This window comes from Columba livia, chromosome 1 (assembly GCF_036013475.1).
Source record: "Columba livia isolate bColLiv1 breed racing homer chromosome 1, bColLiv1.pat.W.v2, whole genome shotgun sequence".
Lineage (NCBI taxonomy): Eukaryota > Metazoa > Chordata > Aves > Columbiformes > Columbidae > Columba > Columba livia.
Genome location: NC_088602.1, coordinates 135386906 through 135531084, shown reverse-complemented (window position 1 = coordinate 135531084; position 144179 = coordinate 135386906). Strand labels below are relative to the sequence as shown.

At 40.9% G+C, this 144179-nt stretch overlaps 2 protein-coding genes and 1 long non-coding RNA gene across 21 annotated transcripts; all 3 read right to left on the bottom strand.

Moving 5' to 3' along the window:
* Window positions 1-8597: 8597 nt before the first annotated feature.
* LOC110362278 (uncharacterized) lies at window positions 8598-13946 on the bottom strand. The gene is made up of 3 exons (XR_002419504.2): window positions 13851-13946; window positions 10601-11039; window positions 8598-9753 (listed from the first exon to the last, which is right to left on the bottom strand). It is a non-coding gene; the product is annotated as an uncharacterized LOC110362278 (long non-coding RNA).
* A 31837-nt stretch (window positions 13947-45783) lies between these two features.
* Window positions 45784-53441, bottom strand: KCNJ8 (potassium inwardly rectifying channel subfamily J member 8). Of its 4 annotated transcripts, none has more exons than XM_021293956.2 (3): window positions 53314-53441; window positions 52221-52667; window positions 45784-47975 (listed from the first exon to the last, which is right to left on the bottom strand). In XM_021293956.2, the coding sequence occupies exons 2-3, from the start codon at window positions 52583-52585 to the stop codon at window positions 47075-47077; spliced, it is 1266 nt and encodes a 421-aa protein (XP_021149631.1). In that variant the 5' UTR covers window positions 52586-52667; window positions 53314-53441; the 3' UTR covers window positions 45784-47074. The 4 variants fall into 4 exon arrangements, with proteins under 4 accessions (XP_021149631.1, XP_005507113.1, XP_064888179.1 ...); XM_005507056.3 differs by having other exon boundaries at window positions 52946-53422; XM_065032107.1 differs by having other exon boundaries at window positions 53318-53356.
* A 12275-nt stretch (window positions 53442-65716) lies between these two features.
* On the bottom strand, window positions 65717-143060 carry ABCC9 (ATP binding cassette subfamily C member 9). 16 transcript variants are annotated; one of them, XM_065031989.1, is made up of 42 exons: window positions 142826-142938; window positions 141198-141316; window positions 140212-140438; window positions 133552-133626; window positions 131836-132001; window positions 128776-128917; window positions 128280-128401; window positions 127087-127253; window positions 126171-126413; window positions 120196-120390; window positions 117392-117556; window positions 115719-115874; window positions 113284-113418; window positions 111854-112016; window positions 111179-111219; window positions 110071-110213; window positions 107203-107311; window positions 105628-105738; window positions 104599-104671; window positions 103302-103407; window positions 98652-98690; window positions 97119-97220; window positions 95667-95751; window positions 95109-95189; window positions 93956-94093; window positions 93335-93460; window positions 92681-92777; window positions 91414-91655; window positions 90317-90465; window positions 88536-88605; window positions 87519-87676; window positions 84788-84880; window positions 81972-82074; window positions 79535-79636; window positions 76730-76850; window positions 75628-75758; window positions 74975-75053; window positions 71856-71964; window positions 71516-71619; window positions 70666-70799; window positions 70243-70305; window positions 65717-67413 (listed from the first exon to the last, which is right to left on the bottom strand). In XM_065031989.1, exons 5-42 carry the CDS (start codon window positions 131978-131980, stop codon window positions 67276-67278), a joined length of 4680 nt encoding a protein of 1559 aa, XP_064888061.1. In that variant the 5' UTR covers window positions 131981-132001; window positions 133552-133626; window positions 140212-140438; window positions 141198-141316; window positions 142826-142938; the 3' UTR covers window positions 65717-67275. The 16 variants fall into 16 exon arrangements, with proteins under 16 accessions (XP_064888061.1, XP_064888079.1, XP_064888086.1 ...); XM_065032007.1 differs by having other exon boundaries at window positions 140241-140438; XM_065031944.1 differs by lacking the exon at window positions 141198-141316 and adding an exon at window positions 101664-101702 and having other exon boundaries at window positions 67127-67413; window positions 142826-143060.
* Window positions 143061-144179: the final 1119 nt, after the last annotated feature.

Below are 144179 nucleotides of genomic sequence, written 5' to 3'. Positions count from 1 at the left end.
TCAGTTCCATGGGTGTTTTAAAAGCAATCAGCAAAGCATTTTTCATTCCATAAACTTCTTTAGCTCCAACCGTGAGCTCTGAAATTAGCTCCAGTTGTTACTAGCTCTGAGTTGTTATCAAAACATCAGCACAGTGTTACCCATGTCAGTAAAAGTACAACAGGGCAAGTGGTAAGAATTTAAAAGATTGAAGAGAGGAACACTTCTATTCTAACCAGCCAACTTACACTGAGTTTGTCTCATTATATCGTCATATGAATGTCATACATTTTTATGGCATGATGTACATATAGCAACAAATTATTCCATTGGTACAGGAAGAGCAGGTGGTGTAATATAAAGCTGTTGTATTAGCTGGGTCTGTAAGATGCAAAGAAGACCTTATGGTCCCTTCAAACTTGAAGTATTCTGTGATTCTGTGATACCATGGCAAGTATGTCTTTACAGGTGTGACTGCAATGGCTTTAACTGTGTGGTATCTCTAACTGAAAGAATTAACCAGGACCTTATGTGAAGTTTCCACACCGAGACAGGGAGGCAGGCACTAGGAATATGTCCCTTATGAGGATGTTGGCCCCAGCTCGTCCCATCTGAATTATGATTTATTCCTTGGAGGAGCTTCTCTCTCTTCATTGCCTGTGCCCTTAATTTGGCATCCCAGTTCTGGGGACACAAATCTGGGTCTTTTTTTCCCACAAACAATTATCTGTCTTTTAATTCTTGATGTACCTTGAGCATTCTGTAACAATTTGCCTCCAACGAAGTACTTTTGGTTCTCCTTAGGGAGCGGTAGCCACTTTCAGCTCTTTTTAATTAAGTGCTTTTCTGAATAAATTTCTCCAATAGTATTTTCTTTTTAGCTGTTTTGTGACTCAGAGTATTGCTGTTGTGTTTGTTATCAAAGGCTCTATTCTGATGTTCCTCATAGCATATGTGGTGGAAAATACATTCTTAGCCTTCCTGCTATGCTTTCTATCCTAAAGATGATGAGATCGGACAGCAGGTATCCAGACATAAGCAGAGCAGAGGTCTCCAGTCTTTTCCAATATTTTTCCCATGACACAGACTGTATTTAAGCTTTTGGTGAACTGATTTTAAAAGCCAAGATCTCATTTGTGAACTGACTCAGCTCCATTCAATGAACTCTATGGAGTTACGATTATTCACTTACGTGACCGACAAGGAAGGGAGTAATTGTGTTTGGAGTGAAATCAAAGACGAGGTGCATAAAACTTTGTCCTCCCATGAAAAAGAGTCCAGGTACTCCAACAGCTAATGATGCCAACTCTTGTGATTTTACCACAAGTTTCAGGATATAAATACGTATATATATATATATAATTTCTTTTAAAGTCCACACCTGAGATTGTGTGACTTTATGGGAAAATAATCTTCTAACTCAAAATTTGAGGAAAGAGAATAATCCAGCTGTACTCTAAAGGAGCCAAACCAGAGAACAAATAGCAGTTCAGCATTTAAAATTAGGAGACAAAGACTTACTATAAATTTTCTACAGCAGAGTGAGAATGGAGCAATCCATCCAAATTTTCATCCTGGGTTACAGTAGTAGAAATAGCTGCTTTTCCTGTAAGGGAGCTATTGCCTTTGCCATTTCGATTTGCTATCACCCCATGTACCACCAGGCTGGCAGAGGTATCTTGCTCCTCACAGCGTTCTTTCCCGCTTGTCAAGCTGGCAGCTACATCCTCCTCACGTGCAGACAAGATTTAAGAAAAAGGAAATGCTTTAGAAGTATGTTCTTGGTCCTCAAGGAGCTCTTGGGTATGCAGGAGGGCATTCAGCAATTCATCTGGGTGCTTTGGGTATCTTCAGTTTGTGGAGTGAATTCAGCTCTGCCTGGATTCATGGATAAGGTGGGAACTGAGGGGAAGCTAATCACACAGGATCTGAGAAGCAGGCTGCAGGGGCAGTATGACAAGCCAGATAGCAAGAGACAGGCAAAGAAAACTGCCTGTGGATAAAGACAAGAGCAACATCTTCAGAAGTGTGTCATTTGACTGCTGGCAGGCTCAGTGTGATGGTGCCTGTGGATATTGAACCTGCTCTGGTGAAAGAATTTGCAGACTTAAGCTTGTCTCTGGGGCTGCCTGTAGGACTTCAAGGAAAGACTTCAGTGGATCCATGAGTGCCAGCAATCATGATGAGAAGTCGATGGGAGTAACTAATTTCTGCGGTGTGCCAAATCCCCCAGTTTCTTGGGATTTCTTATACTTTTTCATGGACCCTTGCTTTCAAACAGGGCTTTCAGCCTGATGCAAATTTTGGTCTTTGTGCAAGGGTTTAAATGTCTCTGTAAGTTATGGAAAATGAAGATACCAAACATTCTTTTGGTTAACTTTTAAGATAAAATAACTTATGCTCTTTTTTTTTTTTAAATCTTGCTTCCTCCTTCCTGTATCAGGTCAGTGCCTTTATCAGCAGTCCACACTACCAGTCTTTCTCCCTCTCTCTTTTCTCTCTCTAAAATACCAAAGACACAGCATGACTCAAATTTCATTCAGACTCTCAGACCACAGCTCCTGTGCTCCTAGTTTAAAAATTTTGATAAATATATAGCTGGCATTTGTAACAAACTCAAAGCAGAGCTGCAATTAATATAGGCACTTTCCTGTCAGTGGTGTGGGAGGCTTCCTTCAGTTTAAATCAAGACATTGCGTTTCTCACATACTGTCCATTGCAGAACAGTCCAGACTTTCCAAGTTGCAAGGTTTTCATATTAATTAGCCAATTTATGAAGCAGAATTATGTTTTTTGTCATCTTAATTGGCACGTTCTAACCCACTGGAGTAGAAGTCTGTTATGAAACCAACCTACTAAACAGTGAATGGCTTTGCATAATTACCCAAAAAGAGTATTTTGTGAAATGTTATGAGTTTTACTTCACTCACTCACCAGTCCATATATATGTATGTATTTTCTTTTAAAGTACATTTTCTTTATGAAGTAATAAGTGTTTGCACAAACACAACACATTTAAAGAGCACAGAGAGAAGTGTATGTAGAGGAATATGGCACATTGGCTCTTATCTGTCATTTTTTAGTTTGATGTAGAAACTTGTTTGAGTCCTAGCGAATTTTACCATCATTTTATCATAGAACGAAAAGCTAATTCTGATTTTCTGTATGCCAGCTACTTACAGTAAAGGTATGCTAAATTAAATAACAAGGTAACCTTCTGCAGTCTCTTGGTGTTACTAGAATGACATGTTGATATGTGAAGGAAGCTCTGCCTGACCAAGGTGTTCCTTGCTGAGCACAGCCTTGCACTCAGGATTTTTGAGACACATCCTTGATTTCTGTCATTGGCCCAACACAGGGAAAGCTGGGAGCATGTCATCCAGGCACTCATAACAAGGCCAGTGGCAGTGAGTTTGCTTGCTTAAAGAGTCTTGATGCGGACTGGGATGGCCTTTGCACCTACTTTAAGATCTCATTTGTGGAGGAGAAAAAAAACAGAAGGAGGAGACACTGTGTGCTGGGATAAACTGAAGAACTCTTTCTGATGAGTTGTTCTAATGCAATATGTGGTACTTTTTAAAAAGATGCTGCTGTTCTCAGGGGACTGCTTAACAGGACACAAAGAAATGCTTTCATTCAAAAGTTAAGTGAATTTAATTTTGCATCTACTTCAAAAAAAGCCTAAGCTCAGACCAAGAGTGAGAAAGCCGTACTTTCTTGTAGAGATGCCAGCAAAAGCTTGGAAAATGGTGAAGACCACAGGGTAACATAACTTCTAGAATCATAGAATGTCCTGAGTTGGAAGGGACCCACAAGGATCATAGAGTCCAGCTCCTGTCCGTGCACAGGACAACCCCACAGTTCACACCATGTGTCTGAGGGCCTTGTCCAGTCTCTTCTTGAACATTGTCAGGCTTGGGGCCATGACACCTCCCTGGGGAGCCTGTTCCAGTGCTCCACCACCCTCTGGGGAAAGAACCTTTTCCTAATGTCCAACCTAAACCTCCCCTGGCACACCTTCCTGCCATTCCCTCGGTTCTGTCATTGGTCACAAGAGAGGAGAGATCAGCGCCTGCCCCTCCTCCTCCTCTTGTGAGGAAGCTGTAGCTGCCATGAGGTCTCCCCTCAGTCTCCTCTTCTCCAGGCTGAACAGACCCAGTGACTTTAGCTGCTCCTCATAAGGTTTCCCCTCCAAAACTTAGACTTTCTGATGCTGTCTCCTTGTTTCTTTCTGTTTTCCATTTGACCTGCATCCATCTGTTGCCTTCTGTCCAAGATAACAAGTTGCATGGGCCACTGCCATTTTTGTTCTGCGTGCAGACAGCTCCTGAGGCAACTGGGTCCTGATCCACATGTGGGCTCATAGGTGCTCTGGGCATACATGGAAATAACAGTGAGGGTATTTAAGATCCACTTTAGTTCAGGTGAGCTGTCGAAAGTTGCCACTTGTGACATTTTCAGAGTGGAAGGTTCCTCCCTTATTTGGGCACCTGCTGCTACGTACAGCCCATTATGGCTGATAAAGCCTCTGTGCACAAACAGATACCAGATTACTACTCCAAAGACAGCATGTGCTTTATAAAGCTAGCAGCTCTGACATATGGTAAGTGACTATTGGCATGTTATTATACAGAAATTACTGCTCCCAGAGCCAAGCTGCTGGTAGTCAGGGGAGACACTTACCTAGCAGCTTTCAGTCAAGTGCTTTGGAGTGCTTTGCAAACAGAGATTATGTGCCTCACAGCACCTCCTGAGACACATAATATTACCTATTGCCTGATAAGCAATGACACAAAAAGTAAAAAAAAAAAAGCTGGTGCTATCAGCTGCCCAACCCCCATTAGGAAAAGTCTAGTTTTCAATGCTGTGCTGAATTTGTTAGGATTGGGGCTGTTCAACACATCTACAGTGTCCCCAAACAAAGGCACCACAAATAATAAGCTGTTTCTGCAAGCCTCCACTGAGGTACTGAGACATCGGGTACAATTTATTTCTGTAGCAACAAAGTTAGGGCAATTTCCAGCAAACAAGAAAAAGGAAAAAAAAAATCTCTTTTAAACTTGTAGGGTGAGTGTCAAAAGGTAATAAGATATACATAACTTACATTCATTTACAGCAAATTTTTAATTAATATTTTTAATTAAGATTTTTGGATTACAGCAATAGACCACACCCCCTCCCCCTGCCTTGAAAAAGCTTTTGGGAGGGCAGCGACCCGGTGCAGGGAGGAGCACCCAGCTTGTGTAGCGGGTGAGTCCCACCCGCACTGTGCTGCAGCAGCGGGGGTGGTAGCTTGTGCAGCAGGGTGCAGAGAGCACTTGTTGCTTGTCAGCCCCTCTAACTTACTGCCAGCGTCCCAGACTGCTGATGACCATGGTCGCCTCCAGGAGGAGAGATGTCTCAAATAGACTGTGGCAACACAGACTGAGGTTCTGTCCCGAACGGTGGCTGTTCAGGTCTTCGGCTGCAGGGAGTGCCAGAGCCTGCTGCTGCCAGGGGAGGGAGGCCAGCACTCCACCTGTGTGAGGTGTGAGCAGGTGCAAGACCTGCTTGACATGGTTGTGAAACTTAAGGAGGAGGTTGAGAGACTGAGGACCATCAGGGAGTGCGAAAGGGAGATCGACTGGTGGAGTAACACCCTGATGTGTCAGTCAGAAAGGTCCCAGGGAGGTACCCCAAAAAAGGAGATGGACCTCCTGCCCTCTCGGACAGAGGCGGAAGTCCTGAGACAGTCCCGCCCTTGTTGCTGTCGGGCAGAGGTAGGGGACCTAAAAGATGACGAAGGGTTGGAAGTGTATTCCGGTTCAGCGTCACGGACAGCCCCCCTCCCTGCCTGCTTTGCCTCCCCAGGTGCCCCTCCATAATAGGTTTGAGGCCCTGGATCTTGAAGAAGAGATAGGTGAGGAGGTGATACCAAGCCTGCCTACAAGATCACACAGGAAGAGGTGGTTGACTTCACAACTCAAGACTGCCTCTGATAAGGGTGACTGTAATAGGAAATTCCCTTCTGAAGGGAACAGAGGGCCCAATATGCAGAGCTGACCCTCATCTTAGGGAAGTTTGTAGTCTACCTGGAGCCCGGATCAAGGATATCGCTAGAGAGCTCCCCAAACTGGTGCGCCCGACAGACTACTACCCGCTGCTGGTCTTCCAGACAGATGGGGAGGAAGCTGCTTCCCGCAGTCTGAGGGGAATGAAGAATGATTTCAAGGTCTTGGGAAGGATGGTGAAAGACTCAGGGGCTCAAGTGATCTTCTCTTCACTCCTTTCATCTTCAAGTGACGATGTGGGATGGAATAGGAAAATTCAGTCTCTAAATGGTTGGCTCCAAGACTGGTGCTACAGGCAGGGCTTTGGATTTTTTGATAATGGTTGGTTTTATAAGACTCCAGACCGGACAGTGTCACGCGGGAAAGGCTTATCTCGCAGGGGCAAAAGGGTGCTGGGGCAGGAATTAGCTGGGCTCATTTGGAGAGCTTTAAACTAGGCTTGAAGGGGGGTGGGGTTGTAGCTGGGTTTGTCCCAGTGGGGCAGTGTTCTAAAACTGGTGAGGACTGGGTGGCCTCCTATGCCCCTAGGGAGAAATTGGTGTGCTCTGCTTGCTCCCTGAAATGCCTGAACACCAATGCGCGCAGCATGGGGAATAAGCAGGAAGAGTTAGAATCATGTGTTCGGTCGGGAAATTATGATCTGGTGGCAATTACGGAAACATGGTGGGACAGTTCACATGACTGGAATGTGGTCCTGGATGGCTATGTCCTTTTCAGGAAAGACAGGCCAGCCAGGCATGGTGGTGGAGTTGCTTTCTATGTGAGAGAGCAACTACAATGTACTAAATTCTGCCCGGAGCGGATGAGGAGCGAGTTGAGAGTGTATGGGTCAGAATTAAGGGGCAGGCTGGCAGGGGTGACACTGTTGTGGGCGTCTGTTACAGGCCACCAGATCAGGCTGAGGAAGTTGATGAGGCCTTCTATGGGCAGCTGAGAGTGGCCTCACAGTCTCAGGCCCTGGTTGTTGTGGGTGATTTTAACTTCCCTGATGTTTGCTGGAAGGACCATTCAGCCAGGCAGCCACAGTCCAGGAGGTTCCTCCAGTGCATTGATGATAACTTCCTCATGCAGATGGTGGAGGAGCCGACTAGGAGAGGTGCACTGCTGGATCTCATCCTCACTAACAAGGAGGGTCTGGTCGAAGCAGTAAAGGTTGAGGGCTGCCTGGGTTGCAGTGACCACGAGATGTTGGAGTTCAGCATCTTGTGTGGCAGGAACAGAATAGCAAGTAGGATTGCAACCCTGGACTTGAGCAGGGCTAACTTTGGCCTTTTCAAGAAATTGCTGGGGGAAATCCCATGGGCAAGACTGCTTGAAGGAAAAGGGGCCCAAGATAGCCGGATTGCATTCAGAGATTGCTTCTTCCACGCTCAGGATCAGAGCATCCCTACACATAGGAAGTCACGGAAGGGAGCCAGGAGGCCTGCGTGGTTGAATAGGGATCTGTTGGGTATGCTCAAGCAGAAGTGGAGAGTTTACAGGTCATGGAAGCAGGGGCTGGCCACTTGGGCGGAATATAAGGCCCAAGGAATATATATATATAAGGAATATATGTGTTAGAGGATGTAGGAAGGCAGCTAGGATAGCCAAGGCCTCCTTAGAATTACAGCTGGCGAGAGGGGTCAAGGACAGCAAAAAGAACTTTTTCAAATACATAGCGGATAAAACTAATACCAGAGGCAATGTAGGCCCACTGATGAATGGGGCCAATATTATTCAGTATATTCATTAACGACTTAGACGAGGGAATAGAGTGTACTATCAGCAAGTTTGCTGAATACACCAAGCTGGGAGGAGTGGCTGACACGCCAGAAGGCTGTGCTGCCATCCAGCGAGACCTGGACAGGCTGGAGAGTTGGGCGGGGAATAACCTGACGAAATTTAACAAGGGAAAGTGTAGAGTCCTGCATCTGGGCAGGAACAACCCCAGGTTCCAGTATAGGCTGGGGAATGACCTATTAGAGAGCAGTGTAGGGGAAAGGGACCTGGGGGTCCTGGTGGACAACAGGATGACCATGAGCCAGCACTGTGCCCTTGTGGCCAGGAAGGCCAATGGCATCCTGGGGTGTATTACAAGGGGGGTGTTTAGTAGATCGAGAGATCCTTCCCCTCTACTCCACCCTGGTGAGACCCCATCTGGAATACTGTGTCCAGTTCTGGGCCCCTCAGTTCAAGAAGGACAGGGAACTGCTGGAGAGGGTCCAGCGTACAGCAACGAAGATGATTAAGGGAGTGGAGCACCTCCCTTACGAAGAAAGGCTGAGGGAGCTGGGTCTCTTTAGTTTGGAGAAGAGGAGACTGAGGGTTGACCTCATTAATGTTTATAAATATATAAAGGGTGAGTGCCACAAGGATGGAGCCAGGCTCTTCTCGGTGACAAACAATGATAGGACAAGGGGTAATGGGATCAAGCTGGAACACAAGAGGTTCCACTTAAATTTGAGAAAAAACTTCTTCTCAGTGAGGGTGCCAGAGCACTGGAACAGGCTGCCCAGGGATGTCTCCTTCTCTGGAGACATTCAAAACCCACCTGGACATGTTCCTGTGCCACCTCACTTAGGAGTTCCTGCTCCAGCAGGGGGATTGGACTAGATGATCTTTTGAGGTCCCTTCCAATCCCAAACATACTGTGATACTGTGATAAGGAAGGGCTCACATGAGAAAGGTGATGGGCTGAAAGCTTGTCTGGAAACTGATATGAACAATGCAGTGAACACAAGGTAATGTTCATAGTTACATGGAGAATTACATATAAGCCAAAGCTGGACGACCTTTATCTCATTATATTTACAGCAGGATCTGATGTTTTCATTTTCCCTTGATGCCACTTGGTGCCTGAGACAGTCCTGTTTAGAGCAGGTTTCATGGGCCTGAATGGAACAGGACAACTTGCTCCCCCAGGGAGCGCAGCCTCATCTGTGGTCATGCCAGATGCTCCGGTCCCTTCACCATCCTCCTTTCCATACCCCAGCAAGTCATCCCCTTCCTCCTACACCTGGGCATATATTGCAAGAAGGGTTCAGCAAACTTAATGTAAACAACAGTCTTTCCCAAGAAAGATTTGGACCAGTCTTGCCTCACACGGCACCCTAGAGGCTCACAGCCTACAACTGCAAAGCCTGGAGATATCCCACTGTACCCTGGAGTGGGGAGAGGAATATCAGATAAGCACAAGTCCAGCTGTTTGCAGCCCTGTCTCCTCTGTAGCGAACACAAGAAAACTCTAGCCCAGAAGCGGTCATGACTTTAAACTGACTGCTACTAACTCTGACTTTAAAGGTGGTAATTTTGGAAGACAACATAAGGCTTTGCAATACAATGTTCAGATGAGGATTTGGCAAAGCATAGTTCTTCTCACTGTCACAATCTATTCATCTCCCAGAGGGCAAGATATTTACCTATTAAAAAAGTGATAAGCTGCAGATTTTTTACTCTGTTTACTCATTGGGTTTTTTTGTGGGTTTTTTTGGGTTTTTTTTTGGAGTGGGAGGGAGATTTCCAACAAAACGTCACAGAAGACAATGTGATATTTCTAAACTGCTTTGTGTTGTCCTCTATTCAGTCGCTCAGTCCTTCACACAAGCAGGTAGTGGCTCCTGTGAACATGGAGAATGGCTCTGCTTGGTCTGAATACCATAATCACAAGTGGACTGGGGCATTCGCAGCAAATGTAGCTGCTCAGACCTGAGGAATGCACATTCTTTATAACAATTCAGTCTTGCATCTGCAGAAAGAAAACAAAATTAATTATCCACATGGCTGATTGCACAGCATAAATACCAAAGGCCAAACATTGTAAAAAGTATGCTGGAGAAATGTGCCAAGGGTATGGTACTATTAGCATAGAAATGTTTACAAAGTTAGCTTACAAACAGAGTTAAGGACAAAAGATTTGGATTAATTGCTGCTGCAATTAGCTGCATCAGGCAAATGCAACATTAATCATAAAGGTAAAGTGCTGCAGGAGTCAAATAATTTTTTGGGGAAAAAAAGCTGTGCCTTTCAATTTGATGGGGCTGTTTTGCTAACAGCAACAATCCTGATCCCTTATAGATCTCCTGTTTAACAGTATACAATTGATAGGGAATATCTGCAAAAATACTCAAGAAAGTCAGAAAATATGTATTAGTAGCATAAGTAGTTTTCAGAAAAGGTTTCTAGTTCTATTTTTTTTGTTTGCTTTCCTGTTTTGTCCTCTTCTCTGTACCCTCAGTTGCAGAAGAGTTACTCAGAAACAAGAAAAAAATGCTCTCTCAACACCTCAAGAGATCATGTAAATATACAGAGGAGGGACATGCAGCAGTAATTCAGTCATATGTTTTAAACACCCAACACTAAGCAATGACCTTGTCTTGTGTCCCTCCCACCCCCTCCCAACACCTGCGTGGGCTAAGTAAAAATATATGACTTACATGAAACTCAGGCTACTGTCCTGGAGTAATAAAATGACAGAGAAGGAAGAGAAAAGGGGAATCCACTTAAGCCATTGCCAATCCACACAATGGGATAAGGATTTTTGTAGAACCCCTCTTTTTTACCTTTCTTTTAAATTATCCAAATGAGAGACATACCCAGCTTTCAGTCTGAAGAGGCAGTTTCTAGCTTCAGGGTCACTCCCTCACTCTTCAAGGGAAAACAAACAAAAGTAACAAATGCCCAGATATATCTTATCAAGAGTCAAGCCAAGGCAGATAACAGAAAACAGCCTTAACAAAACTGCACTATTTCAAGAACGGCAGACCGCTTAACGACTGCGAACACCAGGAGCTGATCACACTATCAAGAAGACTGACAATAAAGAGTCACTCTGGGTTTTTACACCCCAGCTTACATCATCTTCCCTGCTCATACACCAGTTGTTCCATAATCCTGCTAAAAATACTCCCAATGCTTATTTTCCTTAAAAACAAACCTACTTCTACACCAAGCCTCCGCATCCTCTGGCATGACTCAGCTACCTGCAGTTCTGCAAAGCTGCTGCTTAAATTTGGGTGCCATGAGAAGAAATCTCTATAAAAAGAAAGAAAAAAATCACATAAAACAAGTGGTTAGAAAAAAAAGCAATAGTATAAAAGTTTGACTCATAAGTGCTTCACCTTGTTGGTCTGTGCTATAGCTGGAAAGGAGGATAGGAGGTTTTAGCTCTTAAAAATAGGCAGGAGAATGGGTTTGCACCTTGTCTGACAGCACAGCTCTGCTGAGAGCTTGCGGCATGAGCGTCGCAGGTGCGCTGCCATCTCCCTTATTCCCCATCTCTGTATAGTCCTTTCACAATTTAACAGATTTATTTTCTTTCTTCTAATGAAAACATTTCAAAGGTGTTTCTGCCTTAGGTGTTCAAATGCAGAAGCAGCAAACAAAATCGCACAGAAAGGACTAAGGCTGGGTCTGTGGGGTGCTGCTTTTTGATACTGCAAGCTGAGGATGCAAGAAGAGATTGAAAAGGACTTGATGGATTCCTACATTTACACTATACCAGATAAAGGGTTATGAGAAATACATGTTCTTGTTCATAAGAATGAGTCATTTTCTAATTGCCTCGGATTAGTAAGAAATTTCCTCAATTCGCATGTGTCTTCAAAATTACCTTTTTTAATGCTTCTGAAATGCTTGGCAATGACTGCCCTCAGGAAAATGGGTTTTCAATCTGGAATCTGTGGCTTTTAGGTCTGCATGTGCACATATGTAGGTGGGTGTGTCAACAACTACAAAAGCAAGCTCAGGAAGGCTGGTTTGTTGGCTTATTCACAGAAAAGAGTCAATACTTTCACTGACCTTTATTATTGGTTTACAAATTGAAAAAGTTTGGAAATTGCAAGAGCTCTAATCCAGTCTAATCTTCCACTGGTGTTCCCAGGTGGGCCAGGATTTTTGAAAAAAAAAAAAATGAAAAGACAATTCATTTATGGAAAGGTCCTTGGAATAGTTTAAATAGTGATTATCTCACAGACTTCCTTTGCATTGACCAAATTATAAACAAAAACCAAACACCAACAAACAAAAAACCAGCCAACCAAACAAAACCCAAAACAGCCAACCAAAAAAATGTTTAGTAATTCCCTCTTTGATCTATAAGAATTATACTTCTATTAATAATGCATCATTTCCCCCTTGTTATGTTCATTTGCTGGAAACCTTTGCTGAAGAGTTCCCGATCATGGGCCTGGGTCTCTCCCAGCTTTAGCTCAAGACACTTCTACCTCTATTTCTTGGAAGCACAAGAGGGGAGCGTGTTTGGATGCAGGAGAGAGATTCAGATCTGATGGACTTGCAGCTGTCGTCACCAGAGAGGTAAGGGCTCCCAGGGATTTGTCAAGATGTCACACTTTAGCACTTGGCAATTCATTGATATCTAGTGTTTCACGTTGCACAAAATGGGATGTCAGGTGATCCATGTAGGACTTCCTAGGCTGGCCTGCTGATTTTTGGAGAATTTTGCAGTACCGTGTAGCAGTTCAGCAAGCTGTGGAGCTATGAAGACTGCAGAGCCTTAAAAAGCAGCTTTGTATTTGTTCCTAAATGAGATGTTCCGTTTTGCCTGCCTGATTACTGTGCTATTATAGCAAAATAAAACATACTATTAATAAACTGTACTATGAACTGGGCTGAAATATAATGAGTCAGTCTTTTAAAATAGTTTTCAGTAGAGAAATGTTTAGAATTAGCCAAACAATTTAAACATAATATACTTTTTAACTGTAGAGCTATGTGGGAGGCTCTAGCCTGAAAAAGAAAGGTGATAATGTGTGTTTTCACAAAGAACAAGTGAAAGCTTTCTAGAATTTAGATTGAAACTATATCTGTCAGTCCCAGAACTGTCACTGCCCAGTTTTGCTGTTTCATCACATTCACAAGTGGGACACGGGAATCTCAAACGTTTCTCGGGAACATTTTTCCTCTGGAATATATTCACTCCTCTCCTTTTCCACCCACTGCATCTTGATGCCAGGGAAAAAAAACGTGCTGTTTTTTTTTTCTTTAAGCCTTTGTTTCAAAATTTAACTGTGTATGAGTGTACATGTGTATCACTGACATCTACTGACCAAGTTGAAAACCACACTGTTTTCAGAGGGCAACTGTGTTCAGATGGATGTTTGAATGCCAAATGCAACAGTTGATGGCAGAATTTGGAGCTTCCTATTGTTCAGAGATCCTGAATCCAGACCTGTACTGTGGTGTTAGGTCATTTCTCCCAAGAAAGCCAGGCAGAAACTCCACTGCCAGTGTTGACCAGGTGTTGCTGCCTCATTCACTGCACTCATCCCAGTACATATGTACTTTATTTTCCAGACCTTTGAGGCTACAGGTCCCTTGTAGAGGGGCTGCACACACTGTGGGGGTGCAAGTGTGTGGCAGGGACAGCAGGGAAAGCCACCTTGTGCCCCTGCAGAGAGCTGTGTGGCAGCAGGCATGACCCGGGAGTAACTTCAGCCCCAAGGCCAGGCTGGAAAAATTTGCCTGAGCAAAACTTGTATGAACTGATACCTGCAGGCTAAGCACCTGATCCAGTTTTAGCCAGATACACATCACTCATTCTTGTGTGTTAGTAAATAAATAGTCTGTGGAGGAAGTTGGATATGCAGGTAACAAAGCTCTCTCCCAGGCTCCCTGATTAAAGATCTGTGAAAGTCAATAATAAACACAACATTGGTCATCAAAGCCCATTAACCCTTCTATGACTGTAGATTGTACAAAACACTTCAGAAGACCCATTAACCCTTCTCTGACTGTAGATTGTACAAAATTTTTCTGAAGAAGAGCTAAGAAAACATGTTGTAAGCCAGTGGGCATGTACCATGACTATTTGTGCATGGGTCTTACCTGTTCCAAAGCACAAATGCTTGAATTCTTTCTTCTGAAGTCTCTCTGGAAGTCGTGGAAGTTCCTACCACTGTCTAATATCTTCTTTATTTATCTGCTGAGCAAGTATTTAAACAAGGTATTAGACACCTGTAGAAACATCTTTTACTTTTTATCATTTTAAGTCTACTGTTTGTCACTTCATTGCACTATAAGAAATGAGAAAAACAACAGTCAAACTCACCTTATCTATACCATCTGTTACTTTGAGTAGCTTGAATTGTGTGATTCCTCTTTCTTTCAGGAGTCTGCCAGACCTCACTCTATTCATTGCTATTGCTTGCTATTCATTAATAATTTTTATTTCATCAAGGCAAGTTCTGGAATAATAAATAAATAAATTATAGTCCTTGTTAAAAATCAATGGGCAGATATGCTTATGCCAGGCTCAGCCAAGGCACTTTCCAAAGCACAAAGACTGCAAGCAATAAAGACCCATCCCTAGGTACAGAGCACAAAAGAGCTGCCCCGTTTGCTGTGGGTTGTCCCTGCTGCAGAGGCACAGAGCTGTTCTGCAGCTTGTGCTGACACATTGGAGCAGCCAGTCCTGGGAAGACAGAGAGCACCCTGATCCTGAACAGCGGATCCTGGAGTAAGAAAAAGGCAGAAAGGCCCAGAGGCCTCTGCAGAATGGCAGGGTGGCAAAAGGCCAAACAGAACGAAGCCCCAAACAGAACTCCACTGAAATGGAGCACAAGCCAGAACACGTCTCTGTCTCCATCTCCCTCTCTTCTTTCTAGCCAGAAAATCTGAGTTAAATATGAAGCATGATGCTAATGGGATGGAATACTCTCCTTGCTCAGTCTGGATGTCAGTCAAGCTCTGCCCCACCCATGCCCCCCTTCTTGATGCCTCATACCTGTAGGCAGAGCATTCAGAGACATTGGTTCCCAGACAACAACTAAGATAATAAGCTCTTATATTCTCTTTGTTCCCACTCAAAAACACTGGAAAGTCATTTGAAGAAAGACTTTAATACTGTCCTGGGATGGTTTTTTTCTTGTTCTCAAACTAAATCCAAACAATGACAGCTATAGCTACAAAAAAGAAAGGTTTCTAACTGTATGAAGAAAATTAATTTGCTTTTAGACAAACCAGCATGCTACCCTGCAAAAAAAGTCCCTCCATAACTCCCATGATACTTTTTCTTTGACTCCTTTTAATATTTAGAGGTAAAATCATCAGAACAAAAACATCTGTGTTATCAAGGAAAAGGTTTGTGCCATTATGAAGCATCAAATTTTCAAATCTGTTCCTAGCCACAATCTGTATAAGCAGTACAATTTCATTTTCCTCTTATGACTGTTATTGCACAGTGTGTTGAGGCTGGGTTTGGGGTTTTCTTGAGGAAGAGGGAGACAGGATTAAACATTTTGAAAATAGCTCCCAGAAAGTAGTAAGGAAAGCACCATGCTTGGGAAAATGGCTCCAGGCAGGGATGAGAAACCCTCTTGTCAGTGAAGTCCAGGCTTATATGGCCATCTTAAACTCCATACGCGTGTTTCTCATATAATTTACACAACAGAAGTATGGTTTGCATCCTCCATGTCATTATACTGGTGAGAAAGGGAGAGGTTCTTGCACAATGATGAGTAATCCCAGTCCCTGGCTGACCTGTCTGAGTTGCACGGAAAATCGCCCTCCCTTTAAAAGGGTTTCAACCGTATCGGTGCTCACCACGACTAATTTGTGTCCTTGGAGAGTGGCCATTCGGGGTCCGGGGATACCCAAGACTTTCCCCTTTAATTTATAGTAGCCAGCGTAGCTGCCACTAAATGAGTTGCACGCTGACCTTTGGTGGCAAAAATCCCCACAGAAACCTACATATAGTTCACTACCGCTTAGAAGCTTAAGCTTTTCTCTTAGATGGACGTGACAGCAAATCAGCAGGACAGGGAGCAGAGGGCTGGGCAGAAATTTCTGCTGCAAACAATCCCTAAAACTGGACCTGATAATTTGGTTGTGGAAGGCTGGCCAACCACTTTGAAGAAAAGTACAATGAGCAGTTCTGTATGTACTAATCCCACTACTGAACTTTTATTTTGCTTGTCCTTACACTGAGAGTGATGGATTATAATGATGTCACCTACATTAAACACAACTGTGGACATAATTATTGGAGATATTCAATTACAAGAGCTCTTGGTCAATACTCTCATCATCATAATCATCATCATCATCATCATCATCATCATCATCATCATCATCATCATCATCATCATAAGTAGGTGCTGATTCAGTATCTCCTGCCCAAAAGCTTGACTGTGAGACTGTCTTTCACAGAGGGACTGTTGTGGTTCTATGCATGTCTGCTATGACACAGCACAACCGCATGTGAAAGAACTTCGCTTCAAGGAAGCAAGTGTGTGTACCCTAAAAACACATCCATCTTGTGCTCTGCACTAGTGCTCATCCCTTGGTGTGCATCTACTGTCTTGCTCGCCGAAGAGTCCTTGTCCCGGTTGCTGTGAACCTGACTTCAGGTCTCCATATCTGAATTTTTATTTACTTACATGTGTGTATGTGCAGGTTGTATTTAAATTACATAATCACATTAGTTCATTTATTATAAAATTTCATTAATTTGATATTTAGTATTATAAAGTAACTGGGGCATGAGCAGGTTCGTGGAACAGGAGAGATGGAAGCGCTTCCCCTGGGATTTCCTGGCACCAAGTTTCCAGTCAGAAGAGCGGTCTCCTCTGCTGCGGACTGTGCTGGGAGAGGACATGGTGCAGGGGCAGCTCACCCCTCAGCCTGCCCTTTGCTCCAGGAGCTGCTATGGACGTCAAGGGCTGCCAGGACCCAAGGTCCAAGCAGGTCAGTGCTGACGACAGGACATCACAGGGAGCAGAGTGGCATTCTCTGCCAATTTTCCCAGGTCTTTGCAGAAGCTGAACACATAGGGAGAGGTCAGAGTAAATGGACTGTATAAACCACAGACTAGGTGGGATGTCTGTCCCAGCTCTGGTCTGCGTAATGAGCATGACCAGGTTTTACCGGTGTGTGACAATAGTACACATGATATGAAAAACCATTTTTAGAGTCCTTGACACCAGATCACTACACTTCACACGACACTATAGGCACTCACCTTTTGGCTGCAGGTGTGGGAGCTTCTGTAGAAACACTCCTGCTGGGTGTAGGTCTCCTTCAGTCAATGATCAGACCCTGCTCTACCTCAGATCTGCACAAATCTGTGCAAAATTGACTGCAATAATATGGCTAGTCCAGACGCAGAATGATCTGGGATAACATTTACTGAGGTGGATCATTGCATAATATATATAGGCAATATATAGGTATTGCCTAGTGTACCTTAGCCATGTTCTATTCATTTTGTCCGCAGATATATTAGCTCATCTTGTCCATGGTTACATCTTAAAGCCAGTCTCCACTGGTATCGTTCTTCTTCTGATGGCTCTTCTGAGAGCTTGTTCCTGTTGGCTTCAGTCATACTGGTGAGATGTCAGTGGTCTTCCTCCAGGTCTTGCGGTCTTAGACGCTAAGGCTGGCAGTTTCTGTTCTGCTGAAAGCTGACCATGGTATTATGACCACTGACTGTGCTTACTTAATGGACTTAATTATTTTTTTATACCTTTTTCTCAAAATTCCCGGTTATTTGCCTATATTTGTTACCCTGTGTTTGAAAATGTGCTCTAAATAAAGTGTGGGCTTAACACCTGCCTGGAGGGGATCTGAGGAGTCTTTTGGAAGACCAAAAACTAAACATTTCTTACAAACCTATTCTTTGGCTGCATACTGCATGCTCTTTACTCCTGACTCCTATTCTGGAGTCCCACTGCATCCCAGCCTGGTGGATAGGCTATGCTGGGCTTGCTCTCCTAGAAGTTACAGGGAGTGCTGGAAGGATGCTTATAATAAATTAGGTCAGAACAGTTTCTAGGAGAACCAGAACTCTGGCCAGCTTCCTCCATATGGAGAAAATTATTTCTGTTTGCTGGGGTTTACAGACGAGTTGGAGTCTTTGAGACTCCATTCATTTTCATCAAGGGTGTGCTGGCTACTGAAAGTCACTACGAGGGGATAGACATTAAAGCATGTGTTAATGGCTGTGGAAGTTCATGCATTATCAGTTGACTTCTTAACAGCTTCAACTTCAAATTGTTCAAAAGATACTTTTAAGTAATTTACTAAGAACTTGTCAGCATCCTGAATCATGAAGAACAAGTACAAAGCTGCATAAGTGGAAAAAATGACTGAACCTTTTGTATCCACACCAAAGAGCCATGAACCTAAAGAAAGATCATATAAATCATGTGCACATAGCCATTTCCTAAAGTAATTTTTATGTAATTGAAGTGCTTGCTGCAAGTCTACCAAGTTCACCACTAGGTGGTGATAACAAAGCAATTTCTTGGCTGAATTTTTTTCTTTGGAAAAAAGATCCACAATTTTGTGTACTCACGACAGTGCGTGAACAGTTTCTTAGATGATGACGAAACACGCATCAGGCTTCAGATGTGAAATGGAAAGCACGCAGTGGGAAAGCATGTGGGTCCCTCAGAAACAGCTACGAACAGCTTGGTTACGGAAACTGGAGACAAGAGTAGATCGTGCTGATTACAAAGCAGTTGACTGTAAAGGGAAGGGGTTGTTTTCCTTGCTCTCCACGGTTTTCTTGTTACATGACTTCCATACTGAAAGACAGGAAGAAATTCCCACTTTTGCACTAGCACCCATTTTCACAATAGCGCTGGGCTGCTGTGTTGCAAGATTCACGGTGCAGCAGCTTCAGCTGGTGTAAGGTTTTAAATCTGAAAGCCTAACCAAATTCCATTAAAAAAAAAAAATTAAATAAAAAATATTATAGAGGATAAGGATCTCCCTTACTGTTTGCTTGAGTATTTCTTTGCAGCTTTGGGCCATAAGACTGCTGCTAGGAACTGGCTCATTTCCAGTGGAACAGAATTTAAGTTAATTTCTGTTCAAATTAATCTGGACCAATCCCTTGTTCTTGCACTCCCCGATAGCTGAGGTTATTCAAACAGAAATGCACCAGATCAAGTAAATGAATCTGTGCTCATTTGACTGATGTCCAAATATTGTACTGCACGAGTATTTTCTTCGCATTTGCAGTCGAGTCCTTGCTTAGGCACCATGCTAACAACCATAGATCAGCCAAGGTTCATATAAACAAAAAATCATACTGAAATGTAAAATTTTAAATCCTTCTGTGCCTAAATTAGCGTATATATCTGCTGGTGTAAGCACTTCAGCTGGCGTGACTACTTATTATTTTCCTTACACTTAAAAGTTAAATTTGATGTTGTAGCTAAAAATACATGAAAATAAAGGGAGTTTCACTGATATATGCTTGACTGTAATTTGCAATGAAGACTTACGTGATTATTGCACTTACAAAATAAATCCTGGTTAAAGAACCACTTCCATATTCTGCAATCTTTGCCACTCCAGTTTTTAAATTTATCAAGTCTTCCCAGTTTCAGTTGGTAAAGTGAATGCACTTCTCCCACGAAATAAAAGCGACATTCTATTTTATGGTATCAGACATAATATCTGACAAAAGGAATAACATATAACAAATAAAGTTTAAAAAGGAGTAGTTTTGTTTTTCAGTTTGAAGCAAATTGTTCCATGCCCCATGCACTTAATATTTTTGTGATCATAGGATATATTGCATTAGCGTTCAGTTGTTTTATTATTATGAATCTTACATTTTTGTGTATGCAATGATTACTCGCTGTTGTGATTTATTGGGCCCAGGCGGCCTGCCACCACGACTAGTCACCAACAAGACAAAAGTGATACGCTTGGAAAATAGCAGTCTTCCTAGGTGCTCCTTCATGCTGTTTTAGCCCATTTTTCTCCACTCTGTTTGCAGTGAACTCAAGCTTCAAAAATATGAGCCTAAGTCAGGGCTGAGTTTGAGACCTGAAAAATCTAAGCTATTGGTCAGAAACCAAGTTGAAACAGCAATTAGGCCCTTATTTTGTGTGCTCAACAGCAAAGCCCAAACAGCCATGCTGTTCAGAGACATGACTAAGAACAGCTGTGCAAATCAGTCACTGCGTTGTGCTGAAGCACCAGGATATTCCATTTAATCCTTCCCATTAGTAAAAAAAATCCACCCAGAAGAGGTCAAGATGCTGTAAAAGCTGCAAAGCCTCTCCTCTCTGATGCATTCTTTGTGGTCTATTTTTACAGAAATCTCTCTTAGTTCAAACTGTCCTAAGATTAATAGTTCAGGGAGGGTTAGCCAGCCTTCCCGGCCATGGAAAAGTAATCACGTCACTCAGTCAGCACAACAAATTGATAAGGTGCTGTGCAAAGTGCTCTTTCATCTTCTGGCAGTTTGGGCTCCAAGCCTCTGTCAAATGTGCTTGGAGGATGCCACAGGAATTCAGCTGAGTGTAAATATCTGCCACAACACATCTCCCAATAACATCAAAGCAAACTTACTCAAAGGAAACAAGCCCTTCCTGTAAATACCACCAAAAAAGCCACCTTATTAGCTGATGGTGGTATCAGACATTGTTCTCCTAGAACATTTACACCACAGCTAGTAACCAATAAGTCAAAGTACACTGAAGTTTTATCATTTGTCATTGCATTTGCCAGGTAAATTTGAGTTGTGGTCAGTAACAGCATTTCTACAAGGTGACAGAGAGTTTCCAGGTTCAACAGCCATGGAGGACCATCCGCATGCAGCAAGTCCATGCGAAATAAGAGTTTGTTGGGGCACAGCACCTGGATATAGGTGGGCAGTATAGGACCCCTTAGCGGAGTCCCTGCACCCCTTTGGGGATCAAGTTGAGCCACGGAGCTGGGGTGGTACCTGCTTGCTTATGCCAATCCTGCTCGGTTGTGCTCACCCTGAAGCTTCTCAAGCTGATAAACTGGGTAGAATTTTCCCCTCTCTCCTGCTAATTTTGAGAAAGTCCTCACTGCACGGCTGGATGAACTGATGCGGAAAGTGATTCATTCAGCTCAAACCACCGTGTGCTACTTTGCCCTGACTCCAACTAATATGGGATATAGAAAGCATGGGTTTAATTACCTTGTCTCTGTAGATTTTATTCAAAACCCTCAGATCCAGGCTTTAACTCTTTGTGCACCTGATGATGCTGGTAGGCAAGTAGTGAGGGTTTGTAAACCCCAATCTGTCTCGCTCCTTTTTGAGGGAATCTGAACCTGAACTCAGGTTTTTGAAGACAGAAGATGGTTCACACAGCTGCCACTCAAACTGTTGATGGAAAAGGCAAAATTCTCACCCCTTTTTTCTGACATTTCAGGAGCATGGATTGCAGCAAGCTTCCTGGAGACCTCTGCTTCAGATACTCTATGGCACCTAGATGTTGGGAAACATTAGGAAAGGAAAACTAAAGAAAACAGAGAGCATCATGATGTCCCTGTATCAGTCCATGGTTACCTTGAATACTGTGTACAGGTCTGGTTGTCTCAGTTCACAAAAGACACGGTAGAACTGAAAGGGTCAGAAACACAATAAGGATGACCAATAAAGTGGAAGGAATAAATGAAGTAGGACCCCCGAGCCTAGAAAATCATTGTCTGAAGGGAGCATATGACAGGGGTTTAAATATGTTTGTTGGCTGGGTAAGAAACTGCTTGTCACTGTCTCTAATGCAGGCTAATGAGCATCACCTCAAACTGTCAGAGGAGGTTCAGAACAAACAAACATGTGAAAAAGGCTGAGAGAGCTGGAACTGTTCAGCCCAGAGAAAGCTCATTGCAGAGGATCTTATCAAGGTACATAAATAACTGAAGGGAGGGTGCAAAGAGGATGGAGCCAGGCTCATTTCAGTGGTGCCCAGTGACAGGACAAGGTGCAATGAACCGAACTGAAACACAGGAGGTTTTCTCTGAACATCAGGAATCAGGGTCACCAAGCACTGGAACAGGTTGCCTAAGAAGGCATCCTTGGAGACATTCAAAAGCCATCTGGACGGGACTCCGGGCAACTGGCTCTAGGTGGTCGTGCTTGCACAGTGAGGTTGGGCAAAATGACTTCCGAAGGTCACTTCCAACCTCAACCGTTCTGTAATTATGTGATCCTTCACAAAAAATATACTTAAGGTCTTGTTTCTCGCTGTAGCTTCCAGTGGAGGCTGTCAATATACACATATTCAAAACATGATTTGACAAATTCAGAGAACAAAAATCCCTCAAAAGCTGGGGTTGTGAGACCACACCTCTGCCTCAGAAGGCCTACGGACAACAAAATGTAGGTGCTGGTAGAGTTTCCTGGGGGAGTGTGCCATTACACATTCCCTACACACCCTTTATTGTCCACTTCAGGACGTTTTTCTGTGGAAAGGGGCCAGTGTATCACTGAGTAATAAACAGGCAGAGTGTGTATCCATCTCCCAGCTCAACAAAACCTTTTAATGACAAGTCCTCAGAGCAAGTGTGTGTTGTGTTAAGCCATTAAGAAGAGATACCACATATGATTGTAACTAAACCACCTCTAAAATACCAAGTTAGAGGAATATTTGATCTGACTGAGTACATATGCCCTTTTGTTCTTATATAGGGTCCTTATGTTTTGTTACTTAAAGCTCCCGGCTGCCCAAGTTATGCCTGAACTCACAGCAGGAAAGGATAAACAGAAAAGCAGATTGAGGAGACACTGCAAGCCCTTACCAAACACTGAGGTCAGTGGGGACAAAACCTGAATGCCATCTAACACCACAATAAAAGGACAAACAATTATCCACAGGTGTAGGAATATGGGTGCAGTGCAAAAGCCTGTCATGGTTTAACCCAAGCTAGCAATACAACCACAACAGCCACTTGCTCACCCCCTCCCCACCCCTCAAATCGGGGAGAGAAGGGAAAGGGAAGGGAGAAACTTGGATTGAGATAAACACAGTTTAATAAAATAACAGAATACTAATACACTACTAGCAAATATATATATAAAATAGAAACTGAATATAAAATAAAGATACTCAATGCAATTCCTCACAAACTCCATCCGCTCTGAGCAGCCAGTCCCAGGAAAGAGCACCTGATCCCAATAGCCGATCCCAGAGAGAAGAGAGGAAAAAGGCAAAAAGAGACCAGAGGCCTCTGCAAAATGTCAGATTGGCAAAAGGCCGAACTAACAAAAGTTCCAAACAGAACTCCCCTGGCTTCAACAGAAAGACCGAAGAAGAAAAAGCAGCGAGACCTACAGTTGTATTGGTATGTGACAATTGTGAGCTTGACATTGGAATAAGTCTGAGATCTGTAGCGCTTGCCCTTTAGAAAGAAAGCTAAAAAACTGGGGTGGTTGAATCAGGGTCACAGAAACTGATGCAGTGCTGAAGAAAATTATGAGCCCAAGGAAAGCTTAAATCTCTTCAGTTTATCAAGGTGTGACTTTAAAACATATACAAGCAGTTTCTGAGAGAAAAGTAGTCAAAGATTACACCAAAGTACTCCTTAATCTGACAAAGTCAGAACAAGAGCCAGTGCTAAAGAAGCACACATTCAAGTGGGAAATAGAACCAGAATGCCTGATGATAACAGTGATTACTCACAGAAGAAAATTCTCTCAACAGCCAAAGTACTTGCACCTGTAGACTGGAGGTGCCAGCATTCCTCCACTTTGCCTATGCAAGGGACCCTCTTTGGAGGTTTGGGAAAGCAGGCTAGGGAGATCTTCAGCCTTACTGTAGTCTGACACATTTGCCTCTTCTCAGGTATATTGTTTCTGTTACTTGTAACTCATGTTTTTGTTTGTGGTACTTTAGTCCAAGATCACTAGGTCTTCCTAAAGATGACGGTAATTTTTATACTTTTGTCGAGGGTTTTGATTACAGGGTGACAATAAAACTCTGGCAGATGTATTGTTAACCTCCTCTCCCCGCCCCCCCACTTCCCACTTTTACCCCCTTTTACCCCTCCCTCTTCCCGCTTCTTACTAAGGACAGGCGATCAGTAGGAAAAGAAGGACAGACAGAAGAGAGTTGGAAAAAATAAAAATATTTTACTAATGCTATTAATAAGAATAGAGAAAATAATACAAAATATACAAAACCAATCTTGAAAGTCTCAGCAACTGCAGAGCCGGCACCCAAAGTCTTAGACTGGACTCTGCAGCCAACTGGAACTGGATTCAGTCTCTCACTAGGCCTCAGTTCGCAGGGATGACTAGCAAGGTCCTCTCCTAATATCCGCCATAAGCAAAAGGGAAAAGGGGAAAGGAAAAGAGATGAGATCCTCATGATCTCCCACTTTTATATGAAGTATTCGCGTGAACGGGATGTTACCCACAGTCGGTCAGTTTTTTGGTCACCTGTTTCTTGTTGCCCCTCTTGCAAGATGTCTATCCATGCTTATCAATAACTTCGCATTCCATTGCTATGTTTACCAAAACATTTATCTGGTTCTCCAGGAAAATGCAGCTAATATGAAGGCTTTAGCTGATAGGAAAATTCACTAAAAGAGAAACTTATTTTTTAACAAAACCAGGACAACTTTCTATCACTTTTTCTTCCTCCTTCGCCCACCAAATTGCAAATCTTACAGCTTTTCATGCCTTGAAACTGTGTTATGGAGTTTATGCAGATGAAAACAAGGTGAATGTAGCCACTCTGCCTGTATGCATGCGTGTCCCTTTCTCCCTCCTCTCTCCTTAGTGATTTTTTAATCCTTTGGATACCACCAACCACAAAGGGTAGAGATTTCAAGGATAATTGAGACACTACAAGTTCTGTGAAAATAGGTATTCAAGCAGAAAAGAGATACTTTATTAGTATTTTTACTGAGAAAAGAGTGGTAGTTTAAGCCTACATCTTTTTAGTCAGTAGAGAATCTGTATAAGAGAATGCCTTTATAAATAAAGGACACATCCCCAATATTGCCTGGAAATCTTACATCCTTGGACACCAAAGCCAAGTAACTACAACATAAAATCCTTATGAAAGGAGGTATCATTAGTCTGGCTGCTCAGGGAACTGCTTGTTACTCTTCAAAATCAAGTATCTCAAAAATAGAATTAATCTAGATTAATGTTACAAAATTTGATCTTGTAAAGAAATCTTATTCTACATGCCTATTTATATTTGATGCATATATGAAAATAACTCTTCTGTAAAGTGGTAGAGAGCATGGCTTTCTGATCAAGTGTGAGTTTTTACATACTTTATTCTGAACTCCATGCCTTTATAAGCAGATTTGTTGATGAGAACTTTCGCAATGTTTTCTGCTTCCCAATCAGAAGAACAGGCTTTCTAGTCGCCTTTGCTTGTGGCAAAGGACTCAACCAATGCAAAATTATCCTCAAAGACCCAGAACCACCTGTACTGGCTTTTATTTGGTGCAGGAGACAAGGCTCTTACCAGCATGTATGGTTTGCCAGTTTTACCAGTTCAGGCCCTGGTTCCTATGGGAATGTCAGCTACTGAATCCTTGCATAGCTTAGGCTAAACTGGGGATCTTTTTCTTAATAATGGAAATCTGCACTTACGAGATCAAAAAAGTTAAAAAGACTGTGCAGTCTTAACCCTTTTTAATAGAATCTGAATATAGTAGTTAAAACATACCACAAAAAGTATCTTTATCAGGATACATCTTGGAAGAAAATACTTGTGTATGTATCATGAATTAGTTAAAGCTGGCACATAAATTGCTTTTGGAACATTTGCTTGTGATTACCATTGCTTCTTAAAATTTTAAAGATTCCTTCCTTCCTTCCTTCCTTCCTTCCTTTCCTTCCTTTCCTTCCTTTCCTTCCTTTCCTTCCTTTCCTTCCTTTCCTTCCTTTCCTTCCTTCCTCCTCTCCCCTGAATGTGTTTAACAGGCAAGTCAACTTTGAAACTGCACTTAGCAACGTTATCTTTCTGTTATTTGGAAATAACTGTGCCTCCATCCTGAATAGATGTAAACCTGTGTTTTCTTTTATGCTCTCCCTGTCTCCACTGCTCTTTAAACAAACTGTGGCCAAATTATTGTGCTAGTGCAGTGTTTTATAACAAAGCAGAGCCTTTTACATGGTGTTGGCTATTTCTGGGGCAACATGTGAGAAATCACTCCTTTTATTTCTTTTGGAATCAGATTGAGCCCCTATTACTAAGTGACTTCATACCTCCAGTACCAGGAATATGAGTAGCTATAAAAAAATAACACAGATTTGGGTTGATCCAGCTTAGGGAAGGTACTAGGAAGTCACTTAATTCTCAGCCAGATCCATCCTTTTTCCACCCATTTTTTAAAGATTCACTGGTTTCCATTTAAGAGAGATAACTGGCAGAGCTGGTTTAGAAAGAAAAGTGATCCAAACAAAAACATATAGAAGTGTTGCATTTAATCTGTCCTTGTTAAGGCATATTTCTGCATTATTTCTATAAGGAACATATAACGAAACAAAGTTTATTTAATAGATGTTTTGATGACATATCAAACAAAGACAAATTTATGGCTTAATCACAGTGGCTTTGGAGTTCAGAGAATCATTTTTGTTCATAGCCATTGTACACAGCAAAGCCCATTAAAAGTTTGAAGCTTCAGTGGTGCAACAGAAGCAGCAAGGGAGATGTGGCGAGAAGCTGAGGTTATAGAATTCAGGTCTAAATACTCTTAAATATAGGGAGGCTCTATTTGTGTGTTGTTGCTGTACCTTGATTCAAGGGCCTCAGTCTGACCGTGACCTTCCAGCTCATGAGCAGGAACTCTGGGACTGAGACCCAACCTTATAACTGGCTTGTTTATGGCCAGTGGCTCCAGCTTTAATTTGCTGAAACAAAGACTATTGGCTGGGGCCTTTTGTATCTTTTTTCTCATTCTCCTTCTCCTACTTCTCCTTCTCCTTTAACAATTTTTTAACCAGATCAGCACACATTGTGTTGTCATTTGCGTGCTTTCTGAAATCTTCCCACATGTATTTACCTCACCACTTCCTTGAGTACATGGAGCCACTAGGAGAAAAACAAGCTTAAACATCTGCCAGGTTACCATTTTTCTTTCTCCCAGTCCTATTTTCTTGTTAATGGGTTAGTCTACTCTGTGATATGTTTTAAAACTCTCAAGGACCCAGCTGTTGAAATGCATGTTAGCTTAATCAAAAAACAAATAAACAGCAAAGATGTGTGGGAAAGGAACCAACCGTACTCACTGTGAACACAGCAGTGTGCAGGATGGACCTCTTTTTCCTCTAGTTCCTGTTGTGATTTAAAGTTTTTTTATCCATGAACCAGAGAGTAACATTTGATCTCAGTTTGACTTCTGAAATAGGTTGCTGTCCAGTTGGGAAGCAGAGATACGCAGAGATGATGTGTTTGCTTGGAGATCAGCTTCTTGCGGTTAAGGAGGAGCAGATAGGAAAGCATAAATCAAAATAAATATCTTTTTCCCTACTGTAACTGAATTGGGCTCCTGTGGCATTCAGGGACAGCAGAGGCTTTGGAAAGAAAGGTTGCATTGTGATAGTATTTTTCCCTTTGCTGGTTACTCGGAATCCTGCATGGGAAGATGAGGAATGACTCTGAGCACAGACTAATTGGGATGAATCAGTGTTTCTAATTCCACCTAGAATAGCCTCTGTGAGAACCAGAGAGGTGAGCATCAAAACAGGGAGCTCTGGTGTTAGAAACATTACTGGTCATTTCAAGAGGAGTAAGGGTAAATAATGCACACAAACAGACAGGCTCTGGGATGTCATTACAAGAAAAAGCACAAAGAACAACATGAAAATGGTTTATTCTCCTGTTCTTCATGTTTTATAAACTAGGATACCTTGAGAGATGAAGCAAAGAGTGAAGACTGCAGTGTGAAAGAAGTGAAGTCTCTGACTTCTGACTGCATTGATGGGATGACGGGTGGACTTAAAAATTTGCAAAATGTGAAAAGACAGGTTCGGCACCAGTGTTTCTAGAAGTAAAATGAAGAAATGAGTCAAAAACAATGGAATCAAATGACTAAATGTCAGTATTTTCCTTACCCGAGGAGAAATACTTGTATTTAAACAAACTTGGCATAGACAAGTCCACAGGGCGTGATGGGTTGCTCCCATGAGAGCTGACCAATGTAATTTTGGGGCCACTCTCAATTATCTTTGAAAAAACATGGCAATCAGCAGAGGTTCCTGAGAACTGGAAGAAAGCAAAAGTCACTTCTATCTTCAAGAAAGGCAAGAAGGACCATCTGGGAAACTACAGACCAGGCAGCCTCACCTTAATCTCTGGGGAGGTGATGGAGCAACTAATCCTGGAAATAATTTCCAAACATACTGAGGACAAGAAGGTGATTACGAATTGTCAGCACAAAATTACAAAGAGGAAGTCATGCCTGACCAACCTCATAACCTTTTGTGATGAAATGACCAGCTTGGTAGATGAGGAAAGATCTGTGGATATTGTTTATCTTAACTTCAGCAAAGACACTGTCTACCAGAACATCTGCATAGACACTCTGATAAAGTATGTGGTGAGACACCTTTTGAGTGCTGGGTCCAGATCTGTGCTCCCCAGTACAAGAGAGACCTGGGAATACTCAAGCAAGTCCAGCGAAGGGGCATGAAGATAGTTATCAGACTGGAGCATCTTTCAGATGAGGAAAGGTTGAGAGAGCTGGGACTAGTCAGCATGGAAAAGAGAAGTCTTGGAGGATCTTATATGTATAAATATGTGTACCTTATATGTATAAGTACCTGATGGAAGGGGATGAAGAAGTAGGATCCAGACTCTTCATTGTTGTTCTGTTGCAGGACAAGAGGCAACGGACACAAACTGACACAAACTGACACAACGGACACAAACTGTGACAGTGACCAAATACTGAAACACATTGCCTAGAGAGATTGTGGAGCCTGCATCCTTGGAGGTATTTAAAACCCAACTGGACATGCTCTTGGGCAACCTACTGTAGTTCACCCTGCTTTAAATGGAGGGTTCAGAACAGGTGATCTCCAGAGGTGACTTCCAACATCAATCCTTTAGTGATTCTGAATACTTTTATATATTGTATGGTTTTGAGAGGGTAATGATATAATGCAAGTGTTTTGTTTTTCATTGATCATTGAAAAAATTCCAAATAAGTTTGAGAGGAAGAAGGATGACAAAGGAGAGTTGAAGAACTGGTGAAAGTATCACTTGTTCTACAGAAATGTTCACAGTTCTCATTTGTGATACATTTGGTAATCCTCAGGAATGATGGATAAAAGTGCTGATCATTTTTATTTCCTTCTTATGTTTATATTTGAAATAATAAATGATCATGGACTCTGTTTTACTTTCAGTTGCAAAAGTCCTCATGAAGATTAAATGGATCAAAGACTGCACTGCACATACCATATCCGACAAAGTCCATATTGCAGACACTGTTACACTCCAGATGAAAATTATCCCATTGGCATTGAAAAGTAGTGGGAATTGCTTGAATTCTCATCAACCAGAGCATTATATGTACTCCGATTGTTTTGTTTCTTCTTAGGCACTCTAAAAAAAAAAAAAAAGTAGAAAAGTTGAAACAGAACAAACGTAAGGAAAATGACCCTGCAAAACAGCACTGTGGGATTTTTTCTCTCAGTGTAAACTATACCAAGCTCACAGGAAAAGAAAAAAATTCCACAGTAATTGCCCTAGCACTAAACCCAGCCTGGGCTGCAGTAATCAGACTGGTAATCTGCACTACCATGGGAAACAATACTAAAGTATGTTGGACTGCAGTGTTTGTTTTTCCACCACAACAACATGAGATCTTTCCTAGATGTCCACCTGCTCCAGTTTTGGAGTGCTCATAGTCCTGTGCTCCTTCATAGCCTCACCAGTTGCTGTCCCCAGAGGGGCAGGATGATTGCCCCCACTCGGGGCACTTTCTGCCTCTTGCCTGTTGGAAAATCCATCACGGTGCAAACCTAGGAGTTCTGTGCTGCTGGGAAGGTCCACACCAGTGGGTCCCAGGGGAATGGGAGCATGTTGGCTTGGGCCTATGCCTCTGTAGGCAGCTGGCTGAGGACATACTGCCTTCTCTGTGCCTGGGAGAAAGCTGAGCAGCTCTGGACTACAGTGAGCGGAAAGTGGGGATATCTGTGAGACCCAGTGTTTAGGGAAAAACAGAAAGTGAGATGAACTGAGAGCAGAGGTGCACCACTACTTTTGTAGTTGGTGAGTGCTTACCCGGCCCTCTGGACTCACAACAAGCTGGAAAACTCTTGAAACATCATAAGGACTTAGAAAAACTCAGACTTCAGTTGCCTGATGGTGGTCGGTCATTCACCCACTCATCTGTGGTGCTCTCAGCTGTGAGACAGCTGTAGCATCTTCATTGCAAAACCGTGATGAGGAAGATGTCTCACTAGCCCAAGCATTCTGTGGCCTTGCTCCCATCCTTGCAGGGTAATGTGGCTTCTCTCAGTCCTAGCTAGAAAGAACACGGATTTTTTTCTAGTTTCTCCTGCACTGGCGAGTGGCCATTTTAAGGGCTGGGAAAAACAGTAGTCTATTCTGGTAGTTTCCGAAAAGGCTCTACTGGAAGGTAACTAGCCAGTACCCCCTGGAAAACAGGGGCACCAGGACTGCTCAAGGAGCTAGTATGTGACAGAAAATTCCCTTGCCATACAGATAGTTGAGGAGATGCTGGTCTGATTGCTCCCTGTCATGCTGGGGGAAGAAACAGCTGAGATGCAGAAGGAGGCTGCAAACCAGACCACTGGTGTAGGGTGAGTCTGCAGCTGTGCAAACAACATCAACCTGTGTTCCCTGACTTTCATGAGCTCAGCCTGCATAGATACACAAAACCTTTGATGCAAGACTTCAGGCCAGCCAGGATGTGATACGGTTTGCTTTTGATCGGGGCCAGATTCAGAGCTGGTGTATGCAGAAATGATCCATGGGCTTAGGCCAGCTTGAACTAGACCCTGCTAAATAAAAGTTGAATCAGGTCTTTTGATGTTTTTGTGTAGCTTTTCCTGGCTTTCCATCTTAGAATAAGCTACAAATTCTGTGTTAAGAAGCTCCATGATTTATATGCAGCTGAAGCTGAGGCCTTACAAGTCTGTCTGAGTGGGACAGATGTTTTTCTGTACCTGTGTCAGAAAGTGGCATGGATTGACTTCAGAGCAATTATTCCCTGGCCCTTTCCTGGCATGACTTGTGTGAATCCCACTGCCAAGGCAAACCTCTGTGTGTGTCTGTGTGTGTGTTCACCTGATCAGCTGCCACAGTGCCTGGCTCTGCATGGGTGAAAATCTAGAATAATTTTGGTAACTTCAGCAGATCGCTCAGGAGAGACACATGCAGTTGAAGCCAGGATCTGTTCCACTTAATTAAATAAATAAAGGTTAAATATCCTGGAAGATCCACTTTCCGGTGTCCTTAACCTTGTCTTTGCTGGTGACCTCCTTATTTATTTATTTACTTATTTTCAGACTGAGCTTTTCATGGCCATTGACAAAAATTTTCCAGCTTTTCTAATACAGAACATCTGTGGTCTCTATGCAGTGTCCTCTATAGGTCATGGGAAAGCTTTATCTTACTAATAAGCTCCATTCCTCCATATATTCAAGCCCAATTGACGGGGCCAAGTGTGTTTATAAATAAATATTGTCTTGTAATGACCATTTCCATATGCCCCAGGAGAATAGAGATTTAGTCCTTTTGAGCTGGCCAGCTGCCTTCTTTGTAACAGTGAGAACGGTTTTACTCTGTCTGGTTAATATTTGAGTTATGTGGAAATGAACTCCCCAAGGTGACAAGCCAGTGATACTGGAAAATGCAATGCTCCCAACCACCCTTAATAGTCAGGGAAGTTTGTTCATCCATCCACCATTTTTCCCTTCAACAAACAAAATGATGGCCATGTTTATTGAATAGCTCTATTTGCCCCTGTAGCTCTGTCTGCCTCAGCCAAAACAGGAACAAAAGCATGAGGAAGGTGACTTTCATTTAATGCTTTCCCATATCTTTCAGTAAGAGAAATGACCATTAGTGTAGGACATTGCTAACTTATGGAACAATGCATTTTGCTGGGAAATTCAGCAAATGGATTGCAAAAAAACTTGGTGAATAATTGGCCCTTCTTACTGATGAGTGCAACAAGAAATATGCCGCAATATGCCTTCTCTTCTGAATGAAGCGTGACCTAATAGTTCCTTATCATGGAAGGATGACATACTGTCTCAATGGCTTACTTAATACTGTTCTATCAGACAGAATATGTTGTATTTCTTACATAAGCCTCAATCTGCTCTGCACCCTCTTTCATCCAGTCAAGGCCACAGCAGAGATCAGAATCCATTTTTAAAGGCTTTCAGAAGAAATCCTTTGCAGTTTTTAGAAGATCAACATACAGGACTAATATAGCATATCTGTTAATCTTCAATGCTTAAATTGTTCCTTTAGCTAAATATATGCATGTGTTTATATAGATATATACACACAGTGTAAAGTCTGTTTATTCTAATTTTCCACTCCCCCAAAGCTTTGTGTTTTGTGGAAAGGAATGGTTGTCTGGGGATTTCTATGGTTTGGTTTCCTGTAAAGCCAGCGTGATAAACAGCCACCAGGTTTCATCACTAGCAAGAACTGATTCCTATGGCTATAATTTCATCCTGTCCTATAGTCTGTCAGAAATAGTTCCACTGTTTCAGTTGGTGTGATAAACACATTTCCAGCAAGATTTGTCATTAATCCAATGGAAGATGCCATTAAGAGAAAGCCAAATGTAAAGTATCTCTGTCTCAACTTCTGTGCTTCCTTGAGTTCAGATCAAAACGAAAGTATGAAAAATGTCGTAGTATTTTCTTACCATAGCATTAAAATCAAAAGTCTGCTATATTCAGTCAAATTTCAGGCCACAAATATTTAAAAATAAATAGTATTCTGTGAGTGACCAGACATTCTTATCCCAGAGAAATAAACCCAAAAAGCCTTGATCCTGGAAACCTGAACAGTGAAAGAGCTAAGACATGGAATTTAAACCTTATGCATCCCCTGTTCTCACAGTTTGTGACTTTTCAATATAATTTTATTTTTATTGTTTCTTGGAATTTGATTACATCTCTGGTTTTTGTTTGTTTGATTGTTTTTGTTTGTTTGATTGGTTTTGTTTGTTTGTGTGTTTATCTTTTTTAACCAGGCTGATCACCAGAGAAGACCATCCATGCTGGGTTACCATGTGGCACCACAGTCATGTTACCTTCAGGAAAACGGTGACCTGAGCCCAGCTGTGGCTCCAGACCAGGAGCCCTGTGCTGACACTGAGCCGTCCCTATGGGAACAAGAAGTAGGAGAGGACAGGCCTGACTACAGTCAGAGCAAAAGAGAGGGTGTTCATGGGTATGTGGGGTAACCAAAACCTAGCACTAGGCTGAGGAAATAAAAGTGGCTTATTTAGAAGATCAGTCATTTCCCAGGCCTTCATTTTATTATATGAGGGAAAGAATTATCTTTCTCCTTAGAATTTTGAGGTTCAGCACTCAGTAAGGAAAGTGTATATCAAAACAAGGCATTTATTTTGGTTATCTAGGTGTTTCTCCATTTTTGTGACAATTTCAGTTTTGGCTGATGTGTGAAAGACTAGACAGAGCTTCTCTCTCCTGCACTCTGGGACATGTTCTAGAGGAGAATTCAGCAGCAAATTAGCTCCTCGGATTTGTTGCAGTCTTATCATGTTTTCCAATTAATTTCATATAATATAATATTGTACATTGGCAAGTGATGAGTGCACTGTGGTTTTGTTTTGATACTCAAGAGATTTTGCATGGCAATTCTGGCTCTTCTGCTTTAAAGGGCAAAGAGAAAGATATATCAACAGGAAAATAATATGAGATACTGCTTGTAGATACTTAAGTTCAGGTTTATGAACAAGATAAAAAACCAAACAAACAATCAAACAAACAAAATGAAACAATCAGGCCCCCCAAAAAAACTCAATTGATCTACTACTACTGGGATCTGTTTAGTTTTTTGTTATGTAAACTGCATGATGTCCTTGCTTTCTGCTGGTGGGAAATTTTCCCAAGGAGAAATGTGTCTCTCGCTTCCTCTGGGAACGCTCAGTACCCTGGAGATGCTTCTTGTTTGACGTTTAGTTTCTCAAGAGATTACTGAGCCTTTGCTGAGATGAGAGAAGTAATTTTTCTTTCCCTGACTTCAAGTAGTACATGTAATTATGCAATCGTAAGGCTCTTGCCTTTATGCTTGAGGCTAAACTGGCTTGTGACAGTGGATGTACAAGAGTTTGTCCTCCCAGTGCCTGTCTGAGCAAGACTGAGCTGGGCTGGGCTACTTTGGCTACATTTTGGTGGCAGGTAGCACAGTGAGCTCTGGAAATCCCAGTTCGGTACCCAGCCATTGCCCCAGGGAGGCAATGGGAGGCAACTGGGAGGCCAGAGATAACAGATTTGAGTGCAAACCAGGGCATCATCCATGGCATAAGGGGCCAGTGATGATTTATGTCTGCCCTAACTACAGTCTACTTATTACGTGGTTGAACCAGAAAGATACTCTGCTCTGTTTACAAAATCAAAACATATATATTATTTTTTCCATCTTCTGGAAGTACAGCATGGTTAGTGACAGTAATGCTTGTAAAATATGTTGGAATTGCATCTAGAAAACCTGAAGTCCTCCGCAGAAGACCACATTGTGCCAGTTAGGAGTTAGGATTAGAAAGATTCAGATGATATTCAGTTTACGTTAGACCTAATCACAAATTTTAGCTAGCCTGCACCTCTGTTTTCTACCCAATACTGCTTTCTGATACAAGTTGCCCACAATCTGAGCATTTGGAAGGCACTTTGCAGACTCAGAGGAAGGACAGATCTAATAAATGCACCTAGGTGATCAAAATAGTGTACCTAAATTTATTTTCATTGTACAGCTTTCACATCTGCCATTTCAAAAAGCAACAGTCTACCCTGCAGTGTCTGGAGTTCTGTCTTGGTTGAAAAGTAGACAATTGTTTCAAAAACAGTGCTAAACTCTGAGGTATCAAATAGGGAAAGACAAATCTTATTCACTTACTCGATTACTGATTTTTTTTTCATTATTAATTGGGGTCCTGTTGCTACATAATCTTCCTTTTCTTGCCAGAAACCTGTGAAACAAAAGTACACTGCTGCCATATGGAAAGGGCAGCTAGAACCTTACTGCCATTTTCTTTTCCAGCAGAGATTGCATTGAAATATATAAACAAAGATGCTTGTGTTTGCATGTAAGTTTAGGGTTAAATAACTCCCTGGGGCTGGAAGGCAGACACCCACGCTGCCTGGGAAGGGCTGCTTTAGGATTAGGAAAACTCCTCTGCTAGACAGATTTATGCTGGGGAGATCCTGCCACTTTTCACTTTGAGTGCTCCTCTTGCCTGCTCTCTGGGCTCTTAAGCATGTATTTAACTTTAGAGGCTTCCTTGAGTACCTTCCTAATCTGGAGGGGATTTGAAGCAAGTCTAAAGTGATTGCTGAACTCTTCAGAACCTTAGAGGTTCTCACATGTTTCTGTCTATCTCATTGCTTCACAGCATCCTTAGTGTTTTAATTACATTCACATTCTTATTAGCAGACAGTGCTCTATAGTTTGTACTTTATTAAGAACCTGTGTTCTTATCACATGCTACCAAGCACAGCAACTGGAATCCAGTACTTCCAGATCTCCCTTTCAGAGGTCTTTGATCTGAAATAAACCAAAATCACATTGAATTTACCAAAAAGAATAGCATGTTTAGTAAGAAATGGTTTTTAAAATGGTGAACAGCTGACATTCACTTCTGCTTCCCTTAAAAGCCAGCCATCGCTTGCCTTCTTCAGTGCATTCCCATATTAGCCTGGTTCCCTGGAGAAGCTGTCCTCTTTTCCCCTGGATGATGTGTTCTTCAAATCTGCTGCAGTGCTTTGGTCTCTGGTTACTCTGGTCTCATTCTTGCCCTGTCATTGCCTCTTCACAATACTCCACGTGTGAAGGATGACTTGTCCTACTATTCTTTATTTTTTTCTTCCTGTTACTCAGCAGCCCTTTGTTGAGTTGATTCACTGTTGTGGCACAGCTGACGCCATAAGAACAGTTTCAGCTTTCACTATCTGCCGTTTATTACAGAGTAATCCAGGTCATTAATGCTCAGTCAGAGGGCACAAGGGACTATACTGGTTCAGAGTGTCTGCAAGACTCTTACGTGCAATAATCAATTGTTTAGCAAGAGGAAAAGCAAAAGCTGTGGAAGGGAATCAGGAATCTGGGTTGCCTTGCAGAGTCCTTTGAACTGTGCTCTGGCAGTTCCACATGAGCCTTCCCCAGGGAGACATTAGGCACATGTGCTTTTGAGAGCAAGAAGATCCAGGGCTGATCCTCACTGTTGCTGAGAAGTTCACATGGCCACGGCATGCAACCCAGCTGGAAGCGAGTGCCTGTCTGATGTGAACAGGGAGGCACGTAGCTTGTGGTCGCTACTGCTTTCCATGACTGAAAGCACATGTCCTGCATGGGGTGTGCAGCTCCCCATACGGTATCATGGAATCATAGAATAGTTTGGATTGGAAGAGACCTTTAAAGGTCATCTAGTCCAACCCCCTGCGATGGGCAGGGACATGTCCAACTAGATCAGGTTGCTCAGAGCCCCATCCAGCCTGGCCTGGAATGTCTCCAGGGATGGGGCATCTACCACCTCTCTGGGCAACCTGGGCCAGTGTTTCACCACCCTCATTGTAAAAAAATCCTTTATCATGTTTAGCCTGAATCCTTTCTATTTTGTTTAAAATCATCACCCCTTGTCCTGTTGTAACAGACCCTGCTAAAAAGTCTGCCCCTATATTTCTTATAGGCCTCTTTTAAGTACTGAAAGGCCATAATAAGGTCTCCCTGGAGCCTTCTCTTCTCCAGGCTGAACAACCCCAACTCCCTCAGCCTGTCTTCACAGCAGAGCTATTCCAGCCCTCTGATCATTTTTGTGTCCCTCCTCTGGCCCCTCTCCAACAGGTCCATGTCTTTCCTGTGCTGAGGGCTCCAGAGCTGGACACAGGACTCCAGGTGGGTCTCACCAGAGCAGAGCAGAGGGGCAGAATCACCTCCCTCAGCCTGCCGGCCACGCTCCTTTTGGTGCAGCCCAAGATACAACTGGCCTTCTGGGCTGCATGTGCACATTGCCAGACCATGTCCAATCTTTCATCTACCATCTTTCATCTGTGGCTGTGAGTGCTTGCAGAGCTGACTGGGGCCATGAGTGGGTAGTAAGAGCTAGCGTTAGCCTTTAAAAATTCAGATATTTCAACGAAACTATTTGGTCAGCCTGCCACGTCTTTGCTAATAAGTATTGAACCCCTTGGAAGGTACATTTGTACCCTCTTTTGGTGTGCGTGCCATGACTGACAATGTCGGGCAGTTGGGTCTGTATGTATGGCAGTTTTACTGAGTTGAACCACCACAGTTCAACTGTGACAAATTTATATGGGCAAGTTTTAAAAATGGAGTCTGAAATCTGTTTCTACTAAAACAGTCCTTTTTTTCACAAAAAAAGTTCAGGAACAAAATAGAAAGGGTCATTGCATGCGTGTTTGTACATACACACTTGTACATGCACACATTTTTCCATTATTGTTTATTTGCCCTGTGTAATACTCCAAATGGCATTTCTGAAGTACTCATACGAAATGCCTGGAGGTCCTAACAGGGGAAGAAAAATAAACTTCATTTTGTAAGTATCCTGCCTGATTTTCTGTCGAGATGGTACACTGGCATGTACCAGCCTTTCTCCACCACTGCGTACATATGTAAGTCAAGCTGAAAACTTCAAGTAGGAAAGTGGCCACGTGAAGCTCTCCGAGACACTTGACAGAAATCTAAACCAACACATTGCAAAGAGTTACAAACAAAAATCTGTCTTGAAACCAGTGCTTCTCCTGTGACATCATGTCATATTAATCACTGCTAGGTTGCCCTAATAAGGATGAAAATTCCCCCTTCACAGCCTGTTCTCCCAAACAAAAAATGCATCTTCTGCTGTGTTGGACCTTGTTTAATTTCTGCAAGAACAGATGGAGCTGGTAGCTTTGCTTAAAGGTCAGTGTGGTTAGTCAAGGCCCTGAATGGGGGAGAAGTCCGTCACAGTAATGGTCTTTTTCTCTCTAAAGTACATGAAGGGGTCTCTGAGACTTAAGAATTTGTGATATATACGTATAATTTGTGTGTATGTGGCCAGAGACCAAGCTTTAAGTGGAATCTATTAGCTGGAGAGCTGAAGTAACAGTAACCTGGAGAATCCCTATCATCAAATGTGGCAGTGCAAACACCTGTTTATATAAATTTACTTATATACATCTCTTCATATAGATACCAAGTTAAACAAGCTTTTCTCAATTGATTTGATAATGTACACAAGGATCATTTAAGGAATTTTCTGACAAATTAATAGTCCTGTGCTTGAAATGGGATAGGAAATAATGTACAGAGATGTATTAAGTTGGACAGACATAAGGAGCTATCTCTAGTTCCTAGCTGTGTGATTTGTAGTGAATTGCAAGCACTGTACTAGGTGTGGCTACCTACTTAGAGTGATTTTTCTATTTTGTGGATATCACTAGCAGTGTCTCAGTGAATGAGTGTTCAGATGTTGACATTTGAAATGAGAAAAATACGTTTGACTTAGTCTACATATTTCCATGCTGAATTATTCTGCTTCTACATGTCTGCGTGTAGTCTAACTTAACACATCTCCATCAATAAAGTTTTTGCCACCTCTGCTTTGAAGACTATTCCATGCAGTACATAGTCAGGGAATATTTACTTTAGTCATCTTCTCATTTCTCTGGTTTTGTGCCTTTAGTAACTGATATGACTGCGGTACATTACCTCTTGACCTTCTCCAGCTCCCCCTGAAAACAAGGTACATCATAACCCTTTGCATTTTAAATGTAGGATTTTCCATTACTTATAAACATGAGAGGTTTTAAACTATGGTGATGAAACGTTTCAGGGGGTTGTGTATGGTTTAGGTTGCACAGTTTCCAAGTTTAATTACACAGGGGTGAAACTTTTTAATGATTCAAGCAAGGGGAAAAAAAACAAAAACAAAACCAGAAGTTGTCCCATTTTGCCTGGAGCCTTCAGTTACAGAAGGGGCACAAGTAAGTGTCATGTGGCTCCACTGGTGGCAGCTGCTTTGTGGTTTTACGTGGTCATCTTACTACTCCTGGTTTCATTCTGTTAATGTCTCATGAGTGACATATGTAGGTTTTCTCTGTCACATAACTCAGGCTATGACTGAACAAGGCACTTCAGCATTAGCTTGAAATCCTGTGGGAGTTAATCCTGGCCTACAAACAGCAGAGGTGTAGATTTACATCATGCAGGTGGGCCAATATTACCACACCCATGACCCTAAGGGAAAGATGGGCAACCTCTTACTCCATGTTAATGGTTTTGCAGGGGTTGTCTGGCTTCAGTGAAACTGGTGAAACTTTGTTATTCAAACAAAAAATTAACCCAGTTTTAAGACTGGACATAGCCTTACACTCTCAGTGATGAGACAGCTGTCCTTCAAAATCGAGCACAGGTTGAAGTGTAGTACTGAGCTGGAACTCAGTAGTAAAGGTAGTCATGCCCAACTATATGTTTTTTTCTGGAATTATTCCTTAAGACATCCCAAAACAAACTGGATTGGGGAAGGCTTTGGTTTTTTAAATCTGTGAAAAATGACACACTGAAAACTTGGCCTCAGTCACACAGTCACACAGTTTACTGCAAACCTTCACAGAAACATGATGCAACATCATAAGCAATTTTGTTGTATCCAAGCAGTTGATCAAAATATAAGCTTAATCTTTGCTCACTGCCTGTTATGTTTTATCTTTAACCAGAATATATGAATTGGTATTTGAAGATATTATTGTCCATGAAGGAAAAAAAAACAACAACCACCATGACTGATAATGACATATTTAATGTCAATATAAATGTAAGGATACCCATGTCTTTAAAATTAGGTTAGATTATGCATTTCAAGAAGCACATTCAGACCTGTATTCCATTTTTTGTGTTGATGTGTAGGTGATACAAAGGAGCTAACTATAAGGAGAACTTTAGTTCAGAATTCTTATTAATCTCTTAATTTAACACAAAAGATTTAGAGAATATGGTGAGATTTCACATATGGAAAAAAACAGCACATCACTATGTAATCTGATTGGCCAGGGATAGTATCTGTTTGTAACACAATTTAGAAACACTGGCTAAGATTGAGCATAGAACATCTTTTATTATTTGATATATTTTTGAGATGCTGTGAGACACAAAGCTGACCACCCAAGGGGCTAACAATTATCCCTTGCTCTTCCTCAAACTCAGCAGAGTTTCATTTATTGAATGTTGCAACAATTCAGTTTTAAATGCTTTAAATCCTGACCTTGACTGACTCTGGAAAGTGTAACAGTCAGCAGAAGCAACCCCTTTTTGACAGGCCAACCCAAATCACCCAGAATCAAAGACCTAACATCAAAAAATATACCCTGAAGAATAAAAAGGCTGGGCCATGGAAGGATGCAATTAATTTCCATGGCTATTGTGGTTACAAAAATAGTGCTTGAGGAGAGCATTTATGTTCCCGGGGTGAGGAAGACACTGAGCCCAAAACCGCGACAGCCTTTTGCAGTCACTCCAGTGCCGTTCCTCTATTTAATGATCTCTGCAGTAGACCTCAGACCATAAACCCAAGAAATATCATTTTATTTTGGCCCACACAGAAGCTGTTTTTTTCATCCTTTCTACTAAGCCAAAATTTAACAACACTAGGAAGCAAAGTAAACTCCTGTCATGATAAGATATCCTAATTTTTCGATATTATCCCCAGGGGCATTTGTCAGTACTATTTGAAGGATCCATAGTGAACACTGAAATGCATTTGTCAAAATAAATCAATAATTTGGGGATGCCTAAGCCTGTTCTTCTTTTTCTTTATGTTTATTTGTTTCCTCAGTGGGAGCTTAATTTAAGACTTTGAATCACAGGAAGCCTTTTTCTTGACCAAAACTCATTAACCCTCCCTATTCATAAATTTGGAGTACCAAAGAGACCATTAGATCATCCTGTCTGACCTCCTGAGCAGCAAAAGCCAAGAGATCATGCACAGCTACTGCTGCACTGAGCCCACAAGAAGTATCTTGAGGCTAACACTTATCCTTCAGAAAACTACAGCAGGTTTGTGGGTAGAAGTAAGGTCTTCAGTTGGATCAACTCTTTTTTAGAGTAAAGAATAAAAAGTTAAACTTTTGTTAAAGGTGAAGAGAGAATCCGTCACTTTCATGTCTGCCTCTTTGAATTTTTAACAACTTAAATGTTAACATTACTGCTTGCATTAACTGATGTATGGACAATGTTTTCCTTGAATGGATGTGGTTTTTTTTCTTACATTGTAGTATGGCTTGATGGTCAAAGCATATTCCCTCTGTTTTTAACCAATGTGCTGGTTTTGGCTGGAGTAGAGTTAGTTTTCTTCATAGTAGCTAGCATAGGGCTATGTTTCAGATTTGTGCTGGAGTCAGTGTTGATAATTCAGGGATGTTTTGGTTATTGCTGAGCAGTGCTTACACAGAGTAAAAGCTTTTTCTGCTCCTCATACCACTGTGCCAACAAGTAGGCTAGGGGTGCACAAAATGTTGGTAGGAGACATAGTCAGGACACCTGACCCCCCCGACCAAAGGGATATTCCATACCACATGACATCATGCTCAGCAATAAACTAGGAGGAAGGTGGGCCAGGGGACCACTGCTCAAGGACTGGCTGGGCATTTCTCATTTGGTGGTGAAAAACTGTTTTCATGTGTATCACCTGTCTTTTTTGGGTTTAATTTCTCTTTGTTATTTTCCTTTTCATCACAATATTATTATTATTATCAATACTACACAATTTAATTTCAATTATTAAACTGTTCTTCTCTCAGTCCATGAGTTTTCTAACTTTTAGCCTTCCAATTCTCTTTCCCCCGTCATGCTGGGGGATTAGTGAGAGTGCATCTTCTGTGGTGCTTAGTCATCAGCTGGAGTTAAACCACTACAACTAATAACTTATCAGTGATCTGAAAAAAGAGTCTTCAGCCAGAAAACTACTGAATACTTAGTATTTTTTAAAGATTGCTTTTAATCCAAGCCCCTTGGTGATGTGTCCTGACTGTGAGTGCTTCAATCTCAGTGGCTGTTTCTGATGGACAGTGCTGATCTCACCTCTGCAGGCTAAATCTCTTCATACTGTCCCATAAGGGAATGTGGAAATATATTTTATCTTTACTGTCCAGTTATCACATGAGAAATCTTTTTTTTTTCAAGTTCAAAGAATTCTTAAGGGAAAGTAGGAAACATAATTCAGGGAGATAAGTCTGTGAAGCATTATTGATATGCTTGGGACATTAGAAATTATTTCCTATTAGCTTGGATTAGTCTGGATGTGATGTAAACACAAGTATATGGAAAATATATTTTAATATCATCATTTGGGGCAGAAACAATTAACTCTCACTTGGCTATGCAAGCAACCTAGACCAGGAAATCAGGTTTAGAGAAGTGGGAATTTTTTCCACCATTTTTTATTTCACAAGCTATACCACTTCCCAGTCTGCTCCTGGGTACAAGCCACCAACCCACGGCACTGACAGGGTTTCTGGTGCATCAGGCTGTCCTGCAGGCATCATTCACCTCCTGTCCACAGGCGCAGACATCATGAGGACACAAGGGTCCTTGCTGCCTCCGTCCCCAAGCCCACATCTGTGAGCTCCAGCATCAGTCCCTATAGAGAATGGTGACCACAGCTCCTTGAATCAGCTACCACCCAGCTCACCACAGATCCCCAGCATCCTGTTTGGTGACTGCACGCATCTGGAGACTGGGCTGACGCACACTTGTAGGGTGCTGTGCTGGGGCTACAAAATCCTGTTGCTAATAGTAGCACAACAAAAGTCAGAGTCTAGCAGAACATGATTTATTGCTTGATGGTTCCTTCCAAACCCTCACCAGTGTTTTGAAAATATCAGACTCCAGAGAGAATATAATTTGTCAAAAATAATGAAAGCTTTGTTCCTTTCATCATATAATATCTAATGTTTTTTTTCTCCTGTCAAAGTTCCTTTCTGGTCTTGCACTACTTTTTCAGCTTGCAGCAACAAGCATTTGCTAATAATAATCACTGGAGACCATGGAAACTGGTTTCACAAAATGTCCTCAATCTTAGTTTGTGAAGAAAGAAAAGATATGCAGAATTAGCCATGTTTTTTCAGTCAGCAAGAATGGCGTGTGCATACCGCTTTCCAGATGGAAAAGCAAAAGCACGATTCCTTGCCTGAACTTTATGCAATATAGATAAAGATGTGTTTTTGTGAAATACATTCAAGATGGCTGTGAGGTAAGTCAAATCTGGAATGACCCACTGGACTAGAGTTAGACATGGCATTAGGGTAAAGGCCTATTACATACATGAGGCACCTACTAAATCTCAATATGCTTCTTGCTGTTTTGCTGTACAACGCCCTGAGTATCTTGGAAAGCTTGAGTTAACCCTCCTGTGGATGAAGCCGAGCAGTTGTGTTCACAAGGGCCAAACTGCTGTCGTGCAACATGTTAGTGCCTATGGAGCAATACTTAGGAGGGGAATTGTTTTACAAGGCAACAGTGATGCCAGTTATTATGACAAAGTTCAAAGCAGGACTTGGAGTAGGCTTGGAAAGGGAGTTTGGTACGTAGAGCAGGATGTAGCAACATGCACTGGAGAGTGCTCAAGAGGGGTGTTTTGAACGGAGTGTCATGGCTCTGATGGAAGACTGGTAGCCATCTGAGTGTCTGTGGGGGCCAGGCAGTGTGCCCCAGGGCACCTGAAACACACCCAGTTATTGCTCATAGAGTCAGGATCCCACTTCCATCAGCTTTTACTGCTCAGGTGCCTGTTCTGCTTGTATCTTTGGCAGCCCTGGTCCAGCCTAGGCTTGAAGGGTGGTGACCTCATTGCCTTGCCTGCAGTGCAGACACCCTGACAGTCCTGGTCTGCCAGGTTACTCCCTCCAGCAAGCAGCGCCAAGCCCCACATGGAGCCCTATCTGGTTTGATAGCGCTCTCTTCCATGCCATGAGCACTGAGGGCTTCTCCCTGGAACCAGATATTTTGGGCTCTGAGCAGCACTCAATGACTGTATGTTGCACATCCCAGCAAGGCTTGGCTGCAACCAGGGGTCTCCAATGGTTGGCTTCATGGTGGGGTTGGATGGCATTGCTCTGGGCAGGAGGAAATGAGAGCCCTTGTGTTTCTGGTCTGCCAGCCCTTTTGCAGAGACCTGATTTACCTGTCTGACTCAGGGTGCGCCCACGTTGGGATCCTGCCTCTGTCCCTGGCTCACAGCAGATGTTTTGAAAGAGAGCACAAGAAATCCTGAAGGTGACAGCTACAGAATAACCTGCCAACAGAGAAAACTTCCTCCAACTATTACTCAGGGGTTGGCTTTGACCCTGGAGCATTAGACTTTGTATCCTCTGTAAGTGCTGTCTGTGTGTGTTGGCTTTCTGTGTCAAATTATTATGCAAAAGCACCATGGAAAAGGCTGAGACACAGAAAGGCTAAGAGTATAGAAGAATGAATGGAGAATACAAAGAAAAAAATAAGAAAGAAATAATCACTATTTTCACTTCTTTATTTTTTAGAAAATTTTCTTTTGTACAGCGTTTGAAGTAACCATTTATCAAACAGCCTCAAAGAAATTTACAGCCCTGGAAATGGAAGTCAGACACAAATGGTATATGCTTTGCTCTGACTCTTCTTGGAAGCTACAGATGTTCATTGTTTGAACACACAATGGACAGATTAATGTCTCCAGATGTTCACTATCCATCCTCCCAGAACATTAATGGGCAGACCAGAGAATGAATATTTTTAGCAGAAACTTCAGTTTCCACTGCTGCTTCAGATAAAGTATCTTGTCAGTGTTTATTTTCTGGAGATCACCTGCTCCAAATGTAGGGAGTCATAGAATCATAGAATGTCCAGAGCTGGAAGGGACCCAGAAGGATCATAGAGTCCAGCTCCTGTCCCTGCACAGGACAACCCCACAGTTCACACCATGTGTCTGAGGGCCTTGTCCAGTCTCTTCTTGAACACTGTCAGGCTTGGGGCCGTGACACCTCCCTGGGGAGCCTGTTCCAGTGCTCCACCACCCTCTGGGGGAAGAACCTTTTCCTAATGTCCAACCTAAACCTCCCCTGGCACATCTTCCTGCCATTCCCTCGGGTTCTGTCACTGGTCACAAGAGAGAAGAGAAGAGAAGAGATCAGCGCCTGCCCCTTCTCCCCTTGTGAGGAAGCTGTAGCTGCCATGAGGTCTCCCCTCAGTCTTCTCCAGGCTGAACAAACCAAGTGACTTTAGCTGCTGCTCATACAGCTTCCCCTCCAAACCCTTCACCAACTTGGTGGCCTCCTCTGGATACTCTCCAGCAGCTTTATGTCCTTTAAATCCTGTGTTGCCCAGAGCTGCACCCAGTGCTCCAGGTGAGGCCGCACCAGTGCGGAGCAGAACGGGACAATCACCTCCCTGGCCCGGCTGGCAATGCTGTGCTGGATGCACCCAGGACACAAATGGCCCTCTTGGCTGCTGGGGACACTGTTGGATCATGTTCAGCTACAAAGCAATGCCCCTCCATGTCACCACCCAATACCGCACAAAGCCTGCAAACTGTCCACACAAGTGCTGATGAACTGACTTCCAAAGAGAATGAGAAACCAGCATTGTTTTGACTATTTTACCTGATAGGAATAAGCAAATATTTAAAATTGTAAAAGTATTTAAGTGGTTGAGTGGTTTGGAGAATCAGCACAGGTATATTACTTTTCTTGAGCCACAGACATAATAAGGCAACTCCTATAAGAAATTTGAACTGGAATTTGTCCATAATTATACTTCTTATTCACAGAAGAAAAAAAGCTTGCATCAATTTAGCATTATCAAATGTGACACAATTAGTTGTCAAACATTTATTTATTCTTGTAGAAAAACTTGTGATGACATTTTTGGGAAGTCTCTAGATGACAAATGCCCATTTGAATTTTAAGAGAAAAGCTGCTTACCACCAATTCTCAAAGCCATGTTATATAAAAACTTGGTGAAACACTGCTGAACAATAGTAATTCAGCAGAAGCACCCAAGTCCCCCTTGAAAATTATTCAGAAAGTTTTGAAAATACTATCTTTAATATTATTGGCACAGTTCCCTCTCATGCCCATTCATGAATTCCCACTGGCAAATAGTAACATTCTGTCGAAGTGAACAGTCTTAATCCGACAAAAAAGCATTGTAAGTGAAGGAAGTACACTTGTTGCCTTCAGTGTATGAAACTTTAAGAGAACACAAACCAGGATTTTGTCTTCTACTGATATGAAGAGGATGTTAAAGAGATATGTCCTTTTTTCAACCTCAATAGTTTCAGTGAAATGGGTTATCAGGTGGCAGCTGGGAGGACTTGAGTTTCTCAGCTTAGGCTACGGCTACATTAGAGATGTACGATGTCCAGCTGTGAGGTGTCTCACCCTGAGAAGAAGAGCAATGCTGTGCAAGAGGCCGTGCTGTTTCGCTGGTTCTCCTGCTGGTGCTGCCCTGAGTGGCACCAGTTTTCTTGTGGGGTGTTTAGGTCACTTCAACTGGTCTGAATTTGCTCTCAAAATGACTTTGTAATAAAGCAACAGAAAGAAAAGATCTGAAAAATTGAAGGTAACGTCCTGGCTCTTCTCCAGTGAAACCATTGAGGAATTTAGCTACTGCTTTCAAGAGAACAAGGAATTCACCCCCAAAAGATCAATATCCAAATATCTTGCAAAAAAATCTGTGCAAGCTATTGTATGCAGCCGTTTTGAAAAGCACTCACTTCTGCCTGTAGGTGTGTAACCCACTTACAAAGAAACCCTCCACATTTTGTGACAGTCAGAGGAAAAAGATAAGAAAGAGACCCTGAATAGGAAAAATAAGATTTAAAAATTAGCATGCCACTAAGACAAGTATAAATACATATTATATTACATTAGCATACTGTGTTTTCTTTAGTGTATGTGCCATTTTTAATTAATCCATACACTAAGTGCTAGAGTGTTTCCTAATGCCATTAGGTGGTGCTTTCAGTAAGTAATAGAATAAATAGCTATTGTACAGTTCTTTTCTGCATCGTGTTCTTATTTTCTTAAGTGAAAGAAAATTTAAACAAAACACCATGGGTGCCTCCTCCTTTTGAAGACCACCAACCTCGCAAAGGGCTGTGTATCACGTTTCTGAGGCACTCTGGCTCCCTTCGGGTGTGATAAACTGCACTTTGGGCACAATGAGGGATGGATTTGTTCTCCGCATGGAGTTGCTCCTCCTAATTGAGTTGTTTCTCCTCATGGAGTTGCGTTTCCGCAGGGAGTTTTGGTGGGACAGCTCACTTTTCTGCAGGGTCTGGATGAGAATAGATGGCTTCTCGTCGAGCTCTCGAGCGCTGCAACGCGGCGCCGCCACTTTGACAGTGTTGCCAAACTTCGAGTAGTCAACTGAGTACACGCCTTCCTCTTCGGTGACGATGGGCACAAAGCGGTGACCCCACAGGATCTCCTCTGCTATGTAGGAGGTTCTCGCCTGCGTTGTGATGCCAGTCGTTTCTACGACTCCTTCAAGTATCACGATGAGCTCCAGGTCCTGGAGTGCCAGGTCAGCAGCAGAGATATCATAAAGAGGACTCCGCTTGTCTATGATGTGACAAATGATTAAGGGAGCCACAAGGAAAATATTGTTGCTTTCAATGGGGTTATCCACAGGAATGTCTACTTGGTGAATGGGTATGACTTCTCCTTCAGGGGTTGTAGTCTTCCTCACAACCTGGATTCTCACTGAGGCACTAATGATCATGCTCTTTCTCAGGTCTCCCACTCGAAACATGAAGCAAAGTTTACCATTTCGAACTGCAATGACTGCCTGCCGACTGAAAATCAAGGTCTCAGCCCGTCTGTGGGCTTGCGCTGTTTTCATGAATATGCAGCCCAGCATGACAGCGTTGATAATAAGACCTACAATGTTCTGCAGGATCAAGACCGTTATGGCCAAGGGACATTCCTCTGTCATCATCCTACCCCCAAAACCAATGGTCACCTGAACTTCAATGGAGAAAAGGAAAGCAGAAGTGAAAGACCTGGAAAAGAAGATTGCACAAAGTTAGCTCCAAGGACATCAAACATGAAGTTAGAACCTACTAGCAAATAGTTTCAAGAAACAAACTTAATGACCTATGTGTACAGTTCTGGTACACTCAAGTCTTCTGTTACACCAGCAAAAGCATTGCATGCTCAGTGATCCTGTTTTCATGTAGTGGGTACAGTGTCTGATGGTGGAAGACCTCGGAGCCTGAGCTCCTAAAAGACTGTCTGTAAGACTAGGTGAACCTGAGAAACTCACTAGATCCTCTGCTCATGAACATATACCACCCACTGTGTTAGCTGACAATGCTCTGACACCTGGGCTTTCCACCATCTGCACCTCCTGAAGCACTTGCCAGACAGTGGTGGTGGTTTTGGGGATGATAGATGAGCAATCAGCTGGCACACTGAGACTCTTCCACCAGCCTAAGCAGTGAAAGGGAACTGGGAAAACTGCAGCACTTCACTCATACTACCCGCCTCTCTGGGTTGTGACCACTTTTAGCAGGATTTCCCAGAGGGAAAAGGGATATTCACAGATTCGTGACTCTTCTCAAACCCTTGCTCACCTTGTGACTGAGCCCGCAGGATCGGGCTGCAGAGGGAGGGCAGTGGCCTCCACAGTCCCCTCTGCACATCCTGGCAGGAGGACAATGCTGAGACCCAGGGTCTGGGTTTAGCTCACTGCCATGGTAAGACTAGCTGGAAAATTTCAGCACAGGAGTGGGTTAAGTATGGGTTAAGTTAAACATCCCTAATATGCTATTGTGCTGGACATCAGAGGATGCTGTCCACAAACTTTCCAAAATACGGTATTTATAGTACTCCACAATGTAATATCCCCTGTATATACCAGGGTCTTTAATTTCGTTTTATAACCAGATACATCTTTCACCAAAGTCTCTTATGTCTAAAATCAGTTAATCCACCAACATTTGAAACATTGCCATGCTCAACATGGCTTTACCTATGGAAAAGATGTCCTGCTAGTGAAGACAGTTCTATACCATTCATTGGTTTTGGTTTGCTTTTCAATTAATCTGCTTTCAAATAAAATTTTCTGGTTTTCCTAACTTTATTTTCAGTGGTTTATTTTCTGGTTTTCCTAACTTTATTTTCATGACCTGGAGTCATGAGGAAACATTCAAATAGCACAGGAAATATCAGGGATAATTTTCTGTAGAAAGTTCATGTTTCTGAAAACCTGCCAGTCTCTGCAGAGATATCTTTGAAATAACTTCATCATCTTGTGTGTTTTTTCTCTTTCCTTTTCTATTTTTTTAATCTTTGGCAGTTTCCCTTGTATTGAGGGGTTTATTTTTGCATTTTACTCTGAAGAAACCAGGGTCTAAGGAGTTAATTAATAGAATTCATGGAATGATTTCTTATGTTCATGAATATTTATTTGCCTGCAGAATGAAGCTTCTGGTTTAAACTTTGAATTAAGTTTAATTCAGCTTAAAGCTCTGTGGAGTAAATATTCTGATTACTGCTTCCTAGCAAAAAAAAAAAAAAGAGAATCCACCTTTTTACAGCAGAAGTAATTGAAGCAGCGAGTTTGTATAGCATTTTGACCATGTGTAAAGGGAGCTAAAAACTCCAAGTCATACTATTCCCAGGTCTTTTCCCTTAGAGCTGTGTAACAGTTTTCCTCTTTGGATAATGCGTGTTTTGTGTGGCAAAGAGCTGCAAGACTTAGAAATTTCTGCAGTATTTTGAAAAATTCAAGTGCTGTGCAAGTTCTAGGCACTGGCTAAAATGTCCAAAACCAGGTTTGTTGTAAATCTGTAATGGCACATACCCAAGAAAGCTCTTCTGAAACATCTGTGGGCCTAAATCTCATGAAAGTAAGTTAAAAAATGCTTGCCATTATTTTGGCATATATATTATTGCAATATTGAATATACTTAACATGCAACAACTCATCATTCTTAAAAATGCCAGCAATCCCATTGCTATGTCATGACTTTGTTCAAAGCAGTAGCCAGATTTAAACAGATCAAGTATTTCCCTATGAAGGGAAGCAACTTTCTGTGGCTTGGACATGGACCTTTGAGTGGCTGTTGGCTGAAACACCCCAGGTACTTGCACAAGGGAGCCATGTGTGTTCTTCATCATTGGGTAAACCATAAAGTTACGCTGGTTCATTTGCTCTGCTTTTCCACACCCCTCCAGGCTGTCCTTGCAGCAGAGGTTTGCAGCCGTGCTGGAAGAGCTGCCAGCCTGGGCCTGCCACAGCCAGGCCTACAGGGAGGGAGCGAGGGGCAGAGCTGTGACTACAGGTACGCCTTGCCCCAGCGACATGAGGCCCTGGACAGCAAGCTCAGGCTCTGCAGGGTGGTCCAGGAGCCCTGTGGGGAGCTCCATGGGATGGGCCAAGGCAAGGGGGCGGTCAATCAAGCGGAGGGATGCCCCCCCGGCTGACCCTGAAGAGCCAGTGGCGTGTAGCTACTTGCTAATTTTGGTTGGACAAATCCCACAAATCCCAGACACATCTGGAGTGACACCCCAGTGGGCACAAGCTGGGTCACAGAATCATAGAATTGTTTACATTCCAAAAGAGCTTTAAGGTCATCAGATCCAACCGTTAACTTAGTCCTGCCAAGTCCACCCGTAAACCATGACCCTAAGCACCACATCTACATGCCTTTTAAACTCCTCCAGCGATGGTGACTCAGTCACTTCCCTGGGCAGCCTGTTCCAATCCCTGACAACCCTTTCCGTGAAGAATTTTTTCCTAATATTCAGTCTAAACATCTCCTGGCACAACTTGAAGCCATTTCCCCATGTCCTATCACTTGCTACTTGGAAGAAGAGACCAACACCCTCCATGCTACAACTTCCTTTCAGATAGGTGTAGAGAGAGATAAGGTGCCCCCTCAGCCTCCAGGCTAAACAGCCCCAGTTCCAATGCATGACAACCCTTTCAGAGAAGTTTTTCCTAATATTCAATCTAAACCTCTCCTGGTGCAACTTGAGGCCGTTTCCTCTCCTCCTATCACTTGTTACTTTGGAGATGAGATTGACACCCACCTTGCCACAACCTCCTTTCAGAGGTGACTGCTTGTGGCCAGTTATTGGAAAAGAAATAAGACAGCAACCTTCCCCTGTCCCCTATTCCCCCAACTTAACGAACGTCAGCTTGGAAAAATCCCCATTTCCCTTAGCTTGGAAAAGCCTCATTTAAAAAAGTATCAAAACAAAGGGAGCATGAAATCTCTGCTCCTTTATGAGCCAGATACAATGTCCCTTCAAACTTGGTGAGATGCCTCAAACCTGTGCACAGGAGAAAGGAGAAAAGAGAAGTGGCTACTCTGATGTCTCAGCAGACCCTGCAGCCCCAGTCCCTCACAGCACCAGAATGTGTAATGGCAGCTGATCTGGGGCAGTATGGCCATACTGAATCAGGATTTTTCTCTTTAAAAACCTAGTGCTATAAAAAGAGATTTTACTGATGAGATGGCAAAGTGATTTTATTTCTTACTCCCACCTCCACTTAACAAACACTCTTCTATTCTGTGTATGTATCTGTAAGTTTATCAGTGCCTTTAAAATTGTCATGGCTTTGGAGACAGAGAGTGAAATACTTCAACGGGTGACATTTAACCTAGTAGTCCCCTAAATTTTCACTGTCTGCCACAGCATGCACACCATGGAAACTGTTCCTCTGCCAAACTGCTGGCCTATGGCTTCACAAAGGTATTTTGAACCACCCCATATTTAGCTGTCTCAGGAGAGTCATCTTGAAAAAGGTCTAGTTTTGCCCTAAGTGGCACTTTCCTTGCCAGCCCTACCTGAGACCCATGGCTGGTACCCTGCCTCTCATGAACCACCCCTGTGGTGGCCACTTTTCACCAGTGTGGTGAGCGGCTCACACCACGCTCGGGATGCTCCCACTGCCGTGGACAATGTTACAATACATATAACACATACCCACTCTTGTAGCAGGCTCTTATCTCGACAGGCAAGGTATGTTACCCACAGAGTGTGGAGACACATGAAAAGCAGCAGGTCTCCCTCTCTTTCAGATCCTGTAAGGAACCAAAGAAATCTACAGTACAGTATTTTCCAAGCCTAGAAGGCTTGCTCAATTTATGTAATCTAGAGGAAAACACTGCACTTTTCAACTGTCTCAACCAAATACAACAGCTCATGTAACCCAAAAACTGCAATTTAGGCATTGGCAGAACAGCAGGCATATCCATCCCTCCCCTTTCTTCATCCCACCACCTGTACTTTACCTGACACACGTCACACATGGTGTCCACTTGGTGCTGTTTGTAGTGCTTTCTGTGCTTGGGTCCATGTCGCCGTGGGCAAAAGCCACCAGCCACCACATCATGGCGAAGAGCAGCCAGCTGCACAGGAAGGACATAGTAAAGATGACCAGCGTGTGACGCCACTTCAGGTCCACCAAAGTGGTGAAAATGTCTTGCAGGAATCGCCCCTGCTCACGAATGTTCTTGTGTGCCAGATTGCATGCCCCATTCTTGGCGATGAAGCGGGCTTTGCGTGGCCGGTCTCGGATGCGCGGCTTGCGCAGGTTCTCAGCAGCAATTCGTGCCAACACATACTCTTCAGGGATGATACTCTTCCGAGCCAGCATCTTCCTGACACCATAGTCCGCTCAGCAAGATGCAAAATGGGGGGTGGTCCCTCTACCACGTCTTTGCAGAGCTCACTCTACCCTGCAAAAAGAGAGAACCTGATCAAATCTGTCACTGATGCACCACAGTAAGAAGCCCCAATTAGGTACCCTCACACCAACAACCATTACATTAAATGTCACTGCTTATTAAATGTGACTACTTATTCTACAGCGCCTTTACTCTTTCAGACCATCATTTTTATATGAGCAATTGGCATCAGCTTGTAACAGAAACAGAAGATGCTACTTTGACACTCCTTGCAGGTAAGGAGGCTGCGGAACAGTCTTGAGAACTTGATGTAAAGTAACATGACATACGACAGGTTGGTTGCTCAGGCTCTTTCTTCAGGAGATAGCCATGCCAAGCTGGGTACCACAACACGGAGCATCCTGCAGGACTTGAAGGATCGGACTTCTCTGGTTTGAACAAAGTTTAGTCTGCGAAGAGACGGTGGAGACTCATTTCTCGTGGCTACAGCCGCGCAGCGCAGCCAGGAGCCCCTGTCCAGTCTCCCGAAAGCATCACAAGAAGGAGCTGAGCTGGGGGCGCGGGAGGCAGGGAACGGGACTCCACGGAGCAGGCGGTCGCATTTCCCCTCCGCAGCTCTCCTTCCTTCCCGGGATTAGGCGGGTAAACCCTCCCTTTATTCCCAAACTTTGTCCCCTAGACGTGTGACAGAACAAACCTACGGAAAACCTGGCTCGCCGCAGCTCCCCTCCGCCTGGCCCGTCCCACCGGGGGAGGGCAGGGGCTGCCTGACCCCCCGCCGTTTCCCAGGGACGCCCCCCCGCCCCGGCACGGAACTCAACCCCCTGCCCCGCCGCCTCTTACCACAGCCTGGCGGGGCGGTGCGCGGCCGGGCGGGGAGGGGCGAAGGGGAGCGGGCGGAGCGGCCCGGGGGGCCGAGCCGGTTCGGCTCCGATTTGGCCCCGCAGAGCAGGGCCGGGCCGGGCTGCGGTGGGTCTGAGCGGCGGGCGGCTGAGGGGAAGGGCGGGCATGGCAGCCCGGCGGGGCTGGGTGCGGTGCAGGGCGCAGACACACTCGTAGGCGCTTTCCGTGCGGGGAGAGGTGCCGGCGGCTGGTCGGGTGATGGACGTTTTAGGTTGGGTCCGTACTGGTGGATGAGAGACTGGACATGGTCCGGCAATGTGCACTTGCAGCCCAGAAGGCCAGTTGTATGTTGGGCTGCAGCGAAAGGAGCGTGGCCAGCAAGTCGAGGGAGGTGATTCTGCCCCTCTGCTCTGCTCTGGTGAGACCCCACCTGGAGTCCTGTGTCCAGCTCTGGAGCCCTCAGTACAGGAAAGACATGGACCTGTTGGAGAGGGTCCAGAGGAGGGACACAAAAATGATCAGAGGGCTGGAACAGCTCTGCTGTGAGGACAGGCTGAGTTGGGGTTGTTCAACCTGGAGAAGAGAAGGCTCTGAGGAGACCTTATTGTGGCCTTTCAGTACTTAAAAGAGGCCTATAAGAAATACAGGGGCAGACTTTTTAGCAGGGTCTGTTAAGACAGAACAAAGGGTAATGGTCTTAAACTAAAGGATGGGAGATTCAGGCTAGAGATGCAGAAGAAATTTTTTACAATGAGGGTGGTGAAACACTGGCCCAGGTTGCCCAGAGAGGTGGTTGATGCCGCATCCCTGGAGACATTCCAGGCCAGGCTGGACAGGACTCTGAGCAACGTGATCTAGTTGAAGATGTCCCTGCTCATTGCAGGGGGGATGGACTAGCTGACTTTTGAAGGTCCCCTCTAACCCAAACTCTTCTATGATCCTGTGAAATTTAACAGAGAAGCAAGGTGCTTACACTGGCTTGTGCCTTTTCTGTAGGGAGCTGGCTCTGTCTGGGTACGTAAAGTCACCGTCCGGCTGCAGCAAGGCAGCAGCACACTTGCTTCCTCTGGTAAGCCCAGAGTTGGGCCTTTTAAATTTTATCTTACCTCGAGTCTTGCTGAGACAGCTTGCAGGCAGAAAGCAAAGCATGTGCATAAGTGTTTGGAGGACCCAAGCCAGAATCTCATGGCCTTTGCTGCTTTTGACAAACTTAATTACCTGTTTCAGTAAGAAAAGGAAAAAGACATTCCTTTTTATGGTTCACAGCTCTTATTGGGCACAGAGTCAGGCCTGTTATAATGTTCAGTTGGCGTAACGGGCATTGGCAGATGGGTATTTGTATATGATCTGGGTCTAGGAGAAATTACACACAATGTCCAAAACCAAACAGTGAAATTGCAGAAGTTGGTTCTTTTTCCCACAGGTCGAGGTTTACAGTTTTGGCTCTTGTGTTTAATGGAAACTTACATTCTTGGAAATTGCAGCTTTTTTTCCGAAGTCTTAGGTTTTTTAGTTGGAAGAATAAACAGTACCTCAGCTTTATGAAAATATCTAAATTTAGATTTTAATGAAGCAAAGCGCAGAGATCTTGTTGTGTCAGATTAACTCCCACGTGACCAAAGAAAGTGTGTGTGTGCAGTAAGGAGGTTTCTAAACTTTTCTGTTTATCACTCAAGCGAATGACCTATGTGATATAAAATTTACAGAGAACAAAATACTTTCTTTCTGTAAACTAGAGAAAGAAAGAAACGCCTGACAGGCTTACTGTGATCAGGAAGGTTTTGAGTGTATTCAGGCTCGGAAAAATTAAGAAGGTGTGTTTGATGGGCAGTGTAGCCCCCATCTTGAAGATATCCACACTGTTGAACATATACATGTGCTCAATTTTAAAAAGATGAGTGGTTCCTGGAAATTTTTCTAGCACTATCCTTTTCTAATAACAGATATCCAGTAGTCAGAAAAGAGACAGACTCAAAGCCCCAGTCATATTAGGCAATTAGCTCAACATTCGTGTATGAAATTAACTTCAGGCAGATGACCAGCTCCAGTCCAAAAAAGTCAGGATCTAAACCAACTACATTTAGATTCTAACCAGACTCTGAGTAACATACATAAAGTAACTTGGGTGGGTATCTGCAGGATCAGTGTTGTTGGTGCCGACTATGACACTTCATGGTCTGGGCTTGGAGAACTCAGGATGTTCTCCTGCTACAAATGGAGTAGCAGAGACTGGTCTTGCAGGGCTGCCTTGTTTGATGTAGCATCCGAAAGCGCATCTCACTTGGGTGCCACTATTGGAACTGATTCAATAACTGATTTAATGCACATGCAAAAAAAGTTGCAGTTCTTTTTTCCTTCTCCTTGCTCTTATCCTTTTCTTTTTTCTTCACTTTCTCCTTCTTTCTCTCTTTTAGCTCCTATGAAGTATTTATTCCATGCTAGGGCTAGAAACATGATTGATGTTCCTCAGTATGTCCGCTAGCTGCAGTTCAAAAAAATAAAGGAATGTCTGGGAGCTGCATGGAATCCCTCTCCCCTGCTCCCCCTGCTTTTTCATAAGATCTTTGAATTATCTTATTTTGCTTATGACACCAATTTACTCATGTCACATGCTCAATTGCACACTTTCCTCTGAAGTTATTGTTGAAATCCACAGCAGAATATCTTCCTCCTCTCTTAAACTTAAGATCAGTTTCGAGGAAGACTGCTGGGCCATGACCGCTGGGATGTGAAGATCAGGAGCACCAGAACCATTTCCTCTTCCTGATTAAACATTATGAGACATGATTTCAAGCACAGCATCCAATCCCCTGAGTTACAGTGTATGAACATGCTCTGGAGAGTGACAGCTAGTAAAAATGTTCCCCTTTGCCCTTTTAAATACTTGCTTGATTGCCACATACACATTTAAGTCTGATATTTAAGTAATAGCTGGGAAAATCTCCCAAAATATCTCCTAACACTTTTTGTAAGGAACATAGTGTCTGAGTGCTGTGAACACAGCCTTTTCAGGCAAAAAATGATCAGAACTGATAGCAGATTTGGATCTAGTTTTATTATGGCCTGTGATGTATCTCTCTTCTTGCTGTTTTATTTCCCCTTCACCCACAAGAGTTACTGATATTATGGTAAATATCACTTTACAATTATGACTACCTAAAAAAGAATTAAGCCATGAATCTGAAATTTCCACATTATAGCTGTGTCCATCTATTCCAGAAAATCCTGCTTTGTAATAAGTTTTGTTTGAAATTCTAATCTTAGTTTAGAGATAGGCTGACTTCGCAGGCGTCCAGAGATGTCATGCACTCAGCACAAGGCTTCCACTAAGACACAAAGCTGATAAGACATATTCAGATAGCATGGATGAACTCTTCCCCAGATGAACTGGCAGCAGATCCATCAAACATGAAAGAGGAGAAACTGCAAACTAAGGGCATCTGTTACCCTGAACCGTCTTTCCCACCCCCTGCCCTGTTTCATGCAAGAGCAGCAGGACAAAAATAGTTTTTATCATCAAAATACATGTAACTAATGCCCCTATGTTATATGTTACTGAGTTGCATAGTGAAGTTTGCAGATATTCTGTGGTTTTGCTGACAGAGGGGTTGTTTCCCATTAGAACTATCCGGTTTGGAAATGATACATCTGCCTTTTTTGACAAAATCTGCTACTCTGACTTCTCTATGTGTGTCAGGCTACAGGGTACAGGCTATTGACCCCCTGCAAACTAGCCATAAGTTGGCTGTACTGTAAATCTCTGTTATGCTGTTTCCAATGCCAACAAACTGGTCTGGTGCATTTGTAACTGGGAGTTCAGTATTTTCCCACTCCCTGCATGTGGTCGCCAGGTAGCACATGGGGTATTATGTTGTGGTTTAGGTTCTGCAGCCCAGTGAGCTGATGTGCTGGCTTGGCTTACACAGCACTGCTGGCCATGGGAAAGGTATCTCCTGCCTTTTTATCTGCTCCCTGTGTAGCATGGGGATAAAAGAGAGAGCCACACCATCTTGGATGAACTGTCTTAACTAGAAGCAGCTGTATCACTTTTAACTCCTCAAGCAGCTCTGAGCTTGCTATAGAGCAGGGGTGTCAAACTCATGTTCACAGAGGGCCACATCAGCCTTGCAGTTGCCTTTGAAGGGCCGAATGTAATTTTAGTACTGTGTGGCCCCTGGCAAAAATGAGTTTGACACCCCTGCTATAGGTGGAACAGAATTAGGCTGACTTCAGACTACCTTTGCCTGCATGGGCTTGGTGATGCTCCAGCCAAACTTGCCCAGAGCTGGGTCTCCCATGCTGCTTGCAAAGCTGCAAACACTCCACTGGCTCCTTTGGCCTCTCCTAAGAAGTGTTGTTGTCTTCTGAGGGCAGACTTGACTCTGCAGATGGTCAGTGTGTGGGCCACAGCACGTGTTGGTGAGAAGGGGCATGGTCTTAGAGAAACGCATTCCATCCTCTAGTATGAGAGAGCTGGCAAGGAACTCTTTTGGGCTGCAGCTGCAGCCCCTGGCCCTCTGCACAGTCAGCAGTATAAGAAGAGAAGGGAGGAGAGGAGAAGAAAGATTATCACACTCAGATTACATTATTTCTTAAGTCATCTGATTTATGAAATCCAACATCTTTTAGCCTCTATTTCCCTAACTCCACCTCTGCTCCAGGGACATGCATGAGCCAAGAAAGGGCTAGTTGGAATAAATGCCTTGTGTTCCAGGATATACCTTATACTCAGTCTCTGCCATAAGCCCTAGCTTCATTTCTATCTGGACACCACCACATCATTTTAAATCCTTGCACAAAACCCAGGAAAAAATTATTGCAGGCCCACACTACTTATCAATCTCTATATCTTTGTCTTTAATTTTAGCTGTGTGTTTGTTTCTTCACAGATCTCTTGTTTATAGTGCAGGCTGAAAACCAAAGACTGCACTTTGCTGAGCATCAGTGCTACCGGAGCTCGGCCTGTCGCAACATCTCCGTATCAGGAATGTGGGCACTTCTTTTACCCAGTCCACCTTCTAGGTCTTGATATCCCTGATCAGCAAAGCTAAATAAACCTTTCATTTTTCAGTTCTCAGCAGGTATTAGGTCCCACATACTTCAGGTTTAAGCCTTTAGCTGAAAGTACAGGCATACTGCACTGTCACATCTGGGACTTGCCCAAGTCAATCTCTGGTACAGGCTGGGATGGCAATAGTCACAGTGGTGCAGTCTTTTTTCCTATTCCTGATGCCATGAAGTGACTTCTTCACACTACATGCTCTTTTCTGGAATAAAGGCTTCTTCTGAGGCTCTGAAAAGATAGCAGTTTGGGATTTTTTTGTGTGTGTATCTACCTGTCATATAATTTATGGAAAGGCTCTAAATCAATTTCTAGCTAGGTTGAACATGGTTAGAATAAGTCTCTAGCCATGTTGCTAATTAATTAACTGGAGTGTTCTTTCCCTTAGTTGCTTCTCCCCTCTGCCTCACTGGCTATTTGCTTGATGACTTTTTTCCTATGGAAAAACTGGTTGCTGATCCATCTGTTTGTGATGATTCCCATTTCTGAGCTTACAGACCAGAATAGCCCCTGAATAGGATGAGCAGAGATGTGAACACTTTGCCTCCTCTAGCTGGTGGAGATGTGGGTGCTTCTCTTCCCACTCTTTGCCAAACCGTTACAATCAGTCATTGCATGGAAAAATCAAATGGCTAAAGTTCATTCACGGGTCAAACCACAGCATAGAAGGACTTCTTACAAGCTCCTAACCTGCTGACCAGTGCCAAAGTGACTCCCTGCAGCTGTGGTGAAAGAGCTGTTGGGAAGCTTCAGTGCTGTCCTTCTTATCACCAGTGTATTGAGCAAAAGGCAAATGAAGGTTTGGCCTCCTTAGCACCTTCCTCTTGCACTCCTCCCTTTTCCCCCATAGGTCTACCTGTAGCAGACTACACTGAAAACAGCAGAGCTCTCCAAACAGCTGAGCTGTTTGCAAAGCCAAGAGAGTCTCAGAGCAATGTCTGCTAACGTGCTCCTCAACAACCAGGCACACCTCTGTGCTTTCCTTGGCACCGTTGCTCTCTGCTCAGTCTTATCTCAGATTTACAAACAACATTTGGATTTTAAGTCTCATGGGACAGGGATTTCCTCACCAAATGATGGCTCAAAGGGTCTAATACCTGAATTTTTTTTAAACATCTTCCACTGCCATGTTGCTTCTGCAATTCGTATCAGGTGGCACCCTCCCAGCTGGTATCCAGGCACGGCTTGGATGTGGGGTGCCCCAAGCATGATCCAGAGACTGCTCTAAATGTACAGGATGGATGAAACAACTTTGTTTTGAGATAACTGTGGTTTTAGACACACAGATGTTCCCACAGGTGGGCTGCGGCACTTTTCGCATTTCATTTATCAATGTAGGTAGAGCCTAAGAGTTGGCTCTAGAAACAAGTAAGGCTGCTTCAGGAGTCAAAGTGCTGGAGGCAGCAAAAACCCAGAAGCTAAGAGAGGGTATGTACTCCAACTGCTGGGACAAACAATAGCTGTTGTTTCTCTCCTCCTTTTCCTCTGGTGGCATCTGGAACAACAAAGCCAGGTATCAAGGATTTTTCATTCCACCTCCTTGTCCAAACTGTGCTTATTCCTCTTGTGTAGCAGGAGCCAGAAGGCTTCTGCATGGCTTCAGCCTCAGAGTTGCATAACACCGTTTTGTCTCCTCTTCTGAGAAGCCTGGAGCTGGCTTAGTGTTATCACCAGCTGAAGGAGCTTTTTCTTCAGATTTGTGAAATGGAATTTTTATGAATTTCCATCTTTGTGTTTCTGGGTCCCCTTGCCTACAAGTGATTGATATATCAGCTACCTCCGCTGGCTGCAGAGTGAGGGTTAAATTAAGATTATGCCATTGGTGGAAGATAGATGCCATCTCTTATTTTAAGATCATATCACAGAATAACTGGCGACTCTGATCTCTCTGCTCTTGGATGCTGTGGTGGGACCTGGAGAAGTAGGTGGCCCCAAACCCAGATGATTCAGCCATGAAAATCTGCAGTACACAGAGCCTCTTAGAACCTCAGGTTCCTGCCTTTGACAGAGAGCTCTAAAGGTCATAGCTGGTATTGCTGAAAGAGTAAGGGCCTAATCTAGCTAGTATGATAAAAACACATATAATCATTGAACATGAATCTGTAACTTTCTGCTTTTCAAAGAATATACTGCTTTGGGGCATCTGTAACTGTGATACTGAAGGGTGGTGGTTCTGGACCGTGTCATTTACACTAAGCTGCATTAGTTCCTTAGTTACATGGTTAAATATTTTACTGGATGTTTAAGTGATATTTATGGATGTAAGCTGGTACAGCCAGAAAACCCTGAAGTAAATTAAAGGGACAGTTAAGAAATGAGACATTCTTATGGGCAGTGCTAGCACTGTTCATGACTTATTTACACTTTTCATCAAAAGGATCTATAACCATGTGATGTATTTATATTAAAAAAGTGACTAATATAAATACATAGGAATGAATGCATTGGGCAGTGAAATGTGCAGCATGGTAATGTGAGCTGAATGCTGCATTATTATATAGTAGTTCATAGGAAGAAAATATCTATGTTCAATGAAAATGAAAAAATGCATCTTGGACGTGATAAATGTCAATACAGCAAACAGAAGCTAATTGTTATTAATAGCTCTATTTTTAATGACTTCTTGTTTATATTATCTTCAGAATGGGGCTTATTATATTAGAGAAATAAACAGCTCCTGCCAGGAATGTCTGTTATGTTTGCATGGGCAGTGTCTAGCAGCAGACAGATGCTATCAACAGTGAATAATTAATAATAATTATGTAGTAAATAGATAAAGACTTTTCTAAAAATCTCTCTTCTCTTGAAGAATTACGTTTGGAGACTTCTCTGAACTCCACGGCTTCGTACAAGCCAATATTCTACCCTGCCCTGCCAAAACAGCATCAGCACATTGCTAATTTGTAAGGGTCCGAGAACTTCTTTCTTATAAACATTTTTTTTAATAATTAAAAAACTGTTAATCTTTCCCCATAATTCCACACGGAGGTCAGTTCTGGTGGAGAAAAACCAGAGCAGTAAAAAACTAATGTGGAAATGATTTGGATGTTTGCATGGCAGTGAGGAATTTGATTTACAGTTTTGTTTTCAGACTTTTTTTAGTACTCTCTTGGTTTTGCCTTTGAAAGGATTTATTTCCAAAGGAACTAAAGGGCTCTTTACATGCTGTCATCAAATTAATATCAGAGAATTTACATAACATATTTTGGTTCTAAATTCATCTTTCGAAAGATACTACTTGAGGACATAAAATAGTGAGTGAGCTGAATTAGTTTTTGCTTTTAAACACATTTTGTGGAAGAGTCATTACTCCAGAGATATTTTAACAAGTAGCAGTGTGATTTCACTAGATATTTTAGAACATATTTTGATTGGCAGTATCACAGTGGGGACTCTAGGCCATAGTGCTTGCAAGGGAAACACACTCCAACTTTTGCCACTAGATAAAGGAAACATAACGAAAACATGGCCCTTGTCCACATCTTTCTAATAAAGGTAGCTCTTTGCCTCAAATACATTATATCTCCATTTGTGATGAAATATGTAAAATGTATGTGTGGTCTTTCCTTCAGCTTCTCATGGCATGTTAGCAGAATGGTATGTGAATGTATTGGTGTCTTTGCACAACAAAGCATGAGAGTCCATTGCTTTAGGAAGCAAAAAGAACACAATTAATTATATCAAACAACTTATTGTATAAGCAGTTTAAAGAGACCTACTTTACCACACTACAAAATTGATCTCATGTGTATTAAGGAAACATAATTCAATACAACTGCTTTTTGCTGACAGAGGTTTTACATGTTATGAGATGCCAAATCCTTTGGGCCATATTCATATTGGTATTAATTGAATTCAGTGAAGGTGCATTAATTTAGAGCAGAGGTGTTCTGCTAGTTTACACTAATCTAAAAGGGGCTCATCTGAGTGCATGAGAAGCTTTTGATAATATATTCTTTCAGCTGAATGATACAGTTGGGAAAAGCAGGCATGCTCTTGCAAATAAAGTGCTTTTTCAGGTGTGCAATGAAACTGGAGCTTGCAAACACTTGAGATACTTCTTTTGCCTATCAGTTTGCCTAACAAAGCAATGGTTTCTCCCTGCAGACTTTGCCTTGCTTATGCTCCTGGCTTGTCAGAGCCATCCCAAACTTCTATAGGGAAGTTTCCTGGCGTGCCAGAATTGTCAGTGGGTTAGTACACCCTCTTTGGTTTATACGTGACTAAAAATCCTACCGATTGTCTATCTCTACCTCTCCAAGGCTCCCTGAGGTTATGAAGTTAGCGATCAAAAAGGCAGACATCTAGTTCAAGCTCATTGCCTGGAGTCCTTCTGCAGATATGGGTGAGAAACAGGCACCTTCAGCAGGCACATCATCCCATTGAGTGATGTGATGTGGATCTTTGCCTGGTATTCAAAAAAGTATACTTTTGTTCTTAGAAAGCTTTCTTCTGAACAGAAAGGAAATGAACTTTGAGTTGCTTAGAGCATACACTTCTTTAGAATAAAATACCACATGTAGGTTTTTGTATATAAGCAAACACACATATAGGCAACGTACCATATATCAAATAGAAAACATATCCTGGTGGTTTTAAGAGGTCTTCTTAACAAAGAAATGGGACTGTGAAGAGTTAGTTATGAGAATTTTTGAAATAATGTGCAATATTAATCTAAAACAAGACTGAAGTTAAAAAAATCAGCAACAAACTCAGCTCAGAATTAGGAGGCCTCACAGCCACTGACTTGATTTATTTCCTAAAAAAAAAAAGGCGACTTTCTCATTTGCTAAGTGTATTGTTTGAAATGTCAAGTCCAAATTAATTCTCATGTTCCCAAAATCCCTGAAGCAGAACACAAGTGGTTCAGGCAAAGTTATTCTTGAGGAGATTCTCATCATCTTTCAATCTATGATTGGAAAACACCATCAAAATAATTCACCTTATATGAATCCCAGGATCCACTGTACTGATGCAGGTCCCTAGCAAAGTGAATAGATGGAGAGATCTGCATTAAGCACTTGATCTTGAGCAGGAAAAACTTCCCCTTGCTACCTGTCAACAGTGTCACTTATGGCAGAGGCTTGTGGACCTGCTTCAAGATGTACTTAAAACCCCTACAGTGTGTTTCCCAGCACAATTAAGTTTCGGCTTAGTAATAAACACAAAGGTTGTATGGGATATTTCTAGTTTAGAAGAAGCAGTAATGAGCAGCTAGCTGTTAGGAGTTTAATGAAAGGCCACATACATCAAGGGAGCAGTTTCATCCATACCAGCCATTAGGTCTAGCTCAAGGGGTGGCAAAGATAACCCACTGGTTGCAAGTCAAAGGTTGAGAAGCACTGTTGTGGCTCCACAAGCAGTTTCAGTAACTTAAAGGGGGCCTACAGGAAAGATGGGGAGGGACTCTTCATCAGGGAGTGGAGTGACACTGCGAGGGGTAACAGTTTTAGACCAAAGGGGGTAGATTTACATTAGATATCATTATAGCAAGAAATTCTTTGCTGTGGGAGTGGTGAGACACTGGAACAGGCTGCCCAGAGAAGCTGTGGATGCCCCATCCCTGGAAGTGTTCAAGGCCAGGTTGGATGGGACTTTGAACAACCTGGTCTAGTGGAAGGTGTCCCTGACCATGGCAGGGGGTTTGGAACTGGATGATCTTTAAGGTCCTTTCCAACCCAAACCATTCTGTGATTCTAGGTTTCTATGATTGGCAACAAGGGATGTTACTCCTATTTTGCTTCTTCTGTCACAGAAACAATTCACAGCAAAAGAAATGCAGATGAGATGAGAAACATAATTTAGGATCTCTCATAGAGATTATTTTCCACTCTCCAGAGTTAAAAGAAATGTATGCAAGGTCAGTGTTAGCATTCAAAGCTCCTTTGTAAAAGGAAGAACCTAATAGTTCTAGAGCATAATATCACAAAAAAGAAAGCTTGCTTAGTTTAATGCTTGGGGGAAAAAAAAAAGGCAACCCCAAAACATGTTGACATTAGTCTAAGTGTCCCACAAAGAGAAAGGATGTTACGACAGAAAGATAGAGAAAGCCACGGGCAAAAGAGAGTGAGTGCAGAGCTGTGTCAGAGAGGAAATGGAGCAGAGGGTATGGGGCTAAATCAGGAAAGAGTGGGAGGCCTCATGGAGAATAAGGAGTGTTCAGGGATACGAGCAGGAGCCTCAAAGAGGGAATGATACAAGGGCATGGTGAAGAAAAAAAAAAGCAAAGAGGCTGTGGCAAGAGAATATGGACCGACTGGCAGAAGAGGCAGTGGAACAAGAGTTGAAGAAGCAAAATCTCCAGACTGATATTTCCTTTACCATGTTTCAGCCACAGCCTAAAGAGACTGCTCCCAAAGGGGACATATTTATATTAAATTAAGGTAAATTTGTTTCAAAGACTTCTCACCTTTCTTAGTAACAAAACAGCTGTGTGATTGTTGGGAATAGCCTCCTCCATTAGAGGAAAACACAAAAAAGCAAAACTCAGCTTAAGCCCTGGGTGGGTACATACCATCATATGCAGAGTGTCTGTGATGTGGGGAGATCTGGTACATCTGCAGCAGTTGGTTTATGTATGCTGTCTCTCTTGGGATTTGTGTATGTTGAACAGGATTGTTTCAGGACTCAAATTATGCTTCTAAACCTGCTAGACAGCTGTGGGATATGCTATAACAATCATCAAGCACTTTGACTAAGCAATTTTGACGTAATACTAGGGCAAATATTTCTGCACACCAACACAGAAATGAATGAAACATTTTTTCTCAGTTGTTTTCTCAGCCCCTGAGGTATTTTCTTTTCTACTTGTTTCAACAGCAGTGCTAGGTTCTACAGCTCTGGAAGGATGGTGGAGCAAAGAAGATGCTTCTTACTTCTGTAAGGGACAAATAGAAGAGGAAGGAGGTCCTAATTATTGGCCTCTCTTAAGTATTATGAGATACCTGACACAATCCCAGGCCTACAGAAGCCATTTATTGTAGTGAGAAACCAGGATCTTGCCAAACTAGTTGGCACCACTTAACATAAATCAGGATTGCATCATCATAAAAGATATGCAGATAAAGAAAGTTATTATTCATACTTCATACTGACTGAGTCTAAAAACAATAAATTCAATTTCACTAAAGACAAGGAAATGAAATCAAGAGTGACTTTGGCCTTTTAGCTCCGATATCTGTGTGACAACATGTGCTTTCGCTGTAAACATCTGCTTTATTTTTTAATTTTCTTTGTATGACAAAGTTCAACACAAGGAATTAATCCAGACAAGAGCAAAAACTTTTCACAGCAGTAGACAGGGAAATCACAGAAGTACTTCCCTTCATAAAATGTTAAAGACTGAGTTTTTTGTTTAGTTGTGTCACAAAGCTTTTATTTCCAATCATTGAAGTGGAAAAAAAAAAAATAAAGAAAAAGAAAAGATAAACCACTGTCCTACAACTTCCCCCAAATTCATGGCTTTTTTTTTGCCAAGTACTGTCACTTATGTTCTTTTCATTATGCTAGAAATAGGCTTAAGTGCACATCATGTTCTTCCAAAACCTTAGAACAACAAATGCATAATAATCACATTGAATACTACTAGTGAATCTGATGTCTCTAGCTCTGCCTTTGAAAATATGCCCATTAAACTCTTTCTGGAGGTTTACTGCCCATTGTGCAGTTGTCACGGTTCAGAATCTAGTCATATCCGTTAGTCAAGCGCAGGTAATCTTTTCAAAGCTCTAGGATGTAAATATGTATCTAAATTCACCTAAATTCTTGAAGATAGAGAAACAATATGAAAATAATGCCTTCTTGGACTAAATCTGATTTAGAGGTACTCTAGAAATGTGTAAAGGAAACAAAAGATTGTCCCAGGGTAAAAAAAATTATGTGAAGGACTAAAGACATACAAGACAATTAGTGGCTGGCTAAGTACATGCCGTTTTAAGTAGTATATTTTAGTGGACATGTTTAAAAGATTGGCTAATATCAAGTTTATAAATTCAGATTATTTTTAATACAAAGACTTCAGATGAGGTACAAAATTCCTCTATACGCTTATCAAAGTATGCATAATTATAGGACGATTTGCATCTTTGAAGAAAGTCGGCAGAACACATATGGATGCAGGAACTGACTGTAGGTATAAGACATCATTGCACTGAAAAATAGTACTGGGACAACTATCGTGTTCGAACTGAAGTGAAGGACAGGAAGAATTTCCTTATATCTGATGAAATTCTTTTCCCTCATTCACTGCTCCTCCACTATAACTTGAAGAGCAAAGTTTGTGCCTTTGGAATGCAGCGAATTGCCCCAAGTGTTACAGGATTGGACTTTTTTCCTTGCCCTCCTCTGGGGACACAATACTTCTGGGGATCTCTCATTTCCTTGACAAACTGCACGGTTTGACTGCTGGGTCCAGTACAGCATATGCAGTTTATAAGAGCAGTGCATTCTTTTGCTCTCTATAAAAGAAAATAAAGTCACTAAAAGTCTAAGGAAAATGCCAAATTCCCAGGAAATAAAAACTTCTGCTGCCTCTGTGTGCATGCGGGTGTGTGTGAAGTTTAATAGCTTTTGAATGAAGTGACATTTTTATTGCTTTGAGGCATACTTGTATTGCAATAGTCTTTATTATTTTGGAAGATGGACGTGTGAAGAAAGAAGCTCTTATAAAAAGATAGAAGTGATGTTACATTGAATAGAAAATATTTGCATTTCATTTGTTTAAAAATAAGCTATTAAAATGCATCATGTGATTCTTCACATGTCAGCCCGGACAAAAGAAGCAAAGATGCCATCTTCTTGAGAAAGCAGATTCTCAGGCGTATCATATTCTAAGATGTTCCCTCGCTTCATGACGATGACCAGGTCTGCAGTTAGGATGGTGTGAACCCGATGCTGCCATAAAGAAAAGCACACAGAAGTTTTCATTACGATAATTTTCACTGCAGTTCATTAATGGGACTAATCCAAGGCATACCAATATGGTGAAAGGCTATCCTTGTTTACAGTGGTATTTGGAGTAGTTCCTTGTACTAGATCTTTAATCTGAAGAGATCTCCAATTACTTTACAGCTCCTGGCATTAAGCCTGAAAGTACTTCAGCATGTACTTCACTTTCAGTCCGCTAATTGCCATTATGGGCAGCACAGCTGTTTGAATAAAACCTACGGCACCACTGAAATGTATCTTCCTCTTTAGGAAGTGTCCTGGTTTTGTTAAAAACAAGTTTCTCTTTTAGTGAATTTGTCTGTCAGCTAAAGCCTTCTTATTAGCTGCATTTTCCTGGAGAACCAGATACATGTTTTGGTAAACCTAGCAATGGAATGTGAAGTTATAGATAACGAATTGATGTACCTCTCACGAGAGGGGCAAGGAGAAACAGGTGACCAAGAAACTGACCAACAGGGTATAACATCCCATTCGCATGAATACTTCATATAAAAGTGGAGATCATGAGGATCTCGTCCCTTTTTCCTTATGGCCGACATTAGGAGAGGACCTTGCTAGTCGTCCCTGCGAACTGAGGCCTAGTGAGAGACTGAATCCAGCTCCGGTTGGCTGCAGAGTTCAGTCTAGGACTTTGGGTGCCGGCTCTGCAGTTGCTGAGACTTTCAAGATTGGTTTTGTATATTTTGTATTATTTTCTCTATTCTTATTAGTAGCATTAGTAAAACATTGTTAATTTTTCCAACTCTCTTCTCTCTGTCCTTCTTTCCCTCCTGATCACCTGTCCTTAGTGGGAAGCGGGGAGAGGGAGGGGCTGAAAGGGGAAGTTGGGGAGAGCGGGTTAACAATACATCTGCCATGGTTTTATTGTCACCCCACAATCTAAACCCTCGACAGGAAGCATGGGAGAGAAACATCCTGGGTACACGTTGGCTGTCAGGTGGCTTAGTGTCCTGCTCCGCTCCTTGGTCCTTCTACCCTGAGTGTGTATTCTGAATGCATCTGGGCTGTCTCCTCCTGTAAATCAATTAGCTCCCTCTGAGATTAAAATTGTGTGTGCTACACGGAATAGCTTAGCCCCACAGGCAACAGGAATGAAACGAGGCTGAGTCCGATTTCAATGCTGTATGAGTACAGCCAGTCAGCTATAGATAGGATGAACTCTAAAAGTGTGGTATTTCACTATATAGGCTGAAGGTCAGGCATTACTTTATGGGGTGGATTCCTCTAACATGATAGTTTCAGTGTTAGCTGCTGGTCTAAGCTTTAGTTAAATACGATTAGCATAAATAGTCATGAAATTGAGCAAACCCAGGAAGCACACAAAACACCTTCTTGCACTGTCATCTCAGAAGTTGTGTAGTAGAAAGGAAACAGAGAGAAAGGAAACTAAAGAAATGAAAATAACTACCAAAGAGCCAGAAGTCTCATGAACAGTGTGGACTGAGAGAGTCTACTTGTGAGTCTTCACCAAAGTGGTGAACAGGCCGTCCTCTTTGAGGAGTAAGTTTGAGGCAGTGTCACATTCAACTAGAGAGCCCTCAGAAAGGACTAGGACAATATTGGCGTCCAAGATGTGAGATACCCGATGCTGGAAAAAAAAGAAAAGAAAAACAGGTGGGTGAAAGAAGGATCAGCCATGAATGAAGACAGGAAGGAAATGAAGCCAACTCTGCGAGAAAAGCTAAATATTAGCATGTGCCATTTTGCTTGAGACACCAACTTTGGGAAGGCAAAGCAAAAGAAAAGTGAGATTCCAGTCAGAAGGAAAACACTGAAAATTTGAACAGCATGTAACTGAAAGAGAATATGCTTACTGCTAGAATCTTCAGTATTTACGCATCCAAGAACCTCAGAGCCATTTGTAAACGAGTTAGGTTAAGCAGTTTGCCTGACACAACTGAGTCACTGATAGACTTGAAACCAGAGTCCAGGAGGCATAACTCTAATCTCTATACTGCAGGACTGGCTTCCAGACACAGCAAATGAAACAGCTGTTGAAACACGTATTTATCTCGTGGATAAAACATCTGATTGTTGAGTAACTCTGCTGTCACAAGGTGGAACTATTCTTAACAGTATCCACCGTATGTGTGTGCATGACTATGTATGTATGGGTATGCACATAGATGTGCATACCTGCACAGATATATGGAACTTTTGGGCACATTCTGTGTCACTAGAAATGGTAGGAAAACAGGAAAAAATATCAAACATTTAGTTGAATTTTTGAGCAATTCCTGTAGGTTCCTATTTTTAAAACCTTTATCATAAACCAAACTTTTTATTCTGAAAGAGAGAAAAGATAACCCAACTTGAGAAACCACACCCAAAAGATTTAGAAATATCATCCTCTTTTATACATTTGTGCCATGATTGCAGACACTATCCACACCTAGACTTAAGAGGCAAAATTCAAATACAGATTTTGATGCAACTTTCAATAATGGCTTAACCCATGGGTTCGGTTTCAATCATCTAGTGAGAATGACTTCAGATTTTCTTGGAGACAATGTAAGTGCTGAAGTTCCTTGTAAATTCCTTCTTAAAATTGACGTGTTTAAGTTTGGTCCACTTGCAAGATATCATCTACTGCAAAAATTCACATTGATATAATAGTGTCTTGACTTGTTCTAGTATCTGAGAATATTCTGACCTCATGTTTTAGTTTTGGTTTTTGATGTTTTCAGTTTCATATAGCGATGTTTAACTAGCGAGAGGCAAGATTAACTGCCTCAGGAATGAGGAGAGAGAGCATTTGCTGGCATCACTACTTACTGCTATTGTTACAACTGTGCGGTCTGCAAAGGCAGTCATCACAACCTTCTGCAAAATGTTTTCCTGTGGAAGGAAAAGGCTTACTTCAGTTACTTCATTCTTTTACATTTTAATTCATGTGTCTTCAAGCACACAAGAGAGAGGACCGTGTTCCATACTATCTCTGATCTGTGCACCAGATTCTCAGTAATGAAATGCCAAATAGGGGATTTTCTGAAACATTTCATTTTGTCTTTTTTCCCCTCACCTTAGGCATCAGTCCCCAAAACACATCAATAGCAACAGCTGAAACCAAACACAAGAGAAAGGCAAAAAAGCTGTCAGTTTTTTCTGCTAAAGAGATCCCATGGCTGACATTTAGGGAAGATGATGCCTCCTCTCCTAGTAGATCCACGCATCAATGGTGCTAATCGCTATACTCACTGTGGCCATGTCAATAGATGCTGTGGCTTCATCCATGATGAGAATGCTACTCTTGCGGACAAAGGCTCGGGCCAGACAGAACAGCTGCCTTTGACCTACGCTGAAGTTTTCTCCTCCTTCTGTTACCATTGCATCTGTAATAAAATCAGCTAGTTTGAATGTCACACCACTGAAATGCTGTATGGTCGCACAGTCACCACCCAGTGATTTTGAGTGGGCATTGCGAAATCTCTGCTTGTGCACTGTTCCAGGGTCAAGAAAAATCTGTGAAAAAGTCTATAAGCATAATTTTGACTGAACACTGTAATGGAGTGATACCAAGAAAAGTGAGCACAGATTCTTGGGAAAGGAGCAATATATCATTAAGCAAGTAGTTGGCACAAAATAGTTAGCAAATCTGGTAGGCTGCAGGATAATATTGTGGTAATATGAAATCCACTAAATATGAAAGGAAATGTGTGAGTTTCCTTCATCAACCAGATCTGAAATGATATGGAAAATGCCCTGTCCATGTTCTAGACAAGAGCTACAGCTCTGCTAGAAGAGCTAGATTCTGCTGAATGAGTGGAGGTAAAGCTGCTCTGTTTTATTTCTCTGCTGATAGTCACCCCGCTACAATGCTGAAGTGCTGCAGGATTTTTCTGCAATGAGTGGAAAACCAGACAACTCTTCAGGTTTTTAGTAAGAATAATCTCTCTAGGATAGAGACAGAATATTCATTAGGTGCCTGTCAACACCTGCATGATGGTTCAGAGTGTGGGATCCCATGTATCTGTTTATATGTGTGCATGCTTACGCATGCATAATTTCATTATTGGCCTATGTTCCCACAGAGTTGATTCAGACATACCAAGGCCTCCTGGCAATGACTTGACCATGTTCTTCAACTGAGCAATCTCCAAAGCTTCCCAGAGTCTATCATCGGTGCACTTGCATTCTGGATCCAAATTAAAGCTGCAAAGAAAACCATAAGAGGAGTCTTCCTACTGCAATTACTGTCCATTTGGGTCTTCTGCAAACGAACATTTTGGCATTGTGTATGTCACTTGACTTCCACTGGATAGGCCATATAGACAGATTGGACCGATCTAGGAAGGTTCTTTCCCTCTTACATCCCTTCCAGTTCCATAGCACCCATCACAAACATGTCATGCAATGCTGCTTGTCACCCCCTGATGGCATACACCTACCGGATGGAGCCACTGAACAGTATTGGATCCTGGAGAATTATGGAGAGTCGGGAACGGAGAGTATGAAGAGGCAATTTGCTGATGTCTATTCCATCAATCACTATCCTCCCTGTTTAAAATAACATGCAGAAGACATGTGAAGGAACTGCACAAAGCATGTGACATGCAGGTAGCAGACAGAAAGGGACAACAGCTGGTTTGGGCTGGACTCCAGCTGATGAGGCAGCATGCCTCTGTGACCTCTTGGCAGTGTTATTTAAACATAGGGAAGGTGAATGCATGTAGTCACGCAAGCCAGAGAGAACCCAGCCTATTCGTGATGCTGTTTCTTTGCTCTCTTTCTTTTTTTTTCCCCTCCAAACCTTCCCATAAAGGAAATGTGTGGCTTCCATGCTATGTGACTGATGACAGGAGCAGAAGGCTAGTTTATTATGGGGCAACCTGAGCTTTACAGCCAAACAGAGCAAAACCAAGAGCAATGTATGGTATTAGCCACATCCTGTGCCTTTCTCTGTTCCCCTTGACTTGAACAGTTGCAGAAGATATTTATTTTGAGATTCTGCACAATTTCTTCTGCATAAAATAGGTATATATCTGCAATCTATACATAAGAAGCCAAAACAATCCTTCACACTCTAGAAGAAATGGGGTGGCATTAACTTTTTAACAAGAGGTAGATCAGAAAAACAAAAAGGATGTCCTTCTCCAAGGCATTTTAATACCATTCATGCTGGATCCTACAGCTCATTTTCCTTGGAGTATTTGGTTGTGAATTAGCCACATACTGTTCTGCTAGCAGACGATTACTGGAAGCAGTCACATTAATCACTCCTTAACCTAGTAGTTCATTCCCTGACAAGAAGCTGCTGCAACAGCTGGGATACTTGGTAAAGTAAGAGGATTTTTCCTTTTCTAGTCACTACTTCAGGTCAATGAGCATATGGATCTCATCTGAAAATGTGATTTATGATGTGCTGAGTGTTGCAACTGCTGATATTCAGGCAAGGGAGGTGGGACAAACATACAAGAGAAACTGGTTTGCTGCCCTGTAAGCAGAATAGGGTGAGAAGGGCAGCAGGAATCTCATCCGTTGAATCCTCAAACAAAAGCTGGGAACTACTGATCCCACTGACTTACCCTGGACACAGAAACTTCCTCCAGATTATGAGGAAGAGATGGGCCAGGGCAAACTGAATGAGGATATGGTAGGGGGTATTTTTAATAGGCTCATTTCTGCAGTTTCCCTGTGCATTACTTCATTGGGCAGCTGTGCTCCTCCTTGGGAAGTAGCTAACATTAAGTTCACCAGTTCTCTCTCCCAACAGTGAGGACCTAACCATGAACTGGCAAATACATGGATATCCAAAGCTGTGCACAAATGCCTCCTCTGTCATTCCCAATTGTCATGATACTGCATTTTGTAGGTTACTCTGTGTGGCCCTGTTCCAGTGAATGACACAATACCCACCTAGCTGGATTACCAATAGTTTTTTGCTTTTATTAGGTTGTCAGAGGAACCAAGACTTCATCTGTAGCATGCAGAGTCCAATTGTTTTCAGACTTTCAGAAAGTCTGAATCTGGTTGTAAGACTTCAGCATGAGACATCAGTGACTGCATAAACTTAAGCAATTCCTTTTCGTCACAAATGAGGACATGAGAGAGGGTTAGCAGAAGATGAGGGGGACTAATGAGAATACAATTAATATGGCATGCCTTGGGAATAGGGGAATGCATTTTTGGTAGAAGTCAGGGTGCTCAAGGAAAAGAAAAGAGCAGATGAAGAGACTCAAGGAAAAAAGTAAATTAGAAAGGAGTTGGGAAACCAGGAAACTAATGAGGGATGGCCAAGAAAGACAGAAGAGAAATAAGAGGTAGTTTGAATAGAGAGTAAGAAAAAGGAAACACTAAAGTACAAAAAAATAAGCAAATAGAACACATACAAATGTAAAGAAATAACAGAGACATAAGGGACCAAGGTGGACAACATGAATGAAATCTTGGCTCTAGTAAAGTCAGCTGAAATCTCATTATGTAACTTATATTAGAGGCACAACCCCACCCAAAAGTGGACCAGTATAGAGGCCAATATTTGGTCTAGCAGAGAGAGATTGGGATGTGCACAAAGGAGCACAATTAGAAAAGCTCAATTAGAGCTCAATTAGAAAAGGCTTAGGCATTCCCATTGGGAAAAAATCAGTGAGACAGAAGCAACAGACAACAAAAAGATACAGAAAGAAGATTAAAGTAGAAGGAAACTTAGAGCCGGCCATGAAAATAATTATTATTTGTTTGCACTATTCATATATCCAGGAATCCTGGTCATGAATTAGAAACGTATTACCATAGATACATATAGGCACAGAACCACAAAAAAAGCAAGTATTAGCTGCAACATATTTACTCGTCTTCTCACATCCTAATGGGGTTTCCCTAGCAAATGTTCCGCTAAATTGGAAACATGGAAATCTTTGAAACAAAAAGATGACTTTCCAGTAGGTTTCCATATTCCTCTAACAGTACACATATGTATTATAAATGCAAGGGTGCATATTGCTGCATACCAATTCATGCCCATTAGCTGCCAGAGTGAAGTGCTGCAGGAGTGAAAACGTAGCAAAATATTTCCAAAACTTTTAGTCAATTTCGGCTGTAGTTGTGGGAAACCACAATGAAATAAAAAATAAATATCAAGGGAATGGACTTGTTGAGTTCTAGTTTATATTCTCCTAATATTTTGACAGCTATCATAAATTAATTCAGTTACTCTTTAGGGAGAAATTTAGAGGCTCCAGAGAGTTGCATGTTCTTTTCTCCTGTCTCAAAAAATGGCATATAGTTTTGTCAGAGCATCCAAAGAAACCCCCCCCCAAAACCAAACAAAAACCCACAAACAAACAAACAAACAAAACTGTGTGTAACATTTCCTGAAAGAAGCAAGAGCTACTCACAATTGGACATTTTGTACTTTGAAGGATCAGGCATAACAACCCCCATTTTAATCATGTACCTTCTGAGCCAAAGAGCCAGGATATAAACTATCAAAAAGTCTCCTTGCTTCTTCTCAAGAAATAAGGGGGGAGCAGATCAGGAGTGACAACATACTGCAGTGAAAACTAACCATCAAATATGTCCACCATTCTGAAGAACGCCAAAGACAGGGATGACTTGCCACTGCCAGTACGACCACAGATCCCAACCTGCAAAAGACAGCAAGATGTTGTTACTTACAAAGGGAAGCTGAAAATCAGACTTGCAGTCCTTTGGGGAAAGCTGGACTGGATTGTCCTGCTGGTGAGTGGAAAGGTCCTTCCCAATGGCCAGTGGCAGACACCAGGGAAAAAAACGAAAGAGCATGGTAAACACACTCCTCCTTTCTGCCTCTCAGCATTGTAAGGTCTTGTCCCAGGAACATTTTTAAAACTTCAGCATTTTCACCTGGACTACAGTGACACTATATGCTGAAATTGTGAGACATTCTTGCATTTTTACTCAGTTGCAGTCTGGTGTTCATCTAATCTCATCTGGCCACATAGGCTCACTCAATGTGAGGGAGATGGGCTTGGAAAGAAGTAGGACTCTCAGAAGTAAAACTGATCCCATCCAAGAATGAAATGACATCAGTGTCATTATTTGAACCACTCCCAGGGACCTCAGAGAGGACCATCAGTGTATATAGCTGTCACACACCTTACTCTTCTGCCACCTTAGGAAACACAATAAGGAAGGATCTACTGCAGAATGAGAACAATAGGCAACTGCTTGACACGATACCTTTTGCCCTGGTTTGATATACGCCTTAACGTGCTTAAGAACAGGCTTCAGGTTGTTTTCATATCGAACGCACAAATTTTCAATCTTGATTTCCCCCTCCTGGGGCCAGTCTTTAGGGACTTGAGAGGGATCTGAAATAGTTACAGAAAATCAAACCAAAACAAATACTGTCAGAGGGTCACCCTTTATGACATTCCCCTTTCCCTGCTCTTTCCTGCCTGGGCACCTTCCTTAGGCCACTTGAGAAACGGAGTCCCACTTCCATGCTAAAAGGGAGCTTGGAACTGCCTGGTGGGAATGCCAGCACTTCACTTCCAGATCTTGGCACGTAAGGAGGGAGGGCAGATGCTAAAGTCGCTCTTGGCAATGAAACAGGGAGAAGCCAAACAAGCAGAGAAGAATGCAGTGTCAGTGCAGCGTTAACATGTTCTTTGGTCAGTAACTGGCACAGGAAGGGCAGTGCAAGGAAGGATGTTGTTACTGCCATACAACATGAGCTGTTGACATTATCACAGCTCATATATCATCCTGATCTGCAAATACACAGCCAGGTTTTTTCTCTAGACTAAGGAGCTTGGCTTTCCATGGAAACTTGCTGACCTGTGAGCATTTTGGCTTTGAACTTCAAGGAAAAAATACCAATCAAAGCTGATTTGAAATATAGTGATTATGAACAACAACATGCAGATTAGAGAAGAGTTGCTGAGGTCTGATTGCCAATGTGGTCCTGTCCTGTAGACCCCAGTTGTTGCAAAGCATGTGTCTGATAGTGCTTTTCTAATTTTATCCATATTTTTGTTTTCTGAATAGATACTTGGATGTTTCAGTCATCCCACCTGTAACTATACCCTTGTACTTTCTGATGGTATTACAGGGCTATGCTGTCTCCCTGGCATTTTGTAGGTTTTTTTTTTTATATAGAGTGGCACAGGCTACATATCTCATAGCTACTTCTGTCTGTCCTTGTCATTCAGATTAGTGGGAGTTCCTCCATGTCAATGAGAACAGGTTTGGGTGAAAGGGTTTTATACATTTTGCATGACCAAGTCTATAGTGATTTCACATTACCGCATTAAAACCCAAAAAGATTAGAGTGCAATACCCAAGTAGCCATCATAGTTCTCGGACTCCATGTTCAGGAAGCTGTGTACTTTTTTCACTGCACCCATCTGCACCTCCAGATCAGCCAGATTCCTCACCACCCAGTTCAAGTAGTTGGTTATCTACATGACAAAATGAAAACAAGGAGAGGGTTCAGCCTTCTGTCTGTTCATCTACCTGTTTGCGAGTAAAGGTTGGATAAGTTTGGAAAAGTCTTTGGCCTGACTCTGCACAGTGGGTCTTTATTGTTGTTACAACAGCTCAAGACTAAGTGCAGCAGCATCAAAAATGTAATAAGCCGGTTGTACTCTAACAGAAATTACTCTGACATCATAATTTAGTGCTCAGTATTCTCATCCGTGGTTTTTGAAGGAGAAATATGGAAAAGCTGTAGCTAGAGTTTGAAGATGTGACTGACTAAGGGAATCTCTTGTTCTTGGCATCTAGTAATCAGAACTGAAAGTCATCGTCTTTAAACACAGAAGCGATCAAAACTGGAAGTGCTGTTTGGAAATACTGCATTTTCTAATATTTCAAAGACTACAACTAAAGATTAAGAAAGTTTGCTATTTGCAAATATATTGAAGAGATTTGATGGGCATTTCACTTCTGTTTTCTTCTGTGCATATTTAGATAATTCATTTCTCTCTGTGGAAAATTTGAGGGGTTTTAGCATAAAAATATATGATAAAAATGTAATATAAGCTCAACAGTATTTACTTATTGGTTTTTATTCCCATTTGTAATCAAAAGGATTTGATGAATAGTAAAGGTATTACTTGTAGTAGGTCATAGTTGATAATTTGCTGTCTAATGATACCCAGTAGCTTAGAGAAAGTGATCTCTAGTCAAGACTGACTATTTAAAGGCTGAAAACCATAAATTGATTTCCTAAATGTTCCTAAGTCTGTATTTAAGTGTTCATATAAAAAAAGTGTTCATATAAAAAAAACCCAAACAACTGATTTTATTAGAAACAGTTTGTTGCCAAGCACCTTTGAAAACTGAAATACTTTACATGCCTGAATAAAGGTTTGGAAACTCAACTTACACAGTAAAAACATTCTATATACAAACATATTCAGAGAAAGGTTTTGTCATTGTGGGAGACTGCTGCATCTGCCAAATAAGTTTATTATGAACAAATCACACTATTATTATGAATAAAAGAAGCCCTGCTTCTTTTCCACTAACCTAACACTGATGCAATAGGTCTACCATAAATAATTTTCACTGAGATTCAGCGATAACATTTCTTGTCAATTTAGAGGATTTAATTGCTTGCTTTATCCTTAAGACAGAGTTATTCTAGGGGGTATTGTTGTCTTTGTTGTTCAGAAACCCGCTCATTCAGTGTGCAGTTGTTCAGTCAGGAAGTTACAGAAATGGGTACGTTTGCATGTAAGCTAAACACTCGGCAGAACTGCTGCTTGCAGAGAAGCAGGCTGCAATCATAGAGCTGGCAGGTTTGACAACAGAGCCTGGCATCCCATTATTTCAACCTTCATCGCAGTTGTGCAAGAGAGTTGGCAGTGTTTATACAAGGGGAGAGAATAAGCTTATGGATGTCTACTGTAAACATAAGGCTGGTACAAAGAGTTTGCTCTTATCCAGGTCCAAACAACAGGCCTTTCTTAGCTCCAAAGAGAAATTATACAAAAACCTGTCAAGGGACACAGCTGATGATACAACTGCATTCAAAGCTTCATCAGCGTTATTGCGGGGCACCACAGAGACAGGTAATCGCTTGGTGACTAAAGCATTTCTTCCTCTGCTATGCCAGACTTCAGCAAATGGCTAATTTGCTCTAATTATCTGCCTACAAATAGATTAAATACAAAGTAGCCAAAGATGATGTAGACATCTTCCAGATCTCTGCTAATGGAGCAGGATAACCAGGAATGTTTTCAGAGTGAAGCTGAAGCACTGGGATTGATTCTCAGTTGCTGGCAGATTCTCGCAGTGCTGCAACACTGGCACAAAGGGGATTTAAGGCCACCCTAAGGCAGCTGCTGAGAACTTTCTGTTGCAACCATAGGCTTGCCAGCATTTATGTGCAAAACCAAACCTCAGTGTTACATTTGTACCCGTACCTCTCCCTCATACCAGTTCCATAAAGCAGCCAGTTCTTTGCCATGCCAACCATTATTTCAAAAATTCTTCCTGCCATTATCCTTATCCTACTTTTGTCCCCTCTCTCATGGTTAATTCAGTGATATTTCTCCTCACTATGGTGCTTTGTACTCTATGCTCACGATGCACTGCTTTCTTTCTGCTACCTGTCATGAAGAACCGTGCCTACCAGCCTGAAAGGTCCCAATTCCCAGATCCATTCAGAATTTCATGAACAATATTGGGCATTTGAGTAGTTTTCTTCCAAAGGTAGGACTGGCATTTCTGGTTCTTCAGCAATTATTTTATTTGGTCTCTGGTTAAACATTACCCAGGCTATGACAGTCTGTGGAATAGTATTTTTTGGCTGTTTTTTCCATGTACACGTGGAACCAACACCGCATTGTGCAAAACAGAGTGCACAGCAGGTCCTCTTATGCATTTTTAATTTTCCTGTTCTGTTTGGGAGCACGCAGGGCCTGGGAATGGTTGTGTTTTTTTAATTGGCTCATAAAACCTGAAGCAAGTCCAAGTTGCCCTGAACTCTCTCAACTTTGGCTTGAATCCACTATTTGCAGGACTGTTTTTTTCAAGATTAAGAAAGCTGGAAAATTACTGTGTATAAGCATCTAAAGAAATACCATAAAATTAATGTATTGGTCTGAAAGTTCTTATGCTTTGCCTTGGTACATACCGTCAGAGCGTACAGGAGACCTAGCCCCACAAACCCTGAGGTAGGTCCTTCTGTGATGGAAGTGACAGCTGCAGTCAGAACTATACAAGCACCAAGGTAATCCTGGAACGAGAGAGAGGAGAAGAAAGATTCTAGACAACATTAAAATGCTGCAATAAGACAATTTCTTCAGATACAGAGCACTTTTTTTTTTTTTTTTTTTTTCCTGGAAAAGGTCAGGGGTTTTGATGCCCAACCTGAAACACTCTCATGGAACTTGATGAACACAAGTGAAACAGGCCAGTGTATTCTGCAAATCCAGTTGGGCTTGGGTATCTTGTTGTGGCCACTCCAAAAAGAGCAAATATCAAAAAAATCTAATGAGCACATTAAAAAAAACCCCATAAAAATGGCATAATACTGACACTCCTGATTCCTACCACTATAACAGATCAATTGTACTATCTCCACTCTCCATCAGGTCTTCTCAAACATGGGTTTGCCTTCTCAAAAAGGACAAGTGACTTCACAAAATCCATGAAGACTTTTGGTAGAATTTATACAGGTAATGCTTGTGTTTTATGGACACAAGTGGGCAGACTGACATGAAGTGTCTACATGGTGCAAAGGGACACTGTGCATGGTGAAGGCATCCCCAAGCCTGCTGTACACTCACAGCCTGCAGTGAAATACTATGTGGGTACTGGCTGTGTGGACTCTGAAAGCAGTACATCTGTGTAGTTGGGGTGCTGCAAATTATCTACCAAGACTTACCAAGACTGTCACAGCACTGAGTTTTGGAGTGACTCCATGGTAGATACCTGAAAGATCTCAGCTCTGTGGTGTGGTGATGACTTGCTTTATAGAAATTTCTGCATAGGCTAATGCATTAGAACAATCTGACTTCTCACAAGCTCTGCAGGAGCTTGAACCCGTCTTCTTGATGTGTACCACAGTTGTGAAGTGAATGCCACGTGTGATCTCATGTAGTTGTCAAGGTGCCTGATTAATGAGACTGTTGGTATTCCCACTCTCCCACTGCTCCCTGAATCATATTTACTTTGGATTACAGGGTTAGCATTTTCCATCAATTTTTTTCCTTCTGTCTGATAAAATCCTGCCTGGAATCTTTCTCTCTGAGATGTGAAATAAAGGCTGCCTAGTTCACCTGTCTGTAAAAAGTGTTGATGAGCAGATGACAGATTCAAACATTACATCTGCTGAGGAGTAAATGAACAATGGTTTCAAGTCTCCACCAGCAGTTGGAACAGGACTTCACAGCTGCTATTAAACCCTACAAAGTTTTGAGTGATATAAGTACCACCGTGCCTTTAGGCAGAGCTAAATAAACTATTCCTTGGCACAACCACAATATTTCTAATGCTATGATGAAACGATATGTATTCTTGGATCAAATTAATTCTGGATGTAAGCAAGTCTAAGACTGTGAGGCATTAGCAGGCACTGCCACAGTTTATTCCAGGATTGGTTATTGCTATGTTATTTATCTGTCTTTGATTTGGAAGCAAGGTCAGCTTGATCTTGGATGCTGTAAGAAACTGAAAGCTCCATGCACGAAGGAAAGCTGTGCCATCATAAGAAATGGAGCACAACCTTGTTGCTCTGCCAGCATACCAGGAAATGAAGGTAAGAATACAGCCTCTGGAGTGAGGATTAATCATGTCTACTATTATTTGTGTAAAGCAGAATCAGGTCACTGCTCTGTTTATTCACTGCTTTCTTAGTCTCAGATGAATAAGAAAATCACAGTGATTTTGCTTGCCTCTTCTTGCCTTGCAAATCAGGAAACCTTCTCATATGCTGTCCCTGAAGAGCCCCCATAAAAGCCAGGAGCCTGTCTCACTGGCATTGCCTGTGTTGTGCCACGCTGTCATTTGTTTTTCAGTTGGACACTAGTTCTGCCATCTTTCTTGATATTGCACAGTACTGCAAATGGCACAGTATGGGCTCACAGCTGCAGTAAGGGCATTGCAAATGAGGGCTCTGAATTACACCTGTGGGATAAAATCTGTTGCTGGAGAGATACCTCAGGACCTGGAAGCTCAATGGTGCCTAAAACAGCCCCGGTAGAATGATGGCACAGTTCACAATACTTAAAAACCCTGCTCTTCTTTAAAACTAGTTCCTGCTGCTGGAGGTCTGCAGATGCTGCACAGTAGTAGAGAAAGCTTTCTTTCAAGTTATGTAAATGTTTGTTCTTGTGCTCTCCTCAGACGCTAGACATCACAACAGCAAAATATGAGAGAGACTTGTATTTTCTTACTCCTGGCCAAGAAAGCTGAAAAAACTCCATGGGTTTAACATAGATCTATTTTAAGGAACAGTGTGTATAATCTCATTGTAAGATTAATTCTCGTTATTATCTTCTCTGCATCAGACAAAGTCTCTGTTTGCTTCCAAGGTTTCAAAACCATGGCTAGGACTAAACTGAACGTACCGTCCTGACCTCCAGCCATCTGTTGGCAGCCGATAGAAATAAGTAGGCAATGTTGTTTGTGTCAGTTAGCTCCAGCATACGTTGTTTAAATCTGGCTTCATGCCTGCCGAGAACAAAGTTGTTATATTACAACACATTACACACTTGTACACAAGAGGATGAAGCATTAAACTCTTCTCTCCCTCCAGTCCCAAACTATTGCCCATCTGCCTTTGCCAAAGTTTGGGATAAAAACTCTTCCCTAAGGACCTGTACAGGCTGCCAGGACTCTTCATAACCAGATAGCACTACATGTATAATGGGGCAGAATTTGTTCAACAAGCTGTTATATTGGACTAGACTTTGGATCAGAGCCTGCCCCCTCAAAGAGACTTCAATGCCAGGGTGCTAGGGACGGGATTTACTTCCCAGAGCATATCTGCTTTTACAGCTGCAGACTGTGGCTGCTGCTGCCCTCCAGTCCTCTCACAGGCAAGTGCTGCCATGGCCCATAGCTTCTTCTTCACAAGCCACTAGCAAGAGAAGAGCAGAGGGCTCACCTGTGAGCTTAAAATCGGAATTCAGAAGTCACCTGTCCAGCCGCAGGATCTTCAACAGCAGACATCGCTGAAGTTTTGAGTAACGCTGACTGTAGATTGATCAGTAGATCAATACTTTTCAACTACTCAGCTCAGCTGTTTTCTCAGCTGGTCACACATTGCCTAAGCAACTTGGAAAACTGCAATGAGGGAGAGCTGTACGCCATTTCCGAATTACAAAAATGAGTGGTGCTACCTCCACTGTCACTTGTTTCTCTCTCCCCCACCTACTGCCTGTTATGTTTATAAAACAGTGCAAGGATGACAGGGTGCCTAAAAGCAGAAGTACAACTGGGGAGGGAGGGTGAAATCTCTGTTGGTCTAAATGTACTAAATTCATGGCACCTTGCAGTACTTTAGGTATGACCTGCAGTCAGATGGAAACTATTTTGTTGTTTCATATTCTACAGTGTGTTAAATACCCTCACTTGAATAAACTAGTTGGGCCTCATTCAGCAGCTTTATCATCTGTTTTGTCATGGCAAGCTCTACTGTTTCAAAGTCTCAAGGCCCTGCTGTGAGGCACCTGTAACCCCTGTTCTGCCAAAAATCTTCCTTTTTTCTTTTTTTTTTTTTTTCCTTTTCCCACTGATGCTTTATTTCCCTCTGCGCAGCTTGTAAACATGGCAAGCAACCTCCCCAAAACAACTGGTAACAGTGATGACGTGGGTAGGAGCAAAGATGCACTGACTATTCTGCTCATCTGCCTTTCTGGCAGCGAAACTCCCATTTTCCTAATGGAAAATCTGACATGCTTAATCTGTATCTTTTCATCCACGTCCAGCTCTTCTGGGTAGGTTTAGACTTTTATCCTGTCAGATGACAAACAGCAAAGGTCACTGAAATTGCTTTCTGATCCAACTGTGCTACTTTGTGGTAAGTTATGTGAGGAGCTACTCTATTTAATTTATTTAATTCTGGAACATACTGAACTCAAACTGCAGAGAATGACTAACAAGACTATCAGCAAATATGAGCTTACTAACAAAAAGTACTGGAGACTTCAGGTTTGTTTGACAGTGGAGCACAGTCAGGGAAATTAAATGGCTTTGATTAGCACCAGAGATCCTGGAAAACTGAAGTGACAGTTATGATGCCAAATCCTGCCCTAGGGCTGCCTTTTGGTGTCTGCTATCCAAGCCCACATTGCCATTTCGTAAGGCAAAGAAGAGTGGAACAACTCCTAACAAGCGCTAAGCTCCTTCATCTTTCTCAGGAGATAATGTGATGAAAGGCCACTCTGGACCTCTCAGGAAGCACTCACCATACATCAGCATTGGCTCTTAATCATGACTTACTCTTTCAATACATCATTCTTGTTGGCCACTGGCTCACATCTCTTCAACACAGTAACATTTTTGCTTCTCCTGCCACAGTCCTTACCACAACACTCTGAACTAATAGCCTAGGCCCTAAACCTAGCTTGAAGTGATGAAGCATTCTTAAGCTGATCAAATAGGTGTGTAAATAGCATTGCAGTGAGATCTGCACTGTTTTGAAATCCTACAGTGTACAGAATGAGTGCAAGTTACACTTATTGGGGAGCAACACCAAGCTGGCACCTTGACAGACTCATGCTGGCTACAATGTAGTGAACATACAAGGAAAATTTAGCCTATATTTCATGTAGTAAGTGGAGAATAAAATATATATTCATGGAAAGTTGGAAAACTGAGCTGAACCTTCCAGAATTTATTTTTTGGTTTTGATTTGCAAGGCTAGGTTGTACAACGTTAAGATGAAGTTCTGTTCTGATGTAGTTTTCTTGGAAAGTCCTTCTAGTTGCATTAGTACTTTCAGCTGTAGAGTACTATAGTGATGTTTCCCTGCCTGAGGAGTGGGTTAAATACAGAAATGCTTCAGGGGCACTTGGATAGCGCAACTTGTAGGATATAGCAAGGGGGGGTCTGAAAGAATGGTGCTTGTACCTGCCTGGCAAAGGAGAACTCTCTGCTCTCCAAGTAAGGCATGGTTAAACTAAACATCTTAAAAGTTTCAATACTGTACCCTAAAAAAGTCATCAGCTTTAATTCAGCAAAAAATCGATACAGGTAAATTAAATGTGCACAAGTGTCGAGAGGCACGGCAAAGCAACACGAAAACAAAAATATCTTCCTTTTTTTGAGATGACTTAATTGACGTCAACCAAATCCAATAACTTGCCCTCAGACATACTCCAACAAGCTGCACAGGCCAGAGCAGAACTCAAACCTCTCTCTAATCATTTGTTTTACAGACCTGAATGCTCTGATGGTGGTAAGGCCTTCAGCTGTCTCAGAGAAGTGACAGAGCAAAGGTAGCTGGGTGCTGTCATCAAGTTCCTGGAGGTCCCTGGGAGCACAAAAAGCAACAGGCAGCCAGTACAATGTCAACATCTGTCTGTAGAAATTTTACTGCATAACAGACAAGAGAAGAAGTTTTATCTATTGCACATATTATTTTCAGGATCACACAAACCAGTATTTTCTATAGTCTAGAAAGACCCTGACATGGGAATATCACGTTTCTCTTTTGACAGAGGAGCTTCTGAATCACCTCCCAGCCACCTCCACATATCTAGCTCTTGGTCACAGCTAAGCTTTTCTTGTCTCACAGCAATAATGACATTATCACATCTCTTCTGGATAAAAACCTGCTGTTAATTTTTAGCTGGCCTAACAAAAAGGGTGCCTTTCCATATAAACCTTGCCTCTTTTTGAGTATCTGTAAGTATCATAACATGCTGAACATAAAATATAACAGACTATAGCAGACTTTCTATTTACAGCGTTTCGACATTGGTTGAAATGGAGACACAACTGACAGAGAAATAATCTTCCTTGATTATTGAGAAATGGTCTTTTCAAGACCTGCACGGAGCAATGACATTTACGTCTAAAAAGTTCCAGTCTTCTGAAACAGAAACGGTTTCCAAACCGTGGAGACAAATACATCTTTCTGCAACACTCTGCCATTGGCACAGCAGCCAGTTGTATAAACAGAAGAGAGGTTGGATCATTAGATATTTAAACTATATATTAAAATCTTACTATGTTCGCACACTGTATTTAATAGACCAGGAGAAATCACTGCTCCACGATGCTGAATGTTACAGTGTACAGAACTGGATTTATTGCTTATGTTTTGATAACAAATATGCTCTCTTTCAAATTTATGATGGAAAGTACACAGAAGTTTTTGAGAGATGTAATGGAAAATACAACAAGGAATCAAAGAACTGCAATAAATAGTGTAAATATTTGCATTTCTAAAAATCAGTGAAGCTTATACGCCTGGAAACTACTGCATGCAAGTTAGTTATAAATACTTGCTGAAGCTATTCCTTCATCCTACATTTCCCAAGACATTTTTTTCTAGAAATAAATTAGATTTATTATTTTCTATTGTAGATTGAAAGAACACAAGTCAACCCTGGATTTTTCACAAGTGATTTAAAAGAGTTTAATTTAAACAGATTAAAAAAAAAAAAAGTGCACTTGCTGATACAGCTTTTCCTAGGAAACTGTAGGGTAATAAAATTAATTCGGTAAATATGGACATCCAGAAGATCAGTGATTGCAGAGCCAATGCATGCACGTGTCCGCGTGTGCTGACCTGCTGACCTACAAGGTTGATCAACTTCTCACTAGCCTGCATGGTATGGCTATCAGTACAGCATGTGGGAAAACCAGGTTTGGACACAGATGGAGACTTTATTATCAAATATAAAATCACAGAGAGAAACTGTACTGTTTCCCTGTGGTCTAATATGTCAGATTTTGCCTGCTCTTGTGTATTTTAAGAAGTTCAAACAGTGTGCACTGCTATGTGTAGCAGGACAGGGTGACACTGAGAAGACTATAATGCATTTAAGAATGAAAACCAAGTCTCCTGATTCCTTAGCCTCCTTGAGACCTAGTGTACTGCCATGTAGAGCATTAGTTTGGAAACTTGGTGGGGAAAGAACAAGGTTTCTATAAAATCTCAAAGAATTTAAGCAAATTATTTCAGAATTAAACATTCTCATTTTGTGAATTCTGACTATAGAGTTTTCTTATTAATAAATCTCCTTGGGAATTCTGAGTGAAACTGATGAAAAGTAGGTTATAGCGAACCTAAATCATCGATATGTCGCTCTGTGCCCCTCCTGCTCTGTTGATTTAAGGCTCAGGCTACCTGAATAAGAGTGCTGTCCATGAAGCAAACTGTACTGGAACGCTCAGTTGAAAATCACTGTGCCTCTTAAGTGGATGCTACCAAAGAGTTGACATGGCCAAAAGTCACAGTTGCTAATGATGGTAGGCTATTTTGGCCTCCTAGCAGGTCAGCAGGCACCCTGACAGGTGGTTATAAGTATCAGAAAGTGAAGTAAATCCAGCTAGAAATCTGGCTGATAAAAAAAAAAAGAAACAGCATGACTGAATTTAAGAAAAAACTTGGAATGGATTGCTTAAGATATTCTACTAAATTACATAATGGATTTAGCACTAGAAGCATGACCCTAAGAAACCGTGACACACTTTTTTGCTGAAAAAAAATATACTCTTTACAGCCAGCAAACCATTCTGAATATGAAATGTTCTGTACAGTGGAAATTACTTCCTGTAGAGTTTTTTCCCAATATGAAGAAAAAGCCATGACTGACGTTAATCCAGGAAGCTATTTTACATTCTCTACTAACCCTCAAAGGGTCAAAGAGGAGCTTTGAGCAGATGTGGGCTGGCTCAGCTAATTAACAAACTTCATGCTCCTCTGACTCTATAGCCAATCATGTACAAAAGTGATGCAACTAGTGTTACTTCCCCAAATAGCCCATTTGTAGTCAGGTCGGCTGGAAACATCCTCTGATATATGTCTCAGACTCAGGATCAGAAGCAGGATGCTATGGCTATTTTCCCCTAATAGTAGCTCCTATAACATCACATACCATCACAATTCTTATGTACAAATTTTTTAGAATAAATTTTCGGCTAAGTTTTTAAACACATACTTGGAAGCAACTCTGAAATATTTCTGGATGAAATAAAATGCTACTCCAAGAGGCACGAGGGCGACAAGGAACCATGGTGTGGCGTAGGAGATCATTCCAATGGCTGACAGGCAGAGTAAGGTGGACCGGCTAAGAGACTCCAGGGTAGGAGGAATGTGCTGAAGCGAAACAAATAACAAATGTAAGGCAAAAGTCACCAGTAGTACCATGATACCGTTCTATGATTCTACAATTCTATGAGTCCATGATTCTATGACATGCCTTTTCCTATACAGAACCACAGGGAAACTGGAATTATACCGCTGTGCACTTCATTAATATTCTCCTTATATCAAGAGACTTTACATTTTTTTGGGTCTGATATTCAAACATGCAGAGGTTAAAAAATGAGTCAGTAGTTTTTTTTCTAAAGGTGAGTGTTTCAAAGATCATGGAGAAATAGGAGCCATTTCCACTGCAGGCAAGAAAGAGAAAATTGTTCTCTATATCTCAAATATTTAGAGAAACAGCATGCTCTTTCTCACAGCCTCTTCATTTTCCTTCCGTGTTCCCATCACCCTTACATTCAGGAGTATTGCTCATCCAAACATTTTAATTCACAGCAATGGTGAAAGCATCCCTTCTCCTCCCTGAATGCTCTAAATTCACATGTGCTGCAGCCAGAATGGAACATCTATTTGTCCCATATAGTTCAAGTTACTGTATTTTACCCTGTTTCCTGTTTTAAGTCCAAAATACAGTGTTTTGCTAACCCAGGTCTCCCACTAGAAATAACTAGGCTGCATATGCAAAAAATTAAGAGCCACCATCTCATGCCATGCTTATTGTAATAGTTACCTGCCTTCATTGCTACAAACGTGTGTGTACTTTCTATTTTGAATTTTTCTAGTGTCATTCCCAGAGCCTGTTTTTGATATCTTTCTCGACTGAATATTTGAATGCATCACCTTATTCAGTAGATAAGTGAAAATTTACAAAGCCAAGATGTAATAAAACAGAATATACTGATATGTCTACCTGATCAATTATATTTGTATCAGCAGAGAAGCGATTCAGAATTAGTCCCAATGGGGTTGTATCGAAGAACCTGTTGAGGAAATTAAAACCAAAAAAGTTATCTGAAAGTGAATTCCAGTTTTGGATAAAAATTCTGATCAGAGAGAACACAGAGCTGTGTCCTGCCATTTTGTAAACCCAAGCAGTAAATATGAATAAAATGAGATCATAATGCCTGCATCCTATCCAAATGCTTCTCTTGATATTTCTACCCCCAAAACTTTTAAGTCTCCTCTTCAAAAAACCTACCATCTTGCCTTCTGCTTTTTCATCCACACTCCCTCAAGATTTAAGATCCCATCCAAAGAACACAGCCTGTCCTTGGCTGCTACTCAACCTCCTGCTTGGTACTGTGCACCAGGACTCCGTTTCTTTAAAGCATCATGATAACTGTATTTGTTGTCACAGAATCACAGACTGGTTGGGGTTGGAAGGGACCTCTGGAGGCCATCTAGTCCAATCCACCTGCTAAAGCAGATTCACCCAGAGCAGATCACACAGGAATGTGTACAGATGGGTTTGAATGTCTCCAGAGAAGGAGACTCCACAACCTCCCTGGGCAGCCTGTTCCAGTGCTCTGGCACCCTCAGAGTAAAGAAGTTTCTCCTCATATTCAGATGGAACCTCCTATGCTTCAGTCCGTGCCTGTTGCCCCTCATCCTGTTGTTGGGCAGCACTGAAAGGAGTTTGGTCCCATCCTCTTGACACCCACCCTTGAGATATTTATAAACATTGATAAGATCCCCTCTCAATCTTCTCCAGGCTAAACAGACCCAGCTCTCTCAGTCTTTCCTCATAACAAAGGTTCTCCAGACTCCTAATCATATTTGTAGCCTTTCACCAGACTGTCTTCAGTAGTTCCTTGTCTTTCTTGAATTGGGGAGCCCAGAACTGGATGCAGCACTCCAGATGGAGCCTCACCAGGTCAGAGTAGAGGGGGAGTAATGGAACATCTATTTGTTACATGTACTCCCAGTACTCTCTTGACCCACTGGTCACACTTTTCCTAATGCACCCAAGATGCCATTTGCCTTCTTGGCCACAAGGGCACATTGCTGGCTCATGCTCAACCTGTTGTCCACTAGGACTCCCAGGTCCTTCTCCACAGTGCTGCTTTCCAGCAGGTTCGCCCCTAACCTGAACTAGTGCCTGAGGTTATTCCTCTCCAGGAATATTCCTCCCCTACACTTGCCCTTGTTAAAGTTCACCAGGTCCCTCTCCACCCAACCCTCCAGCTTGTCCAGGTGTCGCTGAATGGCAGCACAGCTTTTTGGCGCACCAGCCACTCCTCCCAGTTTTGTATCATCAGCAAACTTGCTGATGCAAGCATTGTTTTGGCCACCCTGCAGCCTGTGAGGGACTGTGGCTATTGTGCACAGGCCCTGCCCCCAGCCACCAGAAGCAGCCTGGTGTCCACATAGGTTGACACCATGCCTGTTGCTCGGAGTTGGAGCTGGGTGTCCTGGAGCTAGAACCACACTCAAATCCATCCTTGACACCCCAGCTTGGAAGGGGGTATGAGGTGTCTGACACATTTCAATCAGATAAAAAGGGGGGAAGAACTTCACATGTTCTCACATGGAATTTTTTTTCTCTTATTACCTCACTAGTTATTTTCATGTTTTGAGGCCTCAAAGAAACAAGGCAAATATAGGAGCTTTTCACAGGGGTATTCTCCCTATTACAAAGAGGACAGGATTTGACCATGTAGCTTTTCAGGAGGAATATTATTTTTGTTGTACCTGATCGGGCCAAGGATGATCTTGTTGAGGAGATTATGATGTAGGTTCTTGGCTGCTGTGAGGCCCATCCACTCCACAGTCAGAGATGTGATGAGGCAAAGGACAATCCCTGCTCCAGAGAGGATGCTGAAGACAGCTACATGATAAGTCTAATAAAAGAACAAATACGTCAGTCCTAGAAATAAACACATATTTCTCTTTTCTACTTGGAAGTTCCCAAGGTAACTGGTAGCAATCAGCTAGTATGTCCCACCACATATATTACATAATTATATTAATATAATGTTTTGGAAATAAAAAAGCTATGGTGGAACTGCAATTCATTATGTTCACATAATCAGAAGTTCTGGCAGCTCTAAGATCCTTCAGTCTACTGATGAGTACCCTTCAAGACCTTGAAGTGATAGTACTTAGAACTGTGAAGATAAACTAACTGGATAAATACAAAAGTATGTAAACTGTTAGCCAAGAAACTCAGACAACCAAAGTAGAACCTCTCAAGAATTAAGGCATTTGAGAGATGTTGGAAAGTTCCACTTTGTTAAGTTAAAGCACCACTAAAATTACCAGAGCAAATCCTAAACTAATCTGCCAGGGCTATAACACAAGTAAGCCTTCTGAAAGTTTATTAAGTGAATTCCAGTGAGATATTTGTATATGAGTCAAATTTACAGCTATAAGCAGATCATCTTTACGTCATGTGCTTGAAGAGGTTTTTTTTTTCTTTTTCCTTTTTTTTTTTCTTTTTCCTTTTTTTTTTTTCTGCAGGACATGACAGGACAACCAGTACCTGGGAAAATGGGGTCACTGACTTAGGTGTTAAAAAGTCCATATGGAAGAGTTTAGTATGAGGTTTCTTCCTTCGAAAAGCCAATCATTTTTCTAACCTCAAATATGCTTCTGTTTCACTTTTGCGTGTTTGAAAAGACCGATAAAATTTGAATTATCATATGTGTTAGCATAAACAATTCATCCATCCTATACAAAGGCCAGTCTTATGGTATTTATCTGTCTTTCCAATCTAGATGGCTTATAGGTGAACAGCAAATAATTATTTTAGAACATTTTTCCCCATCAAGCTCCAAGATATGGCTCACCTTATCTGTGCTCTTATCAACGTTCTTGACTTCATTTTTATTGTCCATGGACGTCCATGTAGCAAGCGAATAATCTATGGCCACTATAACTGAGTGTTTCAACAACTTTGAGAAAATCATCAGAAAGAGCAAGAAAAATCCTCCAGAGGTTAGATATCTCCAGCAGGTTTTCCACGGCATCTTTGTCCTGAGTCTCAAGACAGTTGACATATTATCATCTTCATCTTCTTCCTCTTCTTCCTCTGTGACTCAGAAATTTGAACAAGTTAGCTTGGATGCAGCACTAAGGATTATACCTGTTTTTACTGGATTTGGTTGACTTTTTAATTTGAATTCTAGTTTTAATGTCGAAAGTAAATTTGCCACTCAAAACCAGCAAACACTTCAGACATATCTTCATAAGACTTCCCCTGTCCTGACAAATTTTTGTAAGTCAGGTATTCAGTACTATTTATAGTAGAGACTAGGCCTTTCCCAACCTGTACAGCTGCTTTTGTTATACAGCCAGCATAGCATTTTGGGTCACATGGAAGATTCTAGAAAGCTCTCCAAAGCTTTACATTCAGAGACTCTGTCACCTGTTGCATAAAAGTACTCAATATTTACTTTATTCCTGAGTACCAAAATTTTGTCTATATAAAAGAGCACAGCTGTGGGATTAACATTTCTTCTACTCTGACCTTTGACTATAGGATAATTGTTCACATTATACCGAAATACAATTGGTGGAAAACTTCTGCTATGGGAAATACATATTTCATAGGTGCATGAACACTGCATTTATATTTTTTTTTCCAGGTAATAAGAATATACATCTGACAGCCTTGCAGGCCACACTTGGGGAAGAGAAATGTTGACCTGCTCTTGACAGCCCTGAACTGACAATATTTCCATCCATTTCTGATTTTGAACTTTAAAAATGAATTAGTAAGTGATTCCTTGAAAGTTGAAATTCTACACTATTTGGAATACAGAGACTTTGTGTACATTTCCTAGGTCATATAGAATGCAATGTCAGATTATATTTCTGCCCTGAAGTTACTGATATGTGTTTTTTGATGTGAATGAACTTAATTTTCTGCACCCTTATCCCTGCACAATTTTTACAGAAATCTATGGAGAATCCCTTGAACAAGTCATGTTCTAAACAGATAAAAGTATGTGACTTTTCACTGTTATTACCAAGTGTCCCCAAAATCTTCACACTTCATTGCTAAGAATTGTCGTCTTGGTAATCGAGTAAACAAAGTGAAATATTAAAACCTACCTTCATCTTCATCTTCCAGTTGTGATTTGGATTCTCTGGGGTACATGGCCCTCCTAAGGGTTTTTCTCTCAAGAGTAGTCTGGTCAGCTTCCATATCCTGTAATAAGGAAATGTATTTATTAATTTGAGAGCTTAGCTCTCTGCTACTGTTGTAGCACCAACAGTAACCTCAGAGAGACTTTATTTGGATCACTTAGCTCACAAAATGCAAAAGCACGGTATTTTATGATTTATCTTTCAGAAAATCCTTCCCTCTCGCTTTCTTCCATTCTTTCATTCCCTCGCTTCTGGAATGATAAAAACTTCAAAAATAGTATTTAGAGAATCCCAAACACTCATAGCAATAACACAATAAAGGGCTAAGAGATACTTGAGGAAGTCCCTCAGTCTGTCCCTTGCCACAGCAGAGGATCAGTTGTGCACGACATTTCAAAAGGATGTTTGTCTAATGTGTCCTTCAAACCACTCATTACAGGGGTACTACACACTTCCTAGGCAATCTATTTGAGTCCTTCAAGTTCCTTACAGCTCATGTGGTTCTTTTCCCTAATGACTACTTTAAAACTTGTGTCCTGACATTGGTTATTTTTCAGAAATCAACTGAGAAATATTTCCTTTCAGAAAGGTCATCCTTGCCCAAATGCTCCTGTTTACCTTTTCCAATTCTTGATCTTGGCGGTTCATCAAAGTTTTCCAGTGTTCATATAGCTCAATATCCTTGTTTTGGATATCCTTTAGTGTCCCTTCTCTAAGCACCATTCCATCCTTCATTGCTATGATCTAGGGCAGAAAGCATTCAAGAGGTCTACTTAGCAACATATACACCATAAGCACTGATATGGATTCTACAACACATCTTGGTATTTGTGATATTACCGTTATGGAAATTTCTGTGTTCACTGTGTCCAGTATTTTGCTAATTACTTTTTAAGTTTGTCGACACACCTCATGAACTGAAATTTCTATAAGCCATGCTTACCTGTACTTGTAAAAAGCATGGACAAGACATAATAAGTAACAGTCATATTTGCAATTAAGTCACAACTATTCAGTGGCTTTCAATCAAAAAAACTACAGAGATAATGTAAAAATAAAATTGTTCGTTCTACTATAAAGCCTGTATTATGTAAAGCTGCAGTTAATTGCATGACATACGGAATTAAGGAGAGACTCTTACAGAGAAAAGTAGTGCTCTACGTTATTAAACGTTATGGTGCTAACATCAAGTGTATGTTCACCATTAGCAAATCTGCATCATGGTATCTCTTCTCTTACCCAGTCAGCATGTGGTAGATATTGTAACTTATGTGTCACCAGAACAAGAGTCCTCTTGTCTTCTTGGAGAAACTTCAAAATCCCTTCCTGCATTAAATGATCACTTAAATGAATGTCCAGTGCAGAGAATGGGTCATCCTGCAATTGAATAGAATAAAATTTAAAAAAATTAGAACACGATATGAAAACTAGTTTTTTTTTTTTCTTTCAAGAGTTTTTTAAAAATAGAAAATGTGCCATTACTACTGTTTCATCTCTCTCTGATGACAAACACCTAGTCATAGGGCTGCACCATGAAAGAGTGAGATAGAATCCATCATTCTTCAAATCATAGCAACAGATTAAGTTAATTTTTTTTGTGTCTAGATGTGTGCAATGCTGCTGTCACACTGACAGCATGGATTAAATCTGATCAGGAACACGAGAACTGGAATTTTGTGCCCACATTTGAAAATGCCAGGATCCAGAGCCAAGCTTGGGCCTAATTTTAATGGGAAACTGGCACAGGTAAGATAAGCAGAGTCAGGAGCTATTGTAATTTCCTGTAAACTAAAGTGTAGGTGTCCTTGTTTTTCACTTTGGGTGCATGTGGCTAGCAACAAGACAATATTAAGATAAGGATGTTATAGGATATCATACGCAAACACTTCTCTGAGAACAGAAGTCCTTGTTTAATTCTGAAGAGCCCCTCATGAGCAGTAGACTCCTGAAATTCCTGACATGCCTTGAATTTAGTAACAGAGGAGGGGAAGTTTGTCCAAATCCACAGCAGTCTGCAGGAGAGAGGTGAACCCCAATCTGTTCATTGCTCACAAGTAGTTGCATTATGGTGCTTTTCCTTAGAAGTTCTGCTGATTTCAGCGGAACTATGTCGACAGCAGTTCACCACTGAGAGCAAGCAGAAGTTAGACAATATGTTCTGCTGTTCCAGTGTTAGTCTCTGTAGGAAATCCCACCTCCATCAGTCTCCCAGTATGTTTTGATGCTGCCTCTGGTGGATGTTTATTTCCTATCTCTGTAATTTGGATTTGGAGTTGAATACGAGTCCCTATAGTTTTCTAAATCTAACATAAATTTTCCTAAAGCTAAAATATTAGGAATGACAGTTTTATTACTGACTTACCATGCTCCATGTGAAAAAGAAAAATCTTACCAAGAAGACAATGTTGGTGTTCTGATAGAGTGCTCGAGCTACACAGATTCTCTGTCGTTGGCCACCACTTAAATTAATCCCCTAATGAATATAATACATCAGAAATACATATCTTTGAATAAACATTATGATAGGACTTTGGAAATGTGATTTTTTACAATTACACAGAGTTCCAATAAAAATGAATAGCTTCATTAATACGTTAATCCTGTTGATAAACAAGCATAATCCTCATATAATATCAGAAGAAAAATGATTATTTAGCAACTAATCATGGGTAAGTGTAAATTATGAAGAGCTTCTCTAAGAACAGTAAGCTTCTTAGATTTGAAAATGCAACCAATACCAGCATTAAATTCTGCAAGCAAAATACAGGAGACATTTGAGAAACAGCTGAAGACAGAAAAGAGTTTTCAATTTTTTTGCACAAATCCCCAGTGAATCACAACTATTTACCAGGCTGGTAGCCCAATACAGACTAGATCTGTCTGAGTGACATCAGAGAGTGCCTTCTTACTACATAGGTTAAGCAGATATAAATGCATTCATGTTATTTACCCTTTCTCCAATTTCTGTCTGATCACCAAACGGTAGTAAGTCGATGTCAGGCTGCAGAGAGCATGCATCTGTAACAGCTTTGTACCTGTAAAAAGAATATGGTCATTGCAATTATTTAAGCAGCCACTTACTTTGTCAACACAAAAATTTCCAGCTCAAATTCACTGCTAAGTTATTATGGCTCTTTGATAGCTGGATAATTGCAAAAATAGGTAGGGCAAAATGATCATTCAGCAGCTAATCATGGAGTGTTGTAAACTAAGCATTGTAAAAAATGGCATATTTATTAGAGATCTTTATTGGTAAGCCTACTTTTTAAAGATTCAATTGCATAAATTATTGAGTACATTCCTCCCTATTACAGAGCTGTTTTGCTGGACTCTGGATCATTTGAAGCCATTTTCCAATGAGTTATTATTCTTCCCCGTTTAGGTGCCTCTTCACTTACTTCAGTGTGATATTACAGGACAAAGGATCTTTACAGTGCTTCTGATCTTTCCATAATCAGGAAACCACTTGCACAAACTTGAAATTTGCTGTGAGATTTCCAGCTCTGTGGATATATCGTAGATGATCAGACTGAGTGGTGTAATTCAGACTTGCCCTTTGGTATGAGTGAAGTTAGGCTGATGGATGCAGTAGTTGAAGAATCTGGTCACTGAAATTCTAAATGCTTACCTGGATTTTGAGATATCTGGTCATTGCTAAGTTTTATTAAGTGGGAATGGAGTTATACATCTTAGCAAAGCTCACACCGAGATGAATGGGATGTATTTTTAACAATTTAAAAAAAAAGAGTGTTGTCTTTGAAAACATCAGCAACTTGTTTTCCTTAAGTCACTTTTTCCACTGCATTTGTTAGCTGACCTTTTAGAAGGACACAAGAAGCAAGTGGCACAACAGAAGCTGTGCACCTTCACTTTCACACCCACTTCTCCTGAATTTCTGAAGAAAGAACTAAGGCACCCCATCTTCATACATGCAGTGTTTTTGTAAAGTGGCTGCTCCCATAACTTGATCACAGCAGGATTAGCACATAAACTCAGTGCAAACATGCCTAGAATTCTGATTTCCAGAGTCCTCTGGCAACCTCAGGTTCCATTAAACAAAACAAAAATATGTCAGTAATCTCCAAAGATGGGATTCATCTCACCTAACTTTAGCTGCTTGAAAAATACACACGTGGCTTCCGCTGTATTCCACAGAGAGCCACTGCCACTGTGTGATTTCTCACAAACATCTTAGACATGCACGCTGGTTAGCAGAGAAGCCTTGAAAGACTAAGTTTAAACAGAAACCCTCCTTTGAGATGGCTAAAGTCAGGTTAGCTAACACCAGTCCAGGGTTAATGTGCATTAATATTTTTCAAAACCTACAAACTCCCTCCAGAAGAAGCCAAAAACCTCTTTAAAAAAAGCTGCCAGGTGTTCTTGCAAGGAGGGTGATATTTACCTCTGTTTATTAAATGGGCTCCCAAAGATAATGTTCTCCTCCACAGTTGCATTCAGCAGCCACGGCTTCTGAGCTGCGTAAGCCACGGAATATCTGTTTCTACTGTAGACAGATAAGAGCATTAGTAAAAAGCAAAGTGCCGACATTATGAAATGCCCGAGAATCAGTTTTCAAAAATTAATTTGATGAATGTGCACTCATAAAAATACAGAGAAACACGTAGACAAAGCAACTGTTACAAAAGTAAAAGGAAGAATTTTAAATTAGATGCTTTTGTTAGAACAGCACCCACTCTCTCCCATGATGGCAAAATCTACTCTCTGTGTTGTATTCCATTCTCCTGGTACATACCTCAGTTTAGTAACTGCAATTTCAATCCAAAGGCAAATTATAAATAATCAAAATTATTAAATCCTAACAAGCATAGTTATTTGTTTGGGGTTGGTGTTTTGTTTTGGTTTGGTTTTTTTGGTCTTCTTTTTTGTTTGTTTGTTTTTTCTCTAGTATTAAAACAAGTAGTGAAAAGGCACTGTTCAAATGGCATCAGGACACTTGACTTGCTGGTTTTGGAAGTTTTCTATTATTTTACATAGCATGCACATGAAACATTTTTTTTCTGAGTTAATGCTTTTTTCCTTTAGGTCTATTAGATCATGTATTTTCAGACGTGTTTCTGAGAAGCCCGAGATGTGTGAGGAAGGAGGTGTGAACTGATACTGGCTAATGGACCTGAACACTTTATCTTCCTTCTCAGTCTCTTTGATGATACTGCTTCAAACCACACATTTTATATAGTTCTGTATGCAAGCATCTAGGATTTACTATTGAGAGAGAGGGTGCTAGGGTATGAGAAATAGCTGGTTAGAAGCAGTCAGTAGTATCCCCCAAAACTGAAGGAGTTTTAGAAGTTCAGTATGCACTAGTATGAAATATGTCCTCAGGATTATCAAGTAGTAAATCATGGTATGGCTCCCAACCACAGCTATGTGTGCCACTACTTCTCTATCATTTACGATGCGTTTTTAGTTTAGCTTGTCCTTTCTTTTAAACCTGCAGCCCCTTTCAGTGAAGCCAGGGGTGGAGTCACTGCTTGATTTCGGCTGGACCACAGCTGGCTTCCTTCGCACGCTCTGTGCCCTGCTCCATCACACAGTTGTTAAGCTGGGTTTACAAGCAAAAGTAAACCCAGTGCTGATTATAAAATACACAAACACATGGGAGGGTACATGTAATGATGTCTCACATCTGGAGGCCCTGTCTTGCAAGGTATGGAGCACACTAAACTCCCAGTGATGTCAAACAGGAGCTGGAAGCACTGAACATCTTTCAGACAGGACTGAGGTAGTGGTACAATGGCTGGAGAAGATTGGGATCCACTGGATTTAACACATTCTGTCAGTTAATCCTATAGTAAATGATTACCCACATGGTAAGAAAACACAGAGATGGTTTAAGGGTACAAAGATGAATGTTTGAGGAAATTCTGAAGAAATGAATGAGTGTATTATGATACACCAAAAACAGAAATAATACCTTCTGGATGCTTCAAAAGAAGGCTCAGTTTCATTTACACTGTAAGTTATGGTAAATGACATTTAGTAAACAGGAAATATAGAGAATAACACTTTGTGCAAGTATTACATACATACATACATACTGTAGTTCAGTACATATCTTAAGAACTCAACATCAGTTTGCATTTTTTTTTGTTCTTAAAGGGAAAATAAATAAGGTCTAATTAAAAGTATATAACTTTTCTAAATAAATGGTGTCATATCTACAGCACATGGTGGCTAAACAGGCAAGTTAGAAAAATGTATTAAATGTTAGAAAATGTATTAAAAATTTAAAGTGTATTATAAAACATATTCAAAAGGAAATTGTCATTATTGCCTAGGCATATAAAAGGCTGACAAGTAGTAAGTTAGCTTTACCACATGTTACGCCAATGACCTGCAAAAGTTGGTAACTAACATCAAATTTCCCCTGGAGCGAAGATAAGCTTTGCAGATACACTTTTGAAACAGAACAGATTTTGAACCTGTTACTAGCAGTAAGGCTGCATCAAGCCATGCATGGCACTATGACACCTAGGCTTTCCTTGTCAACCTCCATGCCTTGAGCATCACGTCCATGAAATACGTTTTGAATAGCATGCAATGGCGGCAATGGCATGAATTATTTTGCAGCTCCCTCTGTTTATTAATTGACTTATTAACACTGTTGAGGGTATGGAATGGCAGCCAAAGCAGTTCTGGACCGGTGATGGTGCTTGTGTCCAGGCATGACAACACATCACTGCAAAGTGCAAAACCTGAAACAGTAAGTTTATGCCAGGTAAATGAAAACAGGCATCAGAAGGGACTAGAAAACTGATATTAATGTGGTATTTGCCTGACCTGACAAACAAACAAACACAACCCAACAACAAACAAACAAATCTTCCCCTCCCTAGCCTACAAATCCTCCAGATTAAACATTTTACTGCTGAGACAGACATGTCTGCTTGCCTGCTGGGATACCAGTAATTGCAGCTGCACTCATAAGCAGAGGATCCAAGTCTGGCAAAGGGCATAAAAACTCTAATAGCAGAGCCCTCATAATTCCAGACTCACATATTAAGCATCTTCCCAAAATGCCAGAACTGAGAAATGTTACTTTCTGTGCTGGTAATTCATGCCTCCTAAAGTACACAATCAGTGTGTTTCCTTTGTGTGCCAATCACCAGAGAAGATATTACATCTGAGGTGAATAAGCCACGTTGGTTATCTCAGAAGGGTCAGAGAGCCATAAATTGAGGCCCCAAACAGACATTGCTTCAGCAGAGCGGATCCTTTATTCAGCAGAAGCTTCCAGTCTTCTCTATAATGGAAAAAAGTTACAAGAAAGCAAAAGATAGAGTCTAATGAGAGATTAAAAAGAGGTTGGAAATTAGCTCAAGACAAACAAAAAGGAAGAAAACCTAGATTTCCTCTATCAAAAACACCAAACTTTTATCAGCAGAGCATTGCAATGGCAGAGAAAAGGATAATGCTTTCATGTATATGTTTGGGAATGCCCTCTGAAGTGCAATTTAATGAAAACTGGGCACAAGCCTTGCAAGACCACTTTCAATTCCATACCAGATTTAATATGCTTGCTATCACAATCAAGTGGATTATCTGAAAGAGAAAGGACTAATTCTAGGTTCTCAGTTTTTTAAACTCTTCTTCCTTGACTAGAAATTTGATTCCATGCTTGGCTTGACAAATACACTTTAATTCTCCCTAATTATGAGTGAGATTTCTGTGAGAACCCATGCCCATCAGTCATCTCATGAATAAACACACGAGGCCTTTGCTAAGCTGGGGCCTTCACAAATAAGGGGATGAAGTATTTGGTCTTGTATTTTATCACCTTACTGAATCTGAAAGATTGATGTGATTGCAGGGTATGAGAGTGGACTGAAACTGAAGCTCCTGAGAATTCTAAAAAGAGCATTTTATTTATCTGCTGCATTTAGTAATCTTTGCTCTAATTTATTAATTTATTGAAATGTGGCTATTTATACTGATTTTTAGTCTGTACTATACATATTCCCCCAAATGGAGCATGGTAAATTCAAGTATGAAATAGTAGGAAAGACCAAACTAATTACATTGATTAGCTATTTTTATAAGTTTTTGAATATATAAGCTGAAACACTACAGAACTGAATCTAAATCAAGGTTTCAAGGAGAAGTCAAAGAGACCTTGTTGAAGTTTGGACAACTTTTGTGCTAACTCTGGATGTTTTAAAATACATCTCTACCCAGGCCCAGATTCCCTCAGCCTACAAAAGGAAAAGGGAGAAGAATAAAAGGATACAAAATCTCTACCATATCACTGTACCAGCAGAATGAGCAATTTCCTCTGCTAATATAGGCAAGAATTTTGAGGCAAGACAAGGACTGAGCATTCACACAAATTCTAGCCAGCAGTTTGGAGGAATTTATTCCTGTCCCTGTAATCAGCCTTGACAGCACAGCAATACTAGTAGGTGTGCTGACTTTGGCTACTGACATTTATCTGGATGACTGTTTATCCATCTGTGGATAACACTACTGCGGTTGCAACCTTTTGATAAATAATTGTACTTGCAATTCTTCTTTTTCTTGAAGCTTTCCATAGCTTGAGGGCAGAACAGGTCATATAGGAGGATTCTTTTCATAGTTCTTGTGTTTCCCGTGATTTTCACTTAGTACACAACAACCCTTTTCCACAGAAAACAGGCCGATATGTAGAAAATGTGCACACACCAACAGGGTGTTCAAGCCCTGTGATGAACTTCCACAAAGATGCGCTGCAGGATTAGCCTAGTATAACTGGGGCTGAAATCTTATCCACCATCACTATTACTGTGTTGCTATATCCAAATTTGCTGAGGAATTTGTCTAGTCTGTATTCCATCCCTGTATCAGTAGCTGTGTTAGTCATGCATGTGGAATCACATGGAAAAGGATTTAAGAGAGTAAATAGGACCTTTATTATGCTTTTGTAAAGTACAGGATCCACTTAATTCAATACCTGAAGTATCCTTCTGTATTCATCTGTCTGCCAGGCAGTCTGAAATTATCAGCAAAATATAACTGTATTTGCATCAGTTACATCACAGTACCAAATTATAGTTTGCAATGAAAAAAAGTCACTCAGTAAGGCCTGAGATGCATGCTAAAGTCTGAGTTAGCTGGTTATTTACAGACTCCTAATCAACTGACAATATGACCTTAATTTCTCTTGAACAATTTGAAACCTAAATAGTCTTTCATAAACTTCCTTCAGTATCTTTCTAAGATTTTTCATTTACTCTATTCTTCCTAAGATCCTATTTCTTTCTTTAAGACAATTTCGAGGCTTTCTCAAATATGTCTTTGAAAACAATTGCGAGAATGATTTCAAGATATACTCTACTCAGTCCTTGTATTTTCTTAAACTACTCAGAAAAAAAATGCCTGATTATGATGTCAGAATCTTTATTCTATGTCTCAAAGAAATTAACTGCGGTAGGTCACATATTCTTCTTCCTTCGAAGCTAAAACTCGCATAAAATGAAACTAATGTTAAGTCTTGCCTTGGCTCCGACTGTACCTGCTACTCCAGTGAGATCATACGTTTAGAATAGCAGACAGTGAAATATGGCTAGAGAACAGAAAATGCCATACATACTAACACAGGAAAAGCAAAAATATCCAGCTTGTACCATTGCTGTAAGAAAAAGACGACAAAGGAGGTTACTAGTCAAGGGATGGGGCAAAAAATTATTGGTCTCTGTCACAAAATTCACCCTTTTTTTCTCGAAAAACTAATAAAGAGGAGTTTGGCTTGGTAGTTTTAAGGAAACAGAACTGATGTTTAAAATCAAAGAACAAGTCTTGGGGTTACAGCACATCCCTTCTACAGCCTCTGCCATGCCTGGGCTGGAAGAGTGGTCGCTGCCCCACCTGGCCTTGCACTCACTGGGTCTGAACTTGTGTGGATCCCAAGGCCTGACCCCACAGGCAGTTTCCTCTTCAGCAACAGCTTCTTCAGAGCCTTGACTCTTTACTTACTTGGTGTCCTCAGGCTGCTTTCTGAAGATGTAACTATGAAGAGGAACATGGACTTCCATAGATGAGGCTTGGGCAGATACCAGGGAAAGAGAAAAGCTCACGTGTTACCCTATCACTTTTTTTTTTTCCCTGCTAGCAGCAGCATCACTGGGTGAGAAAGCCTTTTCTGTATGCAGGTATCCCACACATATCACTGGACTGCTCAAGCGTGTCATGCTTTCACAGGTGTGTACAGTAGCAGCATAACGATGCTGACCTCAATTACAGTGAGTACCATAAATCCAGAGCTGACTCCCTCCAGAGAGGACTATTGCATAACAGGAATAGTATGTGCTTTCTGTTCAGGTCATTTGCTAGGGCCAATATATTAGATATTAATCACCAGATTAGTCTCTTTCCCTTCCCGAGACACTCTGCTCTGAACCATGAACAAAACATGAACAAAAATCCATAAAAATCCTGCATAAGTTTCCAGGTGATGCCTTCCAGAGAGGATGTGGATGATGATAATCATTTAACATGCAGTTCAGAGACATAAAGTCTACATTTCTCGCAGCAAATCCCAACTACCTCCTTCTTAAATGAATGCAGCAATTAATAGCTATATGAAACATACTTGCTCCAGTGAACTTTCCCCTCCAGCGTCTGCATCTCTCCCAATATGGCAAGGAGAAGTGATGACTTGCCACAGCCAACTTGACCCACAATCATTGTCATCTGACCTATGATAATAATGAGCACATTTTCAAAAAAGAAAAACAAAGAAACAATTGCATTTAAGTCCACAAAGCCCAATTGGATCCAATTCTAGAGCACTTGTAGTGGTTGGTTAAATTAGTTAGCATCCACCAGGTATATCGGTGGCATTGCTTGTATTCACCTATAGAAATATATATTAATGGACAGTCCAGGTACACACCAGTCTCCAAAGGAATGAGATCGTTGCTTTGACATATATTATCATACGTTGTGTGGGAGTATGTTACTTTATGAAAGTAATTTATGTTATAAAGTGGGGAGTGATTATTCAGTCCGGGGTTCCATGAAAATTTGGGCCAACCTAATAAGTGACTACAACTGAAAGAAAATCCATCAGTCTTTTCTGCACTCCTTCTTCCCCCTCGCCCTTCCACTTTCCTATATCAGTCCTACTCTGTAGTGGCAATGTTGCTTCTCAGATCTTCCCATAAGCTAATTGAACTCACTAACTGTGGTAGTGAGCATATTTGCCAGGTAAGCTTCTCACCAGCTGGCGAGCGAATGGTCTCATTCCTTCTAAAGGAGGTAAACTCTCAGACTGGCTTACCCACCTTGCACACCTATGGCCTTAGATTGTAAACTCCTTGGAGCAAAGAGTTTTTGTTGGTGCTGTAAGATGCATTGGACTAGCACAAAGAAGTGTTCATCCATGTACAGGACACCTAATGCTACAGTGAAACAAATTATATAGACTTGGGGATTATGTATAGTTCTTTGGAATTACTTAATAACCGTGATATCTAAGATATGTCCACCCAAAGTAATAAGATATTTTAAAACTAAGCACTTGATAGGATACAGAAATAAAATGTAAGATTATTTAGTAACATGAAATACCAACACTGGTAGGAATTTTACAATAATAATAATCAGAAGAAGTTGCTACTTTTTGCACTTGCTATGTAAGTCTTCCAAAACAAGTCAAAGTTTTGTAAATCTGTGAAACTCCTAGACAAAAGGCATTGAGGATGTAAGAAGTTACAGGAGATCAGCTGGACAAAGAGACATTAATTAAAAGAAATTCAGAAATTCACCTTCATTTTTTCTTATAGAAATCTAAATGTGTGGTTTTGTGCTTTTCACCACATCAAGAAACTGAATTAGCAGCAATTTGGTATCACATATTTCATGTTTAAGGTGTGCATTTATCCTACCTGTTGGAATTCTGATGTTTATGTTGGACAATGTAGCTAAACCACTTCCCCATGAAAAGTATCCATTGGTCACCTACAAAAAAATTACATGTCAGATCTATAAACACATGGGGGGAAAAAACATAATGTCTACTTCGGACTTAAAGTATATTACTAAAATAAATCACGATTAATAAATGTGGTGAGGTATACTTATATATGAAAAAAAGCAAGTTAGGCTAGTAAAGACTGCCAAACACAGAAAAGTTTGTGAATAAGGAAAGTTATACACACAAATATACATACTGTATGAAATGCAATAATGGGATGATCTTGAGCTGAACTCTGTTAACCAAATACTTTCACTCCATCATGTATAAGATTAAAGACTAAGAACAACGATCACAAGACGTCACAAGTGATAATCTAAGCAGCATATCTTATCAAGGAATGAATCCTTCTCAATACTGTGATTCCCAAAGTACAAATTAAATATTCACAAGGTTTATGGTGGACATAAGAAAAATGTTCCCCAGTGGACCCCAGCCTTTTTGTGCCTACTTCCTTTGGAGTTGACAGGGCCATAAGACATTATTTGCACAGGGCACAGACGTGGGGAAAAGTTGGCCAACTTGATTTAAAAGAATGTCATAATAAATGATATGTCATAATAAATGCCAAAAAACCCCCACCCAACACTCAACAGTTTTAGTTTTGGTTCTAAGAGTGAAAGAAATTTAATGAAAGGGAAGTCTAAAAATATCTGTATTTCTGGACATCGGATTATCTAGGTTTTGCTACTTTAGACTCATGTTTATGTTGGACAATGTAGCTAAACCATGGTCTTCCTGAGAAGACAGGAAATCACTAGAAAGACCTGGTCTGAAGCCAATTCTCACTTCGTTTTTAGCTAAAGTGCTAATTTACTTAATGGCTTGTTCTTGCATTGGACAATTCGCCTTGGGAAGAACAGCAGCAATTAGGCACTATCTAGAAGTGTTGCAGGCAGACCTGCTCCACGTAAAGAATGAGATGATATTTTCAAACCACCTTGATTGCGGTATCATCTATCTCCACAGGACGTGTTTGCTTCCTTGTCGGCTGTTCATAGCTTTCAAGCTGATACCTCAAGGGCTGCCGCCTGTTGATGGCCTTGGTGTGCTACACGGTGAGATGAAGAAAGGAGAAAAGTTGGAATTCTCAACAGAGGACACCATTTGGTTCCCTTATAAAACAGACAATCCATTCCCTTTCCTCCCACCATTCTAGGTCACAAGAAGAAACCAGTGCTTTTCGGTCTGTGTGATAATAAAGACGTACTACTGAGATGCATGTATTGTAAAGTTTTAAAGACCCTTAACTGAAGCACAGGAAATATCTTTCTGATTTTGTTTTCCATGCATAAAAATCCCAAATTTCTGCTCTAACATCCTCCTCAAAACACGAGGTAAGTGTGCCCTACCCGAGGTAGCTCCAGGCAAAGCTGTGTCAAAAGCGTAATGACATGGAGTTACCAGTTTGGTTCTTGGAAGTAGAATGGCTGCAGGAGCAAGAAGCATATCGAATTAGCTTGTGCAGAGTACCTCACTGATGCATTACAGTGACTGTGGAGCTAGCTCATTCAGAGCTACCTGTGCTTTTCGTAAGTGCCACGGTATTCAGCTGAATCTGTGTAATCTTAGTGATTCCTCAGAACTGGGCTGTCTACCGTGAATGATTTAACCTTTACAGATATTACTTTTGTTTTTCCCTCTCCCCGTCATCTAGACTTTGTTTCTCTCTGTAGGGCTGGGCAAAAGGTAGGCAAGAGAAGTAAAATAAATTGCTGTTCCAATTTCATTTTTGTTTCCTGTTAAGCCAGAAAAACAAGGAAAATGTTGTTGGAGGTTCACAAACTAATTCAATTCAGCTCAAAATAAAACTTATTTTGTGCTAATCCTTTCTTTCTCTTGCCATCTTTAAGTTTTCAGTCACATTTCAGATAATAAAATTAGTTTGAAACAGTGGAAAAATCTAGCCTTAGCAAAATGACAAAATGAAAAAATATCTTTTCCCAAATCATAGAATCATCGAATAATAGAAACATTTTGGTTTAAGATCACAGACTCCAATCCTTGGGGTTTTCTCCCCTCAAATTTCATTCAAATTCACTATATGTTTAGCACTCTGAAACCGAATTTTGGAATGAATTCCTATTTCACAAAGTTTGGTGGTTTTTTTCCTACCTCCAATTCAGAATTTCCTAAAGCAGGAATCAGTCCTACCTAGAGATGCACAACATACAAAGGGCTGTACCGGCGAAGTGCAGCACAAACCCTGTAACCACAGGAAATGCACCTCAGTAATCCATAGAAACTAAGGCGGCTGAATTTGAGCCCTACGTGAATGTGCTGGTGTGTTATGGGATTTTTATTCCTACTGGCACTTCAGCAATCCTTAAATGTGTTTCTGTATCCTTCATGTTGTAGAAACACAGAGATCCCCACATGGAAGAGGCAAAACTGGTCAATGCTGGAGTCAGGCTAGAAGCCAAAACTCCCAGGCCCTATCAGGTAGTCCATTGGTATTGTACAGGGCTATATGGCCTCTCTGCTTTGAAATTCAGTGTCATAAAACAGAACTTACAAGTCCTGTGTGCTTCTTACAGGATTCATAAGCTACAGAGCTGTCCCCACCTCTCCAGCTGTCATCTCCAATCTCATCGCTCAGGAGAAACTCATTCAGCTTCTGTACACTTGAAAGGAAACAGGACAGTGAGTTAAATAAACCCAGGTTTCCATGAGTACATTTTCATTTTGGTGCAGCCCAGCCAGCAGGATGTATCAGAACTGTTCCAAAAGAAGTTCATGGGATACTTTTGGCTTCCTATTGGATGGTCTACCACCCTGATGGCAAGTGAAAAAATGTTTACACGGAAGAAGGACAGATTAAAATAATTAAATATTGTATTGGTAACTGGGAATGAAGAGGAGAGCTAGTAATGCACGTGCCACTAGAACTCTGTGGGAATGGTTTCCATCCAGGCAGGCTTATCTCTTCCGTGCATTTCTCTTGCCTGTGTACAGACAGTATGCATAAATTTGTCATTCACCCACCTACACTCTCTGAAAACGACAATGGTGCCTGCTGAACCCAGCTTTTGCATACACTGCATGCAAACAAGCCTGACTACTGCACAAATCAGCACAGCCATGGCCAGCCTTGGAGAAATACAGCAAGAGCTCTCTTTGCTTGCTTCTTAAAACTGTCCCCTCAGAAATACAGTGCATGGGTTCAATCCATTCTTTGTCACAGAAGGATCTGATCTGCTTTCTGCCTCACTTGTTTTCAGAGTGCTGTCATCTTAATTGTTCTGGGGAAGGAATGAACAAAAGCAGCCACAGGGCATGGTGAAGCTATCTTTTCAAAAAATAAAATCAAGGTGCATAGAGCCAGAGACCAAGAAAACAAGAACATATGACTTCAGATCAGTGATTTGAATATTAATCTGCAAATGAGAACGCAGTCCTGTTTCAAGGCCTATGTGACCATTTTGTATGAAATTATCAATAAATGTTCAAGCTACAGAGATACTGGTTAGCAAGAAAGCACTGTTATTTTCATTATTTCCTCCTAGAAGTGTACTTTCTCCTATCTCCCCTTTTGAAAGGAAAACGTACATGTTTAATGCCCATACCAGAATGTCAAGCTTACACAAGTGCATCAAGTGGGAATTTACCTTCTTGTAGAAGATAAGATGTCTCATTCTGATCATCTGCCTAAGCAGACATCAACCATTACTTTGGATTTGAATGAGGACAGGTACCCTCAAAAGCTTTCATGGTACTAGAACTACTCTTTACATTAAAATGGAGATTCTAACCAAAGTATAAGCACTTAATCATAACACAAATTAGTGTATCCTCATATACATGTATTTGATTGATGACAGAGCCACAGAGTGGCCAAGAACACATTCTTAATTCTTTACTTGGGGGACATGATGTTCATGGGAGAAAGATGTTAGGAAATAAGTTTGCCAAAGGGTAGAGTTTGTTTTGGCAAATATCGTCTTTAAATACTGTCCTGAAGGATGGCCAGTAGTGCTAAGCAAAACGTAGATACCATTTTGATATTAGGCCTATGCTAAACATAGTGCAGAGATGTAGAGGCTGGGATGCTTTATAAAGGAGACTTGAGATTTTCCACTAGTCAGAAATAATTTTCAACCTAGGGAAAATCATCTGGCCCTGCTGCTGCTTTGATAAAAACAAACCGTATTTAATTATTATTTTTTTTCAATCAGTGTGGTTTCTCAAGTCCCCTTGACTGCTCTTTGTTATTATTCTTACCCACCAAAAAGAGGCAGTGGCAGCAGCAATGCAATACCTTGCCAATGTGCCTTAGTCTTGGCAAGAAAGAACTATATTTCTGGGTGGTAAGTTAGTTTGGTCTTCATATCCTGCTAGTGCTTGGCATCTAACACTTTACTGCCAGCCAGGTGTCAGTTTGTGCCTCTTGGGACAGCTTGGCAGTGTGGATGTGTACGTAACTGCTCTGTGACCATGAGTCTTTCCATACAGACCAGTGAAGCAACAGCCAAAAGTCTGGAATTTGACTTACTACCAATGAGCACCCTTGAGATTAAGTGCTCCATAGCCTAGCACAAAGGAATTTGTTTTGTCAGGCTATTTGCAGAAAGAAATGCCTGGAACATATAAGTTCCTGATGAAGCAACACATTTTATGAGATAATTTTCCTTTTAATTTTCCTTTTTTTTTTTTTTTTAATCTTTTTCACTTCGTGCCCACTTCCTTGCTGTCCTGTTATGCAGATACCTAACCCTCAAAAACTAAAACTACCAAATGTCTGTCTTGCCATGGTTCCTCTCCTGTGTCTTTAGCGTCATTCAGGGCAACAGCATTTCCTCTGCAAGAGAAGTCTTTTCAGGCTCAGTATCCCTTGAGAAACTATTCCTTCAGTGTCCAATGTTCCTCCATTCACTCTCTTTCCTAAGAGAGTCCATGCTAGTGCTAGTCAATGAGAGGCAGGACAATACCAAACTCTCACTTAAAGCACAATGCACCCTTTGTGGTAGAGTTAAGCCAGTTGCTTTTCCTTGCATCAGCAGGGCCAGTCTTGCTAGGCAGCTTCAGGTCAGTCTCTCATTTACCTCTGTGTGGACAAAAGCCCAGAAAAGTACTGGGTGAGAATGAGGGTGGGTGGCCACACCGTGAGAAGAGGAGCATTACTCAAGGAAGGACAGTCCAGCTCTGAATCTGGACTGCCAAGCTTGGTGAAATTATAAAATGAGTGGAAAGTTTCTTTGTCCCTGTATCATGCAGTAAAAAGAAAGGATTACCCTGATTTTTCTCACATTTCTGAACATCTGAGTCCCACCTCTTACTCCTCTCCCACGTGAGCAGGTAGAAACAAACTTTTCCTATGGCACGTTCCCTGTTGTGTTGCAGAATGTAGGTGTTCAAGAATTAGAGAAACTAGAAGGCCACTTACCTTATGATAGCCTTGACTGCAAAACGAACCACAGTGGAGAGCAGGAACAGTGGTGTGACCAGGATGTGAAACAAGGACAGTGATGCAAAGGCCTGGGCAGGCTGCAGTGGCTTGACATTGGTATACGCATAAGTCACAAAGGTCTGTCACATTAGGAAAAGAGCATGTCAGGCGAAGATGGACAAGGACAGCAAGCAAAATATTTGCCTAACTAAGGCCAATAACTGTATACCTCAATTTATTGGGAAACCCAGTAACCTTCTATTAAAATGAAAAACATTTTTAAAACTTGCCAGTGATTTAAAGAGATTTACACATTTAAGAATGAAAAACTCTTTTGTTGTAAAATCAAGGGATTCAGTTTTGTAAAGTTTTGTAATATACTTCAGGGTTTAGACGAAGCACGCAACTGAGAAAAAATCAATAAGAATCTAATAAATATTTTCTTTTCCATAGACGCAGAACTATGGTCATATTTACCCAACTCAGGTACATACTGTGAGCATACTCTGAGTAATGCCCTCAGAATCTGGTCTATGAAGACTCTTTACTGACTGGCATGTCGTAGTTCCTCTAGTGCATTAGGCTGAGGTTTAAACCTAGCCAGAAGACAAGCAAAATTTATTTCTCCTTAAACTGCACTTTCTTGAATACTGAAATTGTGTCTTATATTGCACTTTGAAAGAGCAATGATTTTTTCTGCTAGACAATACAAAAGCAAAGCCACCAAAACCCTTTCAAAATGAGAGCTTCTCAAAATGGGTCTTCTTTCAAGCTGCAGTGATTTTCCTCTTTATCACAGGATCAGAGAATGGTTGGGGTTGGAAGGGACCTCTGGAGATAATCTAGTCCAACCCATTTCTTCTAGCAAAAATTTTTTGTTTGTTTTTACCAATCCAAACCACATCTGGTGAAATACCACCTCTGGGAATGGGCACTTCCAGTGTCATGCTATACTGCAGTTAGCAGGGACACATTAACTCATCTGCTGGTTTTATGAGGAATATGTCATACAATAACAATGGTGTCCTTTCTTCCGCCTTCCCCCCCGCTGCCCTATTTTTCTCTCCTTTTTTATAAGGAAAAGCAAAAAAAAAACATATCTTACTGCAAGAACAGCTGCTATTGGTATGGCTGCATTCATAAAAACTGAAAGGGAAATAAAACGGGCATCAGAGTATATGAAATAAGAAAAAACAGTTTTACAATTAGTTGTATGGCACTAGAAGAATACAGTTATTTACAGTTCAAGTAATTAAAACTCCCAAAGGAAAAATGCTCGACAGGAACAAATTTCCTTCCATGACAGAGCAAGATCTTAAACATATAAACAAATAAGCCAAGGAATTATCTCATCTGTATATTTTAGTGAACTAGGATAAAAAGTTTCATGTGCACAATTATTATGCAACACAACTAAAACATTACCCTCCTAGCTCTTCTGCATTACAGAAAATACAATTTATTTCAGACACTAATTTGTCTGTTGCTACAATCTGCGCTGCTAATATTATCTAGAGCCTTCTAACTGTAAAGCAACTCATAATCGTGATGTCATAATGAAGGTGACAGAAAACTTGCTACAGAAAAAAATCAAAAAGACATGCTCTATATTTTCAAGTTTCTGTGTTATATATTTGTCATGTCATTTTATGTTAATCACATTCCACACACGCACACAAAAGTGTCACAGGCACAGCTGCATCTCACTTTAGTTGAAGTTAGGAGGAATGCTGACATGAAGAACAAGATCCATTTCTGAGCACTAAAAACAGTTACTTACTTGAAAGAGATGTATGAAGAGCAAAGGTTTTGAGACTAGTGAGTTCCTTCATTCTCGTTTCTTCCACACTAGTACAAAATATGTGCTCCCAGGCATAGAGCTTTAATAACTTAATGCCTTTTAGTATCTCATTGGTTTTCTTTAATCTCTCAGTAGAATAGTCCTTCATTTCAAAAGAAAACAAGGGTAAGAAATTGATAATGGTTTGTAGTTTTAATGAGAATGCTCTTTTCCCTTTCCTTCTGTTGTAAAAGCTATTGGAAATTCATAATTTTGTTTGTTTGTGATTTTTCAAAGGCTCTTAGTTGTCACACTGAGTAACAATATAAAATTCCATGTTCTCTGGAGATACTAACATGCTTACAATCATAGGGTGAAATTAAATGACCCTGTTCTGAAAAGAAAAATAAACTGAAACATCCAAATCCTTTGGATTAATAGGTCAGTGATGTCTGTAACAATAGACAGAAGACTACATGGATGTAATTGCTGATAGAAGATTCCTTCTGTGATTCATACAGACTAGTCATGAAAATAAGTGAGATGTTTATTGATATATTTAGGTAATTGCCTCTCACCAGAAAACAGTAATCCTAAATTTTGTTAAAATCATAATACGAAAGATATTATGAGTCAGAGGAACTCAGAAAAGAGAAAAAAAGAAAATTTCAGACTATTTCTGAAATTATGCAAAGATAAATCCTTTGTCAGTATAAATTGGCACAACTCAACAGGAATGAAGTGTGCTGAGCATTAGATCCATGTACGTATACCTTGCTCACTGAATATTAAGATAACAAGGATCTTTAAATATTTGATGGCTCAAACTTCAAAGGTTGATTTAAAAAGTTCAAAGACCATGAGAATAAAGTTAAAAATTAGACAAAGTATCAGAAAACATTTCTAATTGGTGTACTAAATTAGTCAGCAATATAAGCTTATAGCACTGAAGAATGTACAATATATTTTGATTCAGCAGTGCCAGATGATGGTTAGAGAACATCAAAGCTTGGAGTGACAGTTTCTAGCCATTTTGAGGGGGGCTTATACACATTCTTTAATACTGTGCTCCTCTAATTTACCAGTCATTTGTACTGTTTGCTAACATCCCATGAAATACAACATCTGAATTTGGAAATAACACCCTTTCATGGAGCTAAGATGAAACTGTACTAGCTGGGTGAAAAATACTCTCTGCAGAGAAGGCAGGTCAAGGACCACATACTAATTTCAAATTCTTGTCTGACAAATGTTAGGAAGTAAGGGATTCTGAACCACAGAAAAACAGAAAGGGAGGGACAATAGAATTAAGGGGTAGTTTGCCCAAACTTCCACAATGAATGTTTACTAACAAGAAGAACAGAAGCCAGAACCCCTGGTTCCCTGTTCTCATTTCTGGATCACAAATGTCACTGAAATAATTTACTTACAAGAGTGCTCTTCTGAGCCTCAGCCAACTTCGTAGCTATGAAGTACTGTATCGGAGCTAACAGTACAATGACAGCAGCACCAACCAAGGCACTCACTCCGAGTAAATTATAGAGGAGGATCACACCCATTATTATCTATGAAGAAAAAGGCAACATAGGAAAAAAAGTAGATTTTAATGTGCCAGAATGATAGCAAAAAAAAAACCGTTTTTCTAATAAACAGTTAAATGGTTCGTCTGAATCAACTGAGCCTGTACCCTAAGTGTGAGAAATGAACCCAAGAAGCCTTTATTTTTGACATTAACTGCATAGTTTGCATTACTGCCTGGTAGCCCTAATTCTAGATGAAGGTTTCCAAAGAGCTAAAGAAGCACTAAATTATGGTATTTGCCCCAAGGCATTTTACAGCATCACTGGCCTCAAGTCTTATTTACACCAGAGCTCCTTACATCACTCTGGAAGTATTCAAAGGTCTTAGGACTGTCACGCATTCTGCCGCAGTGCTCCTCTGTCAGCTGCAGACTGAGGCACAACTAAGCCAGGCACTGAAGCATGATGCCGATGTGCTGAGAGCAGCACAAACCTGAGCCTGTGTGTGCATCAATGCCATGTAGTTCCATAGGACAATACCAAGATGCTACCTTAGCCGTGCATAGAGTTTGGGAACACTTCCCACACAGGTTTACCTGGGAATGGGTCTGATGCGACTACCGCAATTCTGGTTCCTGTGTTAATACAAGCTCTACAATATAAGTGTTTTTATAAAAAGCTGTACATTATGATACAGAGATGTCCGCAGTAACAGGGCATTACAGAACTAGATTCCTACATTGTATTTTTGCTATCTCTTCAATGAGTCAATTTTGCCTTTAAATCTGCCTTCTTATTATACAGTACCAGAAATTAGAATCTGGAGTTCAACAATTTCAAAGCATTATTTAGCTTTTCAGCCTTCTGTAATGCAAATTAGCGTACCTACATGCCATTTTCTTAGTAGAATAATACAAGTTACAGGTAGCAATTACTGCTTGGGGTAAACTGAAGCCCTTAGTGGGGACCTGATCCTGCAATGAATTTTTGTTCTTGATAGCAGGCCATAATTGGCGGATACACAGTACATTTTCTAAGAATCACAGCAATCTTCAGCAGGCTATAGCTGCATTGTTTCACACTGGAAAGACAGAAATTCAGTATTTGCTACTGCTCGTGGAGGGGGCAGTCTTAACAACTGATGGGTTTTGGAACATCCCTTGGATCTCAAGTCCTGATTGCCTGAAGGTAAAATCAACAGAAGCTTCCTCAAACCATCTTTTTACAGTAGTGGTGAGGAAGGTCATTACATTTCTACAGTGGCTGACACAGAGATTTTATTAAAGAGACAAACAAGTGGTGAATTAGGCTACATACAATAATGCACTAGCAACGGGAATCAGACCACCTGTTAATTTAATAACATTCAAAGTATTATCAGCAATTCTTCCAAATAAACCTGAATATAAAACAGTGACTAAAAATGAAACCCTCTGTATTATTACCGACTTCAGTTACCATGCAAACTTTTTGTCTTTTTCTCCATAAATCCTACCCAACCCCAAAATAGACACACAAAACCTGTATTATTTTTTCTATTAGTAGTAGTAATATTGCTGACTATTATAATCTGATAGAGGTCCAGGAATTTCAGCAAAACAAATCTAGTATAAGAGTGGCTTCTATCCCCTTTTAAATTTGTTTAATGCTGGCAGGATCACCTATAGGTAAGAACCATGTTAATCCCACCCCAAGCTAAAATTTTGAACATGCTACAGCAGTCTACACTTCATGGAAAATCAGTATGGCTTAGGACATTAAGTCACTTAGCACTTTTGAAGAATTCTTTCAGGTTAATAATTTTTATCTGTCCTTCCTACAGATTTTCCTACAGATCTTTCCCCGCCTTGGTAAGAACTAGATGCTTACAGTATCTAAGCTTATTTAGATGAAAGCTCCTCTGAGCATTTCACGCAGCGCACTGTTGGTGCTGCTGTCAGTCACTTGAGCAGGATTCAATTGGTTTTTGCTCCTGCCAAAAAACACAGTTACAAGTGGACACTGTAAATGCAATACTTGGTGCTGGTCAGGTGCCTGTGCTGCTGCCATGTGGCACAAATGAAAGCAATGACTTGTGTTAGTAGTGGGAGAAATATGAGCAGGGTAAGGATGGCAGATCAAAGTCACAGACAACATCCACGACATTGAAATCCTGCTCAAAAAAAGCCTCTCTAGTTATTTGCCCTCAGAGGAGATGATGAGCCACGTTTCTGCTTGTTAGTCTTCCTGACAAATAAGTGTGAAATTCAGGCTCCTCTCTGGATTTCGTAGTAGTGTCACAGACATATCTCTTTTCAACCAGGTTGGAGGATCTCTGAAATCAGGCCCTTACTTTGATGCTCTACCTGAACAGGCATTGCCCACAGATTGGGGCACAGGAACAAGAACCACATTAATTGATTTGTTTCTATAGCAACCAAGTTATTGATTTGTCCCAGCGTCATCTCTCCCATGGACAAGTTGGATGTAGAAAGCCTCAGGATCTTATTATATATCATTGCCTGTAGGAAAGGAATAAAATGGAAGATATGAAAATGATTATAATTATAACACAACAGTAGCTACAGGACATTTCAAGCTGCTGTATCAGTCTTTACCTAAGACAGCCCCTCTCCCGGTCTCTCACATGAGACAGGGAGAGGGAAACAGAGAGAGAGAAAGCACAAGAGAGGGAACTGATTTTAAAAAACTCCATTTCCTCTTAAAAGGTTTGTCACCTAATGCAGACCTAAAATAGAACAAAACGACAACAAAACATCAAAATTGAGGAGGCTGGGCAAAGCTCATTTTTTAATAAACATTTGGTGAGTCTGTTTTTCTCTGACACTGTCTATCAAAGAGCTCCTTGTTTCTGATAAGATCGTTAAACTCACGCTATGAAGTTTTGATCGGGGTTGGTATGTGTTGCTTTGGATGTCTCTCTTTTACCCGGTCATCTATTTCCATAAAATTTGCAGGAGCTTAACAGGGTTTAAAATTAATCAGGGCTTCTATCTACCAGAATTTTAAAGATAAATATTGTGAACTCAGTTCCGACTGAATATCAAACATAGCAGCTTCAAGGAAGATTTTAAAATAATTTGTGTTCTTTGCGCTGTGTTTTCCATGAGCAAGGTAGATCCTGTAAAATTAATCAGAAATGCCTACAGAACCAGGTTAAATTACATCAGCTTCATATTAGCCTAAGAGTCCACATTTTGTCAAAAGGGAGTCACAAAATCACAAGAAAATACTCAGGTAGTCTTTCTTCACCGAGTCTGTACCATCTGTCCTGGTAGAAGGCAGAAAATGTTTGAAACAGTGTGCACAAAAAGAAAAAAAAAGGAGCTTCCACACTGAGATGGTATTTCTGTGGGTAGTTACACCTGGCAAGACATCAGTTCCAGCTTCTGTTTTGCACAGGGTGCTGCGGGTGTCTGTGGAGGTTGGTCTGTGAAGATCCCTGCTGCAGCCCACCCACGTGCGGAGCTGGAGCTGCTGGCTCCAGTCCATAAACACAGCTTTCACAAACAGTTAATGGATGCTGGTTTTAGAGACAAGGTTTTGGAAATGAATCACTCCTGTCCTATCCCACACGGCTCTGTGCAAAAGATACACGGACAATACTACTGTAAAACATAGCTCGGCCAAAGATACTCTGCAGATGACTCTGTTCACAGTCAGCAGAAGCAACCTCATCAGTGAATGAACAAAGCAGATGCAGAGCCAAAACGACAATGGTTATCTTCATATACCTAACACCATCTGCAAAGATATGTTGTTATACATACAGAGTGAGTGTTCAACTTCTACATGTTAGTATGATTGGTTTAGTTTTTAGCAAAAGCAATTGCTGCCATTGGTTTGGTTATGTCAGTGATACTACTTTTTCCAGTTTTCTATACAAAAACACAGTGCATATCTTCTCTCAAACAACTGTTAACTGAGTCTTCAGATAAAAAACAAGACAAACGAAAGTACAAAGCTGGAGCTATTATTAGTGAATTTCTTGGTAGATCATGAGAACATCTTTGCTCACCAGCAAAGCACCTCGTAGGTTGATGCCAGTTTCTGTAGTTACATAGTAGGATGCCTGCAGGAACGTCCTCTGCAAGATAAGGGCCAGGAAGAGAAGAACTGCCAAAACATAAACATTCCTGAGAAATTCCTCTGAGGAAAGATAGGAATTTGATGGATCCTTTACCTGAAAAGAAAGGAAAAAAAAAAAACAGTGAAAGTGGCATATGAGGGGTTGTACCTCTTGAGACGCTGGAAACAAGTAAATACAGTCATTTCACTAGAATAAAAAATATTGATGGTGTTATGGGAAAGTTATAGGAAACAGATTTCTCACTGTCCAATGTATCAAAATCACTTGCACACAAATTAAATACTCTGCTCCTGTTCCAAAGACAGGATCTTAACTTTTAGCAGTTCTATAATGAATTGGTTTTAATTGGAAAGGGACAATGAGATCACCATGTCTGCCTTATCTTTACTTGCTCCACCAAATTCTGATGATTTGTAGGACAGAAATGCTACTCAGTAGAAAAAAAATCTCTTTCCACCTGCACCACAAAGAAGTCGCAAGAAAACATTTTTCATTAGGTGGTACTAGTTACTTATGTTGAATTTTCATATTATGGAAACAATTCCTTCCTGAAATATAGTCTATGATACCTGTGAATTCTGAATAAAATAAGAATATACTTGCCAGTGTTCCCCACAAAATGAAGTTTAGACGTCTCAATGGGGAAAAAAAAATAATCTTATTTAAATCACTTCATTTTTTTTTCTCATTTTCTAGTTTTTATGTTCACTGTGCTGCTCTTGTTTCAGGCAGAAAAAAGAAACAAATGTACCAAAATACTACAAGGAAGGCTGTTCCTTTGGTATTTCCGAGCCAGCTGGAAGCAGGATGTACTGGAATTCTCAGGGGAGAATAAACAAACCAAACCAAACCACCTGTTCTACTGATTCTGAGATGAAAGGCAGGAGGAGAGAGGTGCTCGGAGCCACCCAGGCACATCTCCCTGCAGTGGCACAGCCTCTCCACACCACACACTCCTCCCTCTGCCATAGGCAGCTGACACCCAAGAAGTGTCTTTAAGCACCTAACAGGTCCAGTTTCTCTAAGACAACTAAATCCCATTGAAATAATCGGACTCAGTCACTCAACCAGCCCAATACTCTTTGAAACGAGGATTGCTTAAGTGCATCATTGATTAGATAAATATATTTGAAAACTCTTTTCTCAACGTTCCGGTGCATCTGACTTCCCCATGTTCGCATAGTTAGGATATCAATAATAAAATAACATTTGTAGAGACCTTTAACAATGTACATAGGGTTCTCAGGAATTAAGGGGGAACAAGCATAAAATTCAATGAATTCACATTAATTGAGAATAGAGACAATTTAAAGGAGAAACACATAACAGCAAGAACAACCAAGAGAGAGTTTCTCAAAATTCATAAATTAAAAAGAAAATGTATTCTGAAATGTATCCAAGAGAAACAGTGACTGCCAACAAGCCAGACTCGGAGTTTTTTCAAGTTCTCCAATGATTTTAATCTTCCCTTTAGCCAGTGTTAATTAAAATTTTAAAAAACCCCACAACTAAAACCACTACACTGAAGAGTACAAAGGATAAAGGAAGTGGAAAATGTATAGATTCCTAAATTTACGATCTAGAAATTACAATTTTCAACCTAAAATATACCTTTTGTTCAACATGAAAAAAATGGAGACAAAATACACATGTTGCCTTTTAATACTGTGGCTCAAATCCAACATGTGGAGGTTCAAGGCTGATAAAGAGATTTATTTGATAAGCTACACAATTAAAGTCTCATTCTTCAACGCAATGGCTGAATGAGAGGCTAAAGCCAAATTCAGAACATCAGTCAAGAAAATTAATGTTAGGAGCAAGCAGCCAAGGAGATGATGTTTGGATAGTGATGACAGTCAAATGTGTTATCTGGAGAGGAAAATGTTATTCCATTACATACCCGTCTGCTCATTCAAATACAAGACACTCACTGCCTAAAGTGTATGGGGATGATTCCATATCAGAAAAAAGAAGTAGGAAAATTTCTTCATCACTTCTTCTCTGCTATCAGCTAGTAAAGTAATTTCACCTGTGTCTTTTCACTAGTTACATAAGAAAATGCTTTTTTCTTATGATAGAAAATATTCTGTATCAGAGGCTTGCTCAGTGCTTAGTGATGGTGTCTGAGAGTTCAGTCTCAGTGAAACTTGAAATGAGGTCTGAACGAGCATCTTTTGTGCATCTCTAGTATCAAGAACGCCAATGTTTTTCACCTTCCCACATGCACCAATGCATTTAATCACAGCAACAGCCAGTGTAATCAGTCACAAACTGGGATTGACTACTACTTCCCAGTGGAAAACAGAATTCAGAGAGCTCAAACTTGTCAATGAACTACAGATGGACAGAAATTAGAGCAAAATTCGCAGATCCATCCCTGCTGGATGCATCACTGAGGCACCACCAGCAGGTGTCCTGCCTGAAACCAGCAGGCACAGTTGAAGAGGAGTAGAAAAGCGGTTTCTTCTCCCCAGAACTGCAGGGATGACTCCACCAAGAAGCAGAGAGCTGGACAACTGGGGGAAGCCTGCACTAACTGTGTTGCATTTACACCAAAGACTTCCACTAAACTGTCTCTAACAAAAAAAACCAACACTCGGTTTCCTTGAAACAAAGAAATAACACAATGGTGATCACGGACACAAAAAAGCATGCAGCCAGATGTATTAAATATCTGATATAAAACTAGAACTACTACCAACAAAGTCTTTCAATCCATGTTGTCAGGTTACCTTTTCTGTCGTATTTGTATTATTGGTTGTATTCTGGAAGCCCTGGACAATGCCAGAAATGCATAATGGCCCAGCAAAACCCAGCAAGTCAGCCAAGTAACGGAACGTGCTGCTGAGAAGAATTGGTCGTCCAAAAGCACTGTACATGGCTAACCATATGGAGGGAATCCGATTGGGCTGGTCTGCTACCTTTTTCTGGAAAACAGAGAAACAGGTATCAGTGCAGAAAGAAGAGACCCCCCCTGGCTCTACACAGCAACTTCCATTCCATTCCTGTCTGGATGCCCAAATGGTTCCTGAAGGGTATTTTGGAGAAGACGAGGTAGCAATCAAGCTGTAGATATCAACAGGTTCCAGCCATTCTTCACAGCAAATTCAAATTCTGCCTCTTCTTCGTAACTGTGGTTCCCTACCTCTAAACCCTAACACTTTTCTGAACCTGCGAACACGGGAATGCAAACACAGATTAATCGCACTGGCATGTAGCCATTGCTCCTTGTCACATGTGCACTCAGGAAAAGGTCTGACCTTTCAAGCCCTCACTCATATGGGTTATCTTGACTTTCACAGTAGCTGTGAAACCACTTGATCCAGGGAAGGCTTCTGATGTGAGAAAGAGATTGAAGGAAAAAACATGGACAGACATCTACAAGAATATGGTTTAATTTAATTTATCTGGATTTTTTTTCTATCTCTTGGATGCCTTCTAGGAAGATACACTTCAGCCAGTCACTAATCACTGGGCTCAAAAAGGTGAAAGTAACAGGCTATGTTGAGAGGTAAGATGAAACCAACAAACAGTCCTTTCTAGCCTTCAGTTCTGTGAATTTATGCATTATCACAACTCCTGCCCTAAAATACCAACCAGTGGATATCTCTGTATCTATTCGGTGGAGTTCTGATATTTCTGAGGCCCTGTCAATATAAAAAGGGAAGAATTTTACTTAGCAGACCCATGGTCTGCAGAGTGCTTCCTTGCACTTCAGGAAGCAGCTTTTGGCACTAGAAAAAAGCATCTGTCATTTTTCAAGTAGCACAGATGCCTGCAAGTTGCAAGCCCAGCCAAGCCCTCTTGAGTGTTCACAGAGACATTTCTTATACAGCCCAGTAACAGCAGCCCCCTGCCCCAGCAAATTAATGAAAGAAAAGCAAGTATGCCTGTACCCTGCCTGGCTGCCTCGAGTCTTCTGCCCTCTTTTCTCAATTTTTCCTTGTATGCCACTTCAACAGTGAAACAGAACATGTGCATGATGCTAAAAATGTATAAGTGTACAGGAGGGCCAGATAGTTGCTTATGGGCTTCTAGGGATTAGACCAGGCTGGTCATAACCAATGCCAAGAAGGCTAGTGCAGAGAAACAAGCAGCATGGAGACAAATTAGAGCTAACATTTCAGAAGGTGGTGAGAATGAAAATGCTTCTTCTGACAAGGGAAAGAGCACAAGGGCCCCACATGAGTTTCCCAGAGAAAAAGCTCTGAATTTGTTGCCTAATGGGTTTTGAGCCAGAGTGCACTACAGGGGCTGCTGTCATCCTCCTCAGATAAACAGTCTGCACTTTAACAGCTTGATAGGAGCTAAGCGAACTTATTAAGAAAACACATCTGCCGTCATTTGGAAAAAATTGCACACGCTATTCTGGGCATTCATTTAACAGTAAATTTGGTAAATGGCAATGGCAAATCCTTATTTCTTTAATGAGATTTTACTATTTCAATAGCCATTTTCACTACTACTACTACAATTCACATAATTGTCATCAGTACTAGAAATCTATTTGGTTTTCACTGGAAAAATACTAATTAAGTTAAATTAAATTACATTAAATTAAATTATCTAGTAATCTCTATTGCTAAACACTGATGTTTCTTCTTTTTTAATCAGGACTTAAATTAGTTTAAATATCTCATGGGAAGAGGAAGAAAGAAGAGTGGATTTTTCTTCTAATCTTAAGATCTTGTCCACAATGGCTCTTGAGGCCCAGTGTTATGGGCTTGCAGTATAGTATGTTGCACTTGCCAAGACTATCCTGTATTTAGGTGCTGAAGGATGATCTGTCAATCACCACGCATTACAGCTCTCTGACAACTGCTGGCATGTTTCAGTAAATCCAAAACTGAAAGTTTGGCCAATGTTATAAGAGTTGAATAAAAAGCTCTGTCTGGCCTTTCTGCATGAGCAAAATGCTATGACCACAATGATTATTTTCTGCATTTTCTCAGTTCCTTTAAGTCACTGTGGCTTGGGATGCCAACTGAAGCCAAGAGCTTCTCCTTATGGTCACGGGAGGCTGGAAGGACATACTTTACTTTTGGAAGGTGAGAAAAAGGATCTTAAAACATAATGTTAATAATGATCCAGCTACAGAAAAGGAGTTATACTTCAGACAGAAAAGAGTTGCAGCAACACAAATATGAATTTAAACTGTTTACACAGCTGTGCATATCGGTGTTTGTTTTAATTTGCAAGGATTATTTTTGTTAGAATGGTCATTAGCATTTGTTGTTCTGTTAATTAACCTGGCTGGACTGCTATTGTCACCTGTGGCACTTGCTTAGGTTTTCCTTGTCTTTGTCACCCTCCCTTTAAATCACTGTCATTTTCTCTACCTTGGGCACTCAAGGGTTGAATTAATGGCAGTGAGATGGCACCAACTGGTAAACTAAGCCACCTGTAAGGTCACCCTCAATCAGTATGGAAATCTGACTGTTCCCTTAGTGCTGGAGCTGACAGTGTCAGCTGAAGGACTGACCTGAAGGGCAATGCTCTGTCCCTGTGATGTCTAACAAATTTTCTTTCCTCCTCTTTTTGACATAATGGGTGAAATCCACAGTGGTACATGAATAGCAGGTATAGGAAACTAACAGTCCTTGGCTTAAAAAATTGGTTTTTTCTATTACACCATCCCAAAAGAAAAAAATTTGCTGACCATCAGGGCAAATTACAGGGGATTTGTGTTGATGGGGTAAACCAAATGTAATATCAATGTGCTAAACCTATTTTGGGATATATGATGTATGATGCAGTAGTATGTGGTTTGACTTTTATAGAAACCAAAACAAAAAGCCAAGCAACAACAGAAACAGGATCGAATTTTGAGGGGGGAGATTATGTGGCAAGGACTACCCACATATAGCACATTGGTCCTAAAATTTGCCTGTGAGAGTTTCATTATATCATTAAGGATTTCCTTATCTTCTTAATCTTATTAATGAATTCTTTATCTTCAGCTAAAATGTTTATTAATATAGTAGGAACTGTGAATGTGTATTAAAGATAAGATATGATTTCAAGGTCATTGGTCTAACTTTATATATATATATGGTGTGCATCTCTGCTAATTCTGCAGAAGCAACTTTCCTATATACAGTTATAACTTCTCCAGGAGTCTTAGAAAGGTATGATAAAAATACTGTAGGATTAAGTATTCCTGATTCTATAGGAGACTTTCCAGAAAAGCAAAAAAATATAGCATGTCCGTCTTCTAGCATATTTACTGATGGTGGGAAATAATGGGATAAGGAAAGCCAATTTCAGTGTGTTTTTTTTGGCAATAATTCATTCAGGTAAAATCTCAAACAGCATATTTAAGTAAGCTTAATTATCAAAAGAGCTTGTTTTAACTGCAGTTTTATAATATCTTCTAATTTGAATGAACATATGCTATGTTATTTTCTTACAATATGCTGTGTTATGCTATGTTGCCAAACACAAACTACCTATAAAACAAATTACCTATATCTTACTATAAGGGTTGGAATGCCTTTTGCAATAGTGCCTACCAGACTATTAGTTAATTAGAATGTCCATGACTCGTTATTTAGCCTTGCGTTGTGTTGTTTTATATTACTTAATACTGTAATTAAATTACTGATAAGAGGCTTTAACGTTCTATAAAATTCAGAAGAAAATGATATTAGAATTAAATTACTTGATGCTTCGAAAAAATTACAACTAAAGAATTTTGAGCAGTGAATGTATTCATAATGCTAAGCATTGCTTGATGAAAAATTCAAAATGTAAAAAAAAACCTAGAAAAGAATAGCAAATTCAGATTTGTCACTCAGAAGTGTTAGCTTAGGTCTCATGTCAGTGGACAAAACTTCATATGGCAGGACCCAGAGGAAATCTGCGTGAATAGCTCAATATGCATTTCAGGAGTTGTTCACTGACATCAAAGAAAACAAAGCAAAGGTTGAATCCAATGTTCATAGACTTCATGGTTATGCAAGTGGCAATATGTTATTTTAGTAGAATAGAGCAGTCATAACAAGTTAGCTCAGACCATCTATCTAATGCTCCTATATGCTTGGAGCAGAGATTTGGAAAACAGTGATTTTGAGAAAATGGTCATCAAAATTTAACCTGACTCATTTCCCTTGTTATCTTATTTGGTAGAGAGCCTTGTCTGCTTTCAATAGCATGCAGAGGAGACAGCAAGACAGCATCCTGTGAGCTATCTCAAAGGCATTTTACAATACAGAATACTGATGGTGAAATTCATCATCTTTCATCAAGGTGTGATAAGAAGGATTTGGAAAGGAACAGAAGCCATGTAGCACAACAGAGATGAGCTGTCTCCAGGCACAGACAGGGCAACCCCACTTAGTCCAGGGGATGCTGGGGGGCTCACCTTGATGGCTGCAGAAGATTAGTGAAAAATACTCCTTGGCAACAGAGACAGTGACATACAATCTCTTCCAGATTGCAGACCACACTTCAATGTGAAGAATTTTCCTAATTCTTTGGCTGTTTTCTGGCCCAAGCATGCACAAACCAACACATTTCTCCGTGGGAGTGAACTGCAGAAACTTCCACTGCCTGGCTCTTTGGATTGGTTTCAGCTCTTTGGTTTACTTTAACTTTATCTACGAAGTATCAGTTTACTTTAGGGTTACAGCCTGATTTTGAATATAAGCACAAACGTGTTAGAGGCTGTAGTAATCTCAAGACTTTAAGCAATTATGGAAACAAAAAAAATCTGTTGTAAGCCAGCTTTATAAATGTAGGTGTATGCAACTGCATGGGTACATTTGTGAAAGTCTTCGTATGTGCATGACGCACGATGAGGAAAGCTACACACTGAATGTTTGGGTTTGTGGACATGAGCAATAGCACACTTGCCTCTTGGCATCTGAGTTGCCTATTTGTGCAGGCACACGCAGCATCTGCAGATGTCAATGAGCTACAAGACAAATGCTTGCAGTCAGTCATCACACCTGACATTAAGAATGCCACAAAGACTCAGTTTCTTGGGGCATGTAGGTGTGTGCAGGATTTATATGCTTTCATCCTATGTGCTACGTTTTCCAAACTGGCCTCTGAATGCCTGTATTCTCTCTGTTTATGCTTGAGAATTGGTATGCATGTACAAATCAGAGAGTCAGACTCCTGAATCCTCCCTCCTTTCTGCAAAACTACTCCTTTCTCCTGCCCTACCCAGTGAATTTGCCCAGCCATGGTTTTTGTACTGGGTCTGGTTGGGATGGAGTTAATTTTCTTCATGGCAGCCCATATGGTGCTGTGTTTTGGATTGGTGACTAAAACACTGTTGACAGGACACCAGTGTTTTGGTTATTCTCAATGTGTGGTTTTGGCTACTCATCTTTCTGAAGAAAAAAGTGAGGATGAGTGTTTCCAGCTGAAACTATGGACAGAATGTCTTCTACTTTAAGGTGCTGTCATAAGTAGCTAAGATTTAAACAAAGCCTTCACTTTTAAAATGAAATCTAGCGAGTGATCAGTCTCTTATGGTTTTAGTTTCCGTTTGCTCTCAATCTGGCAACTCTCCCCTGCAGTAAATTCACTTAAAACCAAACAGTAACCATTGAATTGGAGCTTCCTAAGCCAGTTTCACCTTGGAACAAAGAGTCCTAAGTTAAAAATTCCTAAAACTAAGGTTTCATAGAAGCACAAAAATTTCCAAGTGACATTACAGTTTCTAAGGCCAAGCAGTGACATGAACATCTTTGGTTACCTTTTGTTCCTCATATGCTTCTTTGAGACGAACATAATTTGTCAGTGCTCTCATTGCAATTGGAAGCTTTCCGATTGCCTTCAGGTCCACAGGTTTCTTGTGAGCAGATATAATAAGAGTATTCATCCACCAATAAGTCGCCTTTGAGAGCAAATTAACAAATGGCTGCAGAAACCTCACCCCCAAGTCCTGCAGATCCTCTGGTGGCTTTACTTTCTGAGGGTTCATGAAAAACACATACCTCTGGAGAGGAGAAGATAGACAGCATGTGCTCAGGAATTATCTTATACACAGCAATTTTTAGTAAAAAAATATGTATAGTACAACTACAGTGTCAAATTTGCATTTAAAGGTAATTAAACATTGAATTTAAATGTAAATTTGCATGTAAATAGGAGCATTTCCATTTTCACAGCATAACTGGCAAAAAATTGAGCAAGATGGGTTGTGGACACAGCTCTGTAGCCTACCAGTACTACCTATCTCTATCTGAACAACAACAAAAAAGAACTCTTGGGATATAATTATATTTTAAATTACCATGTGTAAGAATGTAGTTTAACTTGCACATTCACTACATATGTAGTTTAACTGTATTAGCATAGCATATACCGTATAGATTACACACACACACAAACCCTTACATGCCCTAATACATACAAATATGTATTAACTCTCTGTGTGTATAGATATACACAGGCCCACATACATACCAAGTCCAGAGGACACACTGAGGACATACATTCTAAAGAGATACCAGGTCCCATTTGATCTCTATACAATTAACCAGATGTTTACAGATAAACTAAAGTTGGGCCTAAACTTGACGAAAGCCAGAGTTACTGGGACTAAAGACCCATCTTCATCCTCGGGATACCATCGATATCTTTCAGATCCTGATAAAGAAAACACATACCCTCACTCGAATGACGTTGATTTCCACAGCCATCAGCAGCCCATAGAGAATGACCATAATTCCAGTGATGCAGAAACGCAGCTGAGAAAAAGGCACACCGTCCTGGCAGTATCTGACAAGCTTGATTGTTTTGGTGACAAAGGCCATTATCCAGTAAAGAAAGAGAGCTGTAAAACCAGTGCACATGCATAATTAAAAAAAAAAAATAGCTATACCAGTGCTGCAGAAATTTTAGTTCTCTCAAACAGAAATATTCCCTGGCTTAATTCAATGCAATCATGGTGATCCTCTATATCACCAGCCTGCAGGCTGGCACATTATGATTACAGGAAATCGGGTTTGAGATATTTGCTTTGCACTTTATTTTCCCAGGTCACTATATTATTTCCTGGGCTACCACCTTTCAAATAGATCCACACCGGTGGGTCTTCACACAATTATTATACAAAAGTCCATTGAAGATAATCTGAAGGGGAACTCTGTTATTGAAATGAAGTAAAAGTCACTTAACTTGACAAATATATTGCCTCTGAAAAAGCACAGTTCATTGCAGGTAAGCTCATTTTGAAAAAGAGTTAATATGATGTAATTACATCCTGCATCCTGCTTTGTATCTGTCAATGGCCAGTTCAGGTTGTTGAGTTATAGGTAACTGGGACCATATACTTCTATGAAACATTATCCTGCAATATCTAGTCAAATTCTTCTAACCATCTCCTTCCTGGCTGAGATAAATACCATAAATACGAGGTAGCAGCTTCTCAAAGATAAACCTTCTTCCCCTCACTTTGGCAAAAGTGAGGGCTGGTATCCTTCATTAGACTGGGTAATCTCAGGATCAGCTGCAATGGATGCTGAGAAATAAGTGGCCCTTGAAACAGTCCTTTTGAATGAAGACAAGATTTTGCCTCAAAATAATGAGCAGTGTTAAAAAATACCTAAAAGCTTGAGGTAGAAATACAATAGGCATACTATGCTTTCCCTTTTGTTATCATTTTTAAAAACAGTTTTCAATGTGTACCTTATAAAACATGCAAATACTCCTACAATGCTACTAGTTCAAAGAGCAGAGAATTATCTCTAGCTCTTTTAATATTCTCATGCATTTCACCATTATCTGCAATTTATGCAAGTTGACTTTGGCTAAACTACTAGATTTTGTAAGACTACATAAATATCAGACTTAGACTTACCCAACAGTAACTTTGGAAAGTTAGATGTTTCGATATTATGGTAATAGACTATGGATACAGTGGCAGCCACAAATCCCATTATGGCTGGTAGAAAGAGATGTAGATGGCGAGAGTTCATTTGTCTGAAAATAAATAAGGTATCAGTTAATGAATTTGATGTCTTTTTTTTTCACCATTGTTGTATTTCCAGGTGTTCTGTTACTCTATTTAACAAGGCAAATATGACTTCCCCAGACACAAAAAGACTTTTTCCATGTGAATGCTTTAATTTCTGTCAATATTCACTTGCTGCTCTAGCTTGAGAGGAAAATAACAATGTGCCAAGAACAAGCATTTCACCTTCATCCCATTAAAATCTAGACAGTTCATGAAATGATGCCCCATCTTTTTTTTTTGGGAAAAACTCCTTATGCCTTACTAGCCAGTCTCTCACACATTAACACTATCCATTGATGAATGCAATTAGCTTGGCTATCCACCAAACACCTTCACTTACGTATCTGAAACTATGCCCTCTGCTATTTCACACACATGTACGAACAGGAGGGTGAATGTCAGGATCCACCGTAGGTTGTGTCCAGGGAAGTGCAGCCAGGTGTTGTGGTGAATCTGGACTTTGGAGCTCTGGCTTCCCCAGCCTGGGAAATAACAGTAATGAAAAAGGAAAGTTATCACACAGCCAATTCCCTATTCTAACGCATAGGCCACAATAGTTTATAACCAACCTAAAACCCTTATAAGACGATGGGGGTTGTTGTTACTAATAACATGACCCAGGAGTGTTTGAATTGCCATGTGGCCTCCATAATTTATATCTGATGCTTTAGACAATGTGACAACAGACTTCCCACAATCATAATCAAATGGAAGAAGTCCCTGGCCAAGAACAAAAATGAGACAACCAAAAGAAACATTTCAGAGTCTCACCCTCACACAACAAGGACTGACAGATCTTAAGTGATGGCGTCATCATGTCTTTCCCAGCCACAGACAAGAGTTGGCAAAGTTTCCAACTGATATAAAAGCTGCATCCTCCAATAAGACCTCAAAGAGATACATTTAGTTCAAACAAATATTTATTATCTCTGTCTCAGGCCTGGTTGGGAGTGCTGTCTCAGGGGATGCTGAGCGGAGATTTCCCAGTCTCCGCTCCTCAGGCACAGCCCAGCCTCCCTGCCTCGTGCATTCCTGGCATAAAAAAGCTCCCAGCACAGCACCAGGACTCAGTTGATTTAACCAACAAACTAATGCCGAAGCCCATTTTCCCATAGCCGCCTCAGATGGCACCTATTCGAGCTGAAGCCAGCAACCTGGCAAGAAGTGGGACACCAAGCAGCTGGTGGGGGTGCAGTGTTGGGGGGAGCTGAGGAGTGGTCAGAGGTTAGCCTGTCATGATGGCAAGTATTGTCCTGCATGTTTCCTTGTCCTCTGTCCCTTCCCATCCTGGTACAGGGCTGTCCTGAATCAGTCAGCCCAAATGGCTGTACATGTCCCTCTTACTGTAAGCAGCTCCTGGAGTTCATTAACAGGCTTCCTGAAGCCCAAAGAGAATCCCAAGATCAGCACATTTTGGGGAAGTAAGGAAACAAAACAAAAGAAACCAAAACCAAAGCCGAAGCTGTCGAACTAGGGCACTGAGCATTGCACCTGTTTCTTTCAGGAACTGCAGAACTGAGTTCAAAATCCAGGATATGCTTTTGATATGCAAGGATGCAGCATCTCATCATGGCTAGAGGGTTATCAGGTGACACATAGACCAGAGCCTAGGTTTATTCATTCTTGGAAACTGTCAAGATTTCACCATTTTGACCTTGTTTAATATGCAAAATACTACAGGAACAATATATTCTCTCTTCTCCATATTTATCTCACTAATTATCTATAATATCCTGATATTTTTCTAATCTAGGGTGGCATTCTCTGGCCTTGCTCCTGTCTTTGTCTCTTCCAAGCTTCTTTTCATTTTTATTTCCTCTTTGCCCATACATATGCACAAACACGGTTCATCATCAATTTTTGATTTTGGAGTCAGTCAACACCGTGGACTCCAGTTGGGTTTTAATGCTCTGTTCAACAGCTTTTTGTCCTGATAATCAAGGCACAAAACAGAAAACAAAGAATTACATACTTACAGATATATCATACAACTTAAGCTATTATGTTTTTTTCATAAGATTGTTAAAAAATAGAGGGAATTTTCAGTGGCTGCAATGCTATTTCAAAATTAATTGGCTAATACCTGTAAAAATATTAAAGCAGCCTGCTACCACTTCATGCATAACACAGAATGTTGTAAAAGATAATCTCTGCCATCAGACCTTGCATTGAGTTTCCATCAAGCACTTCTGCAGAAAGCCCTGTAATTCAAGGATGACTTGCATCTCATCTTGAAGAAAGAACCAGCACTGACATAAAGACCTAGCACTGTCGGATAGAGTTCTCCATAACCCTTGAGTTTTTCCCAGTCTTTAGTTATTCTTTTGTTAGAACCTGTTCGGTATTCCCTTTCTTAATTATTTAACTAGTTTTCAGTCGCTGGATCTTTTTATACCTTTGATTGATAGGTACTGAGTGTCATAGCCCACAGGTTCCTGTAGCCTATTATTAAATCACTTCAGACTCTTTTTGCATAATGGAAATCCTTAAATCTCTAGTTCAACTAACATCCCAAATTCAAATCTTCATCATGGAAGGGATGTACTACTGCGTATACACGCACCAGGAAGGTAACATGGAAGAGTTGACATGCCATTTCTCACGCAGTTGTTGAAAGAATATTTATTTTTATGAACACTTATTGCCTTTTGACAGCTATTCAAGTGTATCTTCTATGATCAGTTAGAATGCCACTGTTTGACACCTCTGAAAAAGTATTAAAATGTATTTATTTCATCACTTCAAATAACTGGGATAAAGAGACAACTATAGAGAAAAATTACCATTACACTACTAGTTTACACATTACTTTTTGCAAGAATGTGTGAGTTAGAGCCACTCCACTATCCTAAATTCTTCAAGATTAATTTATCATTTCTTATTTTCATTCCTGTAGAAGAAAGATTATCTCTTTTACTCTACTTATTTACCAAAATAAGTAATTATTCTGTTTTAAAAGTGTCCTACACTTCTCCTAGGCTTAGATCCAAGCTGCACATTTTGGATATTCTCTGAAATTCAGATAACTTGAAGGGAATTCAGACACATCGCCCTAAGTCTTCTAATATCTAATAATAGCAAAGGTTGCAAATTGCTAATTTCAAATCTGAAGAAAATTTCTCCAGAGAGCAGTTTCAAAGCATTTGAATCTGATTTCTTTGGTTCTCATACATTTTTTCATGCTGCTTAGTTCAGATTTATATCTATAATTCCCAGCATTTCAAGTGGGTCGGCATCGCATCCTCTGGGTCAAAACATTCTGTATCTTCTTTCTTAAAATTAATAAATACAAAGCATCTAATGGTTTGCACCACAGGCCTCCAAGCACATATAAGCATGACTGAGTATAAATGCATGCTCAAATGTTCGTAGGATTGCACAACTCCATTGAATAACTCACCAATGAACAAAATTGGGAAGGTGATAAATAGCAAGAAGACATGGGGGACCAAGTTCAGGGCATCCACAAAGCAGACGTTTCTTAAGACACCAGCACTGATGTTATAGGCTGAAGCATTGTCGTTACCACAAAACGCGAGCCTCATTGCTTCCAGAAGGTCTGACAACTACAAAAAAGAGAGATCAGCTGACTACCAAGACTGCTAGCATCCCCTTTAGCTAAACACAAAATAAATAAAACAGATACAGAAGACACACACTGAATAACACAGAGAATAATTCAGTTGTATTTTGAAAACCCTTTTGGGGTCCGTCAAGTATAAGCATATTACAATGAAGGCTGTGTTTATATTGAATTAATATTATTCATATTTAGTTAATATTGTTTATATTTATTTATATTTACTATTTATTATATGTACTATTTTTTAAAACACTATGCTACGCCTTCTAGCGTTTTCTGCATGCACAAATGTTATGCTTCAAATGCTCTACAAGAATATAGAGAAAGAACAAGAAAGTTTTGAAAAAAATTATTTCAATTTATCATAAAAAACCTCAAATGCACATAAGCTGATGACTGTGTGTTACTGCTTCTTTGATGAACCGACACTCTCTGTGCAACATCTCCTTTCATATGAGTTGTTGTACTACATCCTCAGTGCAAGCTCTGAACCTTTGATATTTTTATTTGGCAGCTTTGTGTTCACTGGTATTGTATTTCTTCATTGTCCCATAGAACAATGGTCACATACACGAGTCATTACAGATAACTGCCAAACTATTAATCAAAGTAGGTTCTGTTGAAGATTGCATAGGCAGTAAATCAGCATTTAAGCTTGATCCTGCAAATCCTTATGCATGTGCTTAGCCTTATCAAGGCAGTTCTCTGACTTCCATGATTTCTTATGAGATTATCTTTGTACACCAAGATAAGCTCATGTGTTCGTGCTTGCTGGGTGTGGGGCATGGTATGACACAGAGTTATGGCCAGCCTCTGGCTTTTGTCAACCTGTGCACAGTTTATCAATTCATTTGTTCTTCTTTATAAGATGAAAGAAGACTGCAACCAAAACATTTCCTTGATGTTTTCTTTGCCTGAGACTTCTACACAGAGACATAATGCTGTAGAATAGACTGTAAATTCATTTGTTCACCTCTTTTTTTCCAAATTATACATACTAGAATGGAAATAATATATTTAATTCAGAAAAGTATATGTATATTTTGGTGAATGCATTTTTCTGCAAGAACATTGTCACTAATGAGTTTTGTGGAACAATATAGACATGCAAAACTGCATGAACACAGTTTTAAAAAAGTTAGCTGAATAGGGAGAAAAGGGCTTTCCTTCTTTCCTCAAATATTTCAGATTAATTCTGTGAGCCTCATGGTTTAAACAAGGTAAGCACAAACTACTCAAGTACTCCCTTAGAGACACAGATCTTCAAAAGAATAGAAAGTTCAAAGAGGCACTTTGAACCTCTGCTAAAACCCCCTTTTGCTTTTAACTAACTTTAGCTGGATCTGAAAAGCATAATCCATACTGAAATACATCAGTGAAATTTGTAAAAGCGTTTCATTGAAAAGAATTTGATAAACGCAGTCCCTTCTCTGAACATATCTGCAATTTATGGTCTGAGATTTGCCAGAAGTTAAGCATAACTCAGAGTCATATGGTGGACGACATACTGCAAAAACGCATGCATATACTTACTGTGGTGCAAAAGCTGATGAGCAACCCACTCAACCTTCAGTAGAACACAATTTGATGGAGAGCTTGACCATTTGTCTATAATGATTAGAGTGATACGACCACTATCATTCTATAATTTTATTTTTATATAATAATATTCATTAATGTATATGACTAATAACACAAAAAAACCCACATTATGTTAATATGAATTCTGTCTAATAGATTGAGTAGTTCTTAGCAAAGCAAATATGGAACTTAAAAAAAAATACACAGAGATTGCTTGGTTTTAATTTTTAAAAGCTTGACATGCCTCCTTTAAGAGAAACGTAATGGTAATGATAATCTCTTGAAAATCAGAAGTGTTGTTTCCTCATATTTATCAAAGGTCAGAAGTCAAAGGGAGTTCTGCTGGGAATTTTCCTCCCTTTCCCACAAAGAGAACTCTTTTCTGAGACCGTATTAAGACACTATTGTGGTCTAATGCTTGGATTGGTACTGAAAGGCAGGAAGATCCTGGGTTCATATGAGCACTGAATCATTGACTTCCAGTGTAGCTTTTGGCTTCTAGTCAAAAATAAATCTGGGAGAAAGGACTAAAACCATGTCCAAGAGAAATAAAGGAATTGTTGGGGTTTTTTTCCATTTTTTTGGAAGGGAGATGGAATATAAGCATTAGATATTCCTATGGAAGAAAGTACTATTAACTGCATGAAGAGTGCTATCTGCTATCTGGGACCTACCATCAGTTTGTAGAGGTTTCATATTACACCTCAAACAATGGTGCCTAAAAGTTCTCAAGAAAGATGCATCTTTCAAGAATCACATCTGAGTCTTCACAAGAATCTGTGCTGCGCCTGATTTTGTGATAGCACCCTCTTAACACCAACTGTCTTTTTCACATTGGCAGGGCTGAGGAAAGAATCTGGTCCTATTGTTTATACTGATGTATAGAGACAGTGCCAATCATACTGATGATAGCTTTCAACAGTAGGTATAAGCAGTCTATTCACAATGCTTTTGTTAGAGGTTCACTTCAAAAAAGAGGTAGAATTTGATTGTCTTCTTACAAATGAGAAAGAAAATTAAAGTGCCTAGGTTCGCTAGCTTGTAAAAAAAAAAAAAAAAAGAAGAGGAAAAACAAAAAACAAAACCCATAGAAAATAAAAAAAATTGCATTAGCATTTAAATGAGGTAAGGTAATAATAATTTCCCAAGGTAACAATAATTTCCCAAGTTTCTAGATCATAAAACACTTTGCAATTAATCAGCACATTCTGCTTAGTGCCAGGATGGTGTGTTGACCCAATGCAGCTTATTATTTGGCCTCATACAACAGTGACCAGGTACGACTTCCCAAATTTCCCTTTTGAGCAGCATCCACTTCAGGACACACATCTAGTACAGTGTGACGCTAATAGGGAGCAGAGGAGATAAGAACTGTAGAAGCATTAATAGTCCAGTGATCCTTCCTTGCTCCCTTCCTTCCTTCCTTCCACCCATTTGTCCATTACCACTCCGCTAGAAATGAACCGTGACTGGAAGTGGGGGGCTCTTGTTGTGCATCTGTTAATGGATACCAACTTCCATAGGTGTTTTCTGGCATTTACACAAACAGGCTGCTAGTAGTTCTCTGTATCTTCAAGAGTGTAACATTGGAGCTCTAAGAAATAATTTTATCTCCTGAGTGCCTCACAGGCAGCCAGAAACCACTCCGTCATTCCCTTCCTGCCCATTTCTGATGCAGAAGGCAGATCTGATACACCCTCCCCAGCTTTGCCCATGCGACTCAAACCACCGGACCTTGCTCTGATCTTCGGAAAACTTGCGTACACGGCGGGCTCTGGAGTTGTACTAATGCACAGGCCCATCAACCTAGGCATAAAGCATTTCATGCAGTTTCTACTTCTTTGCTCAAGTTTCACAGATAGTAGAAATACATTGGATGAAGTTTTACTGGCATGTAAGGGAGGATACTTAGGATACATTGCATCTACAGTCAACGCGAGTGAGATTCCCATTTGGTTTGAAGCAGAAATTAGCCGCTACTTTCTGTTGTGTCAGGGCATGCCTCCAGAAGCTCATTTTCATTGGCCTCAAGGTTTAAGAAGCTGTTTTGAAAGAAGGACAGAAAGAAAAGCCCCTAAGGCAGAAGAACAAGTCCTTGATTTCTCTAGACAGCTCTAGAGAACTGGTCTTGTTTTTAACAAAACCAGGACAATGACGCTTGTGCAGCTTCACCAAAGTTAACAGGAGTCAGACCACGACAGGTTTCCAGATGCAATTCCTCATCGAAGGAAACAGTGTAACCTTCAGATTTCTTTGGAGGAAAAACTGAAAAATAACAGCTATTTTTTTTGTGTCCACACTTAGATCTGATGTTTGCAAAGTTCAGCATAGCTACAAATGTACACATTCTTAGAGCTGCAAACAGTGCAAGTAGTATGTTCAGAAGATTCAGATTAATTTGAGAGTTCAAGTTGCATTTTCAAACAATATTTCAGTACTGGGAGTTAATGTTAAAGATACCTTTAATAATTCTAAACATTTTAAAGAGTTTTAAAAGATTTCAGCTGTAGTGACTTTTAATGAGTCCCAGTTTTGAAAATTTTCATTCAAAAATCTGAGCCTGGAAATGAAGACAGTTTGGAAGACCTTGACTGTCGATAACCAATGAAAGGCAGAGTGAAAAGGCACTATTCACTCCTCTTCTGTTATACTATAAGATTTCATTTCATGAAATGAAAATGTGAAATGGAAGAACACCAAATATAGAAAAAAAATGAAGAATTGCAGTTGTGGCTACTCCTGTAACTCTCCAAAAACTGCAGCTGGATTTAGAAAGGAAGATTGAACACTTTTTTGACCAATCACTGATGAAATCTGGATCTCTTAATAGTAATTAAACTATTCTTCCATTTGCTTTAACCCTTCTAGTAAGGCAATGCTGGGCTTCCATCAGAACTAGATGTGCAAAGGTGCATAGAGACATCTTGCCTGTGTGAGGAAGTGCTGTTTGTTTCACCCAGTGCTGAGCATTGTGCTAGTATGTAATTAAATACACTGAAGACTTTTTATATTTTTCCAAAGCACCAATTATTGATCATTGCCAAAGACAAAATATTGACCAGACAGGACAACAGTCAAACCCTGTAATGAATAGTCAGGATGAAGATCTTTGCAGTAATGATAAGCAAATCAGAGTACAGAGCTGACTCAAGGTTTCCTGCAGTGCAGCCAAAGGTGATTTTCTCTTTACCAAAGATGAGGAGACAGATTTTTTAGGCCACAGTAAGCACACAGGGAGTGATCAAATAGGAAAAACTGTGCTGCAGAGCCACGCAAGTAGAATTGAATGGAAGAGATAAAAGCAGTGAATGCTGTAACTCAGAAGGTTATTGCAATCCGTACAAGCGGTTGCCGTCTTACACCTGCCAACACGCCTTCTTTGGCAACACCGGCAGCAGCACAAAGCTGGGTTTCCTGGATTAATTCACATGGGTGAATTAAACAGCAAAGACAGGCGCTTTTATCATCCCAGCAGTCTGCTGCTCTAGGCAGCTGCCTGCTCCACTGTAGGCTACAGAGTCTAGTGGAGAGCCACATAAATACTAGTTGCAGTCTCAGACTTAATGGTCTTATTTCACCACGGGTGCGGTTCCCACAAGACCTGCTCACAGCACGTGTGAGGTTGGGGCTGAGCAGCTGCCATACTTCAATCGCAAAGTTAGCTCATTCAGGACTAGCTCAAGGACCCACGAGCCATAGGAAATAACAGCAGATAAATGCTCACTAGTTTCTTAGCAAATCTTTATCTATTTGGAAGGGATATTCACTGGAAAGCAGTGGAAAGCACTGGAAAGCACTGGAAAGCCTCTTCTTCTCATACAGATTGCCAAGAGTGTTTCTCTATACTCATATTCAGTTTGGAATCTTTGGAGCCGAAGGCTTCTTTGCAGGCAGATGTCTTTGTCTGGCGAAGAGCAATGTCTGCAAAATCGGGAACAGCCCAACTGCCATACTAAAATGATAAGATGCATAACCCAAACATGAATATTCAAGAGCGAACAGATGAAAGAGTAGCAAATTGTTTGAAAATTCATTGCTCATCTGAAGTTAGTGAACACTATTTCTCATCAGGTAGTAGCAGCCTTTCAGAATAACTCTTGAGATCTTTATATACTCATTTAAGACAACAACATTATTCACAGTAGTTACACAAAATGGCTTTCCCAGAGATAATTTGCCTTTCTGTTGAATATAGTAGGCCACCAAATTATGCTGGGGTGATTAGACCAAGGTGAGTACAGGATCATATATTTGCTTTGCTACTTATTTGCTAACTTACTGTTATGCTTTATAATAATGTTGACAAGCATACTAGGTGTAACCTATCAGGGGAAATTCAGTCAGAGGAAATGCAGTGATGTGGTAAGATCTTCCAATAACAAGCACATGCTATCTGAGGGTACCAGCTACACTCAGCACCCCTATAGGGGTACCAAATACCATGCAATTTTTCATTTTAACACTTGCAGGCAGGAAGGCCTTTGTCCTTCAACATTATTGACAAATCACTCACTTTAATTTCAGTCTTTACAAACTCTAGAACTGCTCAGAAATTTTCAGACATTTTTTCTTTACCCTTTTGAAAATGGACCTTGCTGAGTAGTCAGCTACAAGCTAAAGCCACAAGGAACATTCCAGAGATGAGGGGAATGGAAAGAACAGTCAGGAGGATGGGCCCATGATGGTGCCACTGGAAGGCAAGTTTCAGCTCCCCTTTACATCATTTGGGAATCTGATTCCCTGTTGGTTTACTTTAATGAGCATGTGAACTATCTGAAAAGCAGTTCATCTTGTAATGAAATAGCTAAAAAACCTTATGCCCTTTAAGCATTTAAATTTTCATCCTAAAATCCCCAGCACTGGCAAAGTTGAGACTTTCTGGTTTTGTGTTAAGGTGTACTGACATTGTCATCATATAATAAACAGAAATCAATACGATGCAGCATTGAACCTAAACACTTACAAATCTCATTTTAACAAGCATAAATGGGGATTCTCAGGGCACCAAGCCAGTTCCTGAGATACAGTTTCCATAAACAATTGTGATGAAGACAATGGGAAAATAGTAGATCATTTAGATTTCCATTAAAATGATGAGAACATCCTCACCAAGTGCAAAACTCTAACGATTCTAGTTAAAGACATTTTAATTACTTTAGGGTCTTTCAAAGTGAATTTTAAAGTCTTCATATTCAAGACCTTTATCTTACCTGGATTATCACTCTGTTCAGCATGCTCTGCAAGATACTTATGACTACAAAGAAATGAGTATAAATACAGTCCTCAGGTGGACTTTGTTTGGGTGAAATAATATTCTGAAAAACATTTATTTCAGTAGTACTATTGCCTATATTAAAAAAAAAAAAAAAAAATCAATAGCTACACTTCCTTATTAAAATATATCAGTTTCCAAAGCATACTTGGGTCTTGGTTCAGATTTTTTTTGTCTTACATATAATGTAATGCCCACATCTGCATATATACATGTATATACACACATCTATAGATGTGTATATGCATACAGATGCAGGATGGAGAAAATAGTCAGCATTTTACAAAAGCAATTAGTTCTTATCTTCTGAATAATTAAACCATTACAAAAGCAAGAATTTGTCTTTCCTTCTTGAATTTCACAGAGAAAAAATTTAACTAAGGACAATTTATTAACTTTTAGGTTTGGATAAGAACAATGGAAGGCCTGACTCTGAGTTTTGCCACAGATTTCAGGTTAATGTTCTGAATCTTTTTCCTTCCTAGGTATAAACCTACTGGTTTGTTCTTACGTTCTTAAAAGCACTGGACCTAACACAACATATATGATGTATAGTCCATGCTACTTGCAAAGAGTTCTGCTAAGGTAATGGCAAAAAGTGCTGCCCCTTTAAAGCCTATTTTATCAAAAATGATCCTGTACAAAATATAATTTTCCTTTTTACTCCTATTTCAGCTGTGACCATCTATCCTAGGTAGACCCTGCTTTCCCACTAAGCACTGTCTCAGTTACCTTGGGCCTTTAGATGATGAATTACCTCTGATACTTGTCAGTGTTCACATCACTCTCTGGCATATACCAGCAGCCTGATCCAAACACTACTGAAATCAATGCAAAGAATCTCATTGACTTGGGTAGGTTTTCAGATCATGCTCCAAAGACAGAGAAAAATCACAACAGCAGATGTGCTAAAGAAGCTACTAGCACTGAAAAGTATTTCACACAAACATCTGCACTGGTCTCGCACACATCTAACACACCGCCTTTCGCTATTTTGGTAAGCTTCTTAACACAATGCAATTCCCAATGTCAGCGTGCAATGCTGCCTGCTGTAAAACCTTTGACTTCACATGCCAGTGCAGGACAGTTTAAAAAAAGAAACGTAACCCTGTGAACGGCAGCAAAGAAAACATCAGCAGGAGGGGACGGTAAAGGCTGAGAATGCCTGCGAATGGAAAAGGAAAAGAGATTGGGGTTGTAATCCCAGGAAAGAGCAAGGCGCAGCCCTGTCCCACAGATATAAAGGGAAGGAGGAGGAGGTGGTTAGTGGGAGATAATGGGGGAGGGTCATCGCATGCTCCGTTTGGTTGCTGAATGTTAGATCAAACTCCGTAGCTTACCTTTGTAAACACAAAAACAAAATACCAACCCAAACTGTCACTCGGTTGTGCTATGTGATCAATATCATCCCGATGGCAGGATTTTCCTCCACTTAGTGAAGCTGCTCCAAGCCCTGGAGTGGATTATTTTTAGGCTGGTGATGGGAAGATCAGCTGCTGCCTCCTATCGAGTTTCCAAAGTGCACAAACTCTTCTTGTCTTCCTCATATGCTGAAGGGGGCAGGAAACTGGAAAGAGACAGGCAAGCAAAAAACACCAATTTTTTGCCTCCTGAAGCTACAGTCCCCTAGGATTTCTTTTGCTTGCTTTTATTTTCATTTTTCCCTCACTGGAGTAGTAAGATTCCAAGAGGCTGTGTTACAGTGCACAGACTATTATCAGATGCTTTTTCTGAAGTAATTGATTTAGACAAGGCAGTCTAACTTTTGGCAGGCTTGGGGAGCTTCAGCTTTTGAATTCTTTTGAATTAATCTTGGATAATTTTGCACACCTTCAATCATCTTCAGCAGAAAAGACAAGTGCACTCAGATATTTTACTTTACCCTAGATCCCTTCAGACTCCTCTGTTTAAAATACAGAACAAATCCCACTTTTTGATCACACAGATATGTTTATTTTGAAACGGATTTTTTAAAACTTGAAATAAAATTCAAAATGAATTTGATATTCATACCAGGAATATTATTTTCAGTACAATAGCCCTTATTTAACAGTTAACATTTTTTTGCCTGCAAAATACATTGCATATGTTTATTTAGAACGAAGTCCCGAGAGAGTCTACATGCAGTTGGCTGGTTTGTTTGCTAATTTTCTTTCAGTGCTATTGGACCAAGATATACAAGGGTTCAAATTTTCCATAATGATAGTTTCACTTGAACCCTCCAATTCAAGGCCACAAATAGCAAGTATCCAGAACTTGGCGGTGCATCACAGGACACGTGGTAGCGCAGGGTGCTTTTGAGAATGGCTGTTCAGTCATTAGGTACCTGAGCTGGAGGCCCTTGGGACAGAATTTGCTCAGACCTTGCAGAATCCAGGTGTTGCATCTTGATCACTAGAGAGCAAATGGTTTCCAATGGATTGCAGTCAAAATTGTTTTCATGCTCTGAAAGGGATTACAGTGAGCTGAGTATGTATAATATGGGGATGGCTAAGGCCAAACACTAGCTGGACTCATCAAAATCTTGGCAAACCCAGCTTGTTCCTTTTTCTCTGATGTTTCTTACCTTATGACTGTGGTGAGTCAAGAGTCCTCCAGAGCACTCCAAATGTTTTACTTGCATTTAATTTTTTTGCCTTTTTCCCTTTCCTTTCACATATTAAAGTATGATGCTTGCAAAAGAAAAAAAAAATATTGTGGACTGAAAGGTTCTGAGTTCTGCTACATGTCTATGTTTCATTAAAAAAGATAAACTCTTTAACTCTCCTAATCATCACCTAAAATAGCACTGTCATGTGGTGTTTCTGAAAATATCTATAATTTCAGAAATGAGTAGTATTAATATTTATGCTCAGCATTTTCTTTACCAAAACATGAAAATGTGGTTTATTGTTATTCAGCTCTGTAATTTCTACCAAATTGTCTAACAGGAAGGGGAAAAAAAAAAAAGGAAAAAAAAAGGCAAGGTAAACAAATATGGAAACAACCAGCATGCTTCATTGTGCCGTTTCTGAAGGAAGCACTTTCATTCCTCTACATGACAAGCGGAGATGTTTTGAAATGCAGGTTTAAAAGGATTAAGAAAAAAAAATGAAACGCTCTAAAACGTCAGAACACGTCCTACTCTGATATGATTGATTTTTTTGTTGTTGTTGTTAATCTGGGCTTTTACATTTACCAAAGGAGTACAGAAAAAAGGAAAGAAGAAAGGAAAAGGAAAGGGAACAAGGGAATGGTTCAGGGTATGTTAGGACCTGTAAGAGAATGCAACAACTCACAGCCCGACTATTCTCAGTTATCCCCAGGTACTACATATCACCAATTTTCCCAGGCCAGCCTCCAGCAGACAAGCGCTCTGTTACCCACATCTCCCGCAGCCGCAGCTATCGGGGTGTATTGGGGTGCACGCCGAGGTGCCAGCGCTGCGGAACCAAACTGGGCCCCTTCCCGCGGGCCAGCCGGGGGCCGGAGCCAGCTGCAGTGCCGTCATGCTCGGCGGCCGGCGCAGCCACACAGCCCCGGGCAGCGGGGAGAGACGCGCCACCCTCCTGCCCAGCGGCGCGGCCCCGGTACCCGCCCCAGCCGCCCCTCGCCCCGGCCCCGCGGAGCGCCCACGGCAGCGCGGGGCTGTCTCCCGGGATGGAGGCCCCGTGGTTCGGGGCAACCCCCCGCCTGCCCTCGGGGATTGGGGAGCGGGTGTAGATGAGCACGGCGGATATGCAGCTTAAAGACAGAAGCTGCTTTAGCTCATGGCTTTGGGGGCGGGGGTTGGGGGGAGGAGTGCAAAAAATTCTAAGCGGATCTTAACGAAACCGCTTCTCGGTCCGAGGCAGGTGGAACCCGCGGCCCGCTGTGGGTGGGCTTCCATCTGTGAGGCCGTCTTAAACCCAAAGGAACCGAACTGGTGGAGGAATAACGGGAGTGGAAAAAATGTTTTAATAAAATGGGACTCACCAATGTGAGGAAGATGTCCCGGCAGCTGCTGTGGGGATGGGTTAACTTGCCATAGCTCCCAGCTGAGCACTGTCCACTTGAATTGCCTTGGTTTATTTAACTCGCTAAACAGGAAAGGAAGGGTATCTGTACTCTGGGCAGTGTTCACATAACAAACTTATTCTGGTTTCAGCTGACAGCGGCTTGCCCTGCCATTTTCCATACTGCACACCAGTCCATAGGTCTTCCTCTATGTGTACTTTATGACACACCAACACTAGCAATCAAGTCACTGGGCCGTAACAAGCTACCGCTCATTAGCCAAACTCGGGTTGCTGCATGTAGGCTCCTCGTCTCTCCGATTTCTTAAGTGATGAGCTGAAATCACCATCATTTCACCCATATGTGCAGCTTGTTTTTTTTGAACTGTAGTAGCTGTTTTGGAGAAAGCCTCTCATGGATATTTTGCTGAGCAAGTGGTGATAAATTCCTTGACTTATTTTAAACCTACATATAGCATTTATACCAGAGCCTTATGCTAATATAGCAACATATATAAGAAGTTCAGAGTAAATGATATGTTACGGTCTATCAAGTCTTTATTTCTAAATTTGTCAGTGACAGAATCCCCATAGTGCTGTGTCAGCACTTGTGCCATCATTTAAAAGATCAGCTTTACACAGCTTCAAGATAAATTTTATTTAAGCTTACAACCCTGTTTAAAAAAAAACAAAGGTTTGGTGCACTTAACTACATATTGCTCATTTTATCTAAAAAATATGGATCTACCAAGCAAATGTTAATAAAGTAGCAAAGACTCAGTTTTCTATTTTAATTTTTCTTAATGTAATGGAAAATGCAGCCTGGTCTTTGAATAACTTATCTGTCCCTTTTAAATATTTACTGTGATTAAGCTTGGAGGGGGAAGCAGTAGAAGCTTCGTATTATTTGAAATATTTTCCACAGCTTTTTTGAAAGTAATTATTCCTGGTTTCTATGGGGAAAACTGTTGTGGAAAATATATACAGCAGAAGTTTAACACAGCAACCTCAGTAGAGAAGAATTCTATATGTAGAGCTACAAGAAAATCCCAGACCTCAGAGTTTATAACTGTGAAAGACGTATAAGGCAACAGGACTTGAACACAGATTTACAAACCTTCTGATCTTTGATGGACAACGGCACATAAGCACAGCAGTGGCGTCAGAGGCACCAAATGCAATGCTGCAGATTGTCTTGGTAGCTCTTAATCTTGGCCGAATCTGCCTGTAGAGTTGCAGCTTAGATGCTGCGCACAATATAACTTTTCAGATCTCCAGTTTTATTGGTTCTGTTTAATAAAGGTTTGCTGTTTTGTTGTTTGTTTGTTTGTTTT

What these genes read in the sequence shown, in the direction of transcription:
- ABCC9 (XM_065031944.1), bottom strand. Translation starts at nt 131,980, where the DNA reads ATGAGGCTCGCGTTTTGTGGTAACGACAATGCTTCAGCCTATAACATC. An exon ending in CTTTCCAAAGTTACTGTTGG is followed by an intron (nt 127,254 to 128,279) that starts GTAAGTCTAAGT and finishes CTGGTTTTACAG; the next exon opens with CTCTCTTTCTTTACTGGATA. An exon ending in TATTTCAGAGTTGCTTCCAA is followed by an intron (nt 84,881 to 87,518) that starts GTATGTGTTTAA and finishes TTGTGCTCCCAG; the next exon opens with GGACCTCCAGGAACTTGATG.
- KCNJ8 (XM_021293956.2), bottom strand. Translation starts at nt 52,585, where the DNA reads ATGCTGGCTCGGAAGAGTATCATCCCTGAAGAGTATGTGTTGGCACGA. An exon ending in CCATGTGTGACGTGTGTCAG is followed by an intron (nt 47,976 to 52,220) that starts GTAAAGTACAGG and finishes CTTCTTTTCCAG; the next exon opens with GTCTTTCACTTCTGCTTTCC.